Here is a 144179-nt window from a genome sequence, read left to right as displayed (position 1 = left end):
CCAGGGAAAGTGTGTATTTTCAGAGCAAGAGACATTTGTATTAAGGGTCCTACAGGATGGACACTAAGCTTTGGCACTGTGCTCACAGCTGTTGTGTTCACTGTTACTTTTGACATGAACACAAATGAGATGCATAAGGTTTTTTGTGAATGATACACATTTAAAGGTTTTGGAGTCAGTTCATCACTGAATATTGAGGGAATAAATGAAGGACACTTTATTAATGATATTCACCCTCAATTTGGCCCAGTATAGTTAGGCTACAGAGAATTGTTTTTATTGATTTACCGCCAGTGTGTGGGGAACTTGGGAAGTGATGAATGAATGTAAATATTAGGGTCTGTTTGCTTATGCATAATCACTAGAGATATTTCTTTAAAATAGAGTAAGTACCTTTTAGAAAAAATAGTATAAGCAACCTCTGCAATATGAACAGTTCTATAAAAAAACATTTAGTGATTTTACTTTTGGTTTTTCATATTTGAAATATTTCTTATGGAATCACAGTTTCCCTTCTACTTAAATTGCATTTGTATTGCTTAGAGCATTATCATTTCCATGAAAAAGCTTACTTTTCTTGCTGTGGTCATGGGGAGTCATTAGAGGTGAGGGTCTAAGCTGTTTTTCCACAACATGATATTGGCTCAGCTCAACTCTACTCACATTACTTTTCTGGATTTCGTTTTTCATTGCAGATAGTAACCACAACCTCAATGTGGGTTGGTTGGTTATACTACAGAGAAGAACTCAAGATGAGAGATCTTTTCATTGTTTCCGCCTTGTCTGATTTATTCTTCTTAAATGTCCATCGGAAGATATGACAAGCATGTACACAGAAATGTATTTATATGAGTGCAGAGAAATTGTAAGAAGAATAGAACATAATGAGTTGACAAACAATGGTCTCCATCTTCCACAAGCAGCAGATGTGACGGGGTCAGTTTAATGTTTGTTTTGCTGTGATTTAATTATGTTTTTGTTGAAATTGCACATGGTGTTCCTTTTTTTCGAGCTGACCTTGAACGTCCCATAGCCGACAATCAGCGCAACAAGCCACAGCTGGCAGCTTGCGCAGGTATAACCCTTTTTATTTTAGGCCAGAGACGCCAGAGACGGAGGAGATGAGGAACCAGCCGGAGAACCAGCAGGCCACCAAGAAACTACCATCGCAGAAAGATCCTCCTACCTGAAGTGCAGCGGCCCGTGTCTGTCGGCCTAACTACTCCAGCCTGGGTGAATGACGTTCAGTTATCACCCAGGATAAGCGTGAGTGTTAATTCCCAAATCTAAAATGCAGACACTGAGAAGGCCGGCTGTAGGGCCAGGGAGAGGAGGGAGAGAGGGCGTAGACTGGTGTGTCGATAGAGGGCTGGCGGTTGTGTTCTGCGTCTACAGGTGGAGTACCGGACCGAGGGAACGAGTGGATCCAGAGAAGGCCGCATCCAGTCTGGAGAAGGATTCCTCCAGGACGGTCCGGATCCAGGAAAAGACTTTGGACTATGTTTTACAATAAATCCTGGTGAACTTTCTATTTTTTTTTTTTTTTTTTGTGGTGTTTAACTCTGCTCCGTCCTGATAAAAAAGAACCTGTATCTGTAATTATGGAGTCCTAAGCTCCTCAACTTAGGTGGCGTTGTTAGCAACATTTTAAACTAAATTATTGTGCTGGTTTCTTTTAACCCAAACAAACCACGTGACAGCAGAACCTGTCTATTATCTGTTATCTGAGTAGTTTTATTGGTGGGCTCAAATTCAGTCATCTCTGTGTTGAGAACTGAGATGTTTCAGCATTAGTTTGAGCTGTTTACTGTCTCATATTTCCATTGGTGCTCTGATGTTCACTTTTTACTTTCCTAATCAAATGCTTATTTTAGACTTTTAGCTACTTAAAATATAAATGTTCCTACAGCTCTAGTGTAGCTCCCACAATTCCACTGGATAAACCTGAATTCTACAAACATACAACATTAACATCAGATTCAGACCAATCTGGTGTTAATGAAATTGCCATTGATGTTCCATGTTAGTAAAAAATATTACTCAGACCACCACTCCACTCACTGTAAACAACTTAAATTATCTTATAGTACAATTGCCAATGACAGACATCGGCAACTTCAGTAGGGCAGTTAAATGGAAACCTGAGGTAAACTCAATGTGCTGTATTTCTGGATTTTCATTGCCAAGGCACTGAATGCATTGATACAGGTGATGGAAAGAGGAGAATTGGTGTCATGAGCTCCTACCATGTTCACTCATAACTCCCAGTGAACCTCCTGCTGTTAAAATCACCCAAAACTCATTTTGCCACATCCTGCGTGCTCCTGCTGTGCATCTTTGACTTTACTCATCACGGTTCACCACTGATTCATGAAAAAAAAAGCTCTGAGGGTTTGACCCCAAAACCTGCCATGCAGCCCATTGCTGATGCTTTCGGTAGCTGAACTGGAAACGTGTCATTCTCATTTAATTTCAGTGTGGCTCTTGTATTTGCAATGCTGTAACTGTCATGACCAATCTGTGTAGATGTTCCACACTAATTTCATTTGCTTTGGTTGTGAGATAAGATTACAAGCTAGCTGTATTTGATTCACTATCCCTTTCTGTATTATTCTTGTTTCTGCATTGTTTAGGTTTGGGGCACAAGCTCATGTGGGTTTTCTAGTTATCGATCTTCTACAATGATTTATGGTATGGTGGACAGCCAGATTCTTCTTCTGGTGATTTTGTACACTGGTTTCACTGCATATTCCTGTGTTTTTTTAGGTTTCCTATGTTTATTGACCCTACTTTTTGAGGTTAGTGAAGGGTACAGAGCTGAAAATATTTGTGTATGAAAAGTCTGAAATCATCAAGTAGAAATATATGTAGTCGGTGAAAGTGCTCATTGTTGTCCTGATTCTCTTAGCCTACAGTCCCTCAGGGGAAAAATAGCACTATATGTTTCCTTCATGAGTCACACTTTCTATTCATGTTGTGGGTAAGGATTTTGTCCTTTTCTTTAAGCATTGTCACAGTGGCTATAAGATGTTGAATGTAAGATTTTTCAGACAGAGACAGTCATTGGGAAGTCCATTCCGAATGTAGATTTGAATGTTGTCCAATAGCAAAAAGCACATATCAGACTATCATATCTTAAATTAAATTGTCAGAGCAATACAACAAGAAATAACAATTCCGAGATACAAATCATCCCATACTTCTCATTTCAAATATGTATGTGATTTCATAAGAGAGATTGAGTAGGGCTGTTATAGACTACAATAGAGTTGTGAAGTGGGAGGAAATAAAGCCTATTTTCTGCATTGGTGATATTAGGTGACTCACAGCTGGAACATTTCTATGGAGTTGATGGGCAGGAAACTCTTAATGAAGATGAGCAAATGTTATATCTAGAAATCTAGATCTTTGAAAAATAAAAGCTAAAGAATACGATGTTGAGAAAACTGATAATGCAATACCACTTCTATTAGTCTGCTGGACTCACAGTGGACAGTTATAACAGGAGCAGAATCACTAAAGGCAGAACCAAAGATGTTTTATTTTTCTAACCCACACAATCTTCCTCCTTAAACTTCTAGGAACATAACTCTATGTATGCAACTGCACACATTCAATAGTGCTAGTGGTGGGTAATGTAGCCTGGAGCCTCTTACTTAAAGCAGACATGAGAGTTGGATTCTGGGTCAATTTTGGATGATGTCACTAACTTTGGTACAGTGTTTTTCTCTCAACTACAACAGAAGAGTGTTTTGAATACAGCCTCTGATTGGCTTCTTCTTCATAATAATAGCAGTCAAGTCTCATGGGTATCTCAGTTTTTGGAGCCGCCATGCCAAGCTATGAAAAACTTCATTACTGACTGTATTTAATCAAGTTTAAATGATTACGATAGATGGTCACAACATGAACTAACAAGCCCTCTAAATTAAACAACCAAAAATGTGGTTTGACCATGTGCACTCCATAAATGACACATATGAGTGTGTTCTAATCTGACAGCCCCTATCAGCAGTAATTACCAGGATAACATACTTTGTCTGTGCTTTCCAAAATATTTCCATGTCACTATTAAAAAATAATGATATTTTATGGTGTGACACTGGTTAGTTTGTGGTACAAAAACCAATTGGTTGTATTTAAGTCAAGATCATGGTTTGGGTTAAAATGATTACTTTGATAAGGTTAAAAAAACATTTTGCATGGGTTTAAGTTACCACTTCCTAAAAGTTAGATGACCTTTGTTGTCATGGCTACAATTAACCACAGGATTAAGGTTATCAGGGACAATCATATGTATATGTTAATAAAACAAAAAAACAACTCCCAACTCGCGTCTGGAAATGTGATACTCCTGGTTGGAAACGGGAACTGCGCCAATTTTCTGTGTCATAATCACTAAGGCCACTAGATGGCATCTGTTTCAACTGTAACAATGTTTTTGGCAGCTGTCCGTTTGTCTTGGGAGGACAGTCTCACACAAACCTATGGCATCGTTATATTGTCAAAGAAACTACTATGTATTTATGTTTAAACATTTAGAGTAGATTGAGAGAATTGTGTGGAGTGACTATTTGAAAGCTTATATGTTTTCCGGGTAAACAATATAAGCAGTTATAACATTTCTCCAAAAAATACAGAAATCCACTCAGAATCAAATGCCATGATTGCTGTATTGTACCTTCATCATAGTTTGAACACATCAATAAATGTGTTTGATGTTTTTTTTTAAATACGTCAACCATGTAATACTTAAAGGAGCTGCATTTCCTCATAGCTGATTAGTGATCACTGTTCTGGGAAATCCTGAATGAATTGAATTAACTGAAGAGCCTATTATAACACCACAGATTGAAATACCTCTACAAAGAGATACAGACAATAGTGTGCAAATCTGTCTTAATCCAAACTACAAGCAAAGTATATTCTTTTTTTTTTTCTTTTTTTTACACAGAATCCATAAATATGAGGAAAAGAAAAGGAGAGAGTCTTTTGTTGTTGTTCAGCGGCAGCCTCGCCCGTGTACACAGTAAAACAGAGGGTATTAAAAGTGTCTGAGATAAAGGATGACATTCTGTCAGGAGGCTTAAATATCAGGAGTTGACTTTGGAGATTATCTTCCAGTCATTTGCATACAGACACTTCTGACAGAATCGATGAGGCACAGAGCTCTCACTCTCTGCTCCGCTCCCTATCAGATGTTGGTGAAATTTTCATGAAGCAGGGAGACGCTCGTCTTCAACATGAGAGGGAATTACCACTCGCTCCAGAGTGATATCATGTACGTATGTGCAATAATTGCAGGCGCTGCTTTGACAGCAGTGGAAGTTTCAGGATCAAACCCGCTTGCGAGTTTTAATGCTGTCGGTCTTTGATGAATAAAATAGTGTGCAGACATTTCATAATTAGTGAAGTCTTATTAACATTACTTTCTACCTTGATCATGTATTTAAAAAACTATGGGTTCATCCTGAAGGCAACATGATGGTCAAGTTATTATTTTTTATTTAAAAAAATGCAATAAAAAGATTGCAGATTGGAGATTTAGCTTTGTCATGAAGGGTTAACTAGTCTAGATAGATAGTCTAAATAGCCCTCTCACCCCTTGTTTCATTTGTGAAACATGAAAGCTATAATGTCTGGCACATTAAGCATTTAATGTATGGAGAGAATGAGATACTACATTCTTGAAAGAAAAGGAGACTGCACACATTTTAGGCATATCACTCACCAAATACATTGTCTGCAAATTACAACGACATTATTGGCGAGACTCGGCTATTAATAAACCGTGTAGCCTTAATCACTTTCATATTTTGATGGACATTTCAGTCTGCAGTAAATGAGAAATAACAGAGCAGAGGGAATATAATTTCAGAGAGGTGTATATGTTTGTTTTGGGGATTCTAATCTATAATGAAATATAGTTTAGAAATTGGCGCCCTATGGCACTGTGTATGTCCCTATGTATTCATTGTCATCATTTTAATGACATTTCTTCAGATTCATCACTATTTGGTTGTTAATAGGAAATAGGAATATTAAAAGAAAATGCACTTCACTAAACAACAAGTCCAATATAACTATATAACAACATTATTTCTATAGAAAAAAGCTATAAAAGTGAAGGAGTACTGTGTTTGACTTAATGCAGTAAATGTCATCTAATAATTAATATTGCAGGTACATTTTATTCTGCTGTCGGTTTATTATTTTATAGTATATAAAAGGAAGATTGAAGCTAACAGATATTGGTGCTTCAGACTTGAATGGGTTCAACTTTGCCTTTAAAGCAACATCTTCCAACAATACCACATTTTTAAGAGGGTCTGCCTCACCTCCTCACAGCTGCCTCTATCTCTTCCTTTTTGATGTCTCTATTGAAATCGACATCACAGTCACGTTTATGCTTTTTTTGGTGTTTATGTTTACCTACTGATCTGAGATGGGAAATAAAGTATTGATGTGTTGTAGGAAGATAACCCCTCCACAACCTGAAATCCATCAGCTGAACCCCCACAACCAACACATCTGATCCAGAAAAGCTCTGCATATGTTCCTGATATCATTCAGCTCACATTTGAACACAGGAATAAATATGTAAGCTGACATCAGTGGCAAAGTTTATACCAAAGCTACCCATTACATAAGCATGCTCTATATATATGTATCTATAGCTTTGAGATATAAGAGGTACCGAGGCTCTCAGAATGTAACAAACCGATTTCTTGTCATCTTTCATCTTTCTTTTAATCTCCTTTTTTTCATCTTGAAATTGATTAATTTGTTTATTTTTTTCTAAAATAGTCTCCATCTTCTTATCTTCATGAGACATTCCTCTGGTCATCATTAAAACTAACAGCCTGGCTAAATGTAGATAGTGTGAAATAGATCATAAAAACAAACTAAGATCACTTTTGAAATCAAACTGTAATGTTTCACTGTGCATACAGACGTCAGCTGTTCTGTCAACAACACTTTCATCCATATTATTATTATTATCATTTGTCATATTTTCCATGTAGTAGTTCAAAGTATAAAGTATATATATATATATACTTTATACTTTGAACTACTAATTGGTCATATGGAACTTTTCAATCTGGATATTGTTTTTCTGTTATTTCATATAATCATGGACAGACTGTATCTCTAAGTTTAGCAACAGCTTATGTGAAGGTAACCTAATATATCTAATGGTATGTTTTTATTCTCTCTGGTAACAGGAGAGTAATAGAAGAGGGAGAGAAGGACAGTGTTAAACTTCTGTCCTTGGTGAATTATGCAACTGTAACAGTTATGTTCACTATTGTTTATTATACAGATTATTTTTGGATTCATTTGTTCGCAAAATGTCAGACAGCGCTGAACGATATCTGTAATAATTCCCCAAAGCCCAAAGCGACATCTTTAAATGACTTGTTTTATCTAATCAAATGCCCAAAAAACTCAATTATATTCAGTTCTCATTCATATAAAGAAAACTACCAAATCCTTAAATTTAAGAAGCTTGAATCTAAGATTTTTGCTTAAGAATGACTAACAATGAATTACTTACCAAAGTAGCTTATCTACACAACATCACAACTCCCAGTAACTCCAACTCCCACTAAAAACACTGAGGCTGACCTCACTGTTTAATCCCAGGAATATTTCACACCTGTATATATTATGTATGTATGTATATTGTAGATTTCTATAATTGCAGATGATTTTACACAGAAATTGATTATTTTATATGGTATTTTATTTGATTTTACGTCATTTTTTATCACTTTCACGATTATGTGGCTACTGTTGTGTCAATTTTTGAATTTTCTCCCAGGGGCATCAATAAATATACCTTACCTTAGCTTACCTTACCTTACCTTACCTTATCTCACCTTACCTTAGCTTAGCTTAGCTTACCTTACCTTATCTCACCTTACCTTAGCTTAGCTTAGCTTAGCTTACCTTACCTTACCTTACCTTACCTTACCTTATCTCACCTTACCTTAGCTTAGCTTAGCTCAGCTCAGCTCACCTCACCTCACCTCAGCTTAGCTTAGCTTAGTTTACCTTAGCTTACCTTACCTTACTTTAGCTGCTTATAGTTAATATTCTATAGATTTGCTTATGGATTTATCAACTAGTCGTTTCAGAAGATGGGAATGTCATTAGTTTTGAAGTTGTGTGGTTCGTAATCCAAACTATTGAACAAATTCTAATGGCGCTGCATGGAAAGGCAGTGGGTGACTGAAGTTATCAGTTCACCCTTTAGAGGGACATGAATGTGTACTAAACATCATGGCAATCCATCAAATAGTTGTTGAGATACTTCACCGTGAACCCCAAGTGTCTGTTAGGCATTAAAACAGCATTAACTGTCTATTGGAAGTATACAATGTACAAATGTTTGATGAAGTCATTAAAAGTCATCCTGTAGGGACCATGAATGTCTGTACAACATATGGTGCAAATCCAACAGAGTGTTCCACAATAACAATGTATGTCTGCGCCCTTTACTCAAATATGTGTTGAAATGATTGTTATTTGACTGTGATATTTGAGCTTCACTGTGCAGAATGATACTGTATATGTGCAGAGTTTGTTTCTACCTTCATCTTCTGAAGGAGGAAAAAGCATCACAACAATTTTTGAGCCAATCAAAGTCCAGTATCCAATTTACACAAGTGTGATGGAACTTTTTTCCAGTGGCTTTATTAGACATTCATTTTTATTCAAAGCAGAGTATATTTGCATTTCATAAAACATGTATGGAAAGCCTCCTTAGATTAAAACTTACATCAACCAAGCATGAAGCACTATGCAGGAACTCTAATGCTAGTAATCACATCATATTCACTTCGAAACACTATCACATGTGCTACTCAGAGCTCTATGTTGGTGTTGATCATAAGGGTGGAATTGAGTGTTCGAATATTCGCAGTCTTGAAAAACAAAATTAGCTACAACAAGAAAAGCCATATTTATATTCTTCAGCATATGACACTGATTCGGTAGAGTCTGCTTATTTCTCTCCACTGTTGGCTCCCGGCCTTTACTGATGCAAGCTGTTAAAAGTGGGTTGCTGTAGCATTGGATCAATGAATCATCTAAATCCCACTAATATTGCAACAGGATGGCGATAAAGTAATGAATCATTCCCCCACAAGCTTTGTGCTCCATGCCTTCAGACAGGTCAGTAAAATTCAGTGAAATGATCCTAGGTAGTATATGTTGCTGGATAGAGTTAAATCAGAATCTAGAAGAAGAAAGAGGTTTAATTAGCATAGGATCTAGAGTCATCTGTAATCTCTCTCTAAAGCAAATGAAATGTTTAATTTTCAATTTACATATGTGGCAGATTTACACAGGATTAAGTTCAGCAGCTGTGTGAAAGGTAATAGTAGTTATTTGTGCAGGAGGTCTTCCCTTCTTGTCATAGCACCCATTTGTCACTAGTGTGTCTCCTGATGAGCACCGCACAGAAACAACTGTGACACGTGCTGCAGTCCTTATGACAAACTTTAGCTTTTGGATTGCCAAGGCCTGGATCCCGCTCTCATCATCGCAGAGTGGGGGATTTTTTTTTATTTTTTTTTATTTTTTTAAAAAGAATGATGAAAAGCCCACTTCACAGCTTATCCCGGGTACAAAAAAGAAGACTTATCTTTTCAGTAAGATTCCAATTTATGAAAGGCAGAACCTCGCTGGCAGATGTGCTTTGCTTTCATCAAGCTGACTCCTATTTGCTTGGGTTTATCTGCCTGCAGATATCCACGATGTGAAAGAAATACATTTTACAGCTGTACCGACAAGCAGACCAAATCCTGCGACGGAGTAACGTTCAGCAATCCTTTGTAGATGCTGTGCAGACTGCAAAGTTGCATATTAGTCAGAGTGAGATAACATTGAGTCCCACTTTATTATAAACTGAAAACAAACACCGGGCTGCCGTTAATGCTTACAGAAGGCATCAGGAATTTAGAAATCATCCTCTCCTCAGGCAGCTGACCCATCAAGCTTTCATTTGATCTTTTTATACCTTTCTTTTGATGAGTATTCAAGACAAGAATGTGGTTTATCTTGCATCGCTGACCAGATGACACTCACAGTGTAACTAATGCGTCTAAGCTTACTGTGCAAGAAACTCATTCTGCTTGCCAAGCCGTACAAAATCAATGTCTGTGCAATCAGAGCACCATGAATCCAGCCTCAGCCTTCAGTATACTATTGCATGTTTGACTCGTACATGATAATGGGGAAATACACTGTATGTATCTAGTGTGTGAAAGGCTTTCTGACAAATGAAGAGTTGTCTATGTGTGACCCTCTTGTCAGAAGTGTGGAAATGAGCTGGGATCCAGTTGACTGAAGAGTGATTTTTTTCCACTTCAGGTTGCTTCATTTTAATGATTTTTAAAGGCCAGAAGAGATGGATGTATCCAGTATTTCACAAGAAATAAAACACAAAAAATACACCTTTGGTGTAAATGCAGAGCCTCTAAAGGGACATGGGCCAAAAAAAAACAACTTTAAATCTTAAATCTTTTACTACCTGGTGCGCACCAGAAAATATCCAGTACCTGGGCTCTAGAGAAAGTTTCCCATGCGCTCAAGAAAGTCTTTCAGGTAGCTTATGTTTCCAAAGTTGGTAAAACAGCTAAAAAGAAAAGGTGGATATATATTCACTTTACTGAAAACATGAGATCTATCTGATAGAATCATCAACCAACTACAAGATGATGGGCTAAATGATCCACATAACATTGGCAATACTTGTTGTCTTCTTTTCACTAGCTTTCTTTAATGTTACCTTGTTTGACGTCTTCAGATCGACACCAATGTCATAGCTGTTACTGTTACTGATGATGAATTAGGACAGTAATTCATGAGGTATGGGGATCAGTTTGCACTTTTGTCAGCAAAGAACTGAGATAAATGAAAAGTTAGGAGGATAAATTCAATATCCAATTTATTTGAAACATGGAGCCTGTGAAAAACTATGTATGTGTTCAATCAGGGTAGTAGTTGAGTTGCAAGCGCTTGAAAGATGTAAATATAATTTCTGAATATTTGCCCCACTTCTCTGTCCACTTCTGTGCATTTTCAATTACAAAAAATTCTGAAAAAACTTGTTTGGAACAGTTGGACTAGCCCTCACACTATACAAGCCCACAATCTGCTGCTCATCTGTTTATTTATTTATTGTTTAGACCAATATAATGATGAGATAAGTTTTTAGGAACAAAACCAGGCGTATCATTACTAGTAGACTGGTGCTAATCATCAAGTGGACCACTCATAGATACCCTCAGATTCAGATCCAGCATCTCAGTGCAGGAAAAACATAAAAGTTAAGCTCTAGTAGAAATGACTGCATTTTTACAGACCCAGTCTGTACATGTAAACCATATGCTTTCAATCCAAAATGACACGTAGCACAGATTGAACTTTTTGACACCTGTAAATGATTCTTAATAGGACCATACCAACCCAATGTGCAAGGAAGCAGTATTGACATTAGAAACCTCAACCCATTTCCAATCTTTAGTTTGTCTTTTCCAGATATGCCAGCTGTCACAAATATCACATTTGGCTTGAGAAAACCAGTAGAATTGAATAGTTTGTACTGAAATAAATATGAACATTTAATCAAGCATTTTAAGTTAAACCAGGTTGGCAGCAGGAAACTTTAACTTAAACTCTAAGTACAGTGACCTCTAGTGGCATTTAGTTTACACCTGCAGGACACAACAGCCCAAATCATGCTTAGGACACAGAAATGTGGTTTAAGATACCACACGATTTTGTTCGGGACAATAATAATAATCCATCTGAAATTTAAACTGTAGTTAAGCTGATAGAAGTGGGTAAAAGGTTATGAGTTGAATGGCATCAACTGATTATGCATATACAAACCTGCTGCGGTGCAAGGTGTTTTAATCATATGTATGTGATGCTAGACGAGATGGCCTAGGTTAAATCATGCATAAACAAAGCTAAGGCAATAATTATATGTTTGTTTTGTTTTTTATTTAATAATCAAAAGACAGGAGAACCAAACAAGTAATCAAGACAAGCCCCTCCTGAGATAAGTAGCACAGAGGTCCTGTATTGTGATGATGCTGGTAATCATCCGAGCAGGAATGGATCTGAAGATGATTGTTTAACTCCCATGTCAAATTAAGGTGCAGGCTGGTTGGATTCCCCTCTTGTCCTTTGCCATCCATGCATCTCTTAAAGACTTTTAAGTACACTTTGAACCTCTTTCTGGTCATGATGGTGATGACTGAGACTCTACTTTTCACTGGAACCACATAACAAGACTATGCAGGTATACTGCTAAAATAATATATTTCTAATAGTGTTGCAACAATTATTATTGCCATTACTGTTTTTCCCTAAGTCATTGTTTGAGCTACAAAATATTTAAAAGTAGTGAAAAATTGCCATCTAAGCCCAAGCTGATGTCTTGTTTTATCCAACGAGCAGTCCAAATTGAAATATATTAAGTTGAATGTGATAAAATCAGTAAATACAAAACCAGAGAATAATCAGCATTTTTTTATGATAAATAACTTAAATGATACATTAACATTTATAGTTAAAGCTGCAGTTGGTAACTTTGAGGAGAGAGAGGACTTAGCATCAAATTTGAAGAAGTACAACTGTCAGATCCCTCCCCCTCCCCCTCCGCTGCACAAATATGACAAAAAGTTACTTTTATAAGACTTACCAACTGCAGCTTTAAAGTCATTTGTGATTTTTTCCCCCAATTCACTAATTGATTCATCAATATAACACAGTATGATAGACCTGTATTGTCAACCATCTTGCAAGATAACCAGACCAATCTGAAAAAGTTCACTATGTGAAATTAAGACAAGTAAACATAGTTTATGAAGTCCTAAATGTCTTCATGGAACCAAAAGTACTGAATATTGATGTAAAAAATGAGAAAGCTGTGGACAGTGATGGTGTGTTAATAGAAGTGTACTCCACTTGCTGGGAATATTGCTTGGAACAGTGTGAGAAGGAAGATAAACGAGTCTCCAGACTGCGACAGCTCTTGAGAAGAAATGGCAAGCTATCGGAAGAGTTTGGTTGAAAGGATACTTGGACCACAACACCATACCAATCAGACTGTCACCAGCATTTATTCTTGCCTGTTGTCGAGGAGTCAGTTCAGTGGACGAAGAACTCCAGATTTCTTTCAGTGACTGAGCCAGCATCTGTTGTAAAAGCACTACAGGGCAGCATAGATGAAACTGATGAGGTGGACTTACTCGACCTCTTTTCCAAAATGGGCTCGCACTGCCTGCCCTCTAAAGACAATTCTGCCATTTCACCAATGGTACATAAAGCTCTTCTTCAATAGCCAAAGTTCATAATTGAGTGTTTCCACTCCAGTTTTCTCAATGCTGTGCTGATGCTCCTAACCAAACACAGCATAATGGAACTGTATTAATCTAAGTAGGCAACTAACATTGAGCAAAGAAAACTGGAGATGTTCTAATGCTTCTGCACAGGGTTGTCTGTGCTTAAGTAACCTTTAATAAGCTTTGTGGTTTAAGTTGAAGGCCTGCTGCACACACGTGGAGCAGTACTTGAGTTACAGCTCATACCCAGAGTTTTGTGCAGAGCTTGAAATCGTCTAGTGGATGGACTAGAGTAGCTTTGCATGATTCCCAGTTTAAAAAACGATATATTATATATACTATGATGCAGCCCCTCCGTTCAGTCTCTGACTATAACAGGCAGTCTTACCTTATGTTTGTTTATGGTCCTCTCCCGATCAGCATTGTTTGAGGTTGTTTCAGGTTTCCTTATTTATGGTTCACCCATCATAAGACTTACAAATAACCATAAATTCTATAATACATTACCATATTTTTTAAATAATATCTACAAAATAAATCTTAAATATTTACTATTATGGAAATCTATAAGAACATCTGAAATAACAGAAATATTAGAGTGGACTGGAGACAAATTCTGTGATGTGGTCCGTTTAGATAGACAGATATGTAGTTCCATCTCAATTTGGAGGTAGGATCTGATCTTATTTCTCAAATGCAGGTATAAATACAGCACCTGATAAGCATCAACCAGAAGATGCAGCTGTGACTCTTACTATCAGAATGTTGCAGATGTTGTAGATGTCTGTGTTACATGGCACTGTGGGGGGAAATATGCAGTTTACTGTGACACAGCTCTTCCCACTGGGGTAACACAGTCATCAGATGTGAAGAGCTGTGGGATTATGTACAGTACATGGTTCTCGGTCTTGGTACTCAGTCATTCTTGGTCTGTTGTTATGTAAATCCCACACACAGGTTGTCTTATCTAACTCATCCTGGAAAAACATTATTAGAAAGTAAAAAACAAATTTAACATTCTCTGTGCCTCTGAAAGTCCAACCAACTAATCACTTCAATGCCTGCATGGAGTAGCCTCCAATCATTTTTGGGTCACTGTTAGAAGAAAATTAATTCATCCAGATGGTTTTGTGTGAAAGTCTTCAGTGCAGCCATTGACACTGATACCAAATGGCTTCAATTTGTCATAGTCCTTGTGCCAAATATAATTGAGCCCTTTTGCAAAATAGCTTCTGCGATGGAGAAGTGTGATTCCTCTGAGCTCACCAGCCCTTTGGGTCTTTTCAAATTAAATAAACATCTTCTTTCCTGACGTGTAATCCATTCTCCTTGCATTTCCGAACATCCACCTATACCCCTGGAGTTGAGCAGATGTTTGTAAATGTTCATAAATGAAAATAATTACCTGATCAAAATTTGCGCTGAAACAGACTTCAAGACATAAACATTCATTTTAAATGTTGTTCTGAGACAATATAACAGTGACAGCTTGTAAGCAAAGCTGTCATATCCTTGTAATGAAGTCCAAGGTTAAGATATAACTCAATTAACTCCCTGTACTGTTATTTCCACACAGAAACATGGCAGGATGAAATGCAGTGGGTGGTCCCCTGTGCAAGCTAGATGTATGCATGCAGTACTTCATTGTGAGTATGTTAAACCCGCTCATGCTCACATGATAGTTTCCTGTATGCACCAACTTAAAGTCTTTTGTTTTAGTCTATATACCCTTAGGAGCTCCTAGGTAACACAGAAATGGAGAGCAATTTGTAGCACTTCACATTGCTGAAATATAAACCAGCAGGACTGACTTTGATGTGTGACAGGCCATTGTGGATTCATTTTAAATTACACTCTCCTCTTAACCCTTAAATGCTTTTTGTATCCTGGGAAGTACAGACACTTTCAGAGGCTGTTCCAAAAAACCTTAAATTGAGATGACTAAGTTTTGAGTCAGAAACAATGGGTTTCAGGCAAGAACCGATCGTCAATTTGTTATTAGGTTGACGCGTGTGAATGATTAAAGAGAATTTGTGGCACACACCAATTTTCTTGAATGAACAAAATTCACAGGTTGTCCACATCTGTCAAATGAGTGTTTTTCTCACACACCAAAATACACTCTATGTCAAATCATAATAACCTTTAGAAAAATATCTTTTAGGTTTAAACTCGTTAAACCATTCCTTCTTTATTCCTGTCACATGTCGGTTGACTGCTCCATTATTATTTGTTAATTATTGCTAATTGTCCACTATTATTACTGACACAACCAGATGTGTTGTTTTTCTTTAATTATATCTCACAGCAGGATGTTGTTTTCACTTTTTGATTTCATTTTTCACTGAAGCTCAAAAAAAGGAGCAGAATAGGTCAGAATTTTAGAGGCTTTTATTATGCAAATGATCTTAATAACACTCACCTCCCCACCCTCCCCAAGAAGCCGGAAATAAGCTTTATGACAACTTTATGCAGTTCAGAGAGTTTAGTGTATCAGACTTGGAACATCAGTATGCAGAAAGCTCACAGAAAAGAGTCAGGGAGGTGTAGGATGAGGAAGATATTCTATAATGATTGGTTGTAGCTTTGTAGCCATGTGACTACAGTGTATCTATAAATAAATATCTACTTCTATAATTATTTTTTATTCAGCATGAGTGCTTGCAGTGGAAATTCCGTATATCCTGCGTGCAATATTTTTCGTGTGTTGATATTTTTGTAATTTATAAGAGATTTTGTTTTGCTGACAAATTCTATGTTGATATTAAAAACTTCAGAATTACATAGTTTTAGCAATTTGACTTGAAATGTCTGGATACTTGACGACATGTTGCCCAACTGGGGGTTAAAAGGAGGTTCACAGTGGATCACAATGGGGAAGACAGCCACAGTAGGAACATAGAGCCACCAAAAGGATGGGAAACACCAAAACATTGTAACTATAGGTATACGCAGTAAGCAGGGGCAATTTTAATTTCGAAAACAGTTGTTTAAGAAGTGATGCTGCACCCTGTGAGCTCAATGAATATTATTTGAATGCAGTTCAGCCGAAGGTAGGACATCTGGAGGAAGAAAGCCGGAGGGCAAAAGCAGTGTGACTGGCATCCAAGGGAACGTAACTGGCTTAACTTTGGAAGCTGGAGCCCTTCTGCATTTCTTCACTGCTCTGATTTGTCACTAGCAAACCTGCACAGGTGGGGTTTGAGAGAAGACCCACTGGCTCACTGTGCAAGCTCACCATGGCCAACATTGTGTCAGGTTACAACACAACACACACACAGGTGATGGCATGGCATGATAAAGTACTCCTGGCTCTAGCCAATATCTTGGCATTGGAGAGAGAGGTAAGAAACAGAACACATGGGACACTAGCAGCATCAATCCATTTCATGAAGGCAGGGGAGATGCCATGTGTCTCAAGATAGACCATCCAACAGAAGGCTCAGGAGTGGGAATTGAGATAGAGTGGGCAAGGAAGCTGCAGTTTCCACTCAGTGGTCCAAACATCCCTGAGGCTGGATGTCTTCACCTGGTAAGAACAGGCAAGGGAGATCATCCTCATCAAATTAACTGGATGGGAAGAAGGGTGTGAAGATGCCACAAAGTTTCAGAAATAGATCCATGAGTGCAGGGACAAAGGGTGGCAGGCATGGATATATTCCCAGTTGCAGTTGGATGCAGAGGATTTCCAGCACAGTCAACATGAAGGATTCTCACAGCACTAGGATTATAAGGAAGAGAGAGGAAGACATCAGCTCTCAGGCTATGGGAGGGAACAGAATGAACCTCTTTCTGGCTATGGCACAGAATAGAGGAGATGAATTGGAGCCAGAGGCTCATAGGCAGTGATTTGGCCACCACTGCCAACTCACCAACTGGAGGGTGTTACAGTTAGTTTTTTTAGGGTCAAAAAACCCAAAGAAAATTGGGCATCGTCTGACAGCATCAGCTCCTGACCCAAGGCTACAGTCACACAAAGAGAGACTGACAATTCAGTCAAAGGTCAGTGCAGAATGTGCTTTAATGGATAGACCTCAAGGATATACAGTATGTGTAAATGTAAAGTGAGTCTTGGAATCGTCAGTGGACAAAATGCTCACAACTGCTATCCTAAACCTAACACTGCTAAGGAGATGTTAGCTTTAACAATTAGATTATAGTGTTGTAACTTAACCCTTACATACTGTTCATATTCAGCCTCGCAGTATGTTCTTGGTCTGTGTGATTAAACCGTGATTTATGTATCAGAGAGCAGAGAGAGTGTATTTTTTAGCTTTTACACCACTAAACATCTCCTATCACACAATATCATGTCCTATTTGACCTAAGACATGAAAATATAACATAGCAATAATGATGTAAATGTATTTTATAACTTTATGGAAGTGTGGGGTTTATTGTAGAACTATTAGAGCCATCAGTCTTCACTGCTACATCATAACAAGAAATCCTCATAAAAACACATGTCAATAGATACAGAGATAATTTGACCCAGAACAGCCTCAATGGACAAACATGTGTAGCATCTATACAAAAGTATAACATTTTAACATATTTTCATTTTTGTGCATTTTGTGCCACTTCAAGCCATCATATTTCAGGGTAAAAGACATTTGGAGTGCTTTTTACAGCTGTCACATATCAAAACAGGTTAAATTTGACCCGGACAGTATGTAAGGGTTACATATTCAACAATATTGTAATTTTGAACTTTTCTATTTTACCTTATATGGCTCACTGGCTCTAATAATGAAGCAGAGGATAAATGGAGCACACCAAAACATGAAGAATGGAAATAAAAATTGCAAAATTAAAAATAAAAGACAGAAAAAAAAGAAATTCTACAATTGATAATATAAATGTTGTATTGTGATGTACAATATTGGTATCATTAGCCCAAATGAATGTGAAACAACTTTTTTTTTCTCAACTATTTCTGTGATCTTGGCAATTTAAATACTGCTCATTGCATTTAAGAGTCAAAATGGCATTAATATTCTTCATTATGATATCTTTAAAATGATAGAGGAGAAGCGTGTCCACGGTTACCTTCAAATGAACTTCATAGTACAGATAAATATAGACTATAGTCTGAAGTCTGAAACCTGTCCCATATTGCTCAGTCTTCCATCCTGTTGTCACATAAAAAGAAGTGAGAAAGCTCCACATTATAAGACTAACAGCAGATTAATTTTTCGCTCTGTTCATCTATATCCCATTGTGCTTTTCGTCCTTGCGCCTCGACAGATAAACACTCCATGTGTACGTGCAAGCACACGAGCAAATCCATATGCACACGCACACTGAAACACAGGATGTAACACTGTCTCCAGGCGCTTTAGGTGTTAGGAGAATATCAGGGCATCGGAACAGCACGCTCTACCTCTTCTCTTTCTGATCTTCTCTTCAGACCTCCTTGTCTCCTGATGGTTCACAAGTTCTCTCATGCCTGTCTGCTCTTCTTCTGACCTTTTCAAACTTATACATACAAAATGAGATTAAATGAGATTCTTTCCCTTCAGGAATGTACCATTTGAGAGCGTTCCCATAACTTGGAAGGCACTTTCCAAGCGCTGCAAGGATTTTCAAATGCCCGTTGAGACGTACTGTGCATGATTTCTTTTCCCCTCCTACCGCCCCCTACCCCCTCACCACCACCACCACCCCCACCACCCCCACCCCTGCCATTCTTCTGCCTCACTGTTTTTTCATAGTCATTCCACACTTCAGCTCTCACTCTACATCTAATATTGGGCCAAGATTTCAATTTGTTGTTTGACCTTTTCTCAGCTACATTTTTTGGAAAGTGCAAATAGCATTGTGCTCACGCTGGCTTTCCAAAGAAAAGTCCATCTCAATTCTACAAACTAATACATCCTATCAATAGTGTGATATTTTTTGATGCCCTGGGTATATAGCCATTATTTACACGTATTAGATACTCACCTACATGACATTAGGGTTTGAGCGATCTAATGTATCCCTGCTGCCGCCTCACCCAGACCTGTAATGGTATTCTGACTGTTTTACATGACAAATGGCATTTTCATTGTGCAAATGTAGCTTGGATCATAAATACGCTTGTTAATTTTTTGCCCTGCTGTTTGTGATGACAAATCGCCCGCCGTGTAAACATTGTCAACAGATGGCAAAATTACTCAAGCGAGGTGTGCCCGATACTTCTGGGAGGTGTAATGGCGGAGCTGTGTCTGGCAATGGGATGCTAAGTGATGCAGGGCTCCATTCTTCTAAGCTCAGCCTCGGCAAACAGCTTCATACATCATATCCACGCCCCTTTTCAGACAGATGTGTGCGGAGGCAAAGACGGAACACATGGCACTATTACATTGGACGGATCTCGCCGAAAACAAAGCAAAGGATGGATATCCCACAGTCCCCGAGCTCGACAGGCCTTTGCAATAACTGAGCCCACCATGAGTACAATGTGTGTGTGTGTGTGTGTATGTGTGTGTAAATGTGAGTGAGAGGGAATGTATGCCTCCCCGTCTTTGCCTTATGCTCTCAGATTCATCAAATTCCATTCATTTACGGTGAGTGACTGTTCGACTTTCCATAAAGTCATCATTTGCAATTATCCACTTTTGTTATGAAATGACAGTCACACAACACAGTTCACAGTCAACAGGGTCATACTTGTTTGCACCAATTTCTTCCCATCCACTCGGCATTTCCTCCTCCGCCTGTTTGAAAGAAAGAGATAAAAAAGAGACGAATTACTTGATACTGAGACCTTGTGAATACGGCTTTCAACATGAATGGGCTCATTGTATCTGTTGAGATGCAATTACACTGCCGCCCGCTCTCGCTCACGCTTTACCTTGTTTCCCCGCCAGCTGAACAGTGATATTTTGATAGTCAAGGGCTGGAGGTTGGAAAGGGCAGACTGGAGCGGTCCGAGGCATAGTTCTAACTGGAAATATGAGTAAAAGTGAAAGAGTAACACCGCTGCTTCCTCGATAATGTAAAATTGGAAGTCATGATGTTTAAATACAGTGTATGACTTGTGAATTTGTGTGAAACTTCCAATTGTTCAAAGAGTTGTTTAGACATATATTTTCAACAGCATTTAGCATTTAGCATGAAGTATAAAATGATCATCAATTCTTTTGTTTCACCTTTTCATTGAACTTTCATTCATTGAACATTTTCATTTTTCATTTCCAACACAGTAACATATATTTTACACTTTTTTTGTAATATATGGTATGATAGACCCCATATACATAACATTATACCTCCATTTTTGAGTTTTAAAAAAGCAGAAATTCTGAATTATTTTCACTATGGTTTTGATCAGAGGCACAGAAGTTGATGGAATACCACAGATCAATATGTGTCAAAGTTTAGTCAGGATATTATTTTGAAACCATTTAAATTGTTTTAATGGCAGCAAATAGTCACACCTGTTGTCCTCCTGGGTCAATTTGACCCGGTCGTGTTGGACTGTTTGTAAAGCATGAAGTATAAAATGATCACACAATTCTGTGTTAGACCTTTTAGTCAACTTGTTTCCAACACATAACCACAGATTTTACATTATTGTTTTGTAATGTATGGTGTGATAGACTTCATTTACATGAAATGTCAAATTGACCTGTCTAATTCGACTGTTTATAAAGCAGAAAGTCTCAAATGATTACACCATTCTGTTGCATATTTTTAGCCAATTTCATTCCAACTCATTACCACATATCTTAAACTTATTTTACACCTCTTATTCTTTTTTATTATGCTTAATTTATGAGCAATAAACCTCATTTACATGAAATTATACCATGCTTTGAATAAAATAAGCAGAAATTATTACTTATTTTTGGATAACCACTGACAGTCTAAAGGGGTCAAAATGAGGTCAAAAGGCTGTGATATAGTGTAGGCCATCTTCATCATGCCCCAAGGATGCTATACACTCGGTCTTTTGTTTATTGTTATCTTGTCACCTATTGGGGAAAGGCATATCAAAGGTGAAGATTGTGTTTGACCCAATGTAAAAGCACAGTGCTTTGAAGTGTGTTTGAGTGTGTGTAGCCCCATGTAGGTAGATCAGAATTGTGATGAAATCAGGTTTACACACCTGTAGCTTTGGAGTTGTGTGTGTGTGTGTGTGTGTGTGTGTGTGTGTGTGTGTGTGTGTGTGTGTGTGTGTGTTCATTGTGCTGGAAAGGGCAATAGTGTGACCCATTACACCACAAAATGTGGCCCGGGTTAAATTGACCCGGGAAGACCATAGGTGCTATAAATTTTAATAAAACACACATAATTTAACAAAAATAGTCATAATTAATTTTACTTGCAAAGAGCATAGTCTGGGACCATCCATGTCATTTTGAGGCAATTATATGTAAGAAAACCAAAGTTATGACATATCAACTTTTGACATCAGGAGGGTTAAGGGCCTTTATCACATTGTGTTAAAGAAAACAAAACAAAAGAAAATACATACTTTGACCGAAACATTTCAACTCCTTTTTACCAAGAAAATACTCCCCATTGTTTTTACAAACAGGAGTTTCAGCCATGCTAGCTGGAGGGATGGTACTGTTGATCTGTTTGTTGGTCCATCACTAGGGCTGGGTCTTGGTACTCCATACCTTTAAGCTATCAAAATAAACCAAAATACCAAGTAGTATCGAAACGTTTCCTGTTGTATGATACCTGTAATCAATCCCTGAGCTAGAAAATATGACTGAAATAAGCTGTGACCTGCTGATGTTTTAGCATTTTGTATTTAACAAACATTAGTGATTAAGACTTTAGATGTAGAGGAGTGGTGGCATATTGTGTAATGTAATGCTTCTATTCACATGATAGGTACTGAATGAAGTACTCAATTACTATTGGTATCACTTAAGGGTTCTTGGATTGGTACTGGTATCGTAATTGTTTAAACAACCACCACTTTAGTACAGAATGAAGTGTCTTAACCACTATTACATCGATTGTGTAACATTTTGTACAGATACTCATGCTCCCAGCAGGATGAACCCTACCAATTTGGCTAATCCCATGACTCTAGCACCGTTAGCATGTCAAAGGTTTCACTTATCCTTTCAAATATCACAACATCAACTAGATGGATTACTATATAACATTTGGTACAGATACCCATGATGCCTGGACTACAGTATGTATCCTACTGACTGTAAGGTTGACATATGTAGATTTGAAGAAATTACACAATTATTGGATGAGTCGCCATAGAACATATGAACAGATATTTAGATCTATGTTTCCCTCAGGATGAACTGTAATAACTTTGGTGACTCGCTGACATTTCATGTCGCATCACCATCAGTTTAAAACAATATTTAAATTCATCAAATCAGCTGGGATAAGCTCCAGCCCCCACAGTCATCTAAAAGATGATGATTTTCCAACTTCACTAAAGTCATTGTGTGCAGATATTGCAGAAATAATTAAAGCCACTATCAACTAGATTTATATGTGATTATGGTGTGTTTTTAATTATTCTGATTGTATACCATATTGGCTGACATTCAATATCCTTTTAAGACACCCCTCCTCTACCTGATTAGATAAAGAAAATAATGCTAGATGGTAAACACCAGCATCCAATATGACAAACCCTATTGAAGTATTGTCTACCACTGTCTTATGAATAGTACTGTATTACTGAAGACACCCAGACTGGAGTATCTCCTATGTTCCGAAATTCACATCCTGATGACTTATTTACCATCGGCAGCGATAATAACGCCGAGTGTGTGGAGGGTAAATTACTTTAGACTAATCAATGACACCTATGGCTTAAAAGTGCAGATGGCATTGAATTTGCTGGTCTTGCCTTTTCCTATTGATTGTGTCATCATTTTCTATCCTTATAATCCCAAAGGATAGTGGAGGAATAGTGGAACAGAACCCCTTACTTACATTCATTTTAGTTCTCCTTAAGATCAATATCCTGATACACAGTGGATAGATAATGCTGCTTTTCAATTGTGTGCAGAATTCTCACACATCTCAGCATAAACGCTAAGCAAACTTTTGAGTTGAAACAATGCGAAGGCGGAAAGGTGGAGTACTCAGACGCACAGCCGGTGACTGAGCATTATATTAACACACTATGCTAATCCTTTCAGTAACACAGCAGGAGTCCAAGTAAGGAGGAGAGATAAAGCTTAGTTCTCAGGTTCAGGTTATTTTAAGACATTAGAGACCTTGCTTTTCAAAGGAAGTATAAAATGAGAGGGAAGAGGTTTGGTCCCTGAAATGAAAGATAATTAGCTATTCTCTGCAACAGTAATTATCTTTGTTGTTTTTGACAGCAGTAGAGGTGAGGGCTTGTCTTGCTTTGCTTCCATCTATTTGCAGGCATGTATTTCCTCTCATCTTTCTTATGCCAGCGTTTGATTTTTCTATCTTTTTTTCAAGTGGAGCATTGCCATATTTCCTTATTTAATCATTCTGTAAAAAAAAAAAGAAAAAAAGTGGTAAACACCACAGCATGACTGATGATCAAATATCTGCAGAGGAGCTGCTGAGTCCTCCCAGTCATCTGCACATAACATCAGATTATGAACTGTACGCTTAGACAGAAAACAGTCAAACCCCAACAGATTAATAAATATCTTACATTTTGAGACACCAAATTACACAAGAGATCAGTAACAATGCCTATCTCTCTATAATATTGCTGATTTGACTCTGATTTGGCCTCACAGGTGATGATGAGTAGATGTCATAAACAGACAACACAAAGCAATTTTGCAAGCAGCTCTCTGGAGAACTTGAACAGTCTAGTCTGCCAGTCACTTATCAACCAGCATCTATGAGGACAACTGTGAATTGAAGCCATGAATTAAGTGAGCAGTCTGGCTGATTAAAGAAATATTTCAATGCTTTTGTATTCAAATCTTGCTTAACATGGTGGCACCACCCTTCCTCTTTATACAATAAAAACAATCTCCAAATACTATATAAATATTCATTAGTCGAAGAGGGAGGTACTGGGAGCTGTGGTGTCTTTGTCCTTCGTTATGTGATGTCTTGTGACATCCTGTTTCTGTCTTGTGGTATATCTTCCAAAACCAGATGTTTAGGTTAAAGGTTACAAGTTATAGGCCAAGGCTGGAGAGCCAGAGGCTGTTTTCCTGACTGACCTATTGTTAAAAGCTCGCTATAACTGAAGGGTCAGGGGCTGTGTTTCCTGACTGACCAAAAGTTCAGAAGGTGGAGTTTTTGGAGATAGGAACTATATATACTGAGGTTTGAACTGGGATAGAGGGAGAGATTTATGGCACTTTTCCACTACACAGTTCCAGAACGACTCAACTCTTTTTTTTTTTTTGCGTCTCCACTAGGGATAGTACCTGGTACCTGCTACTTTTTTAGTACCTGCTCTGCTGAGGTTCCAAGCTAGCTAAGCTGATACTATATGTGACGTCAACAGACTGCCGGCCACTGATTGGTCAGAAAGTCGTCACTGCAAGAGTCATGAGCCGTCCCACACAAGAATCAAACCCGGCATTTTTAAGCGTAACAGCCATACGGCTCAGTTTAGTTGCTTTGTGTGTGACAGAAAGCCACATACAGCAGCAAGTACACCATCACCTCCATGTCCTCCATTGTTTATGTGTTTGTGTCACGTATAAAACAAAGTCACGCAGTTTCGCGGAGCCGTGCTACGACGACCCCGCCCACGTTGAGTAGGTACTTCTTTGTAATGGAAAAGGTTGTTCCTGGAACCAAGCCGAGTCGAGTAGTGCTGGAACTGTATAGTGGAAAAGCGCCATTAGATTGGGACCAGGACTCTCTCAAGATTGAATGTTTGACACTGTTCTCTTTTGTAATAAAACCTTTAAAATATACAAGTGAGAAGTGTCAGCAGTGGCTTCTTTCTTCATTAACACATCAAGAATATTATAATATACCACAACAGTCTGATGGCTGATGGTATGAGTCCCCTAAGAGCTTTGACCGTTGTCTTCTTCTTCCAAACAACAAAAACACAGTTAACTTTTATTTATAGCTTAAGAACACATGATAATCAGACAAAAGAATAAAATATATTTTAATGAGATGAATGAGAATGATATAAGATGAACCTTAACTCAGTGGCTGGCAGTGAAGTATGTGATTGTGAATTATCAGAGACAACAGTGCAGCAAATGATCAACTTCTCTAAGGGAATTCAATTATATTGTCTTATCCCCAGAAAGCTGTGATGTTTGTCTACCTGTTGAAACGTTACAGAGAGGAGACACTTTCCTCTGACTTCAGTGGTTGAGGTGTCGAGTCACCAGCGAGGTGCAGAGATGAATTTGTTTCAGCTGCTTCTGAAATTGGTGTGCAGGCCAGTCTGCCTGCAGGTCTACAGCCGTGAGGGAGCCTTCGCTTTCGGCTATGCTCCCAGGTGACTCTGTGGGAGTCAATTAGGCGCGGAGTAATAAGGGCCAGACTGCAGGGTCTACAGCTGGTCACTCTTAGGTCGCTGGAGCACAATTCCAGGCCGATGCATCGCTGTCCCAGTTCTTGAAGTCAGTTAGATGTGGCTGGTGATATGAGTGTAGAATACAATTAGTCTGACTACAGTACTTGTTTAGTCAGATTTGAGTAATTATATTGGCCAGATGGCAACGTCAACAAGAAAATACTATGAAATAAAAGGAAAATATAAAAAGACAAGAGAAAACAGTTTGTCATTGATACTGAGGTAATCTATGGCTTGTTTTAGATGACGGTCTAAAATGCGAGGGTGAGGAAACAAAAGATGGGTAAGATATAATGTATAACATAAGATGTCCAGAGTAAAAGACTTTAACTGTAGCAGGTGGTGTTTTGGGTGTAGGAAAGGCATTTCCTGTCACAACCTTTAATGCATAGGAATTATTTCGTTCAAATGGACAATGTAGTTCAAAGCTAAGATTGTGGTTTCACTTCTTCGCCTGTAATGGTGGCTCATCTCTTATGTGCTTAAGATTTTAATTCAAGTTAAATGTAACACTCCTATAAGAGACTGATAGGTGATAAAATGTCAAAATGAGACTTAAAGACATAAGGTTTGATTTAGAAGTATGCCTGCTTCTTATTACCAAGAAGATAAAAGGTTAAATACACAAAACACAATATACCACTTATAATGACAGTTATAACACCAGTTGTGTTGAACCACAGTTGATATCACATGAATGCACAGTAAATACATTCAATTTCCCAAGAAGTAACCTAAACAGAAGATGATCTAGACATATGGGGACTTATGGGGCCCTTTGAAAGTCTGGTGCCAGAACATGTCTGACACCAGATCATGATCCACTGACCATACCAGGTACCAACTTACTTACAGAGATCACTCAAAAATGACAATATTACTTGTGTACCACCACGTTGGTGTTACTTTCGGGGTCTTAAAACGTAAGATTGTTAATAGCTACGAGAGCGAGACTAAGCGTGTGTCTACGCCATCTCACCCAAACCAAATCCCCAATGCTGCTTTCATAGATGCACAGAATTAAACAACAGTAAAATGAAATCTTAACTTCAGAGTTCAGATTCCCTTCAATCTGGCTGCACTAGCAGGTTGTCCAGGCCATTTCTGTGTGTGTATGTGTAGGTATGGGTGTTTGTGTGTGTCTGTTTGTATGATCTCTACCTAAAATAATCAAAAGGACTCTTTTTTTTGTTTTTTTGTTTCCACATCTCGCTGTTACTTTCTTTGTCTTGCCAGCCATCTGTCCTCCTAAGTTTTTTCGAGCACTGGTGTTTGGTCTGTTGAGTGTCACTCGTCATCCTCACTGGGATGATGAAAGGGATGATTCTGTGAGACACTCACCCGCGGGTCTCTGTGGAATTCTAGAAAGCTTTGGTCCAGGTGATGAACAGAAGGAAAACAGGACATTTCACTCACAGTAGATGTAGTTATATGACCCAGCGTCTGGAGCTCCATGGGCTTTTCTGTCTCAAAGGTGCTCAACTCCTATTAGTAGAGTCCTGGATACTTTTAATTGTAGTTTGCCACTCTAACCTGTGATAATAGATTAATTACCTCACTTTAATCTTGTGTAAATTACCAAATAAATCACACTAAAGGCCTCTACAGACTTTAGAAGCATTTGGGGTTTGGTTCCTCTCAAAAATGTGTCGTATTTGTTCCTTCACTGTTATGGTTGACTGTATGTGCAGAATAGGCTGTTTTTCATCTGCTGAAGATGGAAAGATTTTTCTATGCTCACCTCAGTTTAAAGCGTGTACCTACAAGCAGAATTTGTGACATCACAGCTACTTTGGCTAGCTAACAAAGTTAAATGCATGTTAATTTGTAGTTAGTTAGAGAAGGAGGTAGGTATGGTAAAGAATGACTGAGTGAATTACACACTGTAGGCTGCAACAGTCCAAAAGTGTGTTCTAGCAGGCAATGACATTTTAGAACATAACTCAACTAGCTGAGAATAACTCTGAAATTATGAATATATTCATTCTCTGCTGACATCAGTGTTCATATTCCTGCATCTGTAGCCTGGAGCTCCACACTGCAGTGTTACCTGTACACCCGACCCTCCACCTGTACAATGACAGGGGGGCGGGGGTTGAGCTGGAAGTTTGTGACAACCAATTAAAGAAAGTCAAGATAGACAATGCTGAGTGTTCTAGTGTTAGAGTGAGACATCACCTCGGACAATTTAAATCTTGTTCTTTAGCCACCAATTAGCATTTCTATGAACCTGTCAAAACAACATAAAACATTAAACCTGCAGGTTTTCCAGAAGTTTTTTGATTTAAAATATGTAGAATTGCTGAAATGACTGTAATGTACAGTTTAAAGAAATGATGTATTTATTCGTATTTATGCAGTTCTTTTTTTTCTGTGTACAACTGAAACCTTACAGTGGGCTTCATACTGTGTGTTTCTGTGTACAAAAATGATGATGCACAGTGGGTTGGCAATAAATTGCCATGCTGACTCTTTACATGTGCAAATTCAAAAGGCTCAATATGTTTGAAATAGGAACAAACACAATGATTGCAAATGAACAGCAAAGTGCTTCAGCAGCTTTTAACCAACCATGCCTTCTCAGCCTAAAGGATATCTTGTGGTTTCTGCTGTTTGAATATCTATTATATGCTCTGAGAGGAGAAGGGAAAAAAATCTACCCAGTCTCCATGGCTCTGAGTGCTTTCTACCCTTCTATTTCATAACCAGAGCAGAGTACAGGACACTTCCCCAGTGGAATGGCTGCTACCTCCCTCCTGGGATCCCTGCGCATACGGGTCGAAGCCTTACTGAGGCTTTTTAATGCGGTCCTGAGTTTGCTCATGACCCTTTTCTTCATTTCCACAGAGACCTCAGCCTTCTTCTCCTTTTATATAACTAAATGTATTTGGTGTAGGTAGAGGAAAACGAAGAAACCCAGCTGAACTATGATGCACATATGAAAATAAATACAACACAAATGTTAAAAACATCAAATATAATCCCAAAACCCTGAGTTTGGGCTTCTAACGACAGGAAATGAGCATCTGAGTGCTGAGTTTTCCAACCACTGCAGGGGATACTAATGAGCACTTCCAACATGTGTTGAATGTGTATCATATTTTGCACATAATAGTAGTTGCAAAGCATCCCTGAAATCACTGCCTCAGGCGCTCTGTATGGGGAAATGACACCGGCTTGTTTTCAGCACTTCTCGTCACAGTTTAAGAATGTAGGACAAAATGAATAAGAGGCGTATGAGGAAGAGAAAATAGCATGTTGTCTCTCTCTGCCATTGTAAACACATCTTTATTGGGCGGATTACATTCTTTTTCTTGGCGCGAGGAGGTGATCCATTCATTGTGCGTGTCAGAAGAGGCGGCTGGAGTCGGAGGAGTTTGTTTAGGAGCCGTATCATCATCACTTTTCACTGCGGCTTCCTATCTGAGTTTATGTAATTGACATTTCATGAAAGTGAAAGAAACAGATCTGTTTTTTTTCCCTAAATAATTACCCCACCAGAAGGCTGTGGTGATTTTTTGGAGGCTTTTTTTTTTTTAAGCACAAGAGGGAAACTGCGACTTCAAACTGTGCAGTCAATGTCTGCACTTTGCTTTTTCGTGTTATTTAAAGCTTTTCATTTTTTCAAACACCATGGGCCGGGCATGTAATTAATTTCAGTTTTCAAGTGGCAATGAAAATGCTCTCTATTAAAATCTGGAAATCATGGTGAGAAATGCAGCTCATGACTGCTGTTTAAAGATAAAAACACAGTGAGTGTACTGATTCCCCTCACTTATTTTAAAGTTAAATTGATTTTTTTCCCCAAGAAATCTGTGTATACACTATATACTTGCTTTTTTTGTCTTGTATTTGCTAAAAATTTTAATTGCCAAAAAGAAATCAATTAAAATGTTAATGTATTTCACTGCATTGACTGCACCTCCTATATTAGTGTTCTCCAGTGGGCATGCTTTTTCTACTGTAATTTCATTGATGTGTGCATGCATGTGGAAAATGGTTCATTATCACATTATCACAATTCCAGTGGACACACACACAGTTAACCAGCAGGGGACCAATGTTGTTATCCATTTCCCCCATCTCCAATATAGGAGCACTCCATATATTACTCTGTATTGAGATTCCAATCACAGTGTACAATTGTGTGTTGCAAGTAAACAGAAACGCAATAGACTACATTTTATTACTACTATATTTTATTCTACATTTTATTTGGTTAAAGTTACAATTGGGTTAAGTTGTAGTGAGTAAGTGTAGAATTTAGTAGTATCTAGTTCAGTGGTTTGAGATAAAAGCGCACTGTAGCTTACAGTGTATGTATGATTCAAAATAGGCTTCCACTTAATAGGCTTGGCATTTATTTCCTTTCTACCAATGCATGTAGCTCAAATATTAGGCTGTGATGTGATGCATTGTTCATATACTCGACTATATTCTTTCTACAGACCTGGGGAATTACAGAACATTACTGAGGACACACACAAACAACCTTCTACAGCAGTGGTCTCCAACTCTGCTCCTGGAGAGCTACTGCCCTGAATGTTTTAGGTATCTCCCCACTCTAACACACCTGGTTCTAATAATTGGCTCATTGTCAAGCAGCTAAAACTTGTCAAAGGGCTTGTTAACGAGTTCTTTATTAGAATCAGGTGTGTTATAGTGAGTAGATATCTAAAACATGCAGGGTAGCAGGGTTGGAGACCACTGCTCTAGTGGAATGGATAAGCAGAAATTGAATATTCATTCATTCATTTTCCAAACTTCTTATCCTCTCTAGAGATTTGCAGGGGGTGGGGGCTGGAGCCAATCTAAGTTGTCATTGGGCGAGAGGTGGGGTACACCCTGGACAGGTCACCAGTCCATCGCAGGGTTAACATATACAGTAGTAAACAGCCAGCCAATCATGGTCACATTCACACCTACAGGCAATTTAGAGTCTCCAATTAACCTGACCTGCATGTTTAAGGTCTGTGGGATGAAGCCGAAGTACCTGGAGAGAACAAACCCAGGCACAAGGAGAACATGCTAATTCCACACAGAAGGGCCCCAGTCGGCCAGCAGGTTCAAACCCAGAATCCTCTTGCTGCTACACTGCTAACCACTACACCACTGTGCCACCTTGAAATGGAATATAATATTCATAAATATGTTTTAATTATTGTATAATAACCTTAAAATAAGAATTGTTTTATTGTCATTACCTTTGAACGAGCCTCTTCGATAGATGTTTCTACAGTAGCCAAGCACAGAAAACAAAGAACTGGATCTAGACAGGGCTTTCAATTGGTTGCAAGAAATCCTACAAACTGCATACTGCACCTTTTAGATGGAATTGTAAAAATGCATATGATGGGTTGGGTTCATTTAAAGCGTAATGCCCAAAAAAGATATTGGTCTAAAGTCTAAATGCATTCCTAAGGTTAGAAGTACTATTGATGAAAGTGTGTTGTGTTTATAGCTAGGTCATGCAAACAACAATATTGGCTACATTAGATATCAGGTATGGGACTTCAGGATTGAGATATGAGATGCATAACCTAATAAGTACACATTGCTTAAAACCAAAAAAAAAGTGCTTTCAGTTTTACAGCAGAGATTAACGGTATCATTACATATTTGCACTGCTTTAATGAAGCAGATAAGTTGTAAAAAATAGTATAGGATTATAGCCTGATGTTTTTGAAAATGTATTCTATTCTAAAAAATGATGCAAAATCATTTAAAATTTGTTTAAAATTTGTTATTTCAACACATGCTAGTCTGAATAACTGCCATTAGCAAGATATGCTAACTAGCTTGCACTTTCATAGTTAAATATTGTTAGCCTAGCCTGCTAGCATTCCCTTTCTGAGAGGAATATTTTCACAGAACATCATTCCCTCCCAAATGTTGACTATTGTAAAGGGATGGATAGCTTAAATATTGCTAACACTTGATAGCCAACACCACATTAGCTAGTTATCATTCTCAACTTGTCATATATTTTCCAGTCAGTAGAGCACCACAGAAGTTCAACTCTTAAATTTCAGTGAACCACTGACATAGAAAATGCCTATCCAGAGACTTGAACCCTAGACACCATTTCTATTTCCAAGCTCTCACTGCTGTATTGTTATTCAGGTCTTTGACTGTACTTTTGTGGTTTGTTCTGTGTTATCTACCACTGCCTTCTCTGCCATGAACCCGCTCTCATCTGTGCAGTCTGAGCAAGTATGACTGACCGCTGCTTGAACAAAAGCCAAGATCAGGAATTATTCATCTTCCAGCTGCCCTCTCCACTCCCTCAAACCATCACTGCAGTGTCCGACTGCTCAAAGTCTGGCCCTGTGGTGAGACACACGAGGGCTCGTCTTTTCTACTCAAGTGTCCAAACTGACCTGAATAAATGGTACTGGTGATGGACGGGGATAATGTTTCTGTCCACGGCAGTGACATTTCTACTAGCTTCTGTATCCACAGAAATGACATTTCCACTAGTGGTGATGATGTGTCGGCACACAGCAGTGCTCTATTTACACACAGCAGTGCTAAATTCACCCACAGATGACGTTCGTGACCCCAGCAATGACCTACACTGATACTCCTCTTTTATATTGTACTTTTCTTGTGTTTGGACACAGGCAGCTTTTTATTTACTATCAGCTCAAGAATGTCACCGAAACTGGTCTGCTATTCTATTGCTCCATTGTTCTTAAAAAAAACCAACACATAAATAATTTATTCATCATTGTATAATATTTATATATATTTGCTGAATACAACACATACAAAACAGGCAAAATATGTGACCTGTTGTGACCAAAAGCATATAAACCAATAAAAAAGAGCAAGACAAAAAAAGAATAGAGTCAGACTTTTCTTCACAGTAAATGTTTTGAAATGTAAAGTGAGGAACCTCCTAGAGAGTTTTTTTTAAAGGAGCATGTACTCTGACCTTTAGTTAAAAGCTATTTACACAATCTTTGCATTCATGTGTTTAATTTTTAGTTTTTTACGCTTTACTTCATCATTCTGCTGTGCATGTTTATGTTAGTTTGTGTGATACAGTAATGGTGCTGTCTCTCTGCACAAAGAGGTTTTTGCTGATTATTTAAAGGTCAATACAGACATAAAAGCCCACTGTAGCCTAAAGTGTATGTATGATTCAAAATAGCCTTCCACTTAAGATAATAAGCTTGTGACATATTTGCTTTTTACCAATGCATAGCTCAAATAATGGGTTACAATGTGATGCATTATTCATATACTTGACTGTATACTTTCCACCTGGAGTACAACAGAGCATTTCTGAGGACACAACCTTCTACAGCCGTGTTCACCAACCCTGCTCATATAGAGCTACTGCCCTGCATGTTTTAGGTTGCTCCCCACTCTAACACACCTGATTCTAATAATTAGCTCATTATCAAGTCCTTGACAAGCTTCAGCTGCTTGATAATGAGTTAATTATTAGAATCAGGTGTGTTAGAGGAAGGAGATACGTAAAACATGCAGGGCAGTAGCTTTACAGGAGCAGAGTTGCAGACCACTGCTGTACAGCAACCATCCGTTGGGCACCATTAATGTCTGTCCATCACACCATGTCAATCCAACGATGGCCTGACCAACAAGACCAACACACAACACATCCCTAGAGCAATACTGTTAGCTTGGCTAAAAATAAACTCTAACATTTGCAAATACAGTATGTAGCCCACTGTTGCTTTGTCCAGTACATTTTTCTGAATTCTCACCCAAACTGAATCAGCCAGTGCTCACAGTGGTAGCAATAAATCAATCAATATATTACAGTACACATCTTACTACCTCTACTGAATGATATGGTACAAACTGAGCTACTAAGCAGATATTATTTCATGTTCAGATTGACAGTTGTCATTGCCATTAACCCTGATGGGGGCACACAGCATTGTTGTAAATTGCAGTTGTGTTTACCATAGTGTGAGGCATGAATAACCAATGTCAGCTCACGCTATAAAACAATGACTTGAATGAATCTGTAAATTACTTACAGCTTCAGAATTTCCCTATGTAAATTGACATTAAGCATCAGTTGTTTCAACTATAACCTATAAGTCATTAACAATAGTGTTAGCTTGTTGTTCTTTTTCGCTAACATTTCAATCAATATTGCCAATAAGTGTCAATCAATCAAAGTTCTTGATAGATGCAGATTAATGTATCACATCAAAAGTGGTGCTAGCTAAGTAGCAAATGTTAGACTTATGTATAAAGCCTTTTCGCTAACATGTTCTTGATCAATATTGCTATTAATTGTAAACTAATGTTAATAAGTGTCATTTAATCATAGTTCTTGATAGGTACAGGACCGCCTTAACCCAATATTAGGCCCTGGAGCTGGAGAAGGCAACTGTCATTCAATTATAAAGGGACACACCCCAAAACGAGCTATACACATACTGATGTGTACGTGGGTCACATGTCATTTGGATCAATCAGCAGCCACAATCGTGTATATAAAGTGATTGACAGAAAACCTGACAAGTTATAGAACAATGTTATTTTTTCAGCTCATCATGAACCCAAATGTTAGGCCCCTGAACTTGGTAGGCCCCTTGACCCAGGTAAGCCTTGCATTAAAGTGGCCTTGGATACAGATAGGCATTGGTTTGACAAGCATAAGTCAACTTACTGTTAGCTTCTTGGTTTGGAGTGAACATTAACATATACACCAAAATTACATAATGGACAGGTAATCGCAGTAAGCAAAAACTAGAAATAGAGCTTTTGGTTTTATAGCATTTTGATGTAAATGTAATGAGTACAAAGATACTACAGTATGAGATAATATGCATGTGTTGAATGGTACTAGAAGGGCCATTTCTGTTGAGTAACTTGCTTTGTTAGTCAGAGCTGTGTGTCATCAGCCTAAATGTACCGTCACAACACATTTGAATCCAATCAACCTGTCCCACTCACAGCCTCCAAAAAGTGACATGATGTCATATTCCTGATAGGTAATACAATTATAAACAGAGCAGAGCAATCGCAAACTGTTGACAGTGTATAAGAGTGACATTAGCAATGACACCACATCTGCAAAGTTGAACAAAGGTGAAGTCTGACCTGCGAGTCCACCTGAGCCAGCTGAAGATCGAAACAAAACAGGAAACACACGCTTCAATATGTCTGTCAGCCAGCTTCAGCACAAGTCAATGGGAGACAGATAAAATATTCATGGGACTGAAGTGTAATGTGACCGCAGCTTAACCTGCAATGTGAGGCAGCTGCTGCTAGTTGGACTCAGGTGGGCTGAATTGGATGTTTGTGTAGTCATTTTCTTTTTATCGTGGTCTCTTTTGCCATTAGTGTTTGTTAGGTAATGGACTGTTAGGTTTCTAGAAGAAATGTAATCAGAGACAGAAGCAATTAAGTTAGGCTATTCTTGAAATTATCTTTTATACCTCCACTGAATCTTGCTTATAGCTGAGGTTAATGGTATATTCCAAGAAGTACAGTATTTAAGCTCAGGGTTTAGATGAGTGCAGAATCTAATGGTTCTTTTACAGGCTTGAAATATCTTTAAATGAGTATTTTGGAATGCATTTGCAACTAAAATCGGGCGCTAATAGAAAAGCTGAGTTAGTATTGAGTATTGAGTTGGTGTTTCTAGAGAGAAGTTGAGACTATTTCAATGGGAGTCTATTGGAGCTAGGACTTTTATGGAGCCAGCATCTAGCAGACATTGGTGACATTAAAGCTAAAGTAGTTACCACTTAAGAACTTTCTCAACAATATTTGATTTCCATTGTAGAAATGCCACAAGTGTGTTTGGCTGTTGATGACTATTTTTATTTTATTTCTATTTTTTCCTCTCAAATTGTCAAACTTTAATTTCAGAGTACATTGCACTATTAGCTACTAGCGAGTACTGTAGGAAAAGTGGGAAAAAAGAGTCATGGAAATAGCTACTAAATGATGCATCTTGCTAACCATACAAAATAGAACAGTTACTCAGAAACATGGTGTGTCTACAGAAGAAATACGAAATGAAAGCAAAAAAAAAACCCTCCAGTGTGAGCAGCATTCAGATGGGTTTCACTGACTTCCAATTTGAGCTCACCTTGCAACCTGTATGTTTTTATCTTAAGTCTTTATTTAAAGACTGTGTAAAGTGAATTCAGACATTTTCTTCTTTACACATTAAATAGGTCATAAATGTATTTCTAAAAAAGGTGTAAAAAGCATTTCAACCATTTACATTTGAATTGTGGAGCTTGGCTTCACAAACTGTGTTTCAAGATTTCTGTGTTCAGGATTTAGTGATTAGCATAAACCCGCCCCTGCTGCTGTAGAGGTATAATTACATGCAGTGCACACTACTATTACTACAGTCTACAGTTAGCCAGTTAGCTCAGTTAGCCGCCGAGCTAACAGCAGAGTTAGCCGCCGAGCTAGCAGCTGAGTTAGCAGCAGAAAGCTCTCAGACACAGCGTCCATGTTTCTGGTAGAGGTGAGAGGTGGTGACTTTGATTGACAGGTGACACTTGGTAGGGGGCGGGGTTTCAGCGGACTCAGCCGGCACTCCCACAGCGTTTGGTAGCAGAGAAAGAGGCTGATTTTTACACAACTTTGAAGCCTAATTTCATATATTTGGCGATTTTTTTAATCATTCAAATTTGGCAGGGTGGTTAACAACACACTTTTCTTTGGTATGTCAAACTCAGAATACATATTTATTCTTACTTTACATGGACTTTAAAGATGCAGTGGTATTGTTGACCTGGTTGGCACAGTGGCTCAGGACTGTCATATTACTGCCTCTGAATGTTGCATGTGTCTGTGTGTCAGTTGTATTGGAAACTGCCTGTAGGCATAACTGGAGGTGTGAATGGTGCTCTACTCTAAATGTGTTCTCCCTACAATAGACTGGTGACCTGTGCGGGGTCAGGCACAGGATACGCTACGATAGATCAGTGGTTGCTTAATCAGCAATGAATGATTTATTAACATTTAATAATAAAGTATTTTAAACTGATTACCAGTCTGCATTCAAATTCTACTCTGTGTTTCAAATATGCTTTTAACATGACTATGTAAATGTCCATGTACTGATTTTATTGTATCAAACTGCGCTTATATCTCAAAGCCACAGTAATCCACATCATCACTGTCTGGACGGATGGATAGGGAGAAAATGAGTTTTATTGTGTTTATGGAGAACTGTGCCTTTAATGATAATTACAGCAAATGTGAAGGATTTAAGGATTAAGCATCATATATCAAAGAGTGGCGGCGAGACTGTTTGTAAAGCATACACTGACTCCATCTTCTGCACTCTGTGTGTAAATAATGTAATCTACGTTTCGGCTGTGACGTTTTGCCGCCAAAAAAATAACAGACATTTCTGAAGCCTGTCACTCTCCTGGTCTGCTGTTTTGTGAGTCTACATGTCAGACTGTTACACAACAGCAAATGCTTTCATATAGAAGAACTCTATGTTGAATGCACGTGAAATCATCTTTTTGTACTGATAACAACTCAAAAACTAGTGTTGATTGTAATCTGTAATGGGACATATTTCTGTTTAAAGCAGCAACACACCGAATTTAATCCATCATGATCCCCTCATTATTCTGGAGGTTGACATTTTTGCAGGTAGCACGTCGGAGGGCAGCAGTAGAGAGGCTAACGCCGAATGTAATGAGTCTGTCCTAGACATGGCTCTGAGGATGGCCCCGAATTAACAATATTTTGTGTTAATTAAAATGTTAATTAGACTATCCCTGTAGCCAAACCCAGAGTCGCTGTGTTCTTTTTTTTCAGGTCACTCCATCTAACCTCCCTTGGACACCACAAATGTCATGCAGCAGCAGGGAGCCAGCTTTGAAGTCCTCTTATATCTCAGAATTGAGTGGTTAAACAGGAACACGGGAGAGTGTGGCTCACTCTAATTAAGAAAATCATTTCCACCATAATGTAAGAGGTGATGTAGGGAGATTAAAGTGATGTGTTTTCATACAAATATATGTTCATATGTTCAGTCTTTATTCTGATTAAGGAATGGCTCATCTACATGTACAGTTTACATTTCACTGTGGAATTACCATGACTGTACATTTAAAGAACTAGGGTTATAAATTCTAAGAAAAAGCATAGTTTAAACCTTTTCCGCTCATTTTGTGCCATCTTAGAAAAACTCATAACAGTTTGCACCTACTAGACTTTTTACATTGACTTTATGTCATCAAAAATTCACTTTGCATACGTCTGACTACCTAATCTTTGAGATCTGATATCATCTATGTGAGGATGTAGCTTGACCTGAGGAGCTGGGAAGATGGTATCTAGGCATACTCAGACTCTTTCTTTGATTAAACAACTGTTTTATTCAGTCTGGTGTAACAACAAAGAATATGTGTCTAAAAAGTAAAAAGAATACAAGTATTAAAAAATGAACTGGCTTAATTCCAGATACACAAACTAAGGCATGATCACGTGCACACAGCTACACCAATATCCTCTGAATTGTCCTTCTAACCCCCCCCCCCCCCCCACGCGCCCCCCTTAAATAGGCCCTCTACTCTATTAGGCAGAACCATACTTACTGCTAATGGATCCCTTTTACCACACACCATTCACAGCGTAATCCTCATTAGTCCAAAACAAGAATAAGTCAACGAATGAATACTAAACCAAACAATAAATTGCCTCACACTTGGTCCAACCCACTAACATCACTGATGATGTCACCTGTGTATAAATATAGGAAGTAGCTTGGCGCTTCTTCATTTTGTTAGTTGAGTATGATGAGTATGATAAGTAACAAAGAAAGACAGTGCTTAACTCATAACTAAACATTTTACTTTAACCAACCATTTTGCTGGACTTTGAATAGTAATGAAATATGATGCAAAACACACACAAACCCATGCAAATGATGGCTTAAACAATTAACAAGCATAATTTGATTAATAAGATAACTGTATTGATGGTGAAAATGGGGACCAATGGTTTCACAATCTACATTGGACATTTGTGGGGTAGATTTAATTACACTGGCATGATTATAGCAACATTGTTTATTTGTGACACATGCTGGAAATTAAATTGATCGAAAATGTTAACAAAAAAAAAAAAAGAGCAAACACTTCAATCACACTGGAATTATCCCTACTTATGTTCCCATGGTATCAACCTTCTGTTTTGCTAAATTACCATCCTGCCTCATGTGCCTGGCAATATCAACATGTAACATCAACACAGTTAATCATATTTACACACAGTGACACACATCTGCTCACACACACACAAAAAAAAATATGGGTACAAATACTCATTCATTTACTTGATGTAATGGGACTGTTACTTTCATCGTTATTACTCATATGAGCTTGAACCGACCCATTACGGTCACGTGCAGATTGCTAATATTTGTCGTGCATGTGCAGTATTTCAAAGCCGGACTTAAAGTTAACTGTGTAAGGGGGGGTTGGGGTGGGGGTGTCAGGCTAAATAGCCTCATAATACACACTGTAACTCAGCCTCAGCACAGGGACGGAAACATATTACTGTCCTTTTCAGCTGCAGCTATTCAGCCTGTCCTCCATCCTGGTATATGACATCTATTACAATGCCAGTGAATAAGATTCACAGAATGGCAATGAAAGGTTCTCCCAATGTCAGCCCCTTCTATCTTTGAAATGAAGTCAATGATTAAAAGGAATAAAGACAGGGAGCAATAGGCCATACTCAAGGAAATAGACAGGCGAGCCAGAAAGCGAGAGGGACTTCTTCAAGTAGCCATTTGCTGCGCAGCCACAAAATGACGGCCCCAATTATATCTTCGCCTGTCTTGTGTGTGCGGAGGCAGCTGAGCAAAGCAGGAGGAAAAAAAAATGAACCCAGCTCCGCTCTGATGTAATTAAGCATTACAAATAAATCGTGAAATCTTTGAATAAGTCTCACATGTATTTCTCGACAGATCTGTAAAAGGCTACTGCTCATCTGTGCTCGCTTTGAAATAATGACACAGTGCTCATTTACACTTGAAAATGTCTGCTTTTTTTTTTTTTTTTTTCTCAAAGCCAGTTTATACACAGTGGAATCTGTATTTTGTAAATGACTTAACCCTTACATACTGTTCAGGTCAAATGTGATTCTTTCTGACATTTGACAGCTGTAAAAACACCAACATGTCTTTTACTATACTGCCCTTGCAAGGAGAAGTCCTATTCCACTGCTAGACAGTTAGCTAACAGATTACTGTAGTCAAGGAGTAACTTTTCTTGAAGGTTTGTTAAGGAGCCACAATTATTCCTATCTGTAAAACTGTTACAACACAAAATACAAACATAAATCAATATTTCAGCAGTACCATTACACTATTACACAACACAGTGTACATAACATAAAACATGCTGCATCACAGTGAGCTAGCTACTACCACTACAGCTATGCTAGCAATCAATTAAGCCATTACTTAAACAAAACATAGATAAAACCAATGCAGGGCAAATATATAATAACTATAACATTAAAAAATGCATAAATCAATAATACTTACGGACAAATGGTGTCCAAGGCAACAATTGCAAAAGATAACTACAGGAGTAGCAGCAGGCACATGTGCTCTCTGTCTTGGCTTGTTAAACTAAGGGAAATTCCCTTCTCTGCAACTGTTGCTACTAAAATAACCAAAATGGGGCACTATAGTGCATGAAAACGTGTTAATACCCAAACAAAAGGCAGAACATTTACTCTTAAATCGACTAAAGTCGCAAAAAATGCACAAAAATGAAAATATGTTAAAATGTTATACTTTCGTATAAAATAGGACATAATATTGTGTGATAGTAGCTGTTTTTTCTCCAACAAAGAGTGGTGTAAAAGCTAAAAAAAATACACTCTCTCTGCTCTCTGAAACATTAATCAAGGTTTAATCACACATTTATTGATCAGTCAAGAGTTAAAAGGCACGTTTAGTTTGAGGTCTCAGTATGTGTCAAATGAAGTATGTTGTACTGTATCCATTGATCCACGTCTATAGACAGGAGTGTTTCTATCTGTTCTGAATGGTAACTCTGGAATAGGCTCGTCCATTCCACTCCTGAGACAACACTGACATTTCTTCAGCAGTCCCAGCACAGTATGTTGAACAAATGGGGGATAACTTTCAGGCGAGTCTCTCCTCGGAGGGATTCGCGTGGAGTTCTACAGTTGCAATATAAAGTGAGTTGTTGTAAAGTTTCCAAAAAATGTTGAACCAGCACCTCAGTTCCACTGTTGCAAAAAAGGAGTATCGGATATTTCGTGCATCATCAGCAGAGCGGACAGCTGTTGAGGGTGCGGGCAAGGGTCGATGATAAGAGACGGGGAAAAAGGTGCAGTTCCTAATGAGATATATATACAAGCTACTGAATATATGTGACTCATATTACAGTTTCACATTCACCATTGATATTATCAGCCACCAGACAAATGAATCCCATTTATCCATAAAGCTCCTGGCTGAAGGAAACGTATTTCCCTACACCATCAAATAAGCTCATTTACTGTACTTCTATTTTAAAGTGGCTTATTAAAGAAGTCTATTTCCATGTGCCTTGATAACCCAATGTGGATTTTGTTACAGATGTATTTCATTTCGGTGTCATAATGGAATCTGTGTGGTATATTCAGCAGAACTGAATATGAAGGGGGCTAGATCCAGCCTGAGAGATCATTTTATTAGGACCCCCATTTATATTACCCCTGTTTTTTTGGTCTATTTAAAATCACCATTTACTTTTCTGGATTGCAAAACTGTAGCATATAAATTGGCTTTTTTATTTTGCATGTAACATTTAGCTATCTATTCTGAACTCTACAGTAAGGGGTTCAGTATTGAAGGAGAAGAAGAAGCTGATGAAAAGTTTATCACAAGCATTGTTTCTCAAAGTGACTATAGTGGCCTTTCATGGAACTGGCCAGTTGCTCACTAAACTACAACTCTTACTGCCCAGACGGTAGAATCCAAATAGACAAACAGGAGCTGATAAGAATGTTAAGTTCATCTGAGTCCTGTTCAGTTATTAATTCACAGCAATCTGCCCTGTGTGCCCTGGGTCTCGCCCCTCAGGCTACAAACAGCCTGTACTAGCTTTTTGGTGGAGGTATATTGGAGGGTGAGAGGAAGACCCAAGGTAAGGCTCAGGGCTGGATAAAGAACCTTTGAGTCATTTGCATGTTTTTGGTGGGGGTTAAGAAATAATTAATATTCTGCTCAAAAGATGCCTGAATTGAATGAAGATAATGCAGTAAAAGACAGCTGTCTCTGCAGTAAAGGTGGGATACAACATCAAAGTATTGTCTCTATCAGTGACTCTAGGGATGAGAAGTACAATGATTTAGGGTTTGTGTGTTTAGAATGCAGTGACTTACACAGGATTTATTTAGTTTGTTATGAGATTGGAACGTACAATAACCCCTTTGGCTTAATTGTGTCCCATTGTTTCTACATACTATCTACATCTATCTATATACAGTATTACATGTGTCTTCACATTAGGAATTTGGACGTAGCAACTGAGCTGATAATACATCATTGAACACACCTGCCACTTTATTGGATGTCTGTTGATTGGATACTGTAGTCGATTTGATATAGAGGTCACCCTTTGATATAAGGGTTGACAAGATGCGCAATTCAAAAATATCGTAAAAACGTATTAAAAGCAGCATCAGGTTTGTTTGTTTGTTAATTTGAAATGACATTTGCACCATTTTTTACCAGAAGTAAAACTGAATGATCCTGAAAATGTCAAATGGTGTAACCACAAAAGAATGATAAATATTACATACTGTATCCACCTACAGTGTATTTAAGTGGGCTGAAACTAAGAATGACTTTTTTAAAAATAAAAAAAGGTCCCTGATGTACATGATTCTCCAGATTAAATGTAATATTTAGAACAATTGTATTTCATTAGCTTTATTTCATATAAAAAGTTATAATGTAAGATCATGCCAAATCATATGGTGTTTTATTGAGAATTTAGTGTTTTTAAGCAAGTTTAATAATTAAAGAGTTATGGTTACACCACTTAGACATTTTTGCCTCTAATATATTTTCTTAAAATGGATTAAAAGCAAGTTATTCATATGTTTATTTTCTCAGGGCACGTCCCACCGGTAGGAGACCCCGGGGAAGACCCAGGCCTGGGAACGCCTGGGGAAGTGGCTGGGGAGAGGGAAGTCTGGGCTTCCCTGCTTAGGTTGCTGCCTCCGCGACCCGACCCCGGATAAGCGGAAGAGGATGGTAACGATATTTTCACATTTTAACCCCTTTAAATTTGACTAAACCACATGGACACTAAAACATGTCATTGACCCATATCAGGCTGCAATGAAACTGCAGCATAACACTAGAGTTAAAGCAAATACCAACCTGGAAAGACAACAGCATCATCTCATGTGTAATATTTTAATTTTTAAATGTTATTTGCTCTCTTATTCTTTTTTCTAACTAAATGGATCTGTACTAAATACAGGTCTGAATGAACCATAAACCTCTTATTCTCATCTCTTATTTCCTTTTCTACCATCTCGATCTTGGCTCACAGTCAGTCAGCTACAGGATGAAGCCAAATGATACATCTCTTCCCCCAGGCTGGGGTGTTGAGTTTAATTTTTATTTTGGGCTATTTTTCTTTTGACTGCTTGTTGTAATGAAAAGTTCCCCTTTATAACAAAATAATTACCCTGGGTGTGATATTTGGAATATTTCATATGTTCTCTTTGCTCAGTTGTGTCAGGTACTTAAGCAATAAACACATTTGATTGATATATTTGGTGTATGTGGGCCATATGCTTTATTCTGGCAGATGTGAAGTAATTAATCATAGTATGCAGAGCTGAAAAAGCAGCTGTGATGTATTTTACTGAATTTATTTTTTACCTCCATCATTCTTTAGATGGTCCAACTATGATTTACAAACTAAAGGACTAATAATTAGAAACTGTAGGGAAATTATTTGTGCTACCTTTGTTGTTATAAATATTCTCCAACTTATAGCCTATGCATATTTTATAGTCACATAATTTTTCCTATCTTTTTTTTGTATTTTTTCTCTTATTATCATCTTTACCTGCAGCAATAAGCTCCACCAACAAATGTCAGTAAAAATGTAATGCATTCAGATAGGCAGATTGTTGATGAATTTCTCTATAAAAATTGTAAGAAAATGATTTGTACCACCTTTATTGTCACTAGAGACATACTTTTTCATATTATAGCATATTTTTCAGAGTCCCATGATTATTTTTTTCAACTTATTATCATTTTAACCTGCAGCAATGAGCTGTAGCCATAAATGTCACAAGATTGTTGATGAATGGCTAGCACACGGAGTAAAATATCATAGTGATGTCAGTGTGTGAAATGTACCCACAAATTGAATTATTATGGTTTAATTGATCTTTCAGTGCTCTAAACAGAGGTTCAAGAGTTGTTAGATGGTGTGATCTGCTCTGTTGAGTTTGATGCAACTTTGAAATGGCTAATAAATAGACCTGCTGTGGATTCATAGCACTGTGGCATGTAGAGCTGCCACAATCATTGATTAGAGTGGCAGCGATCAGCCCTTCGAGACACCTTCAGTGAAGTAAGTCCTAGATTAATCCATGAACTCTGGACTGGAAAGGAGGAAGAGTCGAAGAACATTGATTAGTTTACATTTATCTTAATGCTCAGTGGTGCGTGAATTATATTCTTGAGCATTGTTAACAGGCATGTGACAGACAACCTGCTCAGGAACTCCTACATTGATACCTCGGTCCAGAAAGGAGGGGATCCTAAAGGTACCAAGATGTATGGAGCACACCAACATGGTCCAGCTGATCAGGGAAGCCTGGGAAAATTTCACACTTGGCAGCACCTAGATACCATTCATCACCAAGAAACCACTGAAGAGCCTGTGGAAGGTGTTTGAGACATCATTCATCTGAAGGACCAACCAAGAGCTGGAAGCCTGGCTAGCTGCAGTGGAAAAGTCAGGTCTACCTGGCAGGTTTAAGACCTGGATATACCAACATGACATCCTCCCATACATTCTCTGGTCCCTCTTGTTCTATGAATCCCCAGTCTCCACAGTTGAGGGTTTTAAGAGAAGGTTCCTGTGGAAGTGTCTGGGACTGCCTCGGAGACCGAACAGCATCGCCCTGGTCAGGTAAAACAACAAGCTGAAGCTCCCCATCAGCCGAATTCATGCTCACCTGTACTGAGAGAGACCAAAAAATGTCTTTCTTTTCAATTGATAGCATTGTTGGACATAGAGTTTTGGAGAAATGCTTTTATGCGTTCCAAGCATAGACTGTATATAAGAAATGGACGTAACATCCGTGACGTCACCCATTGGTTTGTGGACTGCTGCTCGGAAGCCAATAGTATCGAATCTAGGCAGTGCCATCTTGAAAATTTCAGGTGCATTCTGGGAAAAAATGAACACGGATTTTACTTATATGGGCATGAGGCGGAGTCATGAACCCGCCTCATGGCGGGACCAACGGCGGAGCGGGAGGCTGCGATTGGTTGCGAGGGCTGGATCTCAAGGCGATTGGTCAATCGACCTGTCAATCACAACGTAGCCACGTAGCCTGCTTTATCGTCAAATATAAAATCAGGGAGGCCAAAATGTCACAAATGAACATCATACTGCATTGAAGAAGGCTTTAAACTAGCGATGGAGACCATAAACAGATTTTGAAAACGTTTACTGAGGTTAGAAATCAAGTGAGAAGTTGGGTGAATTCTCCATTGACTTGTATAGAGCCGGATGTCTTTTTGAACACAAAACGGTCGCCCCCTGGTGGCCTTTTGATAGAATGCAGCTCTAAGTTACTTCCGCATTGGCTTCTTTTCAGAGGACAGGAACTCCCCGCCTGGTTCCAAGTTAAATTGCCCAATCTGGCAACATATCTTGGGCATAACATTTTCCACCCCTAGATCCATTTATTTTCAGTGTGTCATTCAATTAATCAATCTCAGAAAGTCATTTAAATCCAACTTTACCAGTACATGTAAGTTTACTAGGCAACCTCACAGCTGACAGGAAAATGACCTGTCTTGTATTTTCACATTTATGTCATTGATTTCCTTTGAAATGCTCTGAGACTATCTTTAATTGATTTGACAGCAAGGTGTCACTCTCACGTTCTCCTGCGTATGCACTTCACTTCCTTCATTCAGGCCCCTATGGCACACTGTTAGGATCTGAAGGAGAAAGGAGGATTTTGCTGGAAGGGTCTTCCATATTGCATGGCACTTTGTTCCGGAGCCGCAGCACAGCATCGCTTCTGCATGCTGCAGACGAGGACTGAATACTGTACTGTAGACCCCAACAAACACAATCTTTCAGCAGCTATGATTAACAGTGAGTTGGAACTAATTTGTTTGTTTACATGTAAGAGAAGTGCTCTAGAGAACAGTACATTCCTGTCCCCGGTTCTATATTTTAATGAGGAAGGCTTCACATTCTGTCAACACACATTCAACACTCAATTCTCTTGGGCTCTCTTTTTTAATCAACACACCCACTCACTTATAGCATGCAGCATATTTCTGTAACTGCCTTCATACTGTTTCATCTGTCTCTCATGCTGGGTTAACTCAGAGCTTTGTATTTACACACTTTGAGGTGACATGGCCATTGTTGTCGTACTCAGTCATTGACAGCCATCCTAAGCCTGCTGCAGTATATTTTTGGCTGATATGCCAATATGATTTTCTTCCAAAGCCTTTGGGGTTGTTAAATCCCACAGCATTGAGGGATGCTTAGCATTGATGGGTCCGCACAAACACATTTCCATTCCTTTTGGGCGTTTTTGTTGAACAAAACAATCAAGCAGGGTTAGAAAGTCACACGGTACATTACAGTGACAGCTTCCTGAAAGCCTGATAAAGACCCTTACATCAATGCCAGTTCAATTGATTACTTTTAATGACTGCAAATAAATAATGCAGGGTGTTCACACACACACACACACACTGATGCATGCACACACTTGTAAGTAACTTTAGTTAAGTTTAATGCCCTTCAATTGCCTTGCCTTTGTTAAAATGTCTTTGAGCAGAGTTGCTTGTTAGCACTTCACTCGCCACCAGATCCCAATACCACCAATAAGACGGTGTCAGAGGACCCTTCCACTTGTTAACTCAGAATACTTTTCGGCATTTATAAAACAACATATTGATATTCATTTCTAGGATATCCAATTTAGCACAAACAGTACGACTTTTCCATGTGTTGCCAGGAGCAGATCATAGATTTTATTTCATCCATTTTCAGTAGATTTGTTTCTTGTTCTTGCTTCTCTTTAAGAAAAAGCGCCACAAAACTATAGAGACACATTCACACCTGATTTTGCAATAGTAGAATTATCATTTTTGCCACACAACAGATTTAATATTTGCTTGCAAAATTCATCTGCACCACACTTTGGTCCAGAGCAGTTTATCTCAACATTCATTAGTTAGATTCCCATGGAGATAGAGTGACATATGGCTGACCTCTACTTTAGCAGGTTATAATAAACCCATGTGATAAAATCTATAGGCCTGTTTCTGTGTGTATATTATACCTCATTACATTAATTAACATATATACAGATAGATATAGGAGAATTAAAAAAGCAAATGTCATCAAAAGTCATTATTGATGATAATAATTGATGTTATTTTCTTGCACATCATCACTTTCATATTACTATGAATAATAGATAATTTTGGATGTTTTTTAAAGTATTGAGCCCAAGAAAACTCCCTAAAAGTCTGCTTGAAACCCTTTCAGGACTTGACAAATGGTGGTTTGGATCGTAGACTACCCAGAGACACACCCATTAAGTGCACAAGTCTGCAAATGCGGTGAAGTCCAGATATTTTGATTCAGCCACTGAATCTTAATAATGAATGGCTGAAATCTATAGCAGTAGTTCATGAAACACTGAAACCATGCTTCCATTAGCTGATGGGCATCAGCTGCTTATTTCATATTACACAATCACAGGCTCATTTAACTTACTCACAGCTGCTTGGCTATCAGCTGACTAATCTGAATCTGATCTGAGACTTACCCGACCAGAAAAATGATAGCGTTAAATGTTTAAAACACGTTTTCCATGTTTTACCTCATAAGCACTTTTATTGTGGCCATGCAAACAATGGCTGCTGTCTTTTAGAAGCAAAGACTGAAGTAGAACAACATTGTTATAATACTGTAAACCCATGAAGGAAGGTTCACATGACTCATTTTCATGGTAATTATAACAGGTTTGGAAGGGCTGTATTACTAGCAAAGAGGACAGCTGCCCCAGACCTCATGGGGCCACAAAAGCCCCTTGCTAATTTGTTGGTTTGTGGTAATTTGATTCATTGTAATTTTATTTGGGAATATGGGAATGTGTGATACTGAAGCATCAGATAATTTGACACTGTAAAGGTCTTACGACGGGTGATCTTGAAACCCAGTCCTGCAAAGAGGGTCTTTATGTCAAAATCATTCATCATTCATCATTTCAGCTGATGCTGTGCCTACATGATGCATATTCATAAATTAATTAGTGCTTAATTATACTACCATGCTACAAAGGGCCATGTCACTGACATAAGAACAAGTCAGAGTGGGAGCAAAGGAGTTAATAAGGGCCCAGAAGCTCATTTATTCTCTGGGTCCCTCATGCAATTTAATGTTACTAACAAACAATGTCATCTTGTTGATAGGGCCACCAGATCAGTTGAAGCTAATAAGGAAATACCATATGTTCTAGTTGGTCATTTAGGCCAATCAGGCATTGTGGTGACAGTCCTCCTATTCATTTGCATTGTGCTAGTACAGGAGATTTTGCTACAGCTGTGTTGCACTGGCCTTCCTTTCTGAAGAAATGCAACCTGTGGTGGCCAATCACAGCTGGCAATCAACCCAACCTTCTCTTCATTTGTTAACATTAATGAGTAAAGTTAGACTTTGCACTCAGCTGCCTGAAAGCGAAAGAGAGTTGCTGTGGATCAATCAAGCTGAAGAATGAATGAAGAGAGGGAGTGGTGGTAGCGAAAATGGTTTCTGATTGTCTCATGGTGGTTACATTCTATAGAGCACAAATAAACACACCCATACCTCCACTCAACCCTGTGATGGTGTGCCTGATTTGATTTGAATACTGCCTTAAGTTGGAAGTCATGTTTATTGATTTTGGTCATCCAGTGGCTCCACACCTTTTGGCCCTCTTGTTTTCATATACTATCTTGTTTTTCTGTGCATTTTTGTTTAGCATTGATTTGTTACAGTGACATCTACAATTCTGGTTTAATCAAGGCAAGTATTGGTAAGGTCAGTTGTTTATTGATTGTAAGTGCAGAGTTTCTTGAGTTATATATTGTGTGGGGAGTAACTATTTACATGTAACAGTGTTAGGTCATTTAATTACAAAATAAATGTAACTGTAATCCGTTACAGTTACTGAGAAAAAATGTCATTGTCATGTCCTTAAAATACATTTACTTATTATATATTATTAACTCATTATCAAGCAGCTGAAGCTCATCAAGGGGTTTGAAAATGAGTTAATTATTAGAATCAGGTGTGTTAGAGTGAGGAGATACCTAAAACATGCAGATCTCCAGGAGCAGGGTTGGAGACCACTGACATAGATGGATTGGAGAGTCTGTTGAAAGGGAGAGTTGTTGATTTAGGGGGGAGAGTAAAAATGAAAAAGGATTTCTGTGTAGCTATGTGCACATGTGCATTCATAAATGTATTGAGTTTTTCTAGTAAACCAGATTAAGCCATGTTTGATTTGCTTGTTTTAATTTTTTGAGACACTTGTTTTTGGTTACACTGCTCTGAATAAATTACATTTTTTTAAAGTCATTAAGCTAGTCTGAGTTTGTTTCCTATCATTTTTCTTGATGCTCTGGCTAAGCTTTCTCACACTTGCACTCAAGACATTTTAAATTGTAGTTAATGAATTTGGGGAATTCCATTAACTCTTATAAATGTCATCCTAAAGTCTTTTTTTTTTACATCGAAGCAAACCTGAGCAAGCGTGTCAGTATGTAGTGAATCAACATCGCAAAAAAGGTGAGAATTCTTCTTCTTCTTGATACTTCCACATACCTCCAGTCATCCTCCTCTCTAACCTTTAGGCCACTGCATCCCTATGGTGCTACTGTGGTAGAATCTTCCCCGTTTCGTCTGATGTACAATGTCATCCTGGAGGTGTGAGGAAGTATTTGAGAACACACTGCTGTACTCCATGCCGTGTTACCAGTGGGGTTCTATGCATTAAGGCTGGAATCACAGAGTCTGTCTCGCTCAGCATGGATTCCGTCTTCCACCATGCACGTATGAAAATTTCATGAGCGTAGGAGAACATAAACCTCAGTTATCTCAGTTTCCTTTTTTCCTCGATGGATGCTCATGAAACAACGACAGATCTCGACCATCTGCGAATCGTCGACAGTGCAACAACACAATATGTTTGAATATGCAAAATTTTACTCATACAACAATTTCCACATTTCCTCTTTCTTTCTGTTGTGGTACGACCAGTGTCCTGATTAGAGTGCTTAGAGGCGTGCTCGGTGGTTTACGCTCTTCTTCGCCTCCACAAAAAAAAATCTCTGCGTCATTGCTTGCTGAATTAACAAACATGAGCTCAGGGTTAATTTTGTATTGTTGCTCGTGTAGCTCTCCTTCCTTTGCTCTCTTTTGCTACTCTGCCTACTTTGCATTCTGAATTCACTGATTAAGTAAACCTGATTAGCTGAGCCGCCGCCGCTGCCAAATTTACTCCTTAATTCCAAAGAGGCTCTCTCTCTCTCTCTCTCTCTTTCCCTTCTCTGTCTTTTCTCTCTCGCTCTCTATTTTCCATTCCTCGATCTTGTCTTTCAAACAGATGAATGGGTGATGAGATTTGACAGGCCCATTTTTTGCCAACAAAGAGGTAGTTTCCTGTTTTTTTTCCAAGGCTTACACTGATGAAGGCTGACTGCCAAAAGCAAGATACCTGCAGTAAGACCAATTTTGCGATATGGCCTGCAACTGCTACTTGTTTTCTCCTCCATCGCCTCAAATGCCAGAGCAATCATTTACAAGGAGTCTAGAAAGTTAAAATCTACCTTTTAATTCTACTCTATTTTTCCCTCAGTGGGCGATTGTGTAAGTTAAGGGCAGGCTGGTTGGTTTTGAGTAACAATGAGCAGTACTGTCAAATGAAAAATGATTAAGCTCACACAAAAGTAACTGAAAGTAGTCTGAAAGTGGAACAGTTTTCGGCACTGTCAGCACTTTCTCCGCTTCACTCACTATAAAGCACAGTATGTTACTCCACCAAACAGATGGGATTCCTCAGTGTTTGAATTTCATCTGTGAAAATGGTTTTATTTAAATATTATTTTTGATATCGTCATTATAATACAAACTGTTGCAATGTTCCAGTACAGAAGCCTCACACAATACCAAATCAAAGAGAATTATAATTCATCAGAATTTTTGACAGCTCAACAAACAGACAGGACCGCATTGAAATGAAATACATTAGAAGAAACAAATACATCTAGAGTGAGTGAGTGACGTGGTATATAAAACAGAACAGAAAATAATGGAGTGGGTAATGTCTTCTGAAGGAACTGCTGCTCTTGCTGCCATTGTGAACTGTTCTCCTCTTTGGTAATAGAGACCTTGTTGCTTATGAGCAGTTTGGCCTCCATCAAAATCCAAACTCATAACTCTTTTTCTTTTTTTAGGTTTTTTTTTCTACTAAGCATCGTTTTCTGTCTCTTCATTCCTAATATCGATCATTCATCGCTTTCGTCTCTCCTTGTCCTGTTCAGTATGTTGCAAGGACCCACAGTCAAGCGAGTCCCTGGAGAAGGGTGAAAGCTTTATAAAGTAGATGTTTCTAATATATATACCTGTAGATATAATTATTTTTTTGTCAAATACATTTTACCCAAGTTCATTTTGAAGAGATGAAAACCTGAATATGAGTACATGACACCATTGTTACAAGTACAGAACATCACTGGCCTCTGCCTTTTTAAATGAATTCAAATCAAATAAAAATGTTAACATGCTGATTATTTCATTTACAAGTTGTACAGATCTGTAACTTTTTACATGAGGGTTGGACTAATTGTCCATTCTACCGGTGCACACTTTCTTCAAAGTGCCTTGGCACCTTTCCATTCGGAGTCAATATCCAAATCCCGTTTCGCAAGACCTCCCGAAATAAGTTGTACTTTTTTTTTTCTTTTTTTTTGTCATTCAAACATTCAGAATCACATTACATAACAATTTCAAAACACAGCAATTGATTTCCAGTCACAGGAGAGTGGCATATATATGACAGCGGTGAGAGATTAACTGTCCATATACACCCTTGAGCTATTTGGAACTTGAAGAATTAGAATAGGGTTGCCCACATATCTTGTACCAAGGCTGGAAGCTGCTAATCGGTAGACTGGTCTCCGGTCAGATCCCAAAGCATGACACGCTCTGTCAGCCTTTGAACCTCCGTTTTTAAAATCCATCCAGACAGTTCTTTGGGAGTGCAGTTCAACTATACAGGGGAGCAGATTTTTGCTTTGTCTGAAAAGCGGAATAAAAGCTTGGAAAGGATGGCCAGTGTTTTGCTTTTGACAACACACAGCACATATTTGTTCTGTATGTTAGGTATGAATGTTAGATTATACCATACAACACACAAGGAACTACATAATCATGCTTCATGTAACCTTAAGTCGGTGTAAATTTGGGGCATCAACCAAGCAAAAAAACCCAAAAAACCCAAAAACGGTATGTGCTTGAGGGTCAATGCCAAAGCAAAATAAAATATTGATCTCACTGCAGGGCAAATGCTGTATTCTGGCAGTATGGTACTCATGGTGGGTATTGCGTTTTACACTGTTGACATAAATCAACTGGTCTATTATTCATAAATATTTCCATTTGAATTGGAGCATCTGCATATCTGATGGATGGTGCACAAAAGAACAACAAAAGAATCCCATTAATCCTGGAGGTTATACTGCATCACGGTAATGATCTAAATAAAGGAGCTTGTTTTGCTAAGAAACTAGAGAACACCTTTTGTCTGTGTTTTGTGTCAGATTGTCAAAGCGTTTAGTTCATAAATGCTCTGCGTGGATAAAAACCTCTACGATATATCATCTGAAAATAAAGCTAAAAATATATCACTGCGAGATCTAAGATTCCAACTAAACTATACTTGCTTCTCCCAAACATACAACATAGCGGTAATGATAAGCAAGTCTACTCTCTCTGTCACCAGCCAGACACTCAGACATTTAATCCTAACCCATCTAACCCTAACCCATCTGTAAATGCAAAAAAATTCCAAAGTGGGTAAATACTCAATCATCCTTGTAGTACTACATATCAGGGAGGTACACAGCAACTGAAGCATGCTGTTTAAAAATGGTGGAACAAGGTGCAGGTCAATTAAAATTAATCATCCACTGGTCACATATTAGAATTTTGAATGACTCATAATTCGTGACATCCTTTTTATTCCTACTGAGGATGCAAGACAAATTAAAATGACAAAGGGACATATTGTTGTTGTTTTTTCACACCAAAGCTAGCACATTGAAATAAAGCTAAATCCAACATACTTATAACACTGAATTCCAAGTGTTGACTGTTCAAATAACATAGTATGTTCCTTTCCTTTAAGCCTTCCGACCAATAAGCATGCACACCTGAACATGTATCACTAACAAGATGTAAAATTATGCACATTAGATCATTTGGATGGTCAGTATAGCTTAAAGAAAAATGAAATATTTAACCTTTTTCACCTGATGGCTAGTGTTAACAGTCAAACTTAAAAAAGACCAGTGTCGAAGATTTAGTGGTACCAGGTGGTGAAGGTTGTAGATTTCAACCAACTGAACGACCATTCCCTTCCAAGCGTGTAGGAGGATGGTGGCTGTAAAGCTTGCGAAAAAATGCAAAAACTCCTCCCTAGAGCCAGTTTTTGGTTTGTCCGTTCTGGGCTACTGTAGAAACATGGCAATGCAACATGGTGGCCTATGGAGAAGCGGATCTAGTCCCTATGCAGATATAAAGGGCGCATTGTAAGGTAATGAAAACACAACAATTCTTATTTTCAAGTGATTATACATTAATTGAAACATATTATTATGTTCCGAGTCCGCTCTGCTAGAAGCTACTAAATCTTACACACTGGTCCTTTAATACTGGTCCTTTGTACTTTAATTTATTTAGTTTCTTATCCTTTAAGAGGGCCTATTCACAAAGAAGTTCCATGGCCAATATGGTGAGCATCAGCTATGTATACAGCACATATAGTAAGTCTATGTGTTTCAAATAAAACAGATATACGTATATCTAGAATCATTTATATTACACAAATATAGATTCTCCTTTTTTCTTTGTTCACATTTGATCGATGAACACATGAACTGGAACAGCAAAACCATAAGAAAGTCATTCTTCCGTGAGAGTTATCCAACAACCAGAGTCCATTTTCGCATCGGAGCGTTGCACCTCTAGGCGGTGTCGAGTCGGCGTCTGTACAAAAGGTAATCCAACTGGTTTAAAGGTGACTGGTGTTTACAGTGGCTGAGAACAATGCAAGAGCAGTAGTGGCTGGGGAAATGAGGGCCAACTGTGCTGTCCGCATGGTGGTGGTGGGTGGTGGTGGGTGGGGAAAAGAGGGGCGGGGGGTGGAGGGGTTGGGGATAAAACAGGCAATTTTCTTGTTCACCTTGAAAGCAAACAGAGAGAGAGAGAGAAAGAGCGAGATCTGGGCGCAAACCATGTCAGTTCCTCAAAATTATAACAAGGCATCCCTCACCAAACCACAAGCCAGAATGAGGACAGCCAGTCCATAGCTGGTTGATATTCTTGTACCTGTGAAGAAAAGAAGCAAAGGATTAACAAAAAAAAGAAGAAGCATCCCATTTCATTTTCAGATAACCAAATACAAATGCCAGTGGGATTCCAAAAATGTAAGAAATTAGACACTTTTCAACACAAGTCTCCACTATGTAAACCAGGTAGTCGCTTTGTGTATCTGCTGTTTGGTGCTGGATAGGTAGTGTTACATGTGGTGTTTAGCTGGAAACCAGGAGAGTGATACGAGTGAAACCAAACAGTGTTTGGGCTGTAAGACCAAAACAAGGGGCTGAAAGATGCTACAGGGGAACTGCAGAGTTGGATGATTGAATGATGAAGGATGAATTTGTTACTGACATGTATCACATCCATTGTTCATAAAAATGTGATTAGTGCAACATGAAGGGGAAACATTTTGGTAATAGTAAAAACAGAACATTTGTCTATGACACAGTGCAGTCTCTAAAAGTCAGACATCCTACTCTCCCAACATCCACCTTCTTATTTTCTGCCTCACCACACTGAGTGCAGACGTCGTCCAGCACTGGTACAAGAATTTGGCACTGAACATAAATCTGGCACTGCAGCATCGTCCACTATGAATGTAATTACTATTACTAATGTAATTACACTGCATTCCAAATTTGACACCATATGGTGTCATCAGATCTAGTCCATAAGGCTGCAGTCATCTATCAAGCCAAGGAACACTGCTTGGCTGCAGAGCAGGTTTAAAGGCCTGGATTCAAACACATAAACAGCAACAGATGTCTTGTTTTTTTTTCTTCTGTTATTCATTTACTGTCATGATGTTGCAACTCTATGCTGAACATAGTCAAAGTTCTAAAACGTGTTCAAACATGCACAGAAAAACAAGAAGAAATGAGTGAAATCCTTCTACTCTAGTTTGTTTAATTGTTTATTGACATAGCCCAAGTCAGTCATGACACGGCTTCTAGAAGCTAGCCAATCAGAACAAATTGGCCTTAAAGAGACAGAAGCTAAAACAGCATCTTTCAGACAGAGGCTGAACTGAGGAACTGCAATGGTCAAATGCTCAGTATAAGATGAATAAGGGCTTTTTGTTTGCTTTTGAACTGTAAATCATAAAAACAATATTCCAGTAAATCCCTAGAATATAAATACAGACCTAAAAATGAGCAGTATATGTCCTCTTAAAAGAGATTTAACCATCATCACACACATTCATTCCTCCTGTCCATCAGCTACTTCTGCTGAGGCTTAAAGTGGGTATTTCATTTTCATTTCTTTGTTTTATAGTGTCATAAAACAGAAAACAAGTGAGTTTTGTATTTTTTTTTATTTTATTAAGAAAAGAGTTAGTCCAATGTGCAAGACTTCTTTGCATATTCATCTCATGCAGCCGCTGCTCAGTGCACTTGCAGAGTAGTGGAGTATTCAAACAAAACCATACAGGTCTAAGACTGGCACTGTGCTCATAGTGATTGGACTCAGTCTTACATGAATGCCACAATCTCAACCAAACAACTGCAGAAAAGTGCAAGTGTAACTCCAACTGCTTTCTAAACTGGATTTACACAGGCAGCCACCGTAGCCTCGGCCGGCCGAGCCGCTGTCACACAACAGGTTGCTCTCACAGTTTACTGAGCATCTGACATGACTAACAACTGCAAACTGCAACACAGCCGCCTCAGCCCACCGTTTGATTTCACATGGGCACATCGAATCTGAACGGTTGAGAGCAAAGTAACAGATGACACGTATGCAATTCTATGCAGCGGGATGCTATGGACACAGAGAAAATGACAAGATTTACTCTCAATTGGCAGAAACTGCAGAGATGGAGAGAAAGAAATAATCAGAGAAAGAATAAAACAGCAGAAAGAAGTGAGAAAACGAGGAGTATGAAGTTGTAATCCTGTGAAATAAGGCAGGGGAAATAGAAAATGAAATATTCACTAAATCATATTGACATTTACTGGATTCCTCTGTTAGACCAGGCGATGCTTCTAAAGAGGGAAATCGTCCACAGGGACTCTTTGTTCCTCGCGGCCTGGCTCTGGATTGTCTGGGTTTGCTGGTGGTGGGGGATTGAGGGATGAAGGTGGGAGGCGAAGGGGGAGGGGGAAGGGAGGACAGAGATGGAGGGCTTTGACCCTTTATTCCTCCCCCCACCACATATCATTTGGCTTGAGGTGATCTAGAGAACAGGAGTGCCACAGAGGAGCAGCAATCACTCTGGGCCAAAACATCCTTCACACAGAGAATAATTAATCAGCCTCCAGCTAGGAGTCAGAGCAAGACCCAGACAGGGAGAGGAGAGGCAGAGCAGAACAAATGTACAGCAGAAACATGCCATCATCCAGTAATATTAAGCTTTTTATAATTATTAAAGATGCACAATTTAGTCAAAGTGCTTCATAACATCTTCATGGAGGATGTGTCCTTGTCTGTTTCCTTCTGTTGTTATGGATAAAACCTCAGAAACACACAAGCTAGATTTTACTTTGGGGGTTTCCATACATGTGTGAGTCCCTAAGCCGCTGCACCGTTTGCCTATGCCATTCAGAACATCCTGTATTGTATCATGTTTGAAACATAGTCATGGAAGTCACATATCTCATGTTCAACAAGCTGATAAAGAGACACTGAGGTAATAATTGGATTCTGGTTTTAATCTACCATGTCAAACTGCCATTTCAAGATAATTTGGCACATTATTGGCGAGGTTAGTGTTGAGTATCGTGCTTCAGATTTCAGTATTCAGGCTTAAATAATGTATTAATAGCTCAACCAGCTCTGGCCTCTTAACAGTGTGGGTTGTGACTGTGCTGCATGCTTTAGCTATGTTAATTCAGTGACTCTCTGTTTGTGTGGATTGCATCAGCCATCGTATGAACTCCTACTGCACTGCAAAGAGTTATTTATATTCCTAAACTGCACATGAGTAAATGTTATATGTGTCCTTGTGTTGTTCTATCTAAAATTGACATTTATTTCCACTAGAATATTGAATATGATGAACAGGTAAGATGTACAGTTTGTTTTTACTAATCTCAGGCTAGATTGAAACACTCCTCTTTGGTATGTTCTGTATCTTCTCCAGTGTGTTCTGTTTAAAAAGGAAAGCATGCGTAACCCTTACATACTGTTCAGGTCAAATTTTGACAATTTTTGACCATTAACATTTGACAGCTGTAAAAACACCCCAAATGTCTTTTATTCTGAAATTTGATGACTTTTCCTAAAGTGGCCCAAAATGAAATATGTCAAAAATATTATACTTTTGTATAGGTGCTACAAGTGTTTGTCTATTGAGGCTGTTCTGGGTCAAATTTGACCTGTATCTATTGGCATGGCTTTTTGTGCTTGCAACAACTTTGATCAAAATTACAATATCGTTGAATATTTAACCCCTACATATATGCATTTTACCCTGAAATATGATGACTTGAAGTGGCCCAAAATGCACAAAAATGAAAACATGTTAAAATATTATACTTTTGTATAGATGCTACACATGTTTGTCCATTGAGGCTGTTCCGGGTCAAATTATCTCTGTATCTATTGACATGTGTTTTTATGAGGATTTCTTTTTATGATGTAGCAGTGAAGACTGATGGCTCTAATGGTTATACAATAAACCCCACACTTCCATAAAGTTATAAAATACATTTACATCATTATTGCTATGTTATATTTCCATGTCTTAGGTTAAATAGGACATGATATTGTGTGATAGGAGATGTTTAGTGGTGTAAAAGCTAAAAAATACACTCTCTCTGCTCTCTGAAACATGGGTTAGTGTTAGGTTGTGTTTAAACACACATTTATTGATCAGTCAGATCAACTATTGCTGCTTTCTAAACACATCTGTGCTTCAACATTTGGTATTGAGACTTTTTATGAGGGGAGTCTTAGACCCTAAACATACTGTGAGGTTGCATAATATGAACAGTATGTAAGAGTTAAAGGATGAGGCTGAAAATATTGTCTATTTCCTTTTATTGAAATTGTGATTCAATGGAAAGACCAAAACCAACAGTGAATAGATCTCACTAAACAGTGTTAGCCACACTGTTGTATTGGCTGACATGTTCCTTTTTTCCCATGAATAGTAAAAGCATGAAATCCATGCCTGAAACAACACAGTGGCCAGCTGTTTAGGTAAAAAAGAAACTATATTTTCAACGTTTTTTTTTTTTTTTTGTTTTTTTTTTTAAATGAATGATTCTATTCACGTCTTCAGTAGCTGATGGGCTTAGGGCTGAATGTCACAGACAGTATTGAGATGCACACTAATGCATTGTTGAGTCTGGTTTGCCTTATCCATAAATATCCATAAATCATACTCTGTGATACATGTAGAGTTAAAATATTAAAAATATTAAAAATGTGATTTTGAACTCTAATTGTCTCCTTTTTATATGAATATAATTAAATTCAGCGTGTGTTGCTGCTTGATCTCACTTTGGCACCTCTGTCAAGAAGTATTGATAAAAGTAATTAGACATCTATTTGTGTTGGTTTAGAGAACAGTGCTTGTGTTGATTGCTATGCCCTTGGAGTAGATAGCTATTTTAAACTGAGGGCAGAACCAAACTAATCACAGAACAACACTGTTCACATTCACAATGCCTCCACACAGCTGTGAGTGGTGCATTCTGGATATTAAGACTTCCTTTGAAACACCTGAAATATCTTTTAACTGAACAAATCTGTGCCTGTTTTCTTGTCAGATGAAACCAAACACAGCAGGATTGTAGAGGCAGGCAGCGCAGCCGTCCTTTAACCCAGCATTTCTTTAGTATTAATTCTGACAACTTGACAACAAGATGCGCTTTTTAAAAATTTGCATAACTAAGTCTGAATTGTATTCCTGACACCTGCTGTCTCCCCAGAACCCAGCCGATCAAGCTCCTCTTCTCTCACAGAGCAGCAGGGTGATTGTTATTCACGCTTTTGTTATTTGCTGTTGTGATGGTTTTTATTGTTTCACTCAGTATTTAGAAAGTCATTGGTTGTCTGAGGGAACATAGACAGTGTAAAGGATGAGAACAGCTAAATATCACACACATGACCAACACAACATATGAATCATACACAATGGTTAATAGCAATAGGCTCAAAGTCCATATAATGTAGTTATCATACAGTAAGTCAAACATCAATTCAATTAGTACTGCTTCAGATTATTTACTCCGATCAGTCTGAGTTGTTTTTTTTTTTTTTTGGTTTTTTTTTATTTTCATATTTTGTTATTTCCATTTATTTCATGACAGTTAAAAAAGTTCATATCTGTAACACAAGAGTCAGTGTAGCAAAGTGGTGTCAAACTGCTCTGTTTGAGTCTTTGGTTAAACAAAGTATACTGGATAACATCACTAACCCTCTACAGACCCTCTAAGACCTCTACATCCTCAGTGTGATCCTGTACAGCCTGCTGATATGATCACTTACATGTAGTTCATATAAACCAATGCAATGTTGAATGTCTAAATTATTTTGTAGCTTATTTTATGATAAGTTCCTGTTGAAAATGTGTGTATCAAATGAGATACAGCAGAGATTCATCGTGTCATATCTTATCACTGTTACACCAAAACTTTAGAATAAAAACTGTTCACCAAACTTCTTTGGCTTAAAATGTTCTTATAGATTTGACACAGCTCCAGGGAAAGTTGGATTAGAGCTGATTATAGATGACTGCAGTATTTTCTGTCTGGTTGTACAAAATATAATTGGTCACGATGAATAATATGTTAGCTGAAGCAGTGTAATTAAGAATAGAATAGTTTCATCCTATTGAACACCTGATAGGAACTTTTATCAGGGATGCAAACAAAGAATAATACCAGACCTGCTATTGATTTTTTTAGCAATCATCATTCTAAATGTCTTCATTGTCCACATTTGTCACTGTGGTATAATTCTACATAATATATGTTTTCTCAGACATACCTCACCCAACATCAGAATGTCTAGCAGCAGAATTTTGTTTCCATTTCAGTCAAATGATTTCTCCCATATCTATTTATTTATACATTATTAATGTTTTATATTGGGTTTTTATTATTCCCAGACAATTATATATTCCACTCAAATGATATAAACTGTGTAGTATTATATAAATATAACTGTTGCTGAGATGTTGAGAACAACATGACAGTATTGTTAGAATAGAGTCTGACAGAACAATCAGCCACTGGTTCCCTTTTTTTTTTTGGTTTTGACCCTTTCTAACATCAAGGTGTACAGATCACCTCTCACAAGTTTAACCAATGCAATTCTGAGTTTCAGTTTAATGATCTTCTAAGGCCAATGAGGTTTAAACTCTCCAACAAAACAAGAAACAAGAGAAAAATGTTGAGAACAGTAAGAAATAAATCATTTTTCCTTCTTTTTGAACTGCTTAGTCATCTTGCAAATCCCTCAGATATAACTTAAGGAGTCTCAAACCCCCTCTGATCTACATGTGGAGCAAAAACTAAAACTGAAAGCACCTGAAATGTTACTAATAATCCCTCATTGCACATAATAATACAAAACTCCTCTTTAATTTGACTGCAGCAGTCATTTGGAGTCCTTCCTTCAATACAAATCACATTGAAATTCAGTCTGATTTCATATTTGCATAACTTGCAAGTATTGCCTCAACTTATTAGCATGCATCTGGTGTCCAACTATTTCCATTTGTTTTTACTGACAAATTGAGTGTGTGTTTGTGTGTGTGTGTGTGTGTGTGTGTGTGGGGGGGGGGGGGGGGGGGGGTGGGTGGGTGTTTTTTCACTTCAAAACTAACCTTGCCAGCAAGCATAGCAAAGGTAAGAGTACCTTCTGTTTCTGCTATTTTTAGAGAAACAACAAAGGGAGAACATTTATGAATTATTGTTTTTTTTTGTACACTTGCATTTTAATTGCTGAGCGAAGGAAAAATACAGGGAAAAAAGAGCTGAATATATAAACATTTCTACCTTTTATGTAGCCAGTAGTATCATTGCATGTGTTAAAAGCATCTCCAATCTCTTTCTTTGGTAAATTGGTTGTCTAAAGAAAAAAATGAGAGCTTAGATTGAAGAGGCAGGTATGATTTGGAGATATCTGACTTTTATTCAGTGTCTTCAGATTCAATAGTGTGCATAATGCCACTTTTGAGTTTGCATTTTTCTCCATGTACTGTATTTCCTTGGCTCCGTGCCACCGTGTGAGAGACTGCACACTGACTTATCTGTAGGTATAATGAGTGAGAGTATCTGTCTGAGCTGCAGACCTTTTCAAGCTTTCTCTCTGCACGCTGGGATAGAACAGACCAGCCCGCTGAATACTCTTCATTTTGTCCTACTTAACCTAACACAACACTCTATATTTTTGCCAAACTGTCTTTTTGGCTCGGTGAAACGGTGATGTGGAATATCGATTCCGGGGCCCAGCGATGCGGCCAGGTTCAGGGGGAGGCAGGGAGGTGAATCACCACAGCACCTCCATAGGGAGCTCCAACTGGCTTAGTGCCAGTTCCATCTATTCCTGCTGATCCCTGTCTGGCTGACGGGCATGCCGACTGTCTCTGTGACTCGCTTGCTTGCGTACTTGCCTGGTGGCTGTCTGGTTTGCTTGTCGCCTGATGCGCTCTCTCTCTAACTGAATATCTGGCTGCCTGAGTCATGACTGAATTTTTGGCCGACCGGCTGGTTAAATACAACCGGGTGTCATTACCTTGCAGCTCGACTGTTAAACAACCGTGGGTGAGACTGAATGTGATAACAGTCTGTGTGTGTGTAGCACATAATATACAGTATAGTGTGTAATACAAAAGCTTCAAAATGACCATCCAACACATTGGAAAAGGATCACAGCAGCAGTTTGGAGTGGTTTAGCACATTACTGCAAGAATTTACTCAACTATTTCACCTGAACTGACATGAGGAACATGAAAACTAAGCAGCTGATTAGTTTTAATGTGAAGACCCACCAAGGACTTGAGTTTCCAATTGTATTCATCATACAAAAATACTTATTCTATGAAGTTTTCATCCCATCTGTACTCGTTAACACAGGAAATTACAACCAAGCTGCTAGTTTGCAGCTAAATGTTGCCTTAAACCTTCATTTAACATTTACCATCAACAGCACAATGTTACTACAAAACAGTAATATTGCAATACAGGCGTGTAAAGTTCTTGCTAAGGTTTTAGAGAGGTGACTGTGTCCACGCAATGTATCCTCAAACCCAACCGGTCGAGGCAGATGGTCGCTCACTTAGAGTCCGGTCCTGCCTGAGGTTTCTACCTGTTAAAAGGATGCTCATGAACTTTCTGTTTGTGTTTTAGTTCCTGTTTTATTTTGAAATGCTTGTGTTTATTTTACAGTATCTTTACTTCCTGCAGTTTCCCACCTTAGTTGATTTACTCATGTGTTTCACCTCTGCCTTGTTCGTATTACCCCTTGTGTATTTTAGTCTCGGCTTTCTGTTCAGTTTCGTCTCGACTTGTCAGTTTTTGTCAGTAATTTTTCTCGTTAGTTCTGTTCTGCTCAGTGCTCAGTTCTTTTGGTTTTTGTTCACATTCAGGAGATAAAACCTTTTTTCTGCAGCCCTGACTTCGGTCTCCTGCATGTGGTTCCACCTGCTCAGCTTTACATGACAACCATGTCGTTTATGGCTGAATTATTCCTTCAAATAGAGATACTTTAGGTGACATTTGTACATATTCGCCAAAAATGTTGTGTTCAAATAAAAATTGAAAGTAAGTTTGAGCAAAGTTTGGCTTCAAGGTATGACTTTGTACTGACAGACCCACCAACAGGTCAGCTCTTTTTTAGCAGTTTTTACAGAACATAATGGTGCTATATAATGTTATAATAAAACTGTATTAAGCCAAGGACTGATGCATCCAAAACTGCCAAGCATTCTGGAAACAACTTCCAATAACATCTCAGTTGTATAAAAAATAATTTTGAGAGGACAAGGACAAATGTGACGACTGCTATAACCAAGTAAAAGGAATGAATTCAGTGTGGGCAATTCACTGCTGCCAAAATGCAGCTGCTACCCTGCTGCACTCTCTGAAACACAACGGCTTGAAACTGTAGCTTATACTGTGGAATTGTAACTATTTGGAACATGTAGGTGTTGAATGGAAGAGCTCTGAGAATGGACCTCTGGGGAACATTTGAGAGCTGTAAAAACACCCCATACTTATTTTTTGTGTGTGTGTGCAGCTGATACACATTTTTATATGTCCAATTATACAACCTGTGACCTGTGTTTATTAAATAGCTAAATAAATGAATAAATAATTCAAACATGTATTCATCATATTCTATAAAATGTTCTCCTGGACCATAAAATAGTGATTGTGAATGTCTTTTTTTCACAAGATTAATCAAACATGTATTAATGACTGATGGGGAATTTATGAATGTGAATTAATGTGACTAATTATGAGTCTGAATATGAGCAGTATGTAAGAGTTAAACTAAACGGGCCTCGCCTTCATACCATATCAGTTACTTGACACCAGCTGAGCATAAATAAGTATCAATCAATCAATCAATCAATCAATCAATCAATCAATCAATCAAACTCAGTAAATGACCCATGATACCTGCCAGTCACAGGTAACATATACACTATACAAATAAAGATTGATTGATTGATTGATTGATTGATTGAACATCTTTTGAATTCTACATTTCAGACTATTGTCATATAAGCTGCAACACATGGCTGTCTTCCTAGCGTGAAGTCTTTCTTGGATATGACCACCAGATGGCAGCACCATTGCGACACATCTAGGGCTGGGTATTGTTTAAAAAAATACAATACCAGTACCAATAGTACTCTTAAAGTGATGCTGATACCAACTGAGTACTTCATTCTATACTCATCACACAGGTGTGTAGTGTAGACACACTTAACAGCGTTTCGGTGGCATCTTGGCTGCTGAACTGCTCAACACGCTAACTCACATTCGCCGCGACTTCACCACCAAATATGGGTTCCAGCTGCTGTGGCAGTGGGCCAATCACATGTCTTGTTATTTTGAAGGATGCTTGTGATGATTGGCTGTGAGGAAGTCCATACAAATAGTCATATTTTCTAGCTCTGTGTGCAAAAAGGATGGATTTCAGGTTTGACAGGAGATGTTTCTACATGGTATCGATTTATTTTGGTCGATACTTTTAAAAGGTATCAAATACCAATACCCAATGTTATTGAGTGTTTCGGCCTTTTATCACAAGTCATAGAAGTAATATTCAGTGGTACAAATATACAGTGAGAGCTAAAATACATCAAAATACAATCATAAACCTACTTTAAATGTAATTTTGCTTCTATCTTATGTATAGCACTGAGATCTGATTCTGTACACCAACAGAGACAGACACAGGTTAAACCATAATGTCAGGTAGAACTTATTCCTGGAAAGTCTTTCTATTTTTTCTTACTGGTGAGAATTATTCATACCAGCTATGCTTCTACTGGTTGACTCTGTCCCAGTGTAACCTCTCTATGCTCCACTGCCACCGTTGTAGTCTTATTTAACATGAAGACATCCAACTGCATCCAACCACGAGGCTTCACTGATGCTCAGAACCCCCCCCCCCCTTCTTCAATCTGCACCCTCAGACATTATAGCCAGATTTAAACACACACAGACAGGCGTGATTAAGGAAGGACGTGTGGAAGCATTCAAATGTACTTGAAGTGACACATTGACATTGCGTGCGACTACTTGAGCGATATGAATGTGGCGATGAACAACGCTCCCGCTGTTCTTAACCACCTACTAGAGTGATGACTCATTGGTGTTCTCTCCTTAGACATATGCAGTTGGAAAAAAAAATTACATGGTGGTTCTTAAAAACAAGGTCAGTGATTTTTTTTTTGTTCGGATGAATGCTTATGCAATCAAGCTGAGTCCATATTTGTTTTTCTTTCATGCAGCAGGAACCAGGCTGGCCTCAGGGAGTGTGTGTGTGGGGGTGGGGGGTAGGGTAGGGGGGCAAGTCTCGCTTAGGGGACATTTTTCTTCCCTTTTTTTTTTTGTTTTTTTTTGTATTCAGCTACGGTCACCTCTGAGCTTTGAGAGAACAACACTGCCAGGAACGATGGAGGCCGAGCTGTGATCTAACAACAACTGACACACTGGTGGGGAGTAGCTGTGAACAAACCACTCTGCTGCTGCTGCAACTCCAACCAACCACAGTCACCCCCCACCCACCCCATCCTACCCCCCCACCTGGAAAAGCGCCTCATTGTTTACAAATGCAGCAATGCGGAAAAAGGAAAAATATCTGCACTCTTCCAGGTTTTAATTTCATCTCAGCCCATTTTCCCTATTGTTGCTCGTCTGCCTCAAACCCGAGCGAGGGCCGGGCCGTAATAGAACTCTGTCGCCCTCAGCCGTAACACCTCTCTTCCGCTCAGAGGAAGGTGGCTAAGGCTGCCTGAGCAGTCACGGAGAAGGCATTTATCAGTGTCAGACACACCGCACAGAGGACTCACTGCAACATAGTTGTCAGCATAATTTGGCTGCCTCATAATCTCCGACTCTGCAGCCCTGGGGATTATTCAACTTTTTACCTCTATTCAGTGGCAAGTAATATCTCTGTGTTTTTTTTGCTTCAGGGTTGCAAAGGACTGTCTGAGTCCAGAGCAGGGCTGACTTTGTGTTTGAACTGTTTGACCAGTGATTGGCATTCATAGATGAGGAAGAGCGGCACAATTATAACACAGTGCGATAGTCGGTGGGATGAAAAAAAAAATGCAAAGAGTTAATAAGGAAGAATTTAAACTGCATGGGCCACCTGAGGGCCAAATGTAGGCTATTAGATAGGAAGCTATACTGCAAGTTGAACACACCAAAAAAATACATGACTTCTTCTATTCCCTCTATCAGCCTGACGATACCGAAATGAAACGATAAGAGGGAATGTGAACCCTTCAAAACATCTTTCATAGTCATTAATTTAATCATGCAAGAATGAGATTTGATTGAATTCAAAATGAAGGATTATAACTAACTAACTAACTTGCAAAGTTAAGTTTTTTTTTCTTTCTTTTTTCTTTTCACTGACAAAGGCAGATGTAGCCTGTTGTGATACTGCTCTAATGCCCTCATAGAGAGATGGATGGATGGATGGATGGATGGATGGATGGATGGATGGATGGATGGATGAGATGGATGAGATGGATGGATGGATGAGTTGGATGGTGGATGGATGGATGGATGGATGAGTTGGATGGTGGATGGATGGATGGATGGATGAGTTGGATGGATGGATGGATGGATAGATGGATGGATTAGTTGGATGGTGGATGGATGGATGGATGGATGAGTTGGATGGATGGATGGGTTTGAAAAGTGATAGAAACTGCTGTTTATCACCTGCTGACAATCAGTGTTGGTTTATTTGAAGCATGACAGAGATCTTTCCCTAACTGAGGTAGTTTTAGGGTGATATTTAATAACAAAATGTCAAAAATGTCTATGGGGGGGGGGCACCTGTAGCCGAGTGGTTACAGTGCATGCCACATAGTCACAACATCCATGGTTTGAGTCCGGCAAGAGACCTTTGTTGCAAGTCATACCCATCTCTCTCCCCCTCCTTGGCCTCTATACCACTTAATACAACAGTGTATTAGGGCCATATGTGTAAAAATAAGTACTGACCTGGAGGGGGGGTAATATTATATTATAACTGCAGTGGATGAATTGTAATGCACGGCAAGCGACGTCTCTCCAGTGTTGCAAAGTGAGGCTATGTGACTGCTTGGCAGAATAAAACCTTTTTTTATTTATTGTGTCTTTTGTTTTTTTTTCATATATTATATGGCATTGTAACTTGCTGTCTACTAATAAAGGAACAATAAAAACAAAAACTATAGATGTGTGCTCGTACACCTGCAGCTAAATAAGATCTGATGCACTGAGTGTTAAAGACAGTGGAGGTACCTGCAGGAAACATTAAGGTGAAGTAATGTGTAAATTACACTGCTGCTCTTTAGTCTTATGTTGTGGTGCTAAGAGTTAAAGTAAGAGTTGTTACATGTATTTAATTTGCATCTTGACCTGACTAAAGTCTTTCTCTCTCCTTGTGTGTGTGTGTGATGAAACGGTGACTGCTTGTTCTAGGTGTTAACTTTCAAACACAGTTTCCTCAGTCTGCAGTGATGAATCAGTTGCAGTGGCTATTTTTATGAATTTCTATACTCTCCTCTCATATTTGGCCCTTCTGAATATGAAAGTCTTAAGATACCTATTGCATGACCCCAAACAAGCATCTTTCAGCTGTGCAGCTTTAATTTCATTTTAATGCTGCAAAACCTTTATGCAGCCAATAAATCAGTAAAAATATAAATATCTGCTTTATGTGTCTAAGCTGAACTAAACTTTAACCATAGAAACAGTAGAAGAGGAAATACAGATGTGAATTGTTTCAGTAAATTCTGCAGTGCCATTTTAGAAGGCACATGACAAACAATGCTGCTGCTGTTAATGGCTGCAGGATAAAATAAAACTCATAGATGATGTTTTTAAAGGCAAAGATAATATTTCTAAGATATGAGACCTTTTGGATTATTGAGACTATAAAAAAGCACTTCATATGGTCTGCAGATGTTCTTACTTACCAGACAAACAGACTAAAATGGCAAGATAAATGTGCTCAGAATTATCTCTGAAATAATGAAATAATATTTTTTTTATCTCTGAAATTATAGGTTTTATGATTCTATCATTTATAATTTAGCACTTAATCCATTTGATATTCTACAAATGAGTGAGAAACACCTTCATGGACAAAATGAAGCAAATCCTTAAAAATGGGTTGCGATAGTAGCTAATTACAGTTATTTCAACTAATATTAATAATAACCCATAATTGCAGGTTAACATCATTGTGTCCAGAAATTGTGTATTATTGTTATTTATTCATGATTAACAAGTGCATATCATTATGTTGTAGTCGTTGCTTTTAAACTAGCAACAGCTCCCATAATAGGGGGAAAATATGGAGACTTTCCACTCTCCATGAAGACACAAAACCCTCATTTAAATACTGTTGTCTTCAGCGGTTGTCATTTGCGCAGTTATTATTAGTAAAAACGCACGCTAACATGCAATCTCACACATAATTTAATACTCTTTATTTTGGATCGAAGTAAATCAGGCCCTAAGTATACCTATGGGCATTTGTCATCACAGCTACATTAGTTTGGAGCTTTGTTTGGTCCAATTAAATTAACACAAGTATGATGTGGAAACTTAAAAAATAATCTTTTCATAAGGAGTGTGCATCATTTTATGGATTTTAACAAGGTAACTGAACTTTTTGTAGGGAAAACATGTATATGCTACACATCTTAGAACATGATCTTTAAATTCAAATCTCACATTATTGAACCATGAAGTCTGATCAGATGGTTTACTTAAAAAAAACATTTAAGTAAACCAACTGATGTGAGATGGTGATAGCTTTAGAGGATGATTGAATTGTACAGATTGATAAGACACACTTGATAAGATTGCTTTGAATGGTGGATTTTCCTCACGTTTGTCAAAGTAATCCACTGGGGAAACACGAGGGAACTCATGAGAGGGCTCAATCATCCTCGGCCGGCTCGGACCACACGTTTTCCATTTCTCGCCGTGGCTGATCGTGTTTGCACTCACCAAGACGACTCAATACACATTACAGCGCCCCATGCATTTTTGAAAGGATTTCACCCTCGCTGTGCTTGATGAAGGACAAAGGTAACATTGATATTCTTTTGCAATCTTCTGAATGCAATTACATACTGGGTATTAGAATAAACCGACGGAGATGTGGTTGAACTCCCATGATAGAGACATACTGCAGTAAATCTCATGAATTACATTTGTTCAAGTTCGATGGAAATAATATTAACTTTAATCCACTGCTTGTAGCATTTTATGTGATTAACTATCGTAATGGTGTAACTTGTGTGTAGATACACGAGACAATCCTGTTAAAAATGAGTGCAGTGCACGCCTTGTATTGCTTTCAGCCCTTCGTTCTTATTATACCTGATCTGCAGGTGTCTTTTTGATCCGACTAATGTGGCAAATGAGCATGATAGCTGGGAAGTGGTGGAATTAAAACTAAATAAATCTGTACCATTATTTAAAAAGCTGCCATCCAGCTTAGAAAAGGGAGTTCCAGAGCTGAGTAGCCTGCAGCTTGAAGACCCTCTGTAATAAAGTGAGTTTTCAGAAGCACCAGAGGAGCCCCCGCTGCTTATGAGGAATGAGCATTGCTAAAAATGGGAGCCTGACCACGTAGAGCCTGAAACATTAACAGTTAACTCTTAAAATCAATTTTAAAACTGGCGGGTGGCCACTGCAGAGAAGCAAGAATGAGTGGGATGTGTTCTCATCTTTAAAGCTATTTAAGCAGCAACATTTTGGGTTTGCTGGAGGTGAAGGGTTGGCCTCCAGCTGAACTCTGACAAAACAGAAGCGCAACACTTAAAAGAAAGATGAAGTAAAACAGCAGACTTCTTCAATATCTGTGATGGCTTTGATCCTCAGCTAAAGGAAACCAGATTGCATCCTCATCGATTGGTTATCATGGTTATTATTATCATAGTGGACAGTCCAATTTGGATTCATTGACTCCAGAAAGGTGGTATCTCACTCTAAAGACCTGCTGCTTGGTCATAATGCCTGCTCTGTAAACCTTGTCAGTTATATAATTGCAGCTGTTACACAAATCTGTGACTCACGCCCTCGAAATTTGACACATCACCGGAGGACTTGCGTGCTGCTGCTCTGACTTTACACTTGGCTGCTGCACTTTAAGTTCAATCAGATTCAACTTTGACCTTGTTTTGTTGTGTATTTTTGATGTGCAGCCAATAGGATGACAGCTGTCTATGACTTAAAGTGAAAGTGACTTGTGACTGACGAAAAGTTTATGCTGTGTTCCTGGTTTCTTAAAGAGTATACCACCACCTTAAAACAGTGGTCTCCAACCCTGTTCCTGTTCCTCACTCTAACACACCTGATTCTAATAATTATTGATTATCAAACCCATTGACAAAGGTCAGCTGCTTGACAATGAAACAATTATTAGAATCAGGTATGTTAGAGTGCAGGGCAGTAGCTCTCCAGGAGCAGGGTTGGAGACTACTGTTTAAAGGGATTTCACTAAGGCTGAATGCCAACACAGCTCATTGCAATCATGTAAAATCCAAAATGAGATCAATATCAGACTAATTCAGACAGGTAACTTTCATAAATGGATGTGTATAAAGTTCAAGGTTCAAACACAAAATTATAGTGATGAGGATTATTAATTAATATCGAAGACATTAAAAACATTTCTAGGGTTAGAAGATGTGCCGTTCGATTCCCAGCCAACCCTAAGCCATCAGTGTATGAATGCTTGTAAATGGGTGAATGTGACATGTAATGTAAAGGAACTTTGAATGGTCAAAAAGACTAGAAAAGAGCTATAGAAGTACAGCCCACTGACATTCTTATTTTTCAACTGTTGCATTATGTTACAATAGTTAGGTAAGTCCATATACCTTGAAGCTAAGCTATTCAGAGCAACCAGATTCTGAAAGTTGGACTTCCATTGGATCTGCAGGGTCAATCTACATATAGTCAGTCATAGTCATAGTCATTAGTAGAAAGTTTGAACTTATGCCTCCATTCACTTTTGTTGAGTGTTGAATGTGCATATAAGGAATCAAAAAGTACAGAATAGTGTTATTGAGTATCATTATCTTCCCAATAAAGCCATCAACCTTAGCTTTAACATTTGTTAAACCAAATTGGCAGCAACCGATATTACACTGTGACTTTGAGTCAAATATTTATCTACCATATCGTACTCTACATGTAAAGGTAATATCAGTGGCACAGTTACATTACCCAAGGGCTTGCCGAAATAAGACTTCTATCAAGCATTCACAATGCCTGGAGCAAAGTCTTTTGCCACCACCATAAACTGATGGGATATCTATGGTGGGATACTTATCTAGATTGTTAATTAGCTCCCAAAGCAATCTTTGGTAGGGTTAGGCGTGATGCTTCACAAGAACAAAGTCCACAAGAACAGAGGTACAGACAGAAATTCTCATTAGGAAAACCTTGTATTCTTTTTTAATTAGAGTGGGGGGTTCATAGAGCACTTGACTGGTCTGTGACATCATGCCAAAGCAAAGGTATGTGTTTGTTGCTCTTAATGTCAACCAAACAGTCTTCTAATTTGGTTACTCACTGCTATAGTAGTGTGACTAGGTGGGTGGCTCACGACTCACGGACATGTCAAACTCATGAAGGTGATACAGCCAGAATTTATGCTGGAAGTAAAAACGCTGGCTAGACAAGTATTTTGTGTTCTACATTGCCCTCTTTACGTAACTCCCTCCCCAAGGGCCTTACCTGAGCCGGGGTTGTGTTTAGCTGTATTGGATGTGTGAGAGGTGGAGGTGGAGGCCACTCTCTGGTCTGAACTCATGCTGTCGTGGCCCAGAGATGAGCTGGACTTTCTGGGCTTCTTGTCCGTCAGGTGCAGCGGGGAGCTCTTCTTGGGAGGTGACAGTGGTCGTCGTGGTCTGGCCGTGACGTTCACCTTCAGCCAGGCTTGGGCTTTGTATTCCACAATCTCTCCGTAGTTAGCTCGTGTCACCCGGCACTCGTACAAGCCTTCATCATTTTTGCTGACTCTGGAGATCTGCAGTTTGTGTGAGATGTCGTTGCCCTGGACTTTCACTGTCTGTAAGAGTGATTACAAGAGACTGCAGTGTCACAACATTGGACTAAGTACTGCAAGGGTTCATGACCCATCATGCCACTGTATTCTACAATCCTTGTATGCTAGCACGATGGAAAACTAGTCTATATACAGAAGTGAGGAATGAACTGCTAGTTGCACAGACTGCATTTGTAACAATATGTGTGTTTTTCATGCACATTTTTATACATATTTTCAATTTTCACAAAAAGGTTGAAAAGATACAAAAAAGTCTATGAACTTGGCATAAGGAACAGACACAAAACTTTGTTTATCAATACAAACAAAATGTAATTTAGTGAAATGGAAACATACTTATTGAAACAAATCATGACAATAAGTATCTTCCACTAACTGAAGAGACAAAAAATAGCAACAGATTCAAATATTTGATCTGTGAAACGATGAAGAGAGTGTAACATCCCTCAGATAAGTACATGAAAGAAAAAATGATGTAATACTTCCATCATGTTATTCACATTGTTTTCCATTGTTTGAGGTTTGACCAGTGCTCTTTTAATTATGTTATTACTCATTGTGCCACCAATTATCACCACCAACTTTATTTTGATGATTCAACATCTAATGTTAACGAAACAGAAGTGGATGGAAACCTGACTGCCATGAGCGTCTTTTTATACTGGTGGCAGTTTAGGATGAGCCATATAGATAAAATACTCTATCCCAGGATTTCAATATATATGATAAAGCAAATTTTCTAAATCCAATATTATTATAAAGCTGTCCTGCTGATCTGTAATACTGGACAAAATAGTCTAACACAATCAGAGATGAAGTGATTGCTTCTTTAGTAGAAAGGGTAAAGAAAAATCTCTGATGGTTAACACATTTCAGTTTATCTCCCTGTATGTTTGATGCTGGTGCTCAAACTTAGTGATGTCATATTAAAAAGATTGAAAAAGATTGCAAAAGACTGAATTATGGTTTAGTTTAGTTTATACTCTTATAAATGGTCAAAACATCAGAGCAAAACTGTTAAAATATTCCTCCACAACATTATTCATTAGAGTTGTAACAGTCAAAATCCCACAAGCATTCAACGTTCAAAGATAAATTCCAGTTGGTGCACAAAACTACTTGACATCACATTTTTTCTGACTGAACTCAACCCCTTCAAAACACTTGAGGAAACAAAAGTGCACGGTCAGCATATATTCATGTAGGACCCGTTATCACTTTGTAAAAATGATTGAGAAAAAAAGATATATTCAGGGTCCTTCAAGCAGGTATCATATGCAATAATTTTTGTCAGTCCTGAAATGGAGTAAAGTATTTATGGCTCAGGATTAAACTAAATGACTTGTTGGAGGATTTTGCAGCGATTGCCTCTTGACTGCTGCTGTGACTGGTTGACTGTGAGAAGAGCATTGTTTAAATGTAAAAACTAATACATTAGATATAATAATTGGGCCTGTATATTAAATGATAAGGCTGGCAATTTTCTATACTGTTCCGGTTGTCAACAAATCTCATGTAGAGCCATGTGTGTGTGTGTGTGTGTGTATTAACCATGAAGGAACATGTGCCTCTCTAGCTTGTTGTGCTGTTTGGATGTCATGTAGATTTATACAACTGCAAACCTCCCAACATAGCTTTCAGTCTTTTATGACTGAACGCTATCCCTCCCATCACCTGTTCTCACTACTGCCATCTGGAAGATACTACAGAGCCTTAAAGACCAATACTTCCACACTCAGAAACAGCTTTTACCCAACAGCTATCAGTGAACCCCTCCACTACCACTCCTCCACTGCCACCACAACAATTTTACCTCAAGTGCAATCATTAAACACACTATGCAATACCTGCATAAGAACTTTAACTTATTTTATGTTGTATTTTTAAAGTTATTTACTCATTCAACCCACAGTTTGTTTTAATGTGTGTGCATGTGAGTGAATGGGGTACAGTTTTCCTTAAAACCCAACCAGCATGTCCATCTGGGCCCCATAAGGGTTAAACATATAGGTCCCAAGTGGGTTTGTCTGCAGTTTCCACTGTGGCCCCACCTGTGTTTGTCCATATGGGCTTTTTTATTGTACAGTATGTTAACATGCAATGACAATAAAGGCATGTTATTCTATTCTATTCTATTTATGAGTAACAAAACAATACCCACAGAAGAATCTATATTTTCTAGCAGACCTCAGTGCTTCATTTGAGTAGACATGGGGAATGGGTCTGCCTGTTAACCTGCTAGCAAGCTATGTGTGACGCCTGATAGAACCTTTTTAATTCTATATTTATTCAAGATTAGATCCACTTTACTGACTAATCCATTAAATAAACCAAAGGCACACCTGTGTGTAATTTTAAATGGCGTTCTTTATCTGTGTCTCCTGTTCCTTTTAAATAGAAATTCCAGTTTCAGAAGTGGGTAGTGATTTGGCTTTACCTGTCACTCTGCACTGCACATTATGGCTATTTGACTATATTTAGACTCCAGTGAGGCAATCCTGGAGAGGACAGGTTGGTTCAGTGGGCAGTGGTGTTGAATGCTCCTCTGGGCTTGGAGCGCACATGCAGAGCAGCAGAGAAAAAAAGGGGCGGAACATTCGCTGGTGCATGAACGCAGGAAGGGAACCTCTCTGACACTAATAATACACTGCCACTGATTTCCCTGATTAGCTCCTTTCTCTGGTTGAAGGTGTATTATTCGTGGAATCAGCTGCTGTTGTGTGTGTGTATGCCAGGAATGAAACGCTGCCAACGTGGGGGTTTTTTTTGGAAGACACAGGAAATGTTCTTGGACTTACACTTATTTTCGTCCCCTCGTCATCAGGATCAGGCTCTGGTATCATCTCCATCTGGGAACACAGAAAGAAAGAGAGGGTTAGCAGAGAGATAGCAGCAGTGTGTAACTCTTCAAAGATGTATTTTATGCAAGTCAGACTCCCTAAAAACCACCTATGAGATTACAACGACAACTTCAAAAAAAAGGCATCGTCCGCATACAGTTATAAATCTTTCATTTTGACATCGACGTGCAGTTTACAGACCGAGCGACAGCACTGCCTTTAAAAAATAAATGCACAAAGATTTCACTCTTGCCACTGTTTTTTTTAAACTTTATTTTTAGATTTCTTTGAGAGGTTCTGCGTAGAGAAATTAAAAAGCAACTCTCAGACGCTGTAGAGAATCGAGTGGGGGGGGGGGGGGGGGGTCGGTTCAAACCAGGATGCTGTGTGACAAACTAAACGGCTTCCTGAGACAAATTATGCCTCAAAACCTCCATCAGTCTCTGCAGTAAAAATAATATTAGCCATGAAAGCTTATGACAAATAATAAAATGTCAGAAGGCCTGGAATAGCTTCTTGGTTAAAAAAAAAAAAAAAATCAAAGTAGTGAAGCTCCTGGGCTCAAGAATTTCCCCATGTTTGAGCCCCAGTGGCATAATTCAAGCACGGTGGCAAACACTGAGCCTACAGCCTACATCATGGACTGGGCATTGATTTTAGAGGCTATAATTTATTTATCTCACATCCGATGCCAAATGGATGTGTGCCCGGAAAGAAGGGAAAAAAAAGTCTGCTGACTACAAAGCTGAAGAGGAGCAAGAGAAGAGTGGTGCAGCAGAAAAGGCTCGGGAAGGAGGAGGAGGACGAGGAGGAGGAGGAGAACGGGTTAGCTATTGGCTCCTTGGCCGACACACACAAAAAAAAAAAGAAGGGCAGGAGAGGGATAAGATGGCTACTTATGAGCATTTGCAGGAGGGTGGGTGTGGGGTGGGGGGGGGCGTTCCTTCAAGTGCCTGTAATTACCTTGGAGAAAACCAGCACTTTTCTCTGGAGGATGCTCGGGAGACAGGTGATTAATGAGCAGAATTAGGAGCCATAGCTTTCCTCTGTCTGCATGTATGCATGACTCTTACATCTTGACTTCACAGTCGGACCTGGCATCCTCCATTGTATCAAGGAGACGTCTTTAACGGCGAGGCAGGATTAATTGCCCTCAGTGTTGGCGTCGGACTGTTTCGAGTCATCAATTTCAGCCTCCTCCTTTCTTTTTTTTCTTTTTTTTTTACAAACTTCACAGTGGTTATACGAGCTGGCTGCGCAGTCTATATATGTCACCTGAGAAGGATAAAGTTAGAGTGCTTCACTGGAGGACAGCTGCCCCGCTCGCATCCTGATGCATTTTTTATTTTTTTTGGAAAACATTGGTCACAGAGATAAAGATAGAGACGATAGAGGAAAACCATTTAATTGCTTCTCACACATTTCATTATAGAAAATCCTCTAGGGCTATTAAAACTCTATTATTTTCCAGCTCTAGTTTCCAGTATTGATTCATATTTTTTGCAATACAGAGAGAATAGTTTTCTTTGTTTTAATTGAAATCCTTTACTGCCTAAAAACAATCAAATTAACACGATTTTGCACGCTTATCTGGACTTTTTAGCTCACTTAACTCTGAGAAAATAAGGGTGATGCCGGTTATTAATAGGTGTTGGCAATTGCGAGCACCCACAGGGAAACCATACTGTGAGCTCATATCAGGAGAATAATGCAGAGCAAAGAATCAGCAAGGCAGAGTTTTAACTTTGAGCTAAAGCCGTGTCCGTTCTTTTGACCGCTCGGTGGTTTCACATAGTCGTATAAAAAGTGCATCATTTTGCATCACCTTATGAATCCCTGCTGTCTGACATGATTGGCTCTAACAAGCACTCAGCAACTTTCAAACCAAGGCCTTTGAAACAAATCCAGTCTATTAAAAAAGTTTTTAATGTAAGGTAGAGTTCCCCTTTGGCACCAAAACATCCACAACAGCTCCTCAGCACTCCGCCTCCACAGCCTTATTATTTGTGTTATGTATACTGTTATTATGATTTTTTATTTTTTTTATTTTTTATATAAGCCCTTTCTCTCAGTCCTTGTCACCCATAACATTGGTTGATGTTTTTCCATTAATTGGAGCAGTGCAAGCTTACCTAATGGTTTGCTATGATATGCACATATACATAAGATGATGTCCTTTTGAAGGGAGTGAATCATTCTTACTGTAGTAGAAGTGGAGTAGCATACACTTAAAATGTAAATCATACAAAGTGCGTCATAACTTAACCTAATGATTGAGTTAATAGATTTAGTTCCATTCTATTACAGGGAAGAAGGAGATTACTGGTTGCTAGGGGTGACATGAATTACGTATAGTAACAGTAACTAAGTGGGACAGTGTTTAAGTTCAGGATTTAGGTTTTTAGATTTGTAACTTGTGTTCCCACCACAGTTTGTACGTAAACAGGAGTTTGATCAGATATTACATTTTTTTTGTCTGTCTCTTTTTTTTAATTATTATTATTAAATTTGCATATTTAAATAATCCAGTGAATGAGTAAAGCCTGACTAATTACATCAGCCAGCATACCTTCAAATGTTCTGCAAGGACTTAAAAATGACTCTGACATGAATTTGCCCGTGTAAAAATGAATCTTTAAAAAAAACATATGAAACTATTTCTTAGGTTTACACAACTGCACGTCACCACCAAACACAGGGTGCAAGACAGCATCAACAGGACCTACACACTTATCACACACACACACACCAGTATCTCTGACTCCAGATCAGCTGACTGTACCTTCCTAATTCACACAGTGAGAACAAACCCACGTCGGTGTTCACCCTCACCTTTTCGAGCATTTGGAAATATTTGATCTAAACTGGTTTGTTGAATTTGCAGGCACTATAACAAAAAAAGGAGGCAGTATTTTATGATGGTGAACCCATTAGTCACCCAGAACTGTGCAAATGCAATTAAGACAATTGTGATATAATGATTGTCCAATATCAGCTCATAATCCTGGCATTTATCATGTACTGTAAAATACATTTATATGTAATGAAGATGTTACTGTTCGTCTCTAAATATTATACAACAGTCGTAGTAACATAGTAGTATTATTATAGTATAGTATAGTATAGTATAGTACAGTGTGGTACAGTGTGGTATTGTATAGTATAGTATAGTATAGTATAGCGTGGTATAGTATAGTATAGTATAGTATAGTACAGTGTGGTATAGTATAGTATAGTATAGTATAGTGTGGTATGGTACAGGATAGTACAGTATAGTATAGTATAGTATAGTATGGTGTGGTATAGTATAGTATAGTATAGTGTGGTATGGTACAGGATAGTACAGTATAGTATAGTATAGTATAGTATAGTGTCATATAGTATAGTATAGTACAGTGTGGTATAGTATAGTATAGTATAGTATAGTATAGTATAGTATAGTGTGGTATGGTACAGGATAGTACAGTATAGTATAGTATAGTATAGTATGGTGTGGTATAGTATAGTACAGTGTGGTATAGTATAGTATAGTATAGTGTCATATAGTATAGTATAGTACAGTGTGGTATAGTACAGGATAGTATAGTATAGTGTCGTATACTACAGTGTGGTACAGTACAGGATAGTATAGTACTAACAGTAGGAGCAACAAGGTAAAGTATTCAATTCAAGTAAAGTATAGTATAGTAGTAATAGTAATATATATTTTTATTTAATAGTAAGTAGTGGTTCAATAGTAATTAATAGTAATAGTATTAATTGGCATCCATATATCAGAAGATCATTGGTTTAATCCCTAGTTCCCCCAGTATGCATATCAAAGTGTCAAGTGTGTGTGTGTGCGTGTGTGTGTGTGTGTGTGTGTGTGTGTGTGTGTGTGTGTGTGTGTGTGAATAGGTGAGTGAGCATTAGAAACATTGTAAAGCGCTTTATCGCTCCCGATGAGCAGGTTTGTCACCTTGCATTGCAGCCTTAGCCATCAGTGTATGAATGTGTGTGTGAATTGTTGACATGTAGTGTAAATCCCTTTGAGCGGTCAGTAGACTAGAAAAGCGCTATATAAATGCGGTCCATTTACCATAAATAGAATATATATATATACAAATTGTTAAAGTATTTGAGAGAGCAGTCACTCGTTGCATTTAACTATTTCAACTATTGCCAAGGCCATCTATTTCTTATCTAAATGTGTACCTGACAAATGTTGCCTGAAGTAAGTTTCCAGTCTGTGACAGCAATGTAAAAGTTTTCAATGACACTGTCGGAGTAAACCTCCATTAATTTTTCATTTCTATTTCATTTCTATCGCATGAGTGCCTTCTGAGCCAAAGCTGCGGCCGCTTGCAAGTATCTCAATTTCAATCGCTTGTCTCTTTATTGCAAAACTCCTTCACCATGACACGCTGCCATTCTTCATGCAAATCTCAAATTGACTTCTTGTAAAAAAAAAAAAAAAAAGTGCTCCACAATTATTGTGCACCAAAAAAAAAAAGGCTTCATTGAGTTCCTGAAACTAAATTAACGTCACATGAAGAAAAATGGTCATCATTTAAAACTGAAATATAGACTCGACCACCCGGTGTGTTTGCGTCGATTGCATTACGGCTCTTAATGTGACAGCGGGAGATCTCGTGTGAGAGCGCTGACCCCCCTCCGATGATGGACGTGCACGAGCGATGAAGTGCCCGATGAAAATGCATTAGTGAAACCGGATATTTAAATGATGCGGTTTATTCGGCAGTCATCAACACAAACATGCAGAGGAGGGTTAAACTAAGGCCACGGACTTCATGTGACACATTAGACCCTCTAATCTTAAACTATGGCGGCAGCACTGATGTGTGACAAAGCTTATCATCACCACTTTGTATGATGTGACACCTGCTTTGCTAAAATATAGGAATGCACATCAAAAATACCTCTTAATTGTCCTTAAAACATATTGATGATTGGATAGATAGATGCCTTTGTGATGTGATATTCACCAAAATCAATCTTTACACACATGGATTTCACTATATGTTTCTATATACTGTAATGCAAATGGTAGTGTATGCTGGGTTTAACCCTCCTGTTGTCCTCAAGTCAAGGAAGGAAGGGAGGAAGAAGAAAGGAAGGGAGGAAGAAGGGAGGAAAGGAGGAAGGAAAGGAGGAAGAAGGAAGGAAGGAAGGAAGGAAAGGAGGGAGGAAGGAAGGAAGGGAGGAAGCAAGGAAAGAAGGACAGAGGAAAGAAGGAAGGGAGGAAGGACAGACGGAAGTTAGGAAGGAAAGAAGGACAGATGAAAGAAGGAAGGGAGGAAGGAAGGAAGTAAGGAAGGAGGAAAGGAAAGAAGGAAGGAGGGAGGAAGGACAGACGGGAGGAAGGGAGGAAAGAAGGAACAGTCAAAACAGACGGGGTCAATTTGACCCGGCAGGACGACACAAAGGTTAAAAAATATATATATATGAAAAATGAATTATAATGAACTATTTTCATGGCTGTGTGATTAAATAGTCACTAATTGTATTGGTGCTCCATTTATCTCTTAGAAATGTCATCAATTTCTGCTCCATTTTCTTCATATTAACATGTATATTTCATGCTTCTCACATGTGTTCTTCAAAGAATTCATTAGTGAAAAAGTGCAGAATAGAAACCACTGCTCTACCTGGGTATCACCTTTGATTTGTGATTGACAGACGCTATTTAAATGAGTGTTGAGAAGGGGGCAACGTTCCAATTTCAGTGAGCCAACTACAAGAAAAGAAGTTTTTTTTTGGCTCTTTTATTACAATTGAAATTCCAAGGACGCTCAGAGTCAAAGTAACACCTTTTTCTGAATAAATAGTCAATTGGCAGTGATATTGTGTTTGTCATCTACATATATTACAGTAAACATCCACTGGAAACTAACCAATAGACCTTTTTTCACAGAAGGCATTTTAATAGTCGCTAGATAAAGCACAGGTGTAAATAATAGTTCATTATAGCTGAATTCCATTTAGTTAAATTGACCCCGTCTGGTTTGACTCTTCCTTCTTGCCTTCTTTCCTCTCTTCCTTCTGTCCTTCCTTCCTCCCTCCTTCCTTCTTTCCTTCCTTCCCTCCTTCCTCCCTCCCTCCTTCTCTCATTCCTCCCCCCTACCATCTTCCCTTCCTCTTTCCTTTTCTCCCTCCCTTCCTTCCTCCCTCCTTTCTTTCCTTCCTTCCTTCCTTCCTTCCTTCCTTCCTTCCTTCCTTCCATCCTCCCTCCCTCCTTTCCTTCCTCCTTTCGAAGAAAGTTTAGACTCATGATCGACTGTTTTCATCACGGCTAGGTAAGTGATGATTGCGTAGAAGGCCAAAGTGCATTGTGGGTGGGTTGTATCAATGGGTGTGTGGGAAAAATGATCCTCTTGTTGTAAAATGGACAGCGCTGGTGCTAACCAAAAGCCCAGTAAAGTAGTAGTACGGTTGGAACATAAATTCATTGAGTGTATGTGGTGGAGTACATTGGCCCCCGGGGGCCCCCAGAGCACCCTTGGCTACGATATCTACCACTTTGCCAGAAGAACTGCAGGAATATCAACATGTACAGAACAAAAGTAGCTCATTTAGACTCCCAGGTCAAATTTTGGGAGATCTTGCCATTCTTCCCATTCTGCCTGATTCAGAGGTCATCACTAAAATCTTTGAGGACTAACTTAAATTTCACATTTAGAATTCAGACACCCAGATAACGTGAGGGACAGTAAATACAGTGTGCTATGCAGAGATGAACTCCACCAACCATTTTCCAGCAATCACTGTGTTAACACACAACATTAGATTGTGAATATAAGCAACCTAAGACTTTCAACAAGAATGTATGATACTTTCTGTGGAGCATTTGTACCTTGTAATCTTGCAGGAATCCCAAAAACTACAAACATCTTCTCCACCTGCTAAAGGCTAAACTTTCTGAACCACCACTGTACCACTTTTTCTTCTGAAGCTGATGTCTGATTTACCAGAAAAGCTGACAGACAATTTTCTTTTATTTGCAAAAAAAAGTAGCATACTGTACACTTATCAGCTTTCAGACACTTCATGCTGATGGTTAGCCCTGTGTCACCTGCTTTCCCATAATGCCCTGTGAAGAAAGTCACTCTTATGCTAAAGACAGTGAAAAGCTGGCAAATGGGTTTTTTGATAGGTTGAAGTTGGGGAAGCTGCTCTGTAATTTGTGTGTTTCATGTCTTCTTATCATCATAGCAACTTCAGACATATGCCTACACAGTATACCATGTGTACTTTTATAGAGCTATGGAAGAAAACATGATTCTATCCATACATCCATAATAACAGCTATTGGCTGTGATCCCTCTACTCCTGGATCCATTTATGTTATTTTCTGATATGTCTCTCTTGTAAAACTGGCCTAATGTGCACAAGGTGACAATGTCAGGATATTTCCAGTGCAGCATAAATGGGGCTTGATAACAGGAAATATTTCAGAGATCTGAAAAACCATGTCTTGGTGTCAGTCTCTCAGAATCAAAGAGTGGGGGTCTCTTTGTAGAATAATGATAGAAGGAGAAATCCATCCAAGAAGAAGCCAAGATAACAGTATCTCCACCCACGGCAGCAGAAAATAGACCAATACAGGCATCCAATGTAGGAATATGATGGTGTGTTTTGCATGAGACAAACACAACCCCCCGCCCAACTGTATGTTCCCACTTCGGAGCTAATCATATGCACAAACACCCACTTTGATTGAAAGCAATGAGTTGATGGCCTTTCTCTGAGGGATGTTGACGAGGAATATAGGACACTGTGAGCTGAAGTCTGTAGACGAGGAGACCTCTGACGCATCCAACATCACAAATTGATGATGTTTAACAATGTAAGAGCGTGAGTGAGGGTTTTTTTTTCAGTCGGTGATCCTTTGAAAGAACACACAGACAAAAAGGCTGCACAGAAGTATAAAATGGTTTGATTTTATATTAGTATACATAGACGGTTTTCGTTATTGTGGATCAACACAGAATATCTCTCCCTCTTTCTATTGAGAAGGCAACTGATTGATTTCCTGAGCCAACCAGATACACCAATACAAACAGAAATTGTGTCAAGTATAGACACAGTTCCTTACATCATCTTTTACAATATACAGTCTGAAATTTGATGAAAAAAAACATGGCATGGCATCATCTTCATCAAATAAAGGCTCGTATGAAAGCTGTATGCGCTTGTCCATCTTGGAAACATCTGAATGCTTCATTAAATGTCATATTTTTGCTGTGCTATGATTGCGTCATAAGTACGCTGTATAGACTTGAGTAGAATATGGTTGAAAAGGAGCTGTTTTTACATCATCCTTACACATATGAAATTTGCATGCCAGCATATTGGCTTGTGCAACACTGACTCTGCACATCATCATTGCATAAATTATCCCTGACCTGACCCCTGACTCAAATATTTTGCTCTGCTCACCACATTAAGCACTTGATCTGCTATAAGAACAGAAAGAAAATGTAGCTTGTGATCCTTCTTGCTTTTAGCAGTCATGCAACACTCTTGTCTTTTCAGGGTTGATATGATATCATACTGCACACTGTAACTTGAGCAGATTCTGAGCAGGTGTTATGATATACTCTTACCCCATCTAGCTTTTATGGTTTGATGTGAATAGCAAAAATGCAAGATCCTTATCAAATATGATGGGGACCCATGCACGTGTAGTTTAATGCATAGTTTACCATGACTAATATGGTCAAATGCTTTGGACAGCATTATAAGTCTTCTATGCTTACTATCAACTTCCTTCAGTACATACTGTACATACATGTCTGTTTCGTGTTTATTTTTAAAACCAAATTCGTTGTCAGTGGTTATTATGTAGAGTATTCTTAAACCCTATCCGAGAGAATCCATTCTAATACTATGGAAGTATGCTGGCCATAGCAAGTGGTCTGTAATTGGATAGTTGGTGGCAGAGTGGCAGACAGGAAACATGGGGATAGAGAGAAATGGGTATGACACGCAACAGAGGTTTTTTGCCGGATACGAACTCGGGCGTTGCGTGTCTATGGCATGCACTGTAACCACACACCTACGAGGACGCTCTATAGCAAGACATTTACCATGTTTTTAGAACATTATGACAAAGTCATCAGACTTTTTGTTACATCATTCTGTTCAGTAAACCTTTAAAACTAAGCTACTTCACATGCTTACCACTGAAACTTAACACATGCCAGGGGAGATTTGTCTGCTGCTAACTTGAAGGAAGGCACTTGAAAAGCTCTGTTTTTTGTTTAAAGCCACAGTGATTCTGAGGGGTTTGCAGGTCTAACATACTTAAGTGCTAAGCACCTAAGTGCTACAGATGGCTCAATTTCTTCCATTTCAGAGCACCAGTATACCAAAGAGAAACCTTTCCATCACTTCTCCTAGATCTAGAAAGGTTTCGATTTGCTGCACTTGCTCTACCATTCTCTGACCTTCTCTGAACACCTGGGAAATCTTCCATGTAAAATCCTATGAACTGTATGAAGCTCTTTTCTTACCTAAAAACCATGGTGGCACAACTCTCACTGGTTTCTTTCCTTCTAATGACTCATCTTGTGAAATACACATCAACAAACCCTGAGGGCAATGCAATAGTAAGTAGAGTAAATGCTGCATGTTTAAAGCACCTACACATTGACAGTGTATTGATACTCAATGACACATCTCCAATTGTGATGGATGCGTCTGCTGTTTTTGGCGCCATCTAGTTCCATTACAGCGAGGACACCATAATCATATCTGATCATGAATATTAATATAATATTGAGTTAGGAATGTTGCTTCCAAATCAAATCTGGTCCCTGTTAGGAACAAAGTGAGGGCATAGTGTAAAGTTAGAGTACATAAAGCACAGTAGTGCGCCCTGTAACTGTTCCCTAATTACAATGCTCACTGACTCCCGCTTGAAGATGTTTTGGGTCTAAGCTTAGTTGTTAACCCTAATTACATCCCACAGCTGACAGGGGTCCCATTCACATGCAAACACTAATCCCCTTCACAGCCCATTGGTTTATGACAAGAGCTATGTTAATTACATGTAAAGCCTGCAATTGTGCGTGTAGAAAACATGAAAGTGCTTGAATTGTGTACAATTACTCCATTACTTTATCCAGTGAAGGGTAAATGATCCTTTGACAAGCCAGTGTTACAGGAATTAAAGACCAAAGGAAGTCTCCCATTGAGCTGTGGGATGGTCTCAAAGCACAACTAAAAAGAGGAGGTACAGTAAAACATTGCTCTGAGGACTGGCTATAAATGCCATAAAAGTCACTGCATCACTATTATCTTTCCAGCTTTATTCATGACACCCATACACACTTTGGCAGCCACATTAACGTCGGAATGAGGACATCGGTCCCAATGCGCAACTCTGAGGTCAGAAATTGGTGGTTTGTCCTCTTTTTTTTCAGCTTCTGCTCTTGTAAATAGCCGTGCAGATGTCCTCAGACATGCACTTGACTCTCTTTGTGTCCGAGCATCAGAATCCCGCGGTGTCAGCTCCAGCGAATTACAATTAGTCTCCCGGGCTCAAAAGGGCTGCTGGAGCACGTTTAGCTCTTTATCATCTGTTCAGATCTCATCAACATTGCTGCACATAATTGTGACGTCTCATACATATAAAATGATGTCTTTAACCCTTGTTAAAGACAAGGGTTACAGACTGTGGGATCTGTTTTTAAATATTCACTGACAGAAAAGTGATGCAGTGAATTATTTTCATTGTCAACCTGAGTGTAGATAGCCTTGGATTATTATCTGTAAAGAATATTTAAACGGACCACTTTTCATTGTGTGTACAAAGTGCACCCTCCTACACATTTATTACATATTTTATCAACCAGGTAGACCTCAGATTCAGCTCAGCAAAAATAACTTCTAGTTGCATATAAAGCATTTGCAACTGTAGTTAGTATGACATGTGAATATGACACAGTTAAGATGACATTAATATAAGATGACTTGATAATATGATTTTGCCTTGTTGGGAGGAGGTGGGTTGGGTGGATGGCCTGATAGTTAGTGAGCTTTGTTGTTTGTTTCACATTTCCAACTGCAAGTGTCATGTTTCCAACCATGAGTTGGGATGAAAAAAAAAACATAACGTCATGCGTTTACTGTTTCTATGACGCCAAAGGTTGCATAACTTGGAAAAAGTTATGTAGTACAACGCTGTTTTGTTATTAACTTGCACTTTATTAGGTAATGTGTTTTTATGTGAGTTTAGTATCCTTATTTTTATCTTACACTTTATAATCAACTCTACTGACTACTGCTTTAGTTTTACTCTTACACCTCTTTATATTGTCTGTTTGCTGTTCATTGCTTTATTACCTTTATTGAGCTGCTGGAAACCTGAATTTCCCATTGGGATCAATAAAGTGACTATCTCTCCATCCACCCATCCACCCATCCATCCATCCACCCACCCATCCATTCATCCATCCTGAAACCATGGTCTTTCTGTAACCCTAATCAACTGGGTTTTGTGCCTAAACCTAAACAGACATTAACCACAGCATTATCACACCATAAAACCTATGTATGAGATCCCGCAATATTTCTGTTAAAAAGACCCTTCATTTTGCCAGCTTTGCTATTGTACACTGAACCAAACACTTCTGTCAGAACACCAGCAGCATGTGATTTTCAGTAGCATACCAGCATTACAGAATTAGAGGTGCGACACGTAACCCAGCAGTGTCAGTGTCCAGTGTTGACTGTCCCACCATACTTGCTTTCCCTTTTGATCCAGCAAGGTGACTACCTCATATGGGCTTAATGGCGGGACAACAATGCCCTCCCATTCCATTTTGGTATGGTTAATAGAGAACAGAGAGGCTAAATAACTGTGCAACATTCCTGCCTTGAACAGGGTCTATAAAAGAGGCTTCAGAGGCTTCAGATTTTTAGTTTCATAGATTGAACATGACGCTCTCCACCATTTTATAGGCATTACTAGCAAATGTCCCAAATTTAGAACTAACAAAGCGCTGACGCGGATGGCGGTAACTCATGATGAGAGATCTCCAATCCAGATATGGTTTTAAATAAATGCATTTTCGAGCTTTACAGCACCCAAATCACTGTATTTTTGACTTGTATGCATTAAATCTCTCTTACCTCTCTGATTTTCCCCAGATTAAGTTGGCACACTGTTTGTTTATTGGTTTATAATTCTGTTAGATGTCTAAAGAGATCTTTAAGTATATTTTTTCGGGCTTTTTTACCTTTAATGTACAGGACAGTGGAGATAGACAGGAAACAGGCAGAGAGAGGGGGAATGACACGCAGGACAAGACCGCTCGGCTTGGGATTCGAACCGGGGTCACCTGCACGATGACTATAGCCTCAACACATGGGGCGGGTGCCCTACCCACTGAGCTAAGCTCAACCCCTACTCTTTTCTAATTAGTGTTTTTCTTTTTCCCATTTTACTTCTTTAATTTCACACTGTTTATTATCCTACTTTCTTCTACTGTTACATATGTTTAGACCAAGTATATTAATCTATTGTTCGACTTGAATATTAATGTTGGTCTGTGACCTACAGCTCTGGTCTAAACTCCTTCTGTTTTGCTGTGGTTTAGTTTGACTCCAGAAGCATTTTCATATAAAGATAAGAGATCGGTTAAAACGTCCATGATTTATTATTTAATGGCTGTAATGTCATCAGCAAAAAACAATAATGTTGAGGGTCTGACAGACCCACGAGCATTGGGTGAGTAACAAACACGTACACCACACAAGGGTCATATTGTTCTCTATGCATACTTCCACCTTTTCACATTACAGTAGCTTTAATTGTGATTTGTGTGAAATATGAGCGTTTTATTTTATTATTGGACTTTTAATGTCTTCTGTGTTTAGGTTAAAACTACCTCTCTATGCTATAATGTTGTTGGTGCTTTATCAGCCATCTGAACTTTAAACCTTTCAACCTTTAGATGTAAGGACTTGCAAGAAAGATGTATAACCTTAATGTCACATTTGCTTTTTTTTCAAACAATGAGAACAAACTTGTAAAACTTTTGATTCAACTCACTAAAACACCATATGTAGTTATTGTGGGTTTTTTTAATAACTAGACTGAAGTCTGGTTATTGTAGCTGTAATTACTAATTACTGTAATTAAGCGGCTATTTTTGTGTGCTTGTCTTATCTTCAGTTGGAATTTGTAATCAATATGCTTTGATGAGAGTTGGATTCTGCTTCATATCTTAAATTGCATTCTTTTATCATCCGCTTGTCAGATGCTGTGTATGGTCTGCATTGCTTGTTCAAACGAGTTCACCACTGTTTAAACAAGTGATGTGCTTCAGCCAAGCCAGAAACAGCCTCCAGGCATTTGTGTGAGATACATCAGCAATAGTCTGTCATGCTTTGAGAAAAAACTGCCAAATATATATCTGTTGGACAACACAACAAGCCCAGCCAATAAGAAAAAAAAAAAACGTCTCCTGCATTGGAAAGGACTGACCAGCCAAGAAGGGTCTATTCAGTGTGGACTGTGCAGATACACACTGATAGAAAAGTGTTTCAGTTTCCTGTTTTAGTTCAAAGGTTGTGGTTTTTGTATTGCCAAATCTACATAATCCTGAGGCAGAGCAGAAAGAAGAAGACGATTGTTGTATAAAAAATGCAGGGTTGTTTCCTCATTGTGATCTGCTGGGTACAGTATAGGGCAATTTTGGTGATTTGAGATTAGCGTTTCTTTTACCAGTTTAAACACACCAGGGCTGGGTATTATTTAGAAATTACAATACCAGTACCAATCCAAAAACATTTGATACAGATGCTAATTGAGTACTTCACTCGATACCCATTACACATTTTGTGCACTTGCTTTTATCTGGGGTAAAAGGCGTGTAATGTAGCCACACTGCTGAACTGCTAAGCACACTAACACATTAAATCAAAAAATGATTGTGTTGATTGGCTGTGAGTAAGTCCATACAAATAGTCATATTTTCTAGCTCTGGGTGCAAAACAGGATGGATTGCAGGTATCGTTTGACGGCAGACATTTTTATAATACTTGGTATCGATTTATTTTGGTTGATACTTTAAAGGTATTGAGGACCGATACCCAGCCCTACACACCATGTTGTGCCAAGTTGTGCCAGAGATGGACCATCTTCGGAGTGACAGTTTTACAGTCCCAACTTTAACCACATGATACGTACAACCTGCAACTTTTGGCTCAAGAAATCATCAGTTAAAGACAAACCTTCAAGCACATATCCCTGTTGTAATGGATTAGAAAATCTCTGCCGTGCTGGGCTAAATCACCAAGTCAAACAGAGTCAAAAAGTATGGAAAAGGCCTGCAAGTTTGCCACTTGTAATAGCTATTGTCTGCTTACAGATAGGGAACTTTTTTGCATGTCATCTACCCACATGTCCTATCTCTCTTCACTGTCAACTGTCACACAGAGGCAAAAAATGTAAATAATTAAATAATGCAGGGGAGCAAAATTGTCTAAACCCAGACGAGAGAAGACCACTTGACAGCCTATATTACTATTCAGTCATAAAAGTGTCATGAACAAGTGTCATGAGAGGAAATGCTATAAATCAGACAGGAACTCCAAAGGACCTCACAAACACAAGTGCTCCAGGCTCAGTGACAAAATACGGTGCTTGTCATTGTCGTATAAAACAACACATGTACATTTTCTTATCTGACGCCTCCATCTGCGTTTGTCAGTGCCTTTCAAAACCGTCATATCTGACTTCAAAAAATTATTAATTTGACAGTTTTTTGATTTGAACAGACAAGAAAAACTGCGTTGACTGTTGGTACGAAACATGAAACAGACAGGTCTCCTGCGTTAAAGTCACACACTCGGTTGACCCATCCATCAAAATCTCTGTAAGAGGTTTTTGTAACATCACATTACTTTCATCTTTGTTCAGGACATATGTGTCATAATAGAGACCTTTCTCAGGTTAATATCAGCTCATTTTAGTCATTTGAACAAACATCAAAATATAAAAGTCTTTGAGGAAAGTCTTGTCAATGATCAACATCTGTCCAGATAGTAGTGATGGTTGAACTTGGTTGGTTATTTTTTGGTCTAAAATATTTTAAAAGTGTATCTGAGTCAGTAACAAATAAGGGTTGGCAAGATAAGCAATTCAAAAATATCTTTAGTTTTAAAAGCAGCATCAGGTTTGTTAAAATGTACATTTAGTATTGTTGTTGGTTTTTTATCATTTGAAATGACATTTGCACCATTTTTTACCGAAAGTAAGACTGAATCCTGAAAATGTCAAATGGTGTAACCACAAAAGAATGATAAATATTACATATTTTATCCACCGACAGTGTATTTAAGTGGACTAATAATTACTTCATTTAAAAAAATGTAAATGTTTCCTGATCTCCATGATTCTCCAGATGAAATGTAATATTTAGAACAATTATATTCCATTAGCTTTATTTAATATAAAAGTTATAATGTAAGATCATGCCAAACTAGTCGATATGGTGTTTTATTGACTATTTACTGTTTTTAAGCAAGTTGAATTATTTGGTACAAAGTGGCAAATGGTTACACCACTTAGACATTTTTGCCATAATCCTCTAATATATTCTCTCAAAATGGATTAAAAGCAGAAATTTGATGCTGGGTCCACAAAAAAAGGATATGTGGAAGTTATTCATACATTAACTTTCACATTTTAACCCTTTAAATTTGACCCGACAACAAAAAAAACATAATTGACTTATCTAGTTATATTCAAACATGAAAAAACATGTCTGTGTTTTCATTTTCCACATTAATAACAGCATAATAGCCAAGTAACTGTGCATAATTTAAGTGGGATACTTTGGTGTTCTTTCCAATGCTACATGAAAATAATTTCTTCATACATGCAGTGCCTGTCCTTAAAATTTATACCTATAAAGGTTGGCACATAGCAAAAGAGCAACCAATAACCAAGGGATGGAAACTGACAAGCTTAGAAAAGGGCGTGATGAACAAGCATGAAAATGAATCTACACCTTTTGAGAAGCCCCAATTGATTTGGCAGTTTAATTTTGTCCTGTCTGGCTAATCCATTTCCAGGGAGACAAAAAAGGTGAAATGGCATGGCTAGAAATGAGGGGACATAGGCAAAGGCAGTCTCAGAGGAATACTGAATGAAATGAGCGACACTGAGTGAAATGTCAATTCAAGTCAACGGCTACCAGAATAACAAATTATGCACTCCTCGCAATTGGAATGCCTAATGAGAGCCGAGAGGTGACATTTGAGGATAACATTGAATTGTGACAGCTTTAGCCCAGTTTTTAAAACTCAATTAGGCAATTTTGTACATTGGCAGCTCTAACTGACAACTGTGAAAAAACCTGAACCGAAATGCATGGAAATCCTCAAAGGTGACATCAGTTAGCAGTCTGTTCAGTTTGATCTGGATTGTGTGTGCTATGTAGGAGACACCTTTGGATAAATTTGGATTTCTCTAATCCTGTGACTGAAACTGCAACAACTTAATTGATGGGAAGCCCCTTTCTCTTCCAGCCTCACGTTGTGATTTTGGCAGGTCTTTTACACCAATGTTTAGTCTGCTGCAGCTTTGCGTCAAGCCTTTCAACTTCCAAATGAACCCGATACTCTTTGTGTAGGAAATATCCATTTCTTTCTTTTCTGTAGGTACATTATAATGTCAGCAAACTTGGTTAAAAAAAACAAAACACTAATGAGATCACTTTATATTTCATACCCACTTACTGATGATCTTAGCACAATATGGTCCGAACACATTCCGATGTACAGGATAGACTCCTAATGAGTTCACAAAAACTTAAAAGGATTTGAAGCATGCCCCACAAGACTTTGAGAAGAAGAAGTGGAGTCTTCTTTCAAAGCACAGAAGATGGCTGTGGTCTGCTTACAGTAATGGTGTGAGACTGTTAAAAAAGACCCACAGGGGTGGCATAATAATGGGAGCAGCACATAAAAAAGGTCTTTGAAATAAGTAGATCACAATTACAAATGAAGCCACACAAGCGAGTCATGTCAAGCTGAATGACAATTAGGAGTATATGTGTCAGCAGAGAGAAAGTGAAGAAGAAGTTTGGCAGTCACCGTTTTTATAGTGAACAGAATGGGATTTTTAAAGCCATGTGAATGAAGTAATAGTTGCCTAGACCACAAATGATCCTAATTAACCCTAACCCTTATGCTAGATGTTCAGTAGTTTCATGAGCAACAGGACAAAGTAAGTCTAAAACAGAATTGTAAAGCAACAGGTAAAACCCTTTTAAGTAGGAAAGGTCAAACATCTGTAACAACCACTTTAGGATACAGCAATGTTTAAAGCTTCACAAGACAGAACAATAGGCATACATTGATTTTATAGAACCACAAGCTTTTGTCCAAATAGCCAAATTAGAGGATATAGGTTATGATTCCCCTATAGTGTCTTACTTCAGTATACCTGGTTCAGGACCTCAAAGTATGTTAAACCTTTCAAGTAGTTGGCAGGTATTAAACACTGTGCACCTCAATGGAGTACAGAGAACACTTCTTCTAAAACTGTATGGTAGGCTACATGAAGTTTATGACATAAAATCAAGATGTAATTTACTTATTTTGATTAATGTGTTAATGCTAGTTGATGAAGTATATATTTATTTTTACTGTAAATAACCAAAAGGCTATTAAGTTGTGTGCACAATGACAATAGTAGGAATTAGAAAAAATGACCTGGAGATGTTAAAAGTATTTACATCAAAATGCAAAAAACTAATATTAACATTATCAGTCACATAATGTTGTATAACTATCAACACAGCAGGAACAGTATCCACAGGCTAACAGGCTAACAACCACTACTTGTTACTATTCTCTAGCAAGCCCTGAAGCCTACAAGCAGTCTCTTTGGTATTCTTAAACATATGGAAACAGTTCAGCATTAATGGAAAGTGTTGAGGGCAGCAAGAATATATGAGTATCAGTATCAGCAGCATGGGAGTCAAGTCAGGTTGAATATACAGGTTGGTGGTACTGCCCTTAGAGGGAAACCTGGATCAGTCAGTCACCATCCACAGTGCTAAAAGCTAAACGTTGTGTTTGTAACATATCGATCGTAATGCTTCCATTTTAATCTCTGGCAGTTAATGTGATTACATGTTGGTAATATTTCAGCTAAAGCAAAACATGCTTGTGAATCCTGACTGAGCTAGCTACAGCTAATGTCTGTCTATACACCAAATGCTACAACATTGTGCTGTATACATTTATGCAAATGATGCAAGCAAAAAAGCTTCCTTTGGATTCAGTCAGACCTTATGAACACGTTTTAAATGTGTTCTCTTGTTTTCTGTTGATTGAACCATACAATCAGCTTCATCCACATGATCGTTTGGGTGTAGCACTTTTCTAACTAGTTAATTTATCTTTTCATTTCTTTCATGTAACCTTGAACCAGTGAACAAACCTCTCTACGGGCAAAATGTAGTGTGTGTTATATCTTTGTTTGAAAATTGTCCAACTGAATAATATCAGTTTGATTAGTTATGATGCTACTTAAACTTGCACTGGGAAAAGAGAACAGTAGCTTAATTTTCTTTTTGTCTGTTTTGATCACAGCTGAGCTCGATTTTAAATGATGCCACTTTTCAACTCTATGAAAACTGCTTTGAAACATTAATATAGGACAACTTAGGTTTAGTGACTCATTTCTGTTGTCAAAAAAGTATTTTATTTTTTTGTGCTACATTTGAATGGTATTACCAAACCCCTTTGTTTCAGCAAAGCAATCCCCCCCCTAACACCCCTTCAAAGTCACTTGTCATAAAATAGTGTGCCTCCAGGGTCCTGTAGCGTTACCTATAGCAACATCCCTGATAACACATCTGCTGTCTGACAGTCACTGGAGACAGGGGAGAATGAAACACCTGGAACATTTGAATCTGAATATTTTTTGGGTCTTTTAAAAATCAAACTGAACCTTTCACCATAATCATGTTATATCACTTTCCAGCCTGACAACTTAAGACGCAAAAAGCATTTTCAACATGTTAAGCCCAAATAAGGTAAGTATTTTTCTATTGATCACTTAAAACTGCAGTGTACCACACACAGCTTATGTTTACCAACCAGCTTGACATGTGGCATTAATAGCAAAGAGATAACAGAAGGGAAAAGAAGGGCAAAACATCTATCATTTCCCACAAAAATTGGAAATATCTGCCTCTGAGGTGACTTTACACACCATATTTTTCTGTTCTGCTCATAAAATGCATACTTCAGTACTTCCTGTTCTCCGAGGAGGCTTCCTGGCAGATGCAGTATCCAGCAACCTGAGTTTTATTGTGTCCCATTTCTCATATGTGGAGTCTCATGCATTGATTGGTATTCAGTACTGTATGTACTGGATCTGAGATCCTTGTTTTGACTCCTGGATCAGGAGATGTTACTGTTACTATTTTCTACAGGGAAACAACAGAAGATAAATGGTTTATCCACTGACATATGGACCACACTTGAATGCAATTTAGTATGATTTCTGACAGTTTCGAACTAATGTTCCAGGCACTCTATGGTTGAAACAAAAGCTAAAAGCTAAAAATGACTATGTAATTATGATGATGTTAATCAATCTGGTACCAGTTTGCAGCTGAGCTTGTAGTATGACTTCAGGACTTAATAGTGAAATGTGAGGAATTTAGTGGCAACTACTGAAATGGACTCGGCAGAAATTGAATATAATATCAATATGTATGTTTAATTAGTGTATAATTGGCAAAAAAATAAGAATTGTTGTGTTTTTGTTACCTGTAATTCGGAACTTTTCATCTACATCAGGAGCTGGTCCTCTTCATTAGAGGCCACCATGTTGCTCCACCATGTAACTACAGCAGCCCAGAACAGACAAACCAAACACTGGCCCTAGAGAGGATCTTTCATTTGTAGGTTCTCCTACACCAGAGATATCCAAACTATTCCATAAAGAACCATGTAACTGCAGGTTTTCATTCCAACCAAGCAGGAGCACACCAGGCTCGACTCATTTAATCAACTGCTCTCAGTCTACAGACAGTGGATTAGTCGAATCATGTGCTGTTGATTGTTTGGAACAAAATCTGCAGGCACACGGCCCTTTATGGAATAGTTTGGACATGCCTGTCCTACATGCTTGGAAGGGCCGGAGTATTCAATTGGTTAAAATCTGAAACCTCACTGCGAGATGCCACTTTATTATCATTATCATGGACAGAGAGACAACTATTACATTGTTTGACGTTTTGATCCATTTACTAATGTCTATGACTTGCTATTTAACTCAGCATATTTCTATTCAGTCTGCGCTGCAATACTGACTCACAATGAACACAGGCACACACAGCTAATTCTGACAGTAGCAAACCCTCTGTCTGTTAGATCTGTATGGGAGGGCCTTTCACATCAAAATACCCTCAACTACAGACAATGAGTATCAGTCCTTAAGTTCTGTAAAACTTGTTTGTATCATCAGTCATGTTGGGATCTCATGGTCATTAAGACGCACTGTCATATTCATGTTGAATAATTGCTATAATTATGCGATAGATATTGCTGATGCAGAGAATAATTACAGACTAAGATATTATCTTATTTGATGGAAATTAATTGGCACATCAATCAAAAATTCAAGAGTTCCATTTTGGTTGTTTCCATGTCAGCAGTATTACTAAATGCTCAATTCAATCACAGTTTTAATTATGACTCCAAATAGAGTGGATTTTATCATAAGATTAACACAAGGTGACAGGAGGAGTCCCATATTAATATCTTGTCAAGCTTTGGAGTTATGGAGATGGAGATGTTGTGGCAAAGGTGTGGAACAACAGCACTGATTTTGTCACATCTACTGGAAATGGACTCAATGGTACCACAGGTGCTTCAAACCAATGCTATTTAACAATTGCCTTGGGGTTTGAAGTTGAACCTTTTTCACGTTTTTTCTTGCCAGGGAAGGTGTATGTGCTGCATTATTGAGAGGCTGTGCTTCAGCGGTGCTTTGATTCTATAAGCAATAGACCTCTTTAAGCAGATAAAAAGTTTGCAAGTGTGAGAGAGAGAGATTCCCTTCTGAATATTTTGCCATGAATCCATATCAGCTTTGAAGTTCAGATGCTTGACTTCAGAAGGTAATGAAATAGTTATCACTAAATTTCCCAAAGTTAAAAGGGAGAAAGAACGCACGGAAGGGAAGAAATTGCAGTCGGATGTCACATTGCTTTAAAAAGATTGTGAAATGGCAAAAAAAAAAACTGAGCTTGATTTCTCATGCAAGAATGAACTCCCAGCATATAATATATCAGGCGTGCATTACATCATTAAGACATTCTATGTAAAGGATTTCCATAAATCACAGCATCCACTCTTGTACTGCTTGTATTAAGGCTTTCATGCAGTTCAGCCATCGAGGGGGATGAGCCCCACCAGTCCAAACCCACAAATCACGTGCCCATCAACCTGACACACAGCCATTCTATCTGTAAAGTTTAATTGCATGTTGCTTGTGGCTAATGAATAGCGTTTCAATTTGAGGCGCAACCTTGGACAACTTCTTCAACTCTCACCGGCAGGCATTAGTGTCTTAATCAATTTTATGAGGTAAACGATCACAGTGGAGATGTCGGAGGTGTGGGTGTTGGGGGGGAAGGGGAAGCAGATGGAGGGAAATAAATTGTGAAAAAATTAACTGTATTGCAGATGTGTGCAGTTATGACAGGAAAAGGTTTCACTTTAATGATATGATGGTGAACAGTATTGATTCATTGTAGTAGCCCAGTGCAGCAGCCTGAGTGCCTCTCTTTCAATGTGTAAAGAAAGGATTTTTTTCTCTTTTAATCTGATAAGCACCACCAGTCTGCTTGTTGACTTGTTCCAACACTAGTCCAGAGCAAGATATTTCAACAACTACAGGCCAGATTACCATGAAATCTGTTGTGGTTTCTCATTGTCCTAAGAGGATTAATCATAATGATTATAGTGAAGTCCTCTGACGGTTCCTCCAGCACCACAATCAGACAAGACTTTGGTCCATGCCAAGTTAATTCAAAAATAAATTTGCATGAAATTTGCTGTGAGTGCACTGAGTCCCTAAAGGATGTTCTTAGTGACATTAACCTCTAGTCCCCGAACACGACATACACATTCCCAATGGGATAATTCTTTCTAATTTCAATACCCTCAGTGCTTCACTAATATTCTACCCTTAGCCAACAATTGCCAATACAGTACATCCCATGAAAAGACCAACATCAACATTTAATTGATCCACAAGTATTTTGTGTGTATCCAGAGTTGTATACATCTTCTTCTTCTGTGCCATAGAGCTCCATTGTTTTCCAAAAACCACATTAACAAGCCACCCTATTGTACTGGTCACATGTTCCTTCATGAATGACGAATCCACAGACTGTAGTTTATGATAAGGGTGGCTGTGGCTAAGGAGGTAGATTTGGTCGTCCACCAATTAGAAGATCCCAACATCTTGCTTTGTGTTGCTACATTTTAATGAACTCCCACTTGTTAGAACCTCTCCTACCAAATGTTAAGAAAATAAAAGACCATATAAAGTGAATTCAGACATTTTCTTCTAAACACATTAAATAGGTCATAAATGTATTTCTAAAAATGGTGTAAAAAGCATTTCAGCCATTTAGATTTGAATTGTGGAGCTAGGCTTCACAAACTGTGTTTCAAGATTTCTGTGTTCAGGATTTAGTGATTAGCATAAACCCGCCCCTGCTGCTGTAGAGGTATAATTACATTCAGTACACACTACTACTACTACAGTCTACAGTTAGCTGAGTTAGCCGCCGAGCTAGCAGCTGGGTTAGCAGCAGAAAGCTCTCAGACGTAGCGTTTATGTTTCTGGTAGAGGTGGTGACTTTGATTGACAGGTGACACTTGGTTGGGGGCGGGGTTTTCAGCATTTGGGAGCAGAGAAAGAGACTGATTTTTACACAACTAATTTCATATATTTGGTGATTTTTTTTATCATTCAAATTTGGCAGGGTGGTTAACAACGCACTCTTCTGTGGTATGTCCAACTCAGAATACATATTTATTCTTACTTTACACAGACTTTAAGGCAAAGAAAGTAGAGCCCTAAGAAGTCATTCTGGCTGCTAATTAGTTATTAAGGTTGGAAAAGTTATACCCTTGCTGTTTCATGTACTGATTTTTCCATGTGACCTTCCATACCTTTCCCCTTCACTTTTACCATATTAACAAAGGATAACATTGGTGACTGAAGTGGTATGACGAAGGTTTTATACAAACACCTTTGTTGCCATTGATGCCACACACAATGTGACAATAAAGCTCAATTGAAATGCAATGGGTTTTTTGTTGCTGTTGTTTGGCCGTCCTCGCACCGTCCTGGGAAACAGCACAGCGATGCCGTCAGCAATCATCAGCTTCTCTGCTCTTATCTTAACAAAACTGAACCTCAATCTCCCAACTGCCAATCAACAGCAAACAGTCTCATTAACTAACACTCCAGCAGAATAAGAAACAAGTTTGCCGCAGTTTTTTTTTTTAATCTCCAAACTCTGCCTGTTCTGGTAACACTGTAATTTTGTATTTTTCTGAACAGTGTTACCATTATCACTCAAAAACAGACGACTATAATGTTTTTGTCAATCCTATCTCAATTCTACAAGCAGAACATAACAATTTTCCTCCACACAATCCACAAAGATAGGACATTACAGAATTTATCTAAGACAGGCATATGATACAGGCTTGCTTCTTCAACCGCAAACTAACTTTTTTTTCTCATGTGGTTTAAAACCATAGCGTGCTCTCATAGTCAACCCTGCCATCTCTGATTTGATGCTAGGCTGCATGGTACACCTTTCTTGCTCTGTCACATTTTGACAGTACTGCCCATTCCAGTCTGTTTCTCTGAAGCTCCTTCTTCTTAGTTTTGAAAGGCATAAATATAATTTGTCAATTTAAAGTACTTTGGACTCAGAATAATACAGTGGACTGAAAATAGCTTCTTTGATGATGAATTTGTCTAAAACAAGGTAAAAGATGCCTATGTTGTGCTTAAATGTTAACATCTATTTTTGTAATGCATTATGTAATGCGTTATTTCAATTCACTGGCTAGAATAGATTGTTGTACATTGACATCTTGGGAATAGTCAAATCTAACTTTCCCATTGTGTTAACCACTTCTTTGGATGCTTCACATGCACACACATAATTATGCACCTATTACAAGATTTCAACCCGTATTAAGATAAGCTAAGCTAAGCCATCCCTTTATTAGTGTCACATTGGGGAAATTTGCAATATTGCAGCAGCAAAGTGGACAGTAAAATGATTCAATAAGAAGAATAAAGAACAATAAATACTAAGTAAGTATAAAAGCAATAAAAACAATAGTTGTAAAAAATATAGTGAATAATAGTAACAACAATAATAATAATTAAAGCTGCAAGCAGCGGTAAACGGGCCCTCGCCCCCCCATGCATGTCAGTTTACAGATACAATAGGGCTTCGCACTGGTTAGCGCTCGGGCCCTAATAATAAGTAATATTGATATTGAGTGATAATATACCTGAGTGGAGATTGTTATTCTAAAGGCTTAAAGTGAGAATATATAAATATATAGATATTGCACAGTTGAACTGAAAGGCAATTAGAAAGCAGTGTCTGGTTTTTACCGTTAGGACTGCTGATATGGAGTTAAACTAAAGTGCCTAATATAGGAAATAATGTAGTAAATATTTTGGCACCTTGGTGTTTGTGGAGTTCTTTAATTTCTGTGCAATTGACCAAATACCAAAATACTGCTGTCAAGTGTTTTATGTGCATTTATTTTCTCTTTATTTGTTGCTTTAATTGAATACAACTTGTGGCCAATTTATTTATTATTTTTTACAGATAGAGAGGATATTTTTGCTTTATCGCTATAATTGCACTGCATATTATGAAGAGAAACAATTATTTTGCTTGTAATCTGTTCAGTTAAAATGAATAAATAAAAATTAATCAACAGGCAATACTACAGTGAGCTACCTTTTTACTTGCATCATTGGTGGCTGCAATGTTTTATAAAGCAAGTCTGAACTATAAATGTGACACAAACAGAAATATTTGATAGCCAACAATACATGCCTTCATTTCTGCCTCTTGGATACTGAATATTATCCAGATTTACTGATTTACTCCTGAGCCAGAGCAAACCCTGGCTCTTCTTCCTCTTCTGCTGCCGTCCATTGTAATTGTCTCTTTGACTGACGGCTCGGGAGAGATGCTCAGCAGTGTGTCAGGATTTAATTACTCAGACATTATTAGGATGTACACTTTTAACTTTTATGCGTGCAAACCTGATGCTTTCAGATCATTCTGGCAATCGTGTCACATAGATGCCAGTAAAGGCGTGAACACATCATTGTTCAATCAGCTTATTGATATGAATAGATTGTCAGTTGGAACAAGGCGACATTGTGAACTCCCATGCACCAGTCAGGATGTGATGGCAGTTGGTACCACACACACACACACACACACACACACACACATTAGCAGTCTTTGTGTGTTAAACTCTGAATAAATAATGCAATTGCTGCTTATTTAAGTGTGAACTTTTCATGTGACGAAGGAATATAGTAAAGCCCAATTTTTGACGGAGCTGTTTCTAACTCGCGACAAGCTCAACAGAGCAGATTGCACCAGACAGGAAGTCAGACAGATTCGGCATAATAAAACTTCCATCTTTCAAAATAAAACAACCTGTGCAGTCTCCAGATTGTATTTCAGCAACAAACACGAATAAAACAAAGACACCATCTAGCTACGTAGCTACTGACAGATGATATAAGCACAAAAATCTAAGAAAATTACCAAATCAACTAAATTTGAGCAAGTTAACAAAATCGGGCCATTTCGTTGTGCTGCTACTACAGTTATTACTGTAGACTAAAGGCACTCGTTCAGATTTGATTGGGCTGCCATAATTACTGTATTAACAGTGCAACTTCATTTTAAAAGGCAGATTTCTTTCCCAGAGCTCCGCTGCTGTAACGCTCCCGGTGTGAGTTGACACCGCAGAGGACGGAGCTAAACCATGGCACAGCCGTTCCACGCCACTGACGGAAATCCCCAGTAATTGTCACCATTCTAGGAATGGTGCATTCATGGAGATGTATCATTCAACACACAATATGTTAAATGTATACGTAACAAAAAGTAGTGACCACTGAACTGGAAATAAGAAGAAACCAGTTTTATTTGGAGTGGCTCAAATGAAATACTCTGACTGCAGCTAATCTGATTCTCTATTCCTGCCTGACTGCATGAACATGGAGTGATCTCCAGTAACTGGTCTTCAGTTTGGGCTAATGTCACTGCATTACCAGGATAAACCCCTCTCTGCACTCTGGGTGATTGATACCTCCATCCCCAAGCAGATATCAGCGATTCTTCTTGATTGACAGTTTGAAATGACTTTCTTTACTCACCCAAAGTGTTTTCTGTTTGCTTCCACCTGAGGATATTGAATCAGTCATTCCTGCTGCATCCCCTCCACCCTTCCTCTACTCAAACACACACACACACACACACACACACACACACACACACACACATACACACCGACACACAGACTGTGCAAAATATAAAGAACTTCCTCCTTTATTCCTGCTAAGTGTATGCTGGCCTTCAGGCTGTCAGTTATAAAACTCTGTCAACTCGCCTTCTTTCGCAATGTGGAAATTAAGAGTTGGTCGACCTTCAGTTTTTGTGTCGCACTTCCATTTCATTGCTTAACTGTCTTATTGAGGTTGGTGCCACACCCTAAAATTAATGAGGAGTAGAAAGATGATATGAAGATGAGGCTTCATATAACATGCAAGGTAATTTTTTACTATGCTGTGTTATGTTTTGGGATGGGATGGGGCCACAATGTGCACCTTCACAGTGGGAAGAAAGAAAGATGTCCAGCCCAGTCAAAGCAAAGCTGAGTTTGGGAGCAGAGAAAGAGGCTGATTTTTACACAACTTTGAAGCCTAATTTCATATATTTGGCGATTTTTTTAATCATTCAAATTTGGCAGGGTGGTTAACAACACACTTTTCTGTTGTATGTCAAACTCAGAACACATATTTATTCTTACTTTACACGGACTTTAACTTATATTTTAGGCTCAGCTACAGATGAACCCTGATTAACAGGCTTTTTGACAGTAATTCCCAAGAGATATGCTGGTAATTAGTTAAAATGAAGTTGGCTAAAAAGGTCTAACACAGAATTGGATGATAACTTATACCTTACACTTTAAAAAAAGTGAACAGTCACTTGCACGGATGATAGGAAGACAACAGGAGAGTTAGGGAAAAATGTAGAATTGTTGCTCAAAAGCACCACAGCTGCACAAAAATGACAAAGGAAACACAGGGTGAAGTATTTAAGCAGCTTATTCTCTAAGTATACAAGTGTGATCTCAAATGACTATTTGGGTATGGACATCACGAAGGCAAGATTAAAAAGAGAGCAGTCAATAACAGAACTGTCCATCTTTTCTGTTGAAATATTGTGAAATCAAAGAAGGAAATAGCTTAAAAATGCTTCATTGTTCTATTTGAACTTTGTTAAATGTGCAGTTTTGCAGTATCTAAAGGTCTGTCTGGATTGTCCTTCGCCGATGAGCACCACCACTGGAACTAGAACTCAGGGACGCCCCAACAACGTTCAGCAATGTATGTTTCGAGTACCACAAAGCGAGCTCTGACATCTCTGAGAACATGCTGCCCCTCTCTTCATCTCTAGTGCCGACCCTTGCCTACAGCTCACACGATGAGGCACTGAAGATGAGTTTAGAAGTGGCCAATGTTCCAGTGGGCTGCCTCCTGCACACATGCATGCTCTCTGCTGAACCACACCAAATTTTCAGCTGCGCCCACACAGCTCCAACAGCCTCATAGAGAACACCCAGTGCAAGAAATACATTTAGATGAGGATTAAAGCAAAAAATAATGACTGCATTGATCTAATGCTTTATTTTAGTCTTAATTCTACACTGTAAAGACATCATATTTGCAAAATGTGATGCAGCAGTATCAGTGTTGTAAAATATTTTCACAATAAAATATGAATCTGCTGCAAAAACTGCAGACAAAGTCGGAGAGAGAAGTTTCATGATGCACAGGATTAAAGAGCTCGGGTAATCCCGATGTCTCCCGCATAACAGGCAGAATGCCGAGTTCTAACCAAGCAGTCTGAAGCGTATGGAGGCTGCAGATTAATTAACATATCTGCCCTGCTGTGCTCAGATGGCTGCAAGGATTTAATGACCTGAAGGAGAAGATTTTCACACAGTTTAAAGCAGCTGTGAACAACAGATACTGTCAGAATCACTCATATTAATTTAGAAATCTATGCAGATTAGTTTACTGCTTTAACCACATTAGATTTGATTTTTTTAAAATGCAAAATTAAAAGCATCTATCAGCTGGGGAGGGATGATTAAATATATTGCTTTTTTTAATATTTTAAGCATGATTCTGTTATTTTTGTGCATTTGCTGAAATAATTGAGCCTGTTCTTGTTGATAAAATCACAGGCGTGTCAGCTGAGTGACATTGCTTCAGAGGCAGATGAGCTTCTGAGACATCTGTTCTGAGCACAGCCACACCAACACAAACTCGCTCTGCACTGCTTCATCTAAATAACCCCCCTCCACCCCCCCACCCCCTCCATCACCACCCCCCCCACCTGTTTGTTCCTCTCCTCCCACCTGTGAGCCGTGCGAGCCGCACTTGGCTCCAAAAGACACAGACAGGCAAAACAAATTCAGGAAAAGCGGTCGGTGCGCTGCCTGCGTTGGTTGTTCTAATCAGTAACTAGAGGCTTCTGTCTCTCCCACTCGGGTCTCTCAGCTGTCTCTCACTCGCTTGCTCTCCCCAAAATAACCTGTGTGCTATTGCATCCAAATAACAATCGGCAAGACAAGTAATTCACAAAAAGCTTCATCGTAATTCTTTGCCTCCCCTAGCTTCTTATTAGCACTGCATAAGGCTGCAGGTTTACATTTGAGGAAAGAGCGCAGTAGTTAGTGTCACTGAACCATAGCTTTCTGCAAGCCCAGATGGAGTGTTAAACTCTGCAGCACTGCTGGAGATTAAATGTCCTATTTTGAGCAAGTATTGTGTATCTCTGGCTGACTGGTTTTGTAGCAAGCTCACAGATGTGAAGCTGGTGGACAGGGTTCCACAGGTGCAACCAAACAGATCCCATGATTACTGTGATTACTGATGCAAGCTGCTTGTCTTGGCTTTGTCTGAGAAAGTCATTGTTGATGTGCCATCTGATTTGACTTTTTGTTCACATGCTCTCCCTAAACTCTGATGCTTATATTTTAGTCTAGGATTTTAGATGGGTGTCTCTCAGGCGGACTGACTCTGTCCTATAAATGTGTACATAGGTCAATGATGTTTTTTTGTGTCCATGTGGTTTAGTCAGATTTAAAAGGGTTAGAATTTATTAATAACTTGTACACATTATTTTTTGTGGACCAAATCTTTTCTGCTTTTAATCCATTTTGAGAGAATAAACTAGAGGATTAAGTGGTGTAACCATAAAAACTTTATACCAAATAATTCAGCTTGCTTAAAAACAGTAAATAGTCAATAAAACACCATATCAACTAGTTTGGCATGATCTTACATTATAACTTTTATATTGAATAAAGCTAATGGAATACTATTGTTCTAAATATTACATTTCATCTGGAGAATCATGGAGATCAGTAAACATTCACTTTTTTTTAATGAGGTAATTATTTGTATCAATCCAATTAAATACACTGTAGGTGGCTAAACTATTAATATCTTTTTTTTGTTGTTACACCATTTGACATTTTCAGAAGCATTCAGTCTTACTATATATATTATTATAATATATATACTGTAACTTAGAGTTCTGATGTTGTCAGGAAAGGTAATTAGTCATGCTTTAATAACAATTATATGATTCCATTAGAAATTGTGTGATTGATGTAAAATAAATCACTAAAGGTAAACCGTGCACCACCACAGTAATTTAAGACACCAGCTTTCCAGCATCTGTGATAATGTGTAATAATAACTTAATTAACTTTCAGCGGACTCCATGTAATGGTAGTAATTGTAATGAATTTCTATGGCTTGAATAAATGCCATATAACACAACAAATGATATGAGTGAAATATACCTTCTCCAGTTTATAATAAGCTTTCCTTACATTCAAACATTCAGTTTATGACCACATCCACCATATACAATACACCGTATGAGTAAATACAACAAATGACATTAGCAAATGAAACTAAATAGCAATTTAAATAGCAACATATTATTTAAATAGTCTAAAAATCATCATTCAGTATGAGAAAAGTCAAAGCAACAGTAAAAACATTGAGGTGTCAAACTCAAGAACTGTTTAGTATAAAACATGAGATAACCCAAGACACACCTGCTTCTTTGTGAATTATAATTATAGTGGTTTGCAGTTTACTCCAAAACAAACAATCAGCAGTGCAACACTGAAACGCCTAAAAAATATAATTTTAGAGGCTATTCATATGTGTAAATGATAGTACAATCAAGGCACCGCAGGCCGTCTAATCAGGTCCACTCAGCAGGGCAAATAAGTCAATATTTACAAATATTCAGGTTCAGTGGAAATCAGGATCTTTTCGAAATGTAATCTGCCATTCTCAATCAGATTCCTTACGGATGTTCCCACCCTACGTGTCAACAAATGCTGTACAGATGTGGAGGGTTTTTTTGTTCATTATGTGTGCCAGGTTGATATGTACAGTCTGGGAGATTATTTTGAACACCTTGTGCTCATTAGCGATCGTCTTTCTACTGTTAACATCCTCGTCAAACAACAGAAGATCTCTGACAGTAAGGCCTCTGTTTGCCTCACTTCTACTACTACAAGAAGCCAGACTCTTAAGGGAAGACTGCCTCCATGAAAGCAAGAGAAATAAACATAACAAGCTGTAGTAATTGCAAGAAATTTGCTGGAATCATGATGGCTGTATGACCTGCCCCTGGAGTCATGGTGGTTTCTACTGGGTGGTTTCAGTGCAGTCAGTGATGTAGTGGTGTTGTGGAACTTCCCTCCCGATGAAATGAGGCATCAAACTCCAGATTGTGTCCCATGGAAGCCAAGGAATGTAGAACCTCATATACTCCTCCACTTTGTTCATCTAATAGGCAAGAATCCTGCTGACTACACCCTTGGAAACAGAAAAGTGTTCCGTAAGATCTCCCTGGTGTAGATTCAACTTAAACTTCATTGTGGCTCAGGAGGTAGAGCAGTCGTCCACCAATCTAAAGATGGGGGTCCTTTGTCAAGATACTGAGCCCCAAATTGCTCCCGATGGGTGTGCCAATGGCGTGGGAATGTTGGTCTCCATCTGATGAGCAGGTTGCTCCTGTCATCATTGTATAAATAGGTAAATGTGTCTTGTAGTATAAAAGTGCTTTGAGTTGTCAAAAAGACTAGAAAAGTGCTGTAAGTACAGTCATTTTACCATTAAGTACATCTTAAAGTTGGCTTTATAAACCTGCATGCTAAATAGGTAATGCTCAAAGACACTGAAAGAAAAACCTGTGTACAACATTGTGTTTCTCTGTAGCAAACAAGCTTTTTGTTTTTTTCCTAATGTGTAGCTGTGATCCATCTGTGCCTAAACCTCCCACTAAGTGTTGGCTTCTTCATGGTTTGGTGACACTGACAGTGGAACAGTCTGGTCTACCTTTCTATCACAGTGCCTATCGTCTGCCAAATATAAGATTGTATGAGACCACAGGCAGTCAAGCATACAACATGAAACATACCCAAACTACTCACACAAAGCTAATATCACCCTTTTTTTCCCAAGAGTAACTATAGTAGAGTAGACATATACTATATTGCTTTCATTGGTCCCAAATTTTAGAGCAGTGATGAACAATAGTGACATGGGAAGATAAACTTAAAGACAGCTGGCTCTGCAACCTTTTGAATTGTGGATTCGTAGCCCTGAGACTTCTCTGGAACAAGGTGATCTTCCATATGAAGGATGAAGGTAATTGGGCGCCTCATATCCACATTCAGGTCTTGTGCACAGTTGATGATGAAAACACTCCTGCTCCCAGTAAACCTACAGTTTGTACTAGTTATTATGGGAACCCCAACTGCACAAATAATTCCCTGAAGCCGTAGTCGTCCAAAGACTTGTTGTGTTAGATGCTTCGGTGAAAACCAAATTAGCTAGCCAATAACCAGATAAATTGGCTACACCTGTGTTTCCATTGATAATAAGGTGGATAGAATGTCTGCAGTGTGAGAGTATTCAGTCTATAAGACAACCAATTCATTCATCACAATTGTGTTTTGAGGTTCTGGTTGTATTATCTTATATTATTGTGTCGAAATACTTCTTAATTTGCAGCCACAGTAGTACATTGACAGCACACATGTCAGTATTTTGGCATCTCTGCAGGGGTTATGCAAGTGGAGACCACAGATAATACTCACATAAAGCATGGCTGGGAGGGTAATTTGCCCTGAATGCAAAACTGTTGCTGCTTCATCATCTCAAGCGTGCTATAGAAAATTGCCTAAATGTTAATCCAACTGTTGTACGAGCTCGTGACATCTCCTCTACCCCTCCACACCAACAGAAATCCTCTTCTTTTGTTCTCCTTCTGTGTTTTTACAGAACAGTCACTCCATTCTCTATGGTAATATTACTGTTCCAGACAGAGAGGCAATGTAAAAAAAGGAAAATAGAAAAGAAAAAAAAACAGAATGTAATTCAAACAAAAAACCCACAGGATGAGTCAAGATTTAAGTGGCCATTTAAATTAGGTGTGAGGAGTTGGAGTGGAATGAGTGTGAAGTCTCAGGTGATGAGGGTAGTGTCACTGGAAGGGTGAGGCAGGTTTTTAAATGAGCTCATCCCAGCTTGTTGGATTGGAAAACCAAACATGACGACAAGTAATATAAAAAAAACTAGATCTGTTTCAGACTCTGCATTCTAGGTGACTTTGACCCATTGAGTGACGGTTCATTTGGTAAACATTACCACTTCATTAAGGGATATGTCTTTTAGATTGTTAAATGAATGGTTGAGGGCTGGAAAACCAGTTCCAAATGAGAACCAAAAATAAAATGCCAAGAACTGAGTATCCATTAAAAAAATGAATTGTGGTTCCGCTAAGTAATCCTTAATTATTGCAAACTAAGGCTATATATCTGCTTTTTTTTTACCATATTGGAATTGAAACTGGGAATCTATAAGCAGAATTGGAATTGGAGTCAAATGATACCCAACCCTACAAATGACTGTGTAATATAAAAGGGCATCTACCTCTTACCCACTGGGAAATAACAACTCAGCTCTGCAGCTCTATGCAGTTTTTAGCCAATTTAATCTTATTGTTTGTTGGTTTTTGGACTCATACAGACTGTCAGCAAGGTCGTGCACAGGCATTATGAGGGGAAGTGTCTCAGGTAAGAGCCAATATACCTAAAGAAAAAGTAGAAAGTAAGAAAGAAAGACTATAGACTGTTTCGAATAACATACACAAACAAAAACACACATGTAATTGATGTACTTACTTGTTTTGTATTACCAGAGTGTATAACATGACACTGCTGACATTATTTAGTTCTATCTGTTACAGTTGTCACTTCTTTAATTGATATTTAAGCTGTCGTGCAAACATTCCCAAAATGCTCTGTCATTCTGATCTCTCCATCCAAGCCCTGCAAGCCCTATCATTACACTAGATCACTGCTGTTGTCTTAGTTATCACAAAATAGAGACGACTAGGAAGACGTGCTCAACACATAAACATGAAACTGTCTGAGATGTAATGCGTAGAAGAGTAAAATGCATTAACCTTAAATGAACATTAGCTTGTCACTCAAGCGAGGCGGCAGAGGCGCTGAAGAAAGTCAATTCCATAAAATATAGTTTACTACCAAGCTCTGAGTGTTTCATTTGCATTTGTTCAAATGATAGTTTGAATTTGTTCTAACTTGTTGTTTAAGTGCTTTACTTTCCATTTGGTGTACTTTCGTCCTTGTTTTTGGAATGTCTACTTGTTCCATTTGCACTGCCAACCAACCAGTAGGAGTCAAGGACAAGATCTTGAATGCAAATGTGAACAGTTGTGCTGATGGAAAGCACAGCTATTGAACTGGTATTGTTTGTAATGGTAACCATGAATTTCACCTCTGCCTCAGCCATGTGCCTGAATTTCAAAAGATTGAATCCTCTTTTTGTGTGGTTCCCCTAGATATTCTCTAAGCTGTCTCAGGCTGGAGTTATAGTTAGTTTAAGATACGCATTAAGATCTCTGTGTACCTATGCCAAGAAAATACAGGGAAATACATGAAATTAATAATTCATATATGAACACTAGTATATAACTCAATTTTTCATCAGTGTGCAGCCCAAAACAACGTGCTCCAACATTGACCCTTCTCCACAATTTGGTTTAATTCCCTCCAGCTGTAGTAGCTCATCAAACTCTGTTGTGCACTGGCCAACAATGTCCATTATTTTTAGTACTTAATGTAGAAATGTTCCCATGTTAACACACTCTTCATGCTCAAAACATTTCTTCACTTGCCTCCCTCAGCTCCTCTCTGCTTCCCCTCTGGAGAAGCTAAAGTCACTGTAAGCAATGTGCAGCAACCAATATGAAGCTTCATTTGGAGAGTTACATTAACCTAGGCTGACTACAGTCAACAATGAACCTATGTTAAGGGATTATGAGCTCCAGTATATCCAATGCAAGATGATGAAAACAGTACTGAACAATTTAGAAAAGAAAGGCATGCTTACTAACATTATTATTAGCCAATTCCCAATTCCAACACACATTACAAACATTTATTTTTTAGTATTTGATTCAGGGGATTTGCATGCTGTTCCCTTTGAATTGGATTGTTACATATTTAAAAGTTCTTGGCAATCACTTGAAAATAAAAGCTGTAATAACCTTTCAGACCTCTATCCCAATACATGTAACAAGGATTTAAGGCTAATAAGTGACTACATAAAACCACATAACTAAACACTAATGAAAGTGTACACTGCACCCTCATTAACTGATAAACAAGATCCATTTAAAGGTTCAGTGTGTAGAATTTGGTGGCAGCCAGTGGTTTTATTCGTCTTTTAATTAGCATATAATCACCTGAAAATAAGAATAGTGGTGTTTTCATTAACTTACAATGAGCTCTTTAAATCTACATAAGGAGCAAGCCATGTTGCACCATGATGTTTCAACAGTAGCCCAGAATGGACAAACCAAACACTGACTCTAGAGAGGAACTTTCAGGTTTGTCAGGAGTTTCACGACCTAGATGCTTGGAATAGAAATAGAAAATACTTTATTGTCATATCCTGCATGAAATGTTTCTTTGGTCTCACTGGTAAGAATAGTATATAAAACACATAGAGTACATAAAATAAACACATTAATTCCATTACACATAAACATATGTCCACGAGATGGACACAGCACATCACATGCACCCCCTCCCTCCCAGCCCCCACACATATGCATGCATATCAGGTATAAGGCACAAAGCACCAATTCCAGCCCATGTATAGTGCTCTTAGCTAGACCTCCCTTTCATCTAGCTTTCCATAGTTTGTTGACCATGGAAATTGCATTTGGAATAAAAGAGTAGTTGTAGATTTTTTATAGCGCCACCCTAGGGGAAGCAGATTGAACTCAGAATGGAGGGGGTGGGTGTCATCATCTAATATTTTCATAGTTTTTCTGTGTATTGCAGTGCTGTGTAGGTTTTCTAGTGTTTTTTGAGGCTTCCTATAATTTATATAGGAGTGGAGTACAATGGAACCTCCATCTTTCAGAAAGAAACTCTGCAAAGTACCGATAATAATGAACAAGCTTTATGATATAATATATAATATAATAGATAATAGTGAACAGCTGTCATCAGACAGGAACACTTTGGTGAGCTATCTGGGTCGGTGTTATGTTGGGATGGAAACACCATCTAGTGCACCGTGTAAAAGCTCTTCAGTCTGGTTAGTCTTGTGCTGACCCTGAGGAGAAACAGGTGGCCTATATATTATTTTGAGGCAGTTAATATTTGTACAACATGGTGTTATGATGGTCAAGATTCATATTATTTTATTTGTTGATATATTATTTTTACACAACATCACAGGCGCTGGAGTAACGCAAAGGAAATGTAACAAGTAATTTATTACTTTCCACAGGGATTAATTTAGTAAAGTAATGCATTACTTATTTAAAAAAAATAACAAGTAATGTGTAATATATTAAATTTTTTGAGTATCGAGCCCAACAATGGTATTCATTTGGTTGCAATCTGCAGTCTCTCTGCTAGATGCAACTGAATTTGAGTCACTGGTCCTTTAAGAAAGAGCTGGTCATGCAGACTAACCTGGGTTCCTAACAAACAACTGTGTCAGTTGATTAAATTGTTGTGATAAGGACCTGCTTACGTCATGTTCATCCAAAGAAAGATGAATGCAGGCACTCAAAATCATGACATCATCGCTCAATAAATGAGAGCTTGAACTGAAAGCAGCAGCAGCGGCGGCAACAACAACAAGCACAAAAGGAATAACATTTGCAATGATGATTATTTATTTAATATGTATATCCAGAAGGGCACTCCATCCAAACAGTGCAAAAGAACAGCTGTGTTAATGCCATAGTAAGCTATTTCCTGCAAATAAGCTGCTGCCATTACGCTACCCTGTCTCTCAAACTAGAGCTAGGTCTTTTTTCTCTATGGTTTGTGGAGATGAAACGGTTAAAGAGAAGGAGAATATTATTAAATATAACATTTAATAACCTGACAAAAATCCAAGGTAATAAAATCCATCAAACTTTTAAAACACCAGCTGCTACCCCCTGCTGTCATTTAAGGATGCTAAAGTGAGACATGGCCCGGCACTGCTTTAAAATAAACAGGCTGATATTTTGGGAAACATTCATTGATTGCCATCTTACCCAGAGTCAGATGAGAAGATCAATATCTTTTTTATCTTTTTTATTTTTAACCTAGCTTATCACAAAGATTAGAAGCAGACAGAAGCTGTTATCATAGCAACAAAAGGGAAACGTGAAAAATGCTCTCCAACAACTCTAAAGTTGTCCTTTTTGCACCTTTACTGACGTGTAGGAACATAAATGTAAAATCAATGTATTGTATTTTCGGAAGCAACAGAGCCATTTCTTGGCCAACAACAGCTGACTGCATGCACCATATACTGCAGACACACATGGTTAGAATTGAGGTAACATCTCATCTACCTACAACATGACCTTGTTTATCAGTGACTGTTTACTGTATTGGAGGCAGGATTTGAATTTATCTCTCAACCCCCCTTTTTAAAATTCTACACACAGCTACATCTGTCATATTTCATGTGTGAAACTCCATGAATGCCTTTGAGGAGAGACTGCATAAAAAATGTGCATGCTTCTTCCTCTTTTTTTAGCAATTGCTGTATCTTGCTCCTGTCTATGACGGCAGGTGAAAAACATTTCTAAGACTGGACCTACGGAAGTGTTGCTCGCATCCAAGCTCCAGCCAAAATCCCACACATACTGTCCTGTCCCTGACATCCCAGTTGGGGTAACAGTTATAGGGGGCTTGTATAAGGGCTGGATATTGGTACTCAATACATTCAAGTATACAAGTATTGACTGAAATAAATCAATACCAACTAATATGGAAAGGTCTCCTGTCAAACGATACCTTCAGTCGATCGTTTTTGCACCCAGAGCTAGAAAATATGACTATTTGTGTGGACTTGCTCACAGCCAATCAATGCAAGCGTTCTTTGATTTAATGTGACATGTGATTGGCCCACTGCCACAGCAGCTATAACCATCTGTAGTGGTATTTTATGCAATTTAATGCTTCTATTCACATGATGGGTATTGAATGAAGTACTCGGTTGGTATCAGTATCACTTTAAGGGTAATTGGATTGGTACTGATATCTTAATTTTTTAAACGATACCCAGCCCTATCTGGGATATGAATTAGCTAGCATATAAACATCATACTGGCCCTAAACACGCTAATTTAGATGAATAGCTTGGCTAACATACAGAAAGTAGTGTTTGTGAGAGAGGGGTGCTACTTGAGTTCAACGGGTGTATGATCTAGGTGCAAAATAGTTGTACAGTACTGGAGCTGTTGCGAAAACAGTGGTTTGTGTTGGTTAAGGATCTAAAGTGGTGAAGATAACGCTCATTATAGGTGTGTGAATCCTTTTTCTTAGTGAGCAGGGTTTATTTCGGTAGCATACCATTAGTGGTTGATAGTAGTCACCCTCCTTTGTAAGGTTGTGTAACTTTAGTTGAGGTGAGCTAAATTAAGTTGCACCACAGTATTAATATTGGCACTTGTTCATAGTCACTTTTGCTGATTAGTTAGTTAGGACACCTTTGGATCGATTTGTATCTAATGTTCACATGGCAATTTTGAACAGGTAGAAACACTTTTTGCCTTCAGACATGGTCGGACAAAACACTGTACAATAACTGCACAAATGGACCTTTGAAAAATGGTATCATTACATTGCTGGACCGGGGAGGAAAAAGTTGAAAAGTCTTTTGATCAAATGGGAACACCTTGGTTTAATGCAGCACTGGCATTTGATAAAAAAAAATAATTCCATCCCCATTTCTCTGAAAACCATTGAGTACAAAGAAACCCATTGAAAGGAGAGGAGGGCAGTGATACAGGGAATCATTAGTTTGGCTCAATAAAATATCCATGCTGGATGAAAACGCAGCATCGCTTCTGTCTGAGTTGTGCCCCCTAAACAATCATGGTAATTGTTTGGAAGCAGCCCCAATCGATAAAAGGATTATTGGCACTGACAACACATGAGTACATATCAGTGTGTGATCAGTGTCATAACTGTTCTAGAGCAACAATACATTACATTTAATATCCTCAGACTGCTATCCAGCCAGCGGAGGCCTAAAGCAATTAAAGGCAGAATCAATGCCCTGAGTCAAAACACTGTGACAGCTCTATTATCCCTAGATATAGGAGGCCTAGTGGAGCCCCATTTCTCTGCTTCTCTCTCTTCCTGTTGTCTGCTGCACACACACACACACTCTCTCTCTCTCTCTCTCTCTCTCTCTCATCCGTCTTTAACTATCTGCAGTGGAGTAGATACACCTCCGCACTATCACACACATAATACACCGACCTTTCACATTTTCAGCCATTTTCCGTCTTTTTTTTTTCCGTTCACAAGAACATTCTTTGCCGTCTTTCATTCTGAAATAATCCCTTCTGGTATTTTCGTACTTTTTCCTTCATTACCTGCCTCTCCCAGTTCTGTCTCACTGTCTGTCAGCATCAGTCTTCTGCTGCTGAAATCCACCCCATCAATGTCAGCGGCACATCAGCACTGACAGCGCTTTCATCTAATCTCTTTAATGTGCTCAGACTCTTGTAGTCCTCCAAGGAACCACAGGTGAAAATGATTTTTTTTTTGCTTGCATTTGTTCATTTTGACACATAATACTTTGCTTCATTGACCACTGTAACTACACGCTTACATTATCTGAGATAAATCATTCAAAAATTACATCTCTCCTTTCTTTTTCACAGCTTCGCACTTACTTTGTCGTCTCAACAAACCAGCTGATCATAGAAGACAGCGAGGTCATATCCTGTATGTAGAATTCAGAGGTTTAAGCGACCTAAAAGGAGATTACAATCTAGCCTTAAAAAGATACATATCGTTAGACTAATTACAGTATTTTCAAACCTAGAAATGTTCCATCAGGATTCACTACTTCTCCGTCTGAACATTATACCTGGCAGCATAGAGGAGGCTTTGAAACAGCATTTAAGAGTCATTTTCTTTGGATGTTTCTTGGATTGACTCATAGCCTCAGTATTTCGAAAATCCTGAGTTCGGCCCTGGAATCAAACAACTGGTGACTGATGTCTCAAAGACAAAAAAAAAAAAAAAAGCTGCGAAAGCTACAGACAAAGGCCAGCTGACTGTCAACGCTGACAAATCTGAAGTAAACTCTTCTTCAGAGCTCCAAATGCTGCATTGATATTATACTGAATGGAAAGAGATGGAAAGATTCCCATGATTATGAATAGATGGTTGTATGAGGGTTATGAATACTGTGCTATGTATACCAGTATATCTATAAATTGGCTGATGTGAAGTATGCATGTTTTTAGGTACTCCTTTACCATAACAGTCAGAAAATACCCAGTCATGATCACGACTTGGGTGATGACTTAAATGGCATTAACAAACGGGAAACTGGTCACTCCAATAACTCTGATATGACTTGAACGCAGCATACTGTAGCACCCACCCACTACTGTAAATCTGTTGGCAGTCTTGTCATATACTTGGAATATTAATTTAGAATATGCCTGATAAAAAGTTGCAGCTGGCACTGGGAATTTGTGCTGAGCTTTACACTGACATTTGGAGCTCATAGGGGTGTTGCTTATAGAAGAAGATAAGAAAAAGGTGGTGGCAGTGAAATTTTAGCTGGGTAACCAATGAAAAGGAAAAGGCTGTCTAACTCATCACTCCTTAATCTCCCATGGGTGTTCAGCTGGGTTGAGATCGGGTGACTGTGAAAGGCATAGCATATTATTTACATCATTTCTGTACTCATATCCATTCATTTAACTCTTACATACTGAGAGCTGTAAAAACGTCCTATACACATTTCTTTTAGCTGGAATTGTCCTAATGTGACCGATAATACACAAACATGGAAATAAAAGAGATCTTTTTTTAAAATCTTTGTGGAGCTGATACACATTTTATATATGTAAATGTACAAATTGGTACTGTATTTATTTAGAAAATTCAAAAATCAGCATTCAAACATGTTGTAATTATCATATTTAATAAAATCTTCTCCTAGACTATAAAATAATGATTGTGACTGCCTTTTTTTCTCCATAAGATTAATGACTGATGGAGTTTTATGAATGTGAATTGGCTAATTATGAGGCAGTATGTAAAGGTTAAATAGGGTTTGTCTGTATGCCCCAAAACAACCAATGTTATACACAGATTATTGTATTAAAAAAAGTAGACAATAGCTATTGGATTGCGACAGGACATGACATACCACCACACCATCGTCCACAATCTTTCTACATGAACAGCCCTATTTTTGTGTATTGTTACTGAAGCTGGCATTATTGTTACTGTGTACCGCTGAGTCGTCCAATATAAATATCATTCCTAGGAACACTGGACAGAAATTCTCCAGGCTGAACGGCCAGTCAGACTACTCTCTCTCATGGGCTACTGATTCAACATGTTCAGTTGGCCAGACGAGAGCTGATAAGGTCTGACTACAGCCAGCAGCCAACGCAGGACTCACTGCGAAAAAAGCTCACTGCAGACGCTCAGCAATGATCCAGTCATTTCATGTCAGTATATGTGTCAGGCAATGATTTTATCTTGTAGAAATGGTCTAATTTGACATGTTGAGTCTTGGTAATTTTTCTGTAGTTACTTTACTGAGTCTTTAATATCTTTTTGTCATATCTATTTATGAGATCTTTCACATGAATGATGTAAGAGAATCCCTACAAATCCCTCTGTATGTTCTCTGGTATTTATTTATGAAAATTAAAGGAAAACCTTTAATTGGCCGCAGCCACTGGAAAAAGACATAAATTCATTTTTCTCACTAAAATAAAGAGTCCAATTTGAAGATATAAGAGTATTTAAGGTAAAATTCCACTTTGAAAGAATGAACCATATATAACATATATGATTCCATACATATGTCTACCATATATCCCTCCTAATCACCTATGCTGCTTTGTCTTAACAGTCCATCAGCCCTCCTAGGCATCACAGTGGTTAGTAAGCTTAATGCTTGCAGACAGACAGCACTGACTGATGAGGACAATGCCTGAGGAAGTCACACTTCATGCAGTCTACCTACATGTTTTTTGTCACTTCACCGTCAGCTAATGAACTGTAGCAGATCCTGAAGCCTGCTGGCATCACAGTGAGTATTGTTACTTGACAAGCATCTGTAATGAACCTGGTGCTTTATTTATCCCGGGAATGTACTGTAAACCAGGACTCAGCTGCTCACCATTCATTACATTCCACACGGTCACAATGGTAAAATGATGGCCTACGGTGTGGTGTCCTGTCTCCATGCAAGAGCAGATTTCCTCATTTACTAGCAAACCTTCCACTGATACAAAGCTATGTTGAGTGATTGGTTTCCTGATGTGTTCTCTAATGACCAATTTATTTGATTCCTCCTGCTGTGGGAGAGGGAATAGTGGCCATCATCATGTGGATGAGCCTGAAAGTGCAGAAATAGTACAAATCTTCTAGAAGTAATAACAAACTCACACATTTTCAAAGTTTTTTTTAATCTGATGGAGCTTTCATTCAGACTTTTCATGGAATAAAAAGGCTCAATAGATTACATTCACTTTTTAAAGACTTTCTTCTTTCTTTTGCTTTAGCAGCTTTTATCTTCCAAGCACTCTTATTCTCTAAACTAGTTCTGCTACAAGTCTAAAGTCCATCACAGAAATAATAATGAAATGATAATAAATAAAGACCCGGATGTTTTGTACTTCAACCCAGAAATATGATTCATGTCATCAAGAGGTATTTTTCATGTTACCTACAGTCCTGTCCTTCACAGCAATCTGCAAAGTCACTGGGCAGCAAGTCTTAACAAAATATAAACCTGGAATGTGCTGCAACTATTGGAATAAAACCACCCATCCTTTATTACCATGAACACACAGACTGTAGTTTATTTGGACTCAATACCACATGCACCTTCCTGCTGCAAAAAGTACACACTAGAGAACAAATGTGGATTCATCCGCCACTGAAATTAGTCCCAGACAAATGCACTATGAACTCCTGTTTGAGTAGGGCTTGCAGAAAACTACTGTGACCAGATTTTTAGGAAATTACAGACCCTTATTTTTCAAAATGAAACAAATAAAATCAGCCTCCATTATTTCAGTGTTTACTTTTTTCATTTCACGATTAATACTTAATCATCACTGCAAACCAATTATTACTATAATTACTAACTAACAAACAAATACAATGCACAAAGAGCAAGAGGAACTGTGTGTGAAGGGGTCAGTTGGGGCCCACTAAGTATACTTTATACTACTTACTACAAACTTGAGATATTATTATCTATATGGCACATATTGATATGGTTTAAAATATGAATGGATTGGAAACAGTTAAAAGTAATTATTCCAACTAAATAAGAAACAAACACAGTGCATATTTAAAATTTGGCACCGGGAATATAATTATCTATATCTCAGTGAAGTTAGGTGAATAAGGGGACTGCAGGCCATTAGAGGAATTAATCATAATATCCAATAAAAGTCCACTACATTAGATCTAAGCTCCTCAGGGAAAGCATTATGGGCCATGAGTCTTGTAAGCTGAAACAAATCATCCTCCGCTCTTCCTCTGGCAATAACCCGTTACCATTATGATTTAGAGTAGAACTAGAAAGCAATACTCCCTTCCTTGTATATAGTACGGCTGTCCTGCCCTCCAGCTCACATTGGGATTTTCATAACCTTAAGAATAAACAATCTTTGTAGTTACGCACATAAGTAATTCATAAAGTTATTCTTTTAATTTGCACATAATTCTGCCATATGATAATTTTCCACACGATTTACACTAAGTTTATTTATTATTCATGTTAAAAAGCTAAAGATAGCCAACAGGATCTTGGATAAAAGGCATTGCATGTGGAACATATAGACAGTTCTGAAATATAGAATCATTTTGTTTTCTTTTTGCTTTCATTTTGTTTCTTGTTGGGTTGTTGCTTTACTAAGTTACTAAGTTTACTAAGTTTTGTAAAGAGGCCAGATGAGCTCATGTAGCCCCTTTGATGAATCGATTGAAGATGCTATGCTGCATGTAGGATCTGGCTGTTATTTCTAGCATTGCATTCTATCTGACTGCAATCTGTAGGAAACGTAAATGTACATTCAGGGTTTGCACCAGTTGGCAGGAAGCTAATTTGGTAAGCATTAAAAAATATCAACCTTTTTTTTCCTGTCTTTTATGCAAGTTGTAGCTTTGTAATTACAAATCAGACACACTTTGCATTTTTGAACCATGTGCTTGACATACGATAATGTTTATACTCACCGGCCACTTTATTAGGTACACCTGTTCAACTGCTAGTTAAAGCAAATATCTAATCAGCCAATCACATGGCAGCAACTCAATGCATTATGTCATGTAGACATGGTCAAGACGAGCTGCTGAAGTTCAAACCGAGCATCAGAATGGGTAAGAAAGGTGATTTAAGTGACTTTGAACGTGTCATGGTTGTTGGTGCCAGACTGGTTGGTCTGAGTATTTCAAAAACTGATGATCTACAGAAGTCTCTACGGTTTACGAAGAATTGTCCAAAAAAGGGAAAATATCCAGTGAGCAGCAGTTCTCTGGGAGGAAATGCCTTGTTGATGCCAGAGGTCAGAGGAGAATAGCCAGACCGGTTCGAGATGATAGAAGGGCAACAGTAACCCAGATAACCACTTGTTTCAACCAAGGTCTGCAGAAGAGCATCTCTGAAGGCGCAACACGTCGAACCTTGAAGACCACAACGGGTGCCATTCTTGTCAGCTAAGAACAGGGAACTGAAGCTACGAATCGGCTCATCAACATTGGACAATAGAAGATTGGGAAAATGTTGGCTGGTCTGATGAGTCTCGATTTCTGCTGCGCAACTCAGATGGTCGCATCAGAATTTGGCATAAACAACATGAAAGCATGGATCCATCCTGTCTTGTATCAACAGTGGTGGTGGTGGAATGATGTAGGGGATATTTTTTGGCACACTTTGTACAAATTGAGTATCATTTAAATTCCACAGCCTACCTGAGTATTGTTACTGACCATGCCCATCCCTTCATGACCACAGTGTACCATCCCCTGATGGATACTTCCACCAGGATAACGCATAATGTCACAAAGCTCAAATCATCTGAAGCTGGTTTCTTGAACATGACAATGCGTTCACTGTACACAAATTGCTTCCAGAGTCTCCAGATCTCAATCTAAAGGAGCACCTTTGGGATGTGGTGGAACGGGAGATGGACCAAAATCTCTGAGGAATGTTTCCAGCACTTTTGCCATGAAGAATGAAGGCAGTTCTGAAAGCAACCAGGTATTAGCAAGGTGTATCTAATAAAGTGGCCAGGGTGTGTATTCTTCCCACAGTTCCACAAAGCCAATGCCTTACAGAATTAAAAAAATTAATTGACACGCTGTTGAATTTTGAATTTTTTTAAGTTATTTGAGTCGTGTCATCTGTCACAGAAAACACTGAATCTTCATTACATTGTCATTGCAGTTGATGCACACATGGGTTTGGAAGTTCCAAATCAACTTCAAAAAAATATTTTAGACTTTTTAGACAATTACACAGTTCAATCAAGTCTCAAGAGTATGCTAATTAGTATCTCTACCACTTAGAAATTAATTCAATTCAACCTTTACTATTGTTCCAACAGAAAATATTGAGGGAGAACAGCCTTTGCTTACATGTGTTATAAAAATGTAACATCAAGACAAAAAAGCCAGGAAATAAAATAGATAATGATCATATCAAGAATAAATACACTGAAAAACTTTCTCTAGTCTTCAGAAACATGCCCATACGGACATTGAAAGGGATTTTGGTTGCTGTAATTAGTCCTACTGTTCATACTGGCAGCGAAGAGATGCTCATTTTGTGAAGGTTTTTATGTTCCTATTCTGAAGTCCAAGTTAATATGAAGCCACATCATACTGAGTCAGCCAAATCAAGTGGGGGATCATAGTTAGAGTCTATTTAGCACTAAATTGCCACTTTTTGTTTCTGTCCCTCTCATGGCTCAACAAGGACAGAAAAAAAGACAGATTTTCCTCATTAAAAGCTTTAATGTTTGAGGATCTTGATGTATCTGACTCAGACTGGTGATGTCTCACTTTATCTTCTGTTAGACTTTGAATGAGAAGAGCCGTCTTTGTTCCCCATCACTTATATTAAAATCACATTAGACAGGAATCTGTTTGTAGCCAGTATGAACAGAAGGATCATTAAAAGCAACCCTAACCCTAACCCTTGCAATATACATATAGGCATGCCTCTAGGGTTTTAATTTAAGAACTTATCACTATGTGTATCACTCTGAAACTCGGATTATCAAGCTTCAGAATCTAGTTTTAATGATTCTATGAATATGGAGCAGTATCACAAAGCAGACTCTCTAAGCTCAGTATGAATGGAATGAAGACTCATGGATCCTAATAATGATATACAAAATACCTTTAACTTTGCCAAGGCCCCTGTGCATTGTATGAATGTAGACAAGGCCAGACAAGCTGAATATTAAAATCATGACACTGTCTCTGCTTGCATTCTTTTTTTTCTTTTTTGTATTACACTGTAGCGCTATCAGACATTTGTACATAATATCATCCTCAAAATTGTACTGGCTTATACATATTCAGACCTTATCAGTCCTAGCTGATGGATCCTTTCAAAAAATACCAAGTGGTTTGCGTGTAAATATATATTCACCACAGATAATGTAGAAGAGTCAGTGCTGTGTATGATATCCTTGACACAACATGGCATGAAGCTAAGGTTGGGGTGGGGGTAAAAGATTAGCCCATTCAAATCTGAAAACAGGCAAAATATATATACGCATTCAATTTCTGTGTAAAATTCTGTATGAACTGATGTTTCAAAGTTATTCTTTCTCTCTGTGTGCAACCTTTCCCTGGTTTGGAACCACATTCTCCATTTACAAACCTTTGCGTAGTATGCTTCCCCAAACTATTTTGACACTGACAAAAGTGTTAGACTCAACATTTTCAATGCTGCTTGAAATATTTACATAGCACTTGCTGTCTGCACGACATGAGGCGTTATCATAAAATATGCTACTGGCACAACAAACCTCTTTATTCATTTATGAAGGCAACATGTGTACTGACTGTAAAGTTACCAGCTGATTCATTCACCCATAGATTATAATGCTGATGTTAACTTTCAAAGCAAACTTGCCCCAGAACTCCACCTGGTTGACCGCAATTATTTAATTAAAGTCATACTGTAAGTTGTTTTAGATAGCTGACACTGAGCCAAGGCCAAAGTGAACAAAAAAACAAAACAAAAGCATACAGTGTGCTGGCTATAAGGTTACTTAGTGTATTGTCGTCCATATTTATGGTTGTTAGTGTGACTTTATACATTACTGTTTGTGGTTAAGGTTAGGGTTCATTCTGATTTAGCACTTAATATTCAAACCAATAAATACACAATAAGTATATGATTTTAAAAAAAGTCTGATAGTATAAATCATACAATATTAATTTCTAAATTACATACATTTGGTGTGATATGAATTGGTTTATCTATTTAGACAACTATTTTAACATTTTTGGGGCCTAAACTTTTGATATTGTATATGAGAAGTGTGTGAGATTATAGTGTGGTTTGTTTGTTTGCAGATGACACAATTATTTTTGTTTTAGTTCAGGAGATGAATTTAAAGCTTTAGCAGAAAGAATTGTTAATGAAACTGTCAAACTTTAAAGATGGTTTGATGAAAATGTTATCACTAATTCAAAATAAAGCCATTGTTTATATTACAGAAAGGAATAGTAAGGATTATTCATTAAGTGCATTCAAGAGAACACGCCTGGCTTAATAAACACTAATGTAAATGTAAAGATTTAGTAGAGTTACGTACCAAGCAAACAACAGAATATTACCAGAACATTTACACAAGTTATTTGAGTTGAGTTCAGAGGACGAGGACCATAGAGGGAAATTCACTTAAGCATCAGTAATGGTGGGCTGGTTTAAAGCAGAAATGCATTTCAATAGTTGGCATCAAACGGTGTAATTTTCTACAGAATGATTTAAAGTGTCTTTCACCTCAAGAAAAAGAAAAGAATAATTCTATATTATTTGAAGTTGTCAGGTTTTACTTAGTCCATGGTGAATTATTGTGAATGAATAACTACACTGACAGAACATTTATTGTCTATTGTGTATTTTTATTTGTGTAAGGGGCAGGCAAAGTAAGATTTTCTTCTCTCTGCTCCTTTTCAGTAGTGAAATGTGTAATCCAGCTGCATTTTTATCGTGAATTTTCTGTGTTTCATTTTTTGGATCCGTGCATCACTATGAGCAGAACAAATAAATAATGAATCAATGAATGAAAATAAAATTAAAAAATAATTTATACAGAATCCAAATACTTCTTTTGAAAACATAAAAATACCAAATCCTATTGAATGGTAAGCTGATTCAATATTACTGTAAATCCCATCTGAATGGCACATTTACTGTTTTGTTTATGTGCCAGATAGTATCTATTATGTATCTACATACAAAAATCTCTCATTCCAGACTCAATGGAAATATGCAAAATCACAATCAATAAAAAATGTGTAAATTAGGGCTGCAACTAATGATTGTTTTTCATTCAATCTGCCAAAACTAAGAATAGCAGCAAATCCTCACAAATGACAAGCTGTGGCTGATTTAAAAAATGATTAACTCATCGATTTTTCAACTCGGAATAAATAAAGAACACATTCTGGTGTCATGAACACAGCACTGACTGACAGAGCATGTGAAGGGCTTCAACTTGGCAACATTTCCAACCATGGAGGCGTATTCCAAGGGAGCCGACATCAAAGGCATCATCTGTAGACATTTCAAGAAGCCTCTTATTCAATTTGAAAAGTGCTTCTCTGAGTCTGACAACTGCTGTTGTGACACCAAATGGATTCCGTTTCCTTTTGGTGACAGTGTAACAGAGGGGTCAAGACTAACAGTGACAGCAAAAGGATCTGTTGATTGAATTATCTGCTGCTGCTGTTGGAAAAAGGCAGATATGAGATCTGGCCCCTCCTTGTCTAGCGGTGGATCGGCTTGCTCGGCGGTTACCAGGGCCGACATCAAAAGCAATAAAGCGTTGTGTTTACGACCACAGAGCTGTGACAGTAGATTCTCCACCCTCCGTGTGTGTGCAAGAGGGACAAATATAAAGCTTCAAAATGAGTCTGTGACCAATCTACAGGAATAGATGTGTGTGTGTGTGTGTGTGTGTGTGTGTAGTCCAGGATGTTCAGATTTCCCACTAGCAGGAGAGACAGAGCATTTTTAAATATTTAATTTTTCTATTAATGAAAAGAGATTCATGGTTACGTTTGGAGTCTGGGTGGAGCCTGAAAACAGTGATATTCAGTTTAATCCCCACTGCAATATCAGCAATAAAATATCTAAGATAGAGCTTGTGTATTCAGATCAACATGAAAGAAAATAGTCAGTGTATATAAGCTCATTTCCATGGTGCCAACCTTAACACCTCCATCATTACACATGTATTATAATCTGTCTCTGCTATCAAACAGCAAGGATAAACCATCTCCATAATCCATGTTTAATTTCCTGCCCCACTGTGATATATATAAGCCCTTTTTCTGCCATCACTGGTCATTATCTGCTGCTGATTAATGCACCAAAAGGAATATGGTGGATTAAGGGGAAGCTGTTGGTAAATATATTGGTTGCAGTGGATGCATACACATGTGAGAGCAGCAGTGATTGATGTGTGTGAGTGTATGTGTGTTTTTGTCATGTTTTCAACAAAATATTAGTTTGTTCTTTTCTATGCCGCTGGAAGGAGAAGCACTGATGTGCAGTTGTACAGTTATTGCTCATGTATTCTATTCTATGTTGTAACTGGTTGATGTTACAGTTTCAAAGAGGTTTGCAGAAATGCTTTTATATTCGATTTTTTACACTAGTATCAGTTTTCCCCAGTGAAAATACACAAAATGTATTTAAACTTGTTTTTTTATTTTGAGTTTGTGTGAAATGAAAAAGAAAAGGGGCTCATCTTTTGTTAGGATTGTTTATTACTGGATATGAAGACATAGTCAAATATAATGAACATAAAAGTGGCATGTTATAGTAAACTTTGCTGAGGTTGACCTGAACAAAGGGTTAGGGTTAGGGTTACTTTTCACAAAACTAGATCATGTAAAGGCAGTGTTTCCCAACATGGGAGTCAGGACACTTTACCTCTGTTCTACCTCTTCTTCTAACAAATAATTATACAAATAATCAATATATAATCAGAGCAGTTTGGTAACAAAAATCATTCTTTGTTTGGAGGGTTTGCAACTCATAGACATATTGACCTATGAATGTGGGTTACAAGTAGACACTGCTTCATTTTAAAGTCTGGTTAACCTATACACTTTATTAATGAATGAGGTTGTTATAGGTTCAGGCAGAGAGTCGTAGTAGGTCAATGGTCATAATGTATTTACACATAAAAAATGCCGAGCTTGTTTCCATGAAATAAATGCTTAGTTTAGTTTAGTGTATAATAAACTGAGTCATAATTCACGATCAGTATCACATTAACCTAAGCTGTGCCCCAATTCTCCACTAAATACTATGTGCACTACATAATAAATACTAGTCACTGTTACCTTTATTTGTATAGACAGGTTAGAAGAAGGGTAAGCAGTAAAACAATCAGAGACAAATGTACGTGAGAAAATATAGAAAAGTAATAATAAAACCACTAATAGATAAAAACAGAAAAAACAGTATAATAGACAAAATATAATAGAAAATACAAAAAGATAAGAGGGAATAAAACATTTTAGAACAATATAATGAATAATAAAACCATGAAGCAACCGGGCTAAAACGGTGGAATTCAAACTTTAGTTTAAAGTTGCCAAAAGTTCTTCAGGCAAACTCTTCCAATTGCCCAGATTATAGAGGCTAAAAGTTGCTTCTATAAAAGTTTTTAGAACAAGTAAAACACTTGTTCCAGAGGACCTGAGAAGCCGCACTGCTTCATACATTACAAGGATGTCAGACGAGCAGGCTGATGCAAGACCATGAAGTGCTTCAAAAACAAGTAAGAGAATTTTAAAAATCAATACAGACACTGACAGACAACTAGTGTAAGCACTTTAAATAAGACAATGTTATTTTAGTGCAGCCTGCTGGATATGAAAGCGTGCATTAGTCGCTCTGTGTTGTTTAGAGCCAGAAATGGCCGTGCTAAAGCAATATTTTTGAGATGATAAAAAGCAGATATGGTGGCATACCCCACAGGAGCCCCACAGTTTAGTTATTCAGTGAGCAGTGTACACATAGGCCCTGTACGGCGGAGCCAGAGCTGGTCATCCATTAATTGCTCAAGTGTCCTGAAGCAAGACACTGAATCCCAATTGCTCCAAATGGTAAGATGGTAACTCACAGCTATCGGTTTTAGAGTGTGTGTGTGTTTGAGTGTGAATGGGTGAATGAGAGGCAAATTGTAAAGCACTTTGGATAAAAGCACTGTATGAATGCAGTCCATTCACTATTATTACCATGAGGTGAGGAGAATCATTAAGGATCCCAATCGCCTGGTTAACGGCCTTTTCATCCTGCTGTGGTACGGGTAAAGGTGCTGGATACACCAGGCCAGCACCCAAAGGCTCAGCAGGAGCTTCTATCCTCAGGCCACTAGAATCCTAAATGAGGTCACAGCCTAAGACTGCACTAGGATATATACTAGTACCTTTCAAAATAAAGTTACAAAGTCTTTTACAGTAAAAACAGATAATGTAAATAAAAGATCCAAAGCAAAAAATATGGACAATATACATTAATTATTTAAAACACCAAATACCAATCAGTAAACCATACAATAAAAGTGAGTCTTAAGAAGAGATTTAAAAAATGACAGTGAGTTTACCTGCCTGAGATCTCCAGGCAGGGAGTTCCACAGCCTAACCTTAACCCTAACCCTAACCCGAACAGCAAAGCTCGAGTCCCCTCTATGGTAACATAGCCACAATACTGGAACTATGAGTAGGGCCTCAGGCAGCGGTCAGGCTCATAAAGAGTTAACAATTCATAAATATAGGCAGGAGCCTGACCTTTCAATGCTTTAAAAACAAGCAGTAAAATCTTTAAATCAAGTCTAAAACTCACAGGTAAGCAGTGAAGGGCAGCAAGGATTGGTGTAATGTGCTCACTTCTCTTAGTAGCTGTTAAAAGCTTGGCTGCTGCATTTTGTACCAGCTGCAGTCTGTGGATGTTTCACCTGCTGATGCCAGAATAAAGTGCAGTACAATAATCAAGCCTGGAAGTGATACAAATATAAAAATATTTACTGTTAATTGGAAAAAAAGAGATACTGCATATTACATAGTGAGAATCCCCTTTGGACCAGAGAGAGAACAGTATATTGGAAATATGCTGAACAGTCCTGTCAGTGCTTTGGAGGCTGATCAAACTGAACTGGATGCTACTGTAACAGCAGTGTTGATGGTGCACTGCAACATCTGCTGTGTCACTTAAAGCATATAATCTCTTATTGCAGATATGAACAAATGATACTTGTGATCATGTTTTTTTCTTACAACATAAGGATAATGCTATCACACTAACAAAGCAGTAGTCCAGCATTCAAAAGTGTCTGTTTATGACCTAAAAACCTCAGTGGTTATGGAGTTTAGTGTTATGATGAATCATTGTGAGCCCCAAAATGGTAGTTTGAGCCACTAACCTAACTAGCACTCTTTCTCCTATTATGTGAAGGACAGCCTGCTTCAATGAAACATCAAGTCCTCTTCTTAGTGAGTCTACAGTCTGGCCAATACACCGAGCTGTGAAGATTCACATGGGACAGTAAACGAGAATTAGTTTTGCACGCATGTATGAATCTTTTCCAGATATTTCCCCGGAGGCTTCCCGTATCCTTATTGCATCACACCTCCCATATGTTTTATCCATCTGCCCGTTCATCTCTCCTCTCTCCATCATCTCATTCCTCCGCAGGAGATGAATGGACTCGACGTGGCTGAAGGCCTGGCTCCAAAAAAAAAAAAAAAACGGAGCCATTTCGAGTTCCACATCAGGGTTTGCTGGCATGTTGGGAAGGAGAATTTGGAAGAGGTGCGACATGCAGAATGACTAATAGAAGGCATATTTATCTACTTCATTCATGATCTGAATGTGTGCAGGTTTTACTCAATAAGCTGTACTTAGGGTTACATTTTCTTTAAGAGGATACCAAATTGAAAATATGAAAATCCACACAGTTAACTTCCTTTATTAAAGGATTTGTGACCTTTAAAACTCACACATTATTATGTTTGTATTGTGTGACAGCCCAATGAGACATTCCATTGCTTTCATTTTCAGACAGTAGAAAAGCAGTAAGGCATCTGGATCAGATTTATCAATCTAGAGAACTACAGCAGTGGCATCAATATATATTGCAGAACAGTCAGTCATATTCCGTAACGCTCACTCAGCTGCCATTATGAGAGGATAAATGTCCTTAAATTAGAAATCCTTGGCATAGCCTTTCTCCATTATTCACTAGTTACCACTCATCAAGCAATTTATCAATTACTGACTATGCTTATTTATTTGACCTATACTAATTACGGAAAACTGACTACTGATTACCGACTAACTAACTGTTAAACTAACATACATTGTCCAAACATTGGTATATCTTATTCCTCCATTGCGCCATTGTTGAACGCATCAATTAGCCACAGGGTGACATGCTCTTTCATTATAATGACTATACACACTGTATTTTATTTTGATTCTATCACATATACCTTCCTGTTGCCAGAAATACTCACTAGAGCAACAACTGTGGGTTAATCAGCCACTGAAAATAGTCCCTAACAACTGCACTATTTCCTCCTGTTTGTTTTTAATAAAATGAAACTTCAAATTTGTGACTTGTTTTTCTAAGTTTAACATTTTTTAAGAGGAACTAATTGGGTTGACACTTCCTGTGCCAAACACAGTAGATAAGTCAAAAACATTTAGAGACAAATTAACACATTGTTGACTTTGGTATTTTTTTTACAGGATTTAATGACATCAAGAGGAAAAAATAGAATAACGCCAATGGTTTTACATTCAGTTCACTCATGAGTGGTATTTGCATATGAAAACAGCTGTGTAATGTATTCTGTGAGCTCTGGAACGGCTTCTTAAAGCTGAGAAAAATAACCCTGATGATCTTGGCTTGGGTTTGGAGACATTTCTAACAGAGCTTGCATCAAAAAACTGGCGGTATGGAGTTTGAAATAAATGGGCTGTATCCCAAATCCCTATTCAGTATATTCAGTATAAGGTACTATATTTACTGAGTGTAGGAGTGTGTAATTTTATCAAACTATATAATGCCTTCAAAAATGACATAATGGAATGAAAAAAGTAGTGTCCATTGCAGATATCACAATGCAATGTCACACATTATGTAGATGCCAAAGTTAGAGTTGTATGACTCCACAAATGACAGTAATGATATAAAATGATGATGATTACTGAGTATCCAGCATCTTACTACTACTAAGATGTTGAGTGTCTATTTTATAGGGAGCAGTGACTGAGTGAACAAGGGAGTGATTTCAGACAAGCAGTAATGGTCAAATCCAATGAGTTGTATTATGGGAATTGTAGGATCCGGTGTTTTTGGAGATTGAGCCATCTCCAGGACTAAAAGCCTGTTTTCCTTTCATTTAGACCATGATTTTATTATAATTCACCTATTGTGAGTCCTCAAATTTCATCGGGGTCCATTACTGAATCCCTGTAGTACCACTTCAAGTATAATGAACTAATCATGAAAGTTGGACACAAACAACAATAGACATATATATAGTCATTTACAGTGATCTGATTGTAGAGTATGGACATATGTCAGTACAGTGGAGAAAATATATGTGTAAATAATAAAGTGACGGTACAGATGATTTTTATTTAGCTGCTTCAGTTTCAGGTTCCTGGTATTTAACATGCTGACTCACTCTCACACTAGAAGTCATTACATTACTAACATATGGGGCAATGACGTTCTTTGTGTCCATGTGGTTTAGTCAAATTTAAAGGGGTTCAAATGGGGAAATAAACGTATGAATAACTTACACACATTCTTTTTTTGTGGACCCAGCATAAAGTGTCTGCTTTATATATACTGTATTAGAGGATTATGGCAAAAAGTGGTGTAACCATAAAAATGTAACCAAATAATTCAACTTGCTTAAAAACAGTAAATAGTCAATAAAACACCATATCAACTAGTTTGGCATGATCTTACATTATAACTTTTATATTAAATAAAGCTAATGGAATATAATTGTTCTAAATATTACATTTCATCTGGGTAACCATGGAGATCAGGAAACATTTACATTATTTAAATGAAGTCATTATTAGTATAAGTCTACTTAAATACACTGTAGGTAAAATATGTAATACTTATCCTTCTTTTGTGGTTACACCATTTGACATTTTCAGGAGCATTCAGTCTTACTTTTGGTAAAAATGGTGCAAATGTCATTTCAAATGATATAAAACCAACAACAATACTAAATGTACATTTTAACAAACCTGATGCTGCTTTTAAAACTATTTTTTGAGATATTTTTGAAATGCTCATCTCGCCAACACTTACTTGTCATTGACTCATGAAATGTATCCATCCTGGCTTAAAAAAGAAATGTGACAATGACACTGGACCAATACAACACAAGGCCAGAGCATCATCAACACAATGCAGTAATACAGCAGTGATTACAGAAGATGCATTCCTTCATTGACTGATAACTGTAGTGGAGCCTGACAGTCAGTGTAACAGTCTAAAATGAAAGCAGCAGGCTCTTTGTGTGTGTGCATGCTCAAACAGAACAGCAGCTCTCCTGTGGAGAACTCATGCTCACCGCAAACCATTTGGAAACCATTACAATCATTACAGACGCGTGTGTGCATAGTAGGGGCAACCGGGCTGATGAGAGCAGTTACCGGGACGACGCCTGGCACATCATATTGACTCCCCGATGCAGTTATCTCAGCGAGAGTGTCGGCAGAGGCTGCACACGCCGCAGTCAGGCAGTGATGGAGGGGCGGAGAAGCAGACGCTAAGGTCATTCTGAGAGCACAGCGGCCAATGGATTTTATGCTTCCTTGCTGTTCCACCCACTGGATTTATAAACTCACTTGTTAAGAGAGGTAAAGCTCGCTGTGGTTTGAGTGCATTCTGGTCAAAGTGCGCCGGTTGATGTTTTATGTAATAGTCGTTTGTATTCCGACTGTATAGACCTCAGCTCATCCCAGGTTTGGCTGCTGGGTGGCCGAGCATCATGTCCTCTCACCCTCTTTTTTTTTTTTTTTTTTTTTTAGAAATTCATCTCAGTTTTACAGAAACATCACAGAGCCTTTTAACATATCCCAGGTCAGGTAAATCCAGGTTTGAATCCAGCAGCAGCCTAGCCATTCATGCACTCCAGGCGGTATTTGAGGAATAAAATGCAATATGAATTTTTAAACAGCACACATCTGTGCCGAGTCTCTGGCAGCATCTCTGATTCTTTGTTTTTCTTGATCCAGAAACGATATTCATACTATTGGTATCGCTACTGGTGTAGCTTTCCTATACCCTAGATATATACATATCATTTTCCAGCACAAAAAGCATTCATTTGATTCAAAGCTGCTTTTATTTTTATGTAATTATACTTCAACTAGACTAGAATATAAATACCGGAGTTCACACTCACCAAGCAGTGGCTGAAAGGATCAGGGTAGTTACCTTCACAGATATAACTCGGCTTTTCTCCCTTTCCCCCCCCCTTATATCCAAACATAATCCCACACCAAATAGAATTACCAGTGGACAGGGTTGTAAAGATTTACTCAATAAATTGATCTTATGGCAAACAACAGAGGGCCGGATTAGCTGGATAAAAAAAGAAAGATCAAACCCCGAGAAGAATTGAATCCACCTCTTCAGAATAAGAGGGATTTAGGGTTTTATTGGTTTTTAATGTGTTTTTTAAATTGAAATACATGGAAATGAGGCACTTTTGTCCACCGTGTGTGACACGCTAGACTACCCATGAGGCCATGTTCTCTCTATGCTTTCTGATTCTATGATGGAGGTCAAGGCTGCAAAGCAAAAACTGCACAGCCTGAGGATATACTTATTATGTGTTGGTGTATTTATTACCTGCACCAGTGAAGGTGCGTGTATGTTTTCACCTCTGACTTTTATGTATGATATCAGCAGAGTAGCAGACTTTGACTGATATGTGGTGAACAGGATGTGATCTGAATCTACAATATCCATCTTTAGATCATTTTTGGTTATAAAGACTCAGTTTATCATCGCCGGCTTTCACGACACGACATAGCACCGTACTCACGTGACAGAAAATCAAACCTGGAAGTCAAATTATAACCACACACATCACCAGCTGTCACTTTGCTGCTACTCCTGCTGCTCTTCATATACTGTAGTATTTCATAAACCCCTCCTTCATCCACTCGTAGGCTCTAAATCTGCATTTCATATTGCTGTCACTCCCCACTCACAGCTGTGCTGAGCTTGGTATTTCTCTTTGGGGAGTGATGAGGTAGTTAACATCAAGCTATACATGCAAACATTTATGTTTTAAGGCAGGAATGTCCAAACTGTTCCTTAAAGGTTCATGTGACTGCAGGTTTTCATTCCAACCAAGCAGGAGAACACCAGGCTTGACTCATTTGACCTTCCTGTCGTCCTCCTGGGTTAAATTGACCTCATTTGTTTTGACTGTTCCTTCTTTCCTCCCTTCCTTCTTTCCATCTGTCCTTCCTCCTTCCCTCCTTCTCTCTTTCTTTTCTTCCTCTCTCTTTCCTCCCTTCCTTCTTTCCCTCCTTCATGCCCCTTTCTTCCTTCCTCCCTCCCTCCTTCTTTCCTTCCCTTCTTCCTTCCTTTCCTACCTCCCTCCCTCCTTCTCTCTTTCTTTTCTCCCCCCTTCCTTCTTAAAGCTAATTTATTATTTTATGCTGCAATCATTTTATTTATGTCTTGCTATTTTCTGTACTTTGTTTTTATTATGGGGGGGGGGGGGGTGGGGGTTAATTGTAAGTTTTAAGTTTCTCAAATTACATGTTTTTCTGTTTTATGTAAAGCACATTGAATTTGCCATTGTGTATGAAATGCTCTATATAAATAAAACTGCTTTGCCTTGCCTTCCTTCCTCCTTTCCTTCCTTCTTCCTCACTTCCATCCTTCCTCCCTCCCTTCCTTCCTTCCTTCCTTCCTTCTTCCTTCCTTCCTTCCTTCCTTCCTTCCTCCCTTCCTTCCTTGACTCGAGGACAACAGGAAGGTTAATCAACTGATCTCAGTCTTCAGACAGTTGATTGGTTGAATTGTGTGCTGTTGATTGGTTGTAAAAAAAAAAAACCCTGCAGGCACACGGCCGGTAATGGAATAGTTTGGCCATGCCTGTTTTAAGTGGAGATGTATTGAAGTCAACAGTGTTGAGGCATGAATGAGTGTTTAACTTGCAGCTTTTTATGGAAAATGGAGCTTCCACCTTTTTATGCAATGATAAAATATTGTATGTAGTGTATGTAATGTTTAGTTTGGTTGCAACATTGTATGTTTTCTATTGTGGCCATATATATATATGTGAATTCTCCGTTGAGTTTTCCTCTTGGAATCTCATAGTGTTAGGTATCTGGTACCTTTTCTTCTAAGATAATTGTAATGTTGCTTTCACACACTAGATCAGACATGTCCAAACTCATAAAGGGGTGTGCAGGCAATCAAGGCAATCAAGAGCACACAATACAACCAATCAGCTGTCCAAAGTGTGAGATCAGTTGATTAAATGTGCTCCTGCTTGGTTGGAATGGACCTTTATGGAATAGTTTGAACATTCCTGGTATAAACAGAATGGGAAAAGCTCCTGTTATACTGACTTGGGAGTGTCCATAGTTCTGTAGTCACACTATTTAAAATGTTAGAATCTATCAAGTGGTTAAATGCTGATAGTCAATGTGTAAGAAATATGTTGACAGTATATAACATTATCTGCTTGTAGCAACTGCAGCAGGATTGAACTATTCATGCTTATGTTTTATTTACTTGTTTACTCAATTAACCATTATCTTCCAAATGTATTCCTAAACCTAATCACATGATGCAAACCAGAGCTTATTTCAGTCATGTGACCAACCATCTCCACACCATTCCTATGCAGTACACAAATGAAGCATTTCCTACAAAAAAAATTCCCCCTGAAACATAATTGGCAGAACAAATGAAGTCATCAAGGACAATTGATGTAAATATTGATCAGAATCATACAAATACGTCTGTGTTGTGACATTTCAATTACAAGCAGCCAATATGGAAGAGTGTAACATGGCTTTTTAAATGGCAGGTGTTCAAAACTGCTTCCTGTTTTACCTTTGTTAATAATTCAACATGCCAAAAAAAATGATAAAGGGCATGCAACAGGATATTAGACACCAGTGCATATTTATGTGTAAGCGAGTCACACGCTGGTTTAGTCTGCAGTTGAAAAAGTGCAGCCAACATGCCACATAGAGTGATGACCCAGCACTTCCACAGCAGTCTGCTTCATGTTCTGTAACAGCCAACACTTAGCTCCACCGCTGCTCTCTCCTCTCTCTTGTGTATCTTTACTCTTTGACTTGAATCAACAACATCACAAGTGTAGCAAATCCCCGTCGTCGTCGTCGCGGCGACGCTCCTCTTTGTCGTGGAGGTGTGAATATTTTGTTTCTGCCTGCCTGTGTTTGTGCATAATTATGAAGTGGCAGCGTGTCACTTCTAATCTGAGAGGAGAATCATTTAGCACTTGTTGTTGTGGAAGCTGAAGCCCAAACAACAGCATCCTCTACTGAGATGTTTTTTTTTCTTTTTTCTTTCTCCAACTCACGACCACTGCAGTGTCTCAGACTTTCATGAGATAAGCACAAACAGTGTAGCGATGGTTACATTGCAATTACATTACATTGCATACAGCAGAGGTCACTAATAAGCGGACTCAAATATTGAGGACTGTTCAATTTTGTCTGAGCGTTTCTATTTTAAGGGGTGCAGCTTCTCCAGATATTACGGTAAAAGTGGAGCGGCCCTCATAAACTGACAGATCACCATGCGTAGCCGATCTTCTCATGTGGCGCCACTCATCCAATGAGATCATACACACGGGATACACACGGAGAAAAGAGGAGAGACAGAGAGGTGGAAGATAAGAGGAAGCTGTTATACAAGGAACGCTGGAAGAAAAAGGGAAAGTGGACGATGAATAATCCAGAATGGACAGAAAGCTTCATGTTCAGTGGCTATTATTAAAAGCAGCAATGTTAAGCACCACTATGAGACAAAGTGCAACACTTTTTTGAATAAACATACCCACTCAAATCAGCACACACACATCATGATGTTCTTGACTTTCACTTTTTTACAAATTGGACCTCAGTGAATTTTAATTGAATACATCTGGCATATTTTTTTCTAAAGTTTTAAATCACATTAACATAATTCCTAATGGGATTGTCTTGCATATATGTTTAAAAAAAAAGAACCTCGATATAAGATGAAGATAATTATAAAACACAGCTTTTTCTAATGGATTGTAATGTTAAGACGATCTTGAAAATGTTCTAAAATTAACAAGAACATTTGACTCACTGTAGAAGGGGAAGGTGCAGAAGAATATGCAGGAGGGTTGGGGTTAGGGTTAGGGTCAGATTGACAACATTATGGTTTTACTGCAGTTTTGAATTGTATTAGCTTATTTTAGGTTCATACCTCTTTAATAACCCCACTGATACAATCTGATTTGTAAAGCAAGTGATGTTTAAATGAGAGATTAAGACCAAAACAATAAATAACACCAAACCAGCTCACACATCGCAAAAGAACAAATGATTTCCACAACAAAAAAAGTGTGTATGTTGTGTGCCACATGCATACAGTAGGTCTATGATGGCAGGATGACAAACACAATAGATGACATATACACTTGTGCAACTCATAGAATCCTCACTGCTTCATTTTAGGAGCTAAAGAGTAACGTATGAATCCTGCAGCAGCTAAATCAATCCAAGTGCTTTTTTCCATTCCGCTCAATAACCTGAATCATAAAGTGCAGCAATAAAAGAGTCCAAAAAGATTCCAAAGTAGAAAGCATTTCTTTGTGTTGTTTGCAACACTTCCACTTTGTGATTTATGTATTTGTAAAATATAGCACGGCTTAAATATGCCAGGTTACTGTACTGTACTTTCAAGTGTGCTCAGCATTCTGCTCAGCGCCGCAGACAGTCGGTCGAGTTTAGAGGGAAAAAGTTCAGCATTTTTCAACCTCTCCTATCATTTTGTGTCTAAGTGACTAATGGGGGACAAGAATTGGTTCGGTATTGAGCGAGGACACTTCAGCCAGCAGCCGTAAAAACTGGCTGCAATGTAATCCGATGGGGCTTAACTAAAAGTGTTTTCTTTTGGCTACTGACAGACTCAGATTGACAACATTATGGTAAAAGAACCACAAAGAGGAAATACAACATTTTTCTCTATTTTTTTGCTTGATCCAGTCTGTTGTGTCTCTCTCATCAAGAAGTCTCGCTATAGAAAGTCTCACCAGAGTTAGAGAGAGAGAGAGCGGTGCCAGGAAGAGTTTATTGTGTTGGAGTACAGAAAGTGTAGCTCAAAGTCATGGCTGAATATTTATAATAGCAATCTGAGCCTTTCAAAGGCAAAAACGAGCACTCTCAGTGGACCCACGTTGTCAGGATGCTCTTGCTCAATACTGGACCAATGTCAAAAAATGGTTCCACTTAGTCACTTGGACACAAAAAGATGGGAATTAACCCTTAAACAGGCAGGAGTGGAAGAATAATTGGATGTTACTAGTTATCTTACTTGCACCTATGTAAAAAACATTTCCATAAATATATATAGAAGTGATTCATTTTTGTTTTCCCTGGTCATTAATATCACATGGTTTCTAAACTGATCTGATCATTTCTATCAAACTATAGATCTACCACAAGCTTCAATTCTACCAATTCAAGGCACAACCACCATAACCAATTATGCTCAGTAGTAGCTCATAATAGTGTCCACAAGCATAACATATTGAAAAAGATGAAGTATGTTTCTTCTCAGGATGGACTATTGTTGGGAGAAATGGCCTCTGTCAAGTAAAGAAGAACATTTTATTCCCATTTTTTTAATTGAGAATTTAATTTAATAGAGATTAGAACAGCTGTATGGAGTTTGCATGTTCTCCTCATGCCTGCGTGGGTTCTCTTCAGGTACTCAGGCTTCCTCCCACACACCAAAAACATACAGCTTAGGTTCATTGGTGACTCTAAAATTGCCTGTAGGTGTGAATGTGATTGTGAATGGTCGTCTGTCTACTATCTGTTAGCCCTGTGATAGACTGATGATCTGTCCAGGGTGGACCTCTGTAGGATAAGCAGTATGCAGAATGAATGAATGAACTAATGTTGATTCACTAACCCTTACATACTGTTCATATTCTATCCTCTCAGTATGTTCCCCTCATAAAAAGTGTCTATACCAAATGTTGAACCATAGATCTGTTTAGAAAGAATCAGTAGTCAATGTGACTGATCAATAAATTAACCACTATTTTTTGGACTCTTTGTGGAAGTGTGAGGTTTATTGTATAACCTTTAGAGCCATCAGTCTTCACTGCTACATCATAAAAAGAAATCCTCATACCTACTATCTTATTACAACTATTAACAACACATGTCAATAGATATGGCTCAAATTTGACCCAGAACAGCTTCAATGGACAAAAATGTGTTGCATCTAAACAAAAGGGCAAGGTAAAAGGAAAAGTCATCAAATTTCAGAGTAAAAGACATTTGGGTTATTTTTACAAGCTGTTAAATGTCAAAACCGGTCAAATTTGAGCTGAACAGTATGAAAAGGTTAAAATATGAATGTTGAATTTCAACTAAACGCTCTCCAACTAAACACAGCAAATAATATTTCATGTGATTAAAGCAGGAAGGTCACTAAATCAGTTTGCATTGATGTGTAAAGGAATGTGAGCCATTCTAATACTACACACGTCTGTTATCAACAGCTGTTTATACTGTATGAAAAGTTCAAATTTCAGAGTAAAAGACATTTGGGGTGTTCAAAATTAAATCTGAGCTGAACTTTGAAATCAGTAGGCATGAGTGTACAGTATATGACTCATTGTAAATGCATGGATGTTATATCTTCACACTCATTTGCATTTGCTGACGTCGCCGTCACTCCCATTACATTTCCTGGAGACCGGAGATTTCCCGAGCAGCAGCATCATCTCACACACACACAGCCTCCACTCTGTTCCCATTCAACAACTGCGACAACACTGCAGGACGAAACACAAGAGCGGCTTCTTTTTTCATTTCAAATAAGCCTTTTCCCGCGATAAGAAATGCGGGTAACAATGTGATGTCTGCATCAATAGGGCCACTTCAGCCTAACATCCAAGAGTCACACGGGATCAAACCCACATCAAAGCCTGGCCGACGCCACTATGAGAGCTGAGCAACAATGGAACAATAATTAAAGCCACATGGATATCCAACCACCCCACTGTCACACACACACACACACACACACACATACACACACACATATACTGTATCTCTCTCCCTCTTTGTCACTGAAATAGAAAGAGCTTGCGTTTGATCTTCTGTCATGACAATACAGCAAACCCTTCTAAATCTTGACACGCAGCTACCTGCCACACAATATGTAAGCAGTCATTTCCTTCCATTTAAATGCAGTAAACACATTTTAGTAGCAGATCATTATTTGGGCCGATGGGGGAGAAGCTGTCATAACCGGCAGTAACAACAAGCAACAGCAATATATAACAAATAACAAAAAAAAAAGCACTGCTTAATGAGGCAGTGTATAAGAATATGCTTTTGCTGCATCAATTCGGGAACAGCAAGGCACATTTACTTCATTTGTCATGTAATTAATAACCAGAACGAGCTCTTTCTTTCTTTTTTTTTGCCACAGTAGTCCTTGATAAATGTTCTTTTTTTTCTTAATAGGTTTAACCACTGCTCCTTGCTCAGTGTGTGGAGGGATTATTTTAACTGTTTGAGGCAAAGTAAGAACATTTAAGCTCAAAAATATTAAATGAAATGTGAAAAATTGAGAGAATTTAGAGAGTTTGTGGATATTAAATGCCTCAATGATTTGTTTTTTGCATGTCTCTGTACGTGTAGCAGTGGTTTCTTATCATATGAGGTTATTTGGACGCTCAGATCAGTTTAAAATGAAGGAGAATGAACTTTTTAATCACTTGGAGGCAGCAGCTTAAGTCATTTGAAGATCATGAGACGTTGTCCTGCGTAAGAAAATAGGTCAATAACTAGAAAAAAGTTGCTGCTCCACCACACCTGATGCACTCTGATGACATAAGGCGCTTGTGCGTAATAGCGCAGACACATGTTGGATGCGCTTATTCCTCTTTATGAGTGGGTGTGTTTCAAACGGAACTCGCACAGCTTAAAAAAAAGAAGAAGGGGGGTTTAAAAAAATGTCCCTTGTACCTCTTCAGGATCGATGTCCTCCTCGCTGTCAGTGGGTTCCGGTGCTTTCACGAACCACCACTGGATCTCCAAATACACCGACGCGGTTACGCTCTGGAACGCACACGCCATTTCTATGTTTTGTCCCTCTTTAACCGTCATGTTGGAGGGCAGATCCGTGAAGCGACCTGCAGATGAGAGGGGGGGAGGAGGAGGAGGAGGAGGAAGAGGTGGAGGGGGGGGGGGGGTGATAATGACAAAGAGAGAGAGGGAGAAAGAGAGAGTGAAGGAAGGAATTGGGGGGACATTTGTGTGACTTGTGCACCCATGAATCCATCACATGTTACACAGTGTATGCGCCGCTTTATTTTGGAGGAGGGGGGAGAGGGGGGGCTCTGCGGTGATGAACGTGGATGAATGTGGCGCGCGGTCACATCACAGCAGCTGTGTTATTGATAAAGGTGCGTTCTTGTTTTAATTGAAAGAGATGACCCCCAGCCCCCCCCCCTTCCTCTTCCTCTTTCCCTCCTCTTCCTCCCCCTCCACCACCACCACCCTTGTCACATACTGACGCGTCTTCATCGGGAATTTACATAACGCACAGTCTCACCACGGCTACATTATTCACACTGTTAATTACACGTAAATTGACGTTTTTTTTCTTTTCTATTCTTTCATCCCATATTCTGTCGTTCTGTGTCCGATGATGTGTTTATTTGTAGCAGCTGTTACATACTGCAGAAACTTGCGGAATGAAGACAAACCCGAGAAATCATAGGTGGATTAAATGCAGTAAATGATAAAGGAGTTTGATTTATTATCTAAAGAGAAATACAAGAAAAAGAGAGTGGTGGCGACACTACAAGAAGACGAAAAAAGAGTCAGGGTATTGGATGTGCATGCAAACTTTCATAAAAAAACATCGTTTTAATTCTGTTGAAGGAATCTACCGCTGGTTTTAGGGTGTTGTAAGGCTTTTGCGCGTTTTTGCCGTCAGTCATTTAGCAAAATAAAAGCACAGAGGCTTTTGGAAAGTGTGAATCTGAGCCACATGAAGCAGAAAAAGGGGGAAGGAAGACCGTCGCTTTCTTTCAGCACCGCGGACAGCTCCTTTATGCGGCTGTCCGCGGTGCTGAAATCAGCTGCGGATCGCTCACTTTTCACTCAAATCATAAAACAGAAGTTCTTTAACATTGAGCCAGTTTCATGACATGAACAGAAAATGAAAAAAAAAACAACCGCCCTGTGTGCATGATTTCAAACAATCACCAGTTGCATTTGTTTTCGTCATCACAGACGAAGAAAGAAAGAAAAAAACCCGCAACCTTCCTCTTTCCATCTTTTATCATGATGCTGCTTTTTCCATTTTTGATGCTTATTCACCATCACTTAAAAACAACCCCCCTCTCTTTCTCTCTCTCTCTCTTTTCCCTCCAACAGCCGTTTTGCCTTTTCCAGAAAAGGCTGCGCACTTTTAACACTTTCTCCGACCATGCAGGGCACCGAGCCCGGCACGATGACACACACACACACACACACACGCACACACAGACACAGTTAGTGGAGAGAGGAAAGGTTAGAAAAAATGCAATCCCAAAGTCCTTACCTTCAAATGAAAATCCGAATTGAACGCAAAAACTAGCGAGGAAAACAAATCCAACAGTATCATGAGAGGTCCACATCATTCCAGTATAGAGGAGATTTCTTTACATGAGCCGAAGAGAAATGGAATCTTTCCACATACACACACACACACCAAAAAAAAAATCCAGCAAAAATCACACAGTTGCTGGACGAGTGTGTTTAAACGGAGACTGTAGAAGGTGAAACATGCTGGAAAACTACAGCTGTGTCGTTTGCTGAAGTTCTTTCTTTTTGTCCTCCTCCTCTCTTCCTCCTTTCCTTTTTCCTGTGTGTCTCTGCAGGAGAGGATGTCGACTGCTTGGCTGTACTGAAGTCTGTAAAATAACCGGTGCTGCGGTCTTCGTCTGCGCTACCGGAGAGACGTCAGTCTAGTGGATCACTGTGGCATCCACACACTCTACACCTCTGCAAATCTAGTCCTCATCCGGCCCCTTACTGTCACCTTGACCGCTTGATTTTTTAAAAATGCGGCGCACATTTCGACGCCGAACGCAAAAAAAAAAGCTGCGTCTTTATGAAGGGGATCTTTTTTCTCCTCTCTCTCTCTCTCTCTCTTTCTCTCTCTCTCTCTCTCTCTCTCTCTACATATGATGAGTTTCTATTTCTTGTGCTGCACTTTTAAAACGACAGATGCGTCCACACTACAAGGCCTCCTCCACCAAACCTGCTTATTAACAAATGAGAAACGAAAATAGAAAACTTCCCCTTCCTGAAAGCGATCATATAATAATCGAGCAGTTTTATAGATCATAAAGAAGTGTGTGTGTGTGTATATGTGTGTTTGTGTGTGTGTGTGTGTGTGTGTGTGTTTAGTGTGGGTGTGTCCAACCCTGTTGAGTTCTTTCTTTGCAGTCACAGGATATAAAGCATTATTGTGACATTACTCTCTGTCTAATTGCGCCATTTCTATTATTTTTCTTTTAATTGATTCCCGCCACCAATCAGGAAGTACTTTTCCTCTCTCATCAACAACAGTGTGTATTGGCAGAGGTATTAAAGTGACAGGTGTAAAGTCAGCTGGATAATCTCTGCTCCCTGTTGGCTTGTAATTCACAGCAGACCCTCAGCAGTGCTTTACAATACACGTGATAACACTTACTGTCCATAATGCAGTGATTCAGGTATAAATATAAGATATATGAATGATTACATAATCATCATCCAATTATGTGTTAGACCTCTTTAGCCAACTTTATTCTAACTTTACACTTATTATTTTGGCAATTATGGTCAATAGGTCTCATTTAAATTAAATGCTACCTCATTTTTTGATTAAAAAAAGCAGAAATTATGAATGATTTTAACTCAAATTAATATTAGAGGAAAATATGTTGATGTATTATCACAAACTGGAAAAGTATAGTCAGGATACAGTTTTGAAACCATTTTTAAAAAACTGGTCACATTTGACCTGAGGGCAACAGGACGGTTAATAATAATCTGCCTTTTTTTCTCAAGAAAAGAAAATTAAGCAACAACTGGCAACTCTTATTTTCAGCCTCAAGTGAAATGCATTTAATATTCCAAATCAGACACAGCAACTCATACTGATGTTATAAATTGAAAAAAAAAACTTTAATTAAACTGAAGTAATTATTCACACTAAAAAGTTAAGTAACGTAGTTCTGCTCTTCTCATTTATTACGTTAAAGCAAACCTTTTTACTAAAGCTGGGCTGTTTATTTAAACTTCCTCCAGTGTTCAGGACAGATGTGACTGATTTAAGACTTTCATACTTCATAAATATTGTGTTTTTCATCTGGTTGCTTCAAAGCCTCATGATTTCCTTCACACTAGACATTTAAACAGAAACAAATGATTGATTGCAACTTTCACTTAATACTGAGTTCTTAAATCAACATTTTCACACTTGTGGTATTCCTGGTCTAAAATGACCACCATAGGAAATGAATGGGTAAGACCCCCACTCATTCACACACATTGCCCTCCATGTGAACTACACCTTCCACACTAAACTATGTACTGTATCATATCTTTACCCAGACCCCATGTATAAAGCTTTATTTGTATCTTCCTCTCATTTTACAAATGAGCAAGTGACTGAGAGGTGATTTTTCTGTTACTCATGGTAACCACTAGACTGAGACATTGTTTCATAACTTTAAAAAACTCTTAAAGATCATGTAAAGTGAATTCAGACATTTTCTTCTAAACACATTAAATAGGTCATAAATGTATTTCTAAAAAAGGTGTAAAAAGCATTTCAACCATTTAGATTTGAATTGTGGAGCTAGGCTTCACAAACTGTGTTTCAAGATTTCTGTGTTCAGGAAACCCACCTGTGCTGCTGTAGAGGTATAAATACATTCAGCACACACTACTACTACAGTCTACAGTTAGGCAGTTAGCTGAGTTAGCTGCAGAGCTAGCCGCCCAGTTAGCCGCTGAGCTAGCAGCCGAATTAGCAGCAGAAAGCTCTCAGACGGGTGACACTTGGTAGGGGGCGGGGTTTCAGCGGACTTGGCGGGCACGCCCACAGCGTTTGGCAGCAGAGAAAGTAAGTGACTGATTTTTACACAACTTTGAAGCCTAATTTCATATCTTTGGCGATTTTTTTAATCATTCAAATTTGGCAGGGTGGTTAACAACACACTTTTCTGTGGTATGTCAAACTCAGAACACATATTTATTCTTACTTTACACAGACTTTAAACTAAATTTGGTAACAATTTCTGGTTTTTGCAGTTT

General features: G+C 38.4%; 1 protein-coding gene across 1 annotated transcript; it reads right to left on the bottom strand.

Annotated features, from left to right (window-relative positions):
* Positions 1-54657: 54657 nt before the first annotated feature.
* Positions 54658-141511, bottom strand: vstm2a (V-set and transmembrane domain containing 2A). The gene is made up of 5 exons (XM_053342211.1): positions 141433-141511; positions 139848-140014; positions 75248-75298; positions 72125-72452; positions 54658-54734 (listed from the first exon to the last, which is right to left on the bottom strand). The coding sequence occupies exons 1-5, from the start codon at positions 141509-141511 to the stop codon at positions 54658-54660; spliced, it is 702 nt and encodes a 233-aa protein (XP_053198186.1).
* Positions 141512-144179: the final 2668 nt, after the last annotated feature.

This window comes from Scomber japonicus, chromosome 21 (assembly GCF_027409825.1).
Source record: "Scomber japonicus isolate fScoJap1 chromosome 21, fScoJap1.pri, whole genome shotgun sequence".
Taxonomy (NCBI): domain Eukaryota; kingdom Metazoa; phylum Chordata; class Actinopteri; order Scombriformes; family Scombridae; genus Scomber; species Scomber japonicus.
This window is presented reverse-complemented; position numbering and strand designations above follow the sequence as displayed.

Excerpts from the sequence above, each read along its gene's own strand:
- vstm2a (XM_053342211.1), bottom strand. The coding sequence starts at position 141,511 with ATGATGTGGACCTCTCATGATACTGTTGGATTTGTTTTCCTCGCTAGT. Across the intron at positions 140,015-141,432 it reads ATTCGGATTTTCATTTGAAG|GTCGCTTCACGGATCTGCCC; the intron begins GTAAGGACTTTG and ends TCTCATCTGCAG. Across the intron at positions 54,735-72,124 it reads TACAGCTAAACACAACCCCG|GTACAAGAATATCAACCAGC; the intron begins GCTCAGGTAAGG and ends TTTTCTTCACAG.